This window comes from Pelmatolapia mariae, linkage group LG22, assembly GCF_036321145.2.
Source record: "Pelmatolapia mariae isolate MD_Pm_ZW linkage group LG22, Pm_UMD_F_2, whole genome shotgun sequence".
NCBI classification, from domain to species: domain Eukaryota; kingdom Metazoa; phylum Chordata; class Actinopteri; order Cichliformes; family Cichlidae; genus Pelmatolapia; species Pelmatolapia mariae.
The window spans coordinates 8,434,497-8,544,031 of NC_086245.2; the positions used below are offsets into that span (position 1 = coordinate 8,434,497).

The following is a 109,535-nucleotide window of genomic DNA, read 5'->3' on the forward strand; positions in this document are numbered from 1 at the left end:
CGGTTCAGAGAGAGTTCCTCGAACAGGAGGTTCTCATTTGTGGTGAAGAGGGATGGTTCACTGAAACTGTGGAACCAGACAGAGAGAAAAAAGGAAATAATTTTCAGTAATGCATATTACTAACAAGAGTAACAGTCTTCAGCCATGTTAGTGGCCCTGTGAGGGTATATTAAAAAATGAGTGACAAAGTGAGACAGGCACAAAATTACGAATAAAATAATAAAACAGAGACATTAGAAACTGTTTTTAATAGGTGTGCCAATAAATCCTAAAGCCTGAACCATGAAATAATTGCAGAAAAATTCAAATTTATTGTATTTTTAAAAACATTAATGTGCATATATGAGTTTTAATTGATATCATATTTGCTGTGTCTGGGGTTTTTTTTTTTTTTATTGCTTAAAAATGTATTTTGCTTTTTTTTTTCAAGGTTTTTTGAGGGAAAGAAATCACACTAATGATGCAGAAGTCTCAAAAATTCACAGAAACTGTATGTATCAAATGTCATACACTAGGAGGGAATGGCTAAAGTTCAACAGGAGAGATTTGAGAGACTTAGGAGCAAGTTTAGCAGCATTCATTACACAGGCAAATAGATTTTACGTGTCATAGCCATTACAGCATAAACCCCTGGTTAGCGAATAGCCCCAAATCACAACAACAGTCGCCTTAACGCACTTTATACTGTAAGGTACAGACTCTACAATTATACAGAAAACCCCCAACAATCAGACAACCCCTTTTTACAGGAAGAAACTTCCAGCAGAACCAGGCTCACTGATTAAGCGTGAGGATCATCTATTCAACTCATAATGGGAATCATAATTTACAAACCCCACAAAGCAGAATGAAATGATTTGCAAACCTCATAAACCCTGATTTTATTCACAATAGATTCACAATACTTTACACAGAGCAGAAACTAGAAACTGAGACCATACATTCATCAGAAAAGGGTTTATTGGTGCCATAAATCCAATGAGCAGGTGAGTCATTTTTTGCCCTTTTTTGCTAAAAGGGGTGAGACTCCCTGCTGGCACAGCAAAGAAAGTGCAGGTTTCTCACAAGCTGCTTTTTTCTTATATTTACAGTCTATATACGGGCAAAACAGTGATCTCCTTACCAAAAGGAATGAAAACATAAACATAAAAATAGAGGGTCAACAAAGTCCGCATAATAAGTATTGATTTTCTGAGGACAATAAACTTTGTATACAGTTTGCAGCAGACATGCAAGCAAGCAAAATTTAAGGACTTACAATGAAACAAAAACAGAAACACAATTTTAATAAGATACTAATTAAAACAACAAGCCTGTAAAAAATAAAAATAAAAGAAGAAGAAAATAAATAAAAGGAAAATAAAACAAAGCATCACATAGTCAGGTTTAGTGTGTAAAGCTACAGTTTTATCACCACTTTAATGTGTTGGTGTGCTAATTTCAGTCAGATCAAAGTGCTGCACTGACCAACTCACTCTTTTACTTCTATTAAGGATCCTCATTACTCTACTGCTTCATTTATACACAGTAAGATGTATTTTTTCTCAGAGGGATTCAACACACGCACGCACACACACACCAGAACTTCCTCTTCATTTACTCGGTGGTTATTCAAAACCTGCTCTGCTTGGGTAAGCAGATGCCATCAAATACTCTGCTGGACAGTGAGGGAGGTGTGTTTAAGAGCCTGAAGTGTGTGTTTGTGTCTCACTCAGGTTTCGCCCTCCTCTGAGCGAAGCACCACTGGGTGCTGCATCAGGCGGTAGATCAGTTTCCACGCCTGAGATTTATGGCACACTGGGCTGCGGCCCACATGAAGCCATCAAACTGGGTCGCTTCTGAGAGGAAACAATTCCGGTGTAATTCCAGTCAAGCATCCACTCCACGCTTTGACAGGCACTTTTGCTAAAGTGAATAGTGAAGATGACACACAAGGCGGGATTAATCACTTTCAAAGCCACAGCTGCATGATTGGTACTGAAGGTCAGTGAGTTACCAGGACATCCTGGTATCATTTACATGACGTCTTTAGTGTTTATGTTATTAATACACCTGATGTTCCTTTTCCATAGGATTTCACCTGACTGATGGATAATAATATAACTCTGAGTATATACTGTAAATAACCGAAGCCTTCATTCTCAACCCGGGGTCCACATCTTTAGTACCACATACCATTTGTATCTTTAGATGCTGGGTATATATAAGAATCCATACATAGAAAACACATAAACCTTACCGATCCTACATTTACAGCTTCATATTTTTATTCTTGGACTCTATTAGACCAGTCTTGCAAGACTCACAGTTAAAATGATCGTTATTTATCGTACACTGGGTCTCGGTGAAAACCCAAATCTCTCCTTTTTGAGATCCTTTGCTTTTCTTCTCAAACAGAAGGTTCGAACAGCAGGTGGGTGGAGCTTCTCACAGCCAGAGCTGTCCGCTTGTGATCACTACATCAGGTACATCCCTTCTCACCGACATCACAGAGAGCCAAGAGCAGGAAAAAAAAAGTGTGCAACCGAGTGTTCAGAGCAGCCTGAGCTTTAGGCTCATGGGGTTTCCAGCTGACCACTGAGTTTCACGTGTGCAGAAAATATCGTCAGGACGTGTACTTTTAATCGCACAATTCACGATTTTAACATCGGCAGCAGTTTTATGAGAGTAGGTCAGTGAATCTGAACTTAAAAAACAAAAGTACACTTCAAGGTTTAGTCACAGTGTGCAGCAAAACTGCAAGACTGACCCTGAATGACCGTCCTCGTCTGATTAAGGTCAGGACTTTGAAGAGGCCCAGTCTCTCCTGGATGATACCCACCCCTTATTAGAAGAGTTTAAGTTGCTTCTATCTGGTCGTAGGTACAGGATGCCAACATGCAGGACCTACAGTCTGAAAAACTAATTTGTGATCTTTTAAATAACTGACTTATTTTTATAAAGTTGCTTTTTTTTGTATATTTATTTTCTATTTATTACATTTAGCTTTATTGTTGTGGGACTTCTGCTGACTGTGCAACAAAAATAAAGACCAACCTCATTATTTGGATATTTTCAATATGATCATCCACCACTTCAGCAGTATGCATATAATGTGTGTAACAGAAAATCAGGAAAGTATAATCAGTCACCTATAATGTCAGGTAATGCTGATAACACAAATTTCAGCCAGAATTTATTTAAACAGCTCAACCTAGAAAACAACAAAGAACAACATGTTTAAGACTACATGTTGATTTTATTCTTTTCATTCATGAGGAAAAATGTGCAATACTGCAAGCGTCACTGACACAAAACTAAAGAGAGGCTGAGATCAGAATAACTGGATACAAAATAACCGAATGACATCATTCCTCCTCCAAAAACACGATGCACACAAAAGAGATGTGTAACAATCTAATTCATGTATTAATTAGTAAATAGTTTTATTAATTATATGAATTAATCTCCACATTATTGTCTTTTAGATTGTTTGGACTTTGACCTGTCAGAATGCATCAAGAAAGTTAAGTTATTTCTACTTCTGCTTTACTAAAAAAAAAAGAAAAGAAAAAAGAAAAGGAGCTACTTTTGTTTCTTTACTTCTTACCTGAGACGAGCCATGCTGCTTCGCCCGCGGGGGCCTTTGGCTCCAGCTACGAGCGAGGGCAGCTTCAGGGGGGTTTTAGCTGCCCTGTTTCCCACCGCTGAAGGTGGAGGGAGGATGGAGCCGGTGAGCAGGTAGGTCTGGACCAAAGCTCCACTCCTCTGGGCGCCTCTCTGCCGCCACGATCCACCGGCGTCCAAATCCAGGACAGCTGTCGGGGGAGCAGCTCCAGCAGTGCCGCTCATTTATCTGTGGGTGTGTTACACCTGCAGGAGAATACACCTGAAAATATGCTCTCCAAACTAATCCAGACACTGATTTCTGCTGCAACACATGAAGACCAGTGAAAGTGATAGCAGGGTCACGAGGTGGATGGCAGATATGGCTTCACCTAAAGACCTGGATCTATAGCCTGCCTGTCTACAGGCTGCGGGGGGTGGATGAGGAGGACATTGTACCACTTCTATCTGTGGGCAGCGGACCGCATCAATGATGCAGGGCCATTAATGATGCATGAATGGAGCCAGCCAGGTGGACACTACCGACTCTCCCTCGCTCCCTTTCCCTCTTCACCAGGTCGGCTTACAGTCGAGGGAGCAGGTGGTAGGTGAGGAAGTGTCCAGGAAACGTTCATGTGAGAGAATAAACCGGGACCCTGGTTCTGTGGTGATCCCAAACAGGAAGCTCTTTTTTCAGAAATATAATGATCAACTTTTTTACAAACAAAAAACAACAACAACAAAGTGATCCTGCTATTCATACAATCCAAACAACTTTTCATTTAAACAATCCCCTCTCCTGATTGGTCCACTGTTAATTCCCTGTATATTTGTGAAACCTGTTACTTGTTCTCTATGAAGGTTTGTTAATATTTGTTCTCTTGGATTTGAAGCATGTATCCAAGAGAGAAAGTCCACGTAAATATTTTTTTTGGAAACAATATCATGTCCGTCTGAGCGTTATCCAAAAACTTTAACTCCTTCTGGGAAAACAGTGCTCCTTCACTGGCTGTTTATTTGGCTTTGTATGTCTGGTATATTTAATTAAACTTTAAGCTTCAGTTGCACAACAGCAATCTGACACCTTATATTTATTAGATGTTTTCATACAGAAAGCATGAGCTGCTTAGAAAATAAGAAGCTTTGATGTAAATGAATAAACCCAAGTGTATATACAGTTAACTGGCATCATTTAATCATTGTTTACTTCATCTCAGGATTTCAGCATTACAACATTTTCTGTTTTTAAATTATTTCAGTAACTTTTATTAATTTTAATGGTTTCGAAATTTTAAAAAATTACTTATTTATTTTTGATAACATGTGAGGTCACCAAATATATTGGACTGTAATTTTAGCAATTTCACGATTTAAGTTTCATAATGTTTGTTTAACACAGTGAATTTATGCTCCAGTAGTTACGTTAAAATTTAAGTTAATCTTTAATATTTGAGACAAATGCATGAAGTGCATTTGTGTTGTCCTGATGCTTAAGAGCACAAACCGCTGATTTGCTTGTTATTATTATATTATTATTATATCATAACAAAAATCTAAATCGATCAGTATAAACTAGAACACTTTCTCCCTAAGACAAATTACAGAATTAGGCAACGTGCATTTCACAAGCTTAGTTGCGAGACAAAAGGTGAGTTATTCACTGCTCACATTATCACAGCCCCATCGTGTAGGTTAAATACTGTGCCAATAGCCCCTCACATGACCACTGATTCCAGCTTTAGACCCAGCAGAGTCAGCACCAGCCCTGTTTTTAATGGAAATGCATGGAAGCGGTCCTAGACTGGGCAACAGTAGCAGGGTGGTGGGAAACAGGCATTACAAATCACGCTCATGGGTCCATTTCTGAAAACTGACAACCATTAGTGAAAGTTAAAAAAAAAAAATGTCTTCCAGCACCAAACTGCACTGACATAATGCCACATAGCGAACTTTAAACTTTCAACCGCAGGGTAAAAGAGGACAGCATGTTTTTGATCTTGTGGGGGATTAAATCACACTGGACCATGTCATTGTTTGGTTTTGAGTTTCATTCACACCAGCTTGCCTGAAGCTTTTTGTAAGACATATTTAAACCCTCCATAGATGCTCTGGCAGGTTGAGCTCGGATGACTCACTTTAGCACTAATTTAACAGTCAAGTTTTCACTTTAATTTGTGTTTTTGGCCATTAGGAGCCTGTTTTTGTGCCAGGGTGGAGCTCAGGTCAGACAACAACGATCCGACACATTCAGATCGTGCCTTCAGACTGCTCCGGATCATCTTGCCGCTTCTCAGCTGGACCTGCTCCAAGACTGACAGCCAATACTTGAGGTGCAAGTGTGGGCCAGCAGCGGAAACATTGCACCTTTAGCCTTAATTGTAATTGGACTGGACTCCTATCAGAGTGCTTCACAGCTGAGGCACTGAATCCAGCAAGTAGGCAGGCTGCTCAGTCCACCTGGAGTTCAGTGAGTTTGATGAGTGATTGCAGGTTTTTCCTGGCTCTGAATCAACCTCTGGGATCTGTCTACCAAGTAAACATCACTAGTTTACAGTTTTCTGCCACTGCCAAGCATTCAATGAGTAATGTGTACCGTACACTTGATTAAATTAACCCTAAAGACTTTAATGAACTACACTACAGTGCTGGTGGTTTTCATTTTCGCACCAAACCTCAATTTAAACAGAAAAAAAAAACATGTTTGACATCTCATTTAATGCAATATATGCAATTTAAATTTAGTGTAACGCCTAAATGAAACTAACTTACACAAAACAGGTAATCAGGTGAAAAGTAAGACATGGAAACAAAACTCAGGTTTATATCTTTTATTATTAAGAGAAAACAGTGCATCTCTCCTCTGGACTGCAGACTGCCCTCTGCTGGATGAGTTCTGGTACTGCTCCGCCACCTGAGAAACAGTAATGAGTTATTAGACTTAAGTGCTGCAAACAAGATATTTTGCAGTGTGTTTCTATTCAAATGTTTAAAAAGAAGGAAAAAAAAACAAAACAAAAAAACTGCGCACGCACATTTCACATCCATGTTTTGAAGGATGAACTGCACATGAGCCAGCCTGGAGGTCATCCTGGCGTCCTGTTACAGCGAGCTTCCTCCAGCTTTGACATTTTACAAGACAATCTTCATTTTCCCTACAACACAGAAACAAAAAAATATATCAGTGATGTTTGACTTGTGTCATGTGACAAAGTAACTCAGGAGTTTTGTCATAGCAGCCTCACAACCAACATAACAAGATGCCAAACACTCAAAGGTAAGTTTCTAAATAAGATGCATTACAGTGCTGCAGATGATATTTTACATGTTTGGAAGTTAAGCAGACACACTGCATTTCTCCAACACTTACGGTGGAAAATCCGTGCAGATCCTCAGCCTCCCTCTAATGGTCGAGGATCCTGCAGCAAGAGACAGACAATGAGAGCCTGACAGTGGACTGATCACCAGGTTTACTCACAAACCCTACTCACTGTGGTTGCAATGCATAAACACACAAAAGTGAGAGCCTGCGTGTGTGTGTAGGTATGTAGGTGTGTGTAGGTGTATGTGTTGTATGTGCTGTATGTCATGTGACAGATGTTTAAAATAAAATGAGTTAGTTCTAACATAAACGTGTGAGGGTAAGTAAAATGTGTGAATGAATGAAGTGTGTGCACGTGTATGCATGTGTTTGTTACTGAAGGGCATCTCAGCACCCAGAAGATGAATAATTTATTACAAACTGCAGAGAGGACAGACAAATTCATGACAACATTCGAATCCGTTGCAATCCTTGAGAGGTAGGTAGGTCCATCTGTTACTAAGCCATGTGAAGCTGGACTTTCATACTGACACATCAGGTGTTTTACTGCAAAGGTACCCCAAACTGGAGCTACACCATAAACCTAGCACTGACGAAGCCGTGGTCGTTCTCAGTGTCAGTCTTTCGGACTCTGGGCAGGGCCCTTTCTGAAGAGGCCATTACAGGACTGAAGGGTAGTTCTGGCATCACACTCCAACAGGATATAAGGAAGGATTGTAGCCAATCAGGACTCAGAGCATGGTTAGAAAATGGATCACAGTGCAGAGATGAAATCATCACAGCCGCCATTGGCTGAACACAGTCTAGCCACAGCTCGAGAGACTCAAGGGCAGCGGAGCCCTACAGAGATGAGAGATCTAAATACAAGCAACATACGAAACTGCCACAGTCTTCTTGTGTACATTTATTCAAATGGCTGGCTGGTCAGTGCATGACATGCCATTCATGAGTCACTGGAAGGAATGAGGAATAAGAGGTACTGAGAGAAGAAAGAAAAAGTTCCATTTGAAGCTGATCACTGGACACTCTTTAAAACGATTGTCCAAATTTCCTCCGACAAACCACACAACCATCAGTTTTGTTCCTAAAAACAGTGTTTGAGAATACAGATTGTATATATATACACACACACACACACACACACACACACACACACACACACACACACACACACACAATGGACTGAGTATTGTTTTTAAATGTGAAGCTAATATGGGAGTGAATTAAATCTGCTTTGTTTCGGGCAACTCCCGATTACAAAAGCCAGACTAAATGGAAGTCAAGAAAACGATACTGCACCTAATTTTATGACCTCAGCAAATAATTTCCTTGTGAGTTTGAAGTGCATTAGGCAAAGAAGAATATGATGATGTACCCTAAGGCTTTGAGTGTGTGTTTTGTTTTGTTTTTTAATTTAAATATAGATTAACCCATATCTTGTGTTAAGTGCGCCCTTCACCTAAAAGTGTCTTTATTCAGCAACCAGATACAAGAAAAGACACCCAGGAGTGTGATGTTCAGTTCAGCTTTCACCCTGCCGGTACATTGTTTGCAAAACGGAGAATGACGATTTCACAGCGAATACAGTCATGCGTTACTAACCTATCTACAGTTAGCATCATGCCCTTTCAAAAGCTAAAATGGGGATGTGTCATTTCATAGCTCAAATTCACAGCTTCAACACAACAGTTTTCTCACTAGTTTTACACCGAATTCATTCTACAGACGAGAAGCAGCAAACTGTCTTTATGCAATTAAAATCAGATTGACAACAAACACTACATAACTTAAAGCCCAAATGCTCTACATGATGAAATGGTACAGTATAAACTTTCATGCTCGTTCTGTTTAAAACAGATTACTGAAACATGAGTGGTCCTTTGTAAAAACAGTGCACATTTGTGTTTCTATTTCCTCCACATACAAGTCTGACCAGTTATTTATGCACAAAATTATAAAAGTATTGTTATATATTTTTAAGAAAAAACTACCAACTTAGAAAGGTTGGGGAAGTGGTGAAAGCATCACTGCATTCTATAGGCCCACCCAGGGTGACCCGAACAGTATGTGAAATCTTTAATAGAGCACTTTCACAGATAAAAATCAAAGAGCTTCACAATAAACCCTGAAATATAAATATAATAATATTAAACAATGAAAACATTTTTTAAAAGCTTGTTTGTATAAAAATGTCTTCAGCTGCTTTTTAAAAGAGTCAATGGAGTTTGTACAGCGTAAAGACAGTGGAAGAGAATTCCACAGCCTAGTGCCTGAAAAGCCCGATCCCCACGTGTTTTGAACCCAATACGTAGGACCAACAGTAACCTCTGACCTGAAGTGACCAGTAAGAAGCATGATGTTTCAATAGGTCAGAGACATACTGGGAAGCTTCACCATGTAGAGGTGTTTAGTTAAAACTAAAATTTAAAAACGAAACCTAAAATTTACTGGCAATCAATGAAGAGAAGCCAAAACCCAAGGAATGTGTGACCGCTTATTAGTGCCAGTTAAGTCTTGCCACAGCATTCTGTACAGTCACTTCGACACTTCAAAGACCCAACCCAGTACCAATACAATCAGTATGTCATTTCAGACAGGCAGAGAGGGCGAGGGGGTCAGGAGTAGTGCTAATAGAGGGTTCAAAGATAAAAGTGCTGCTTACACAGTGTGAAAGTACTTTTCATGACTGATTTTAACTGCATTGCGACTGACTGAGGATGTGCTGATGAAAGGCCACTGTGTGTTTAACAGTACTATTACTTTATCAAAGCAGGAATAAATTAACTGCAATCAGAAAGCACTAAGTATTTCAAAACATAAAAAACAAAGTTATGGCCAAAGCAGAAGAGTTTCTCATAGTATTTTGCCTCTAGTAGAGCTGGGCTTTGGTTGTTCCCCTCCCCCCAGTTTGTTGCTGCAAACACCCTGCCTTTTTCCAAACTAATCACTTTCAAATATGAAAGTTTTCGAGAAAAGGAAACAAAATGCAAAACACCGTGTACGGTTGTAGACAAGACTTCTGCTTTTTCCACTTAGGAGCTTAAATGTACCAGGCAATACTTAGAGAATAGAACACCTTTCACTTCAGCGCTGTGTTTCATATATTTGAATCCACACAAACACTTGTTTTCATGCACACATACAGAGGAGCCAAAGTACTACAACCACACACTCCACAGGCTACAGCAAATCTATTGCCAAGAAGTATGAAGGGAGATCTGCACTGTGATGCCATTCTTTGAAAGTGTGATGCCAGAAGCCCTGAAGACATCACTGTGAGCAGTGACGTGGAATAAGAAGACAGAAGAGTTAAGTCATGGGACAACTGTGCATCTTGCATTATAAACATGGATGGGACACTTACCTTACTTGTTCAGCTGATCTGTGTAAGCATACCTCTGGCTGCAGTGCAAACAAGTCCAGGCTTTACTGTCCACTGACATCTGCAGAACTACTCATCGTCAATGTAACCCAACTGCAGAGAAGAGCCTCTACTGTGGACTGGGGCAGCCTGTCTTTGACAAGCTGGCTGACAGCAGCTAATGCACCTCTTTTACTCAAAGACATGAAACACGCACAACCAGACAGGCACAACAAGCCGCTGCCTCTTCAACCGTAAGACAGCATCGAACTTCCTGCCTCACTCAGGTATGTGAGCTTGATCGGTCTGCTGGTGTAGCTCTGACTATTATGGTAATTCAGACAGAACTGATGAGACTATGTGCTGGAGTAAAAAGTTGTTACATAAAACTTGAGTCACAATGTAAAGTGTGGGGAGTGGGGATGTAACAGTCAGTGTGGTATATTTTTGGTAGAGGCAACAAAAGACTAACAAAAGTCAAAATTATCCTATGAGCAGCCTCTTTTTTTTTTTAAATTAAAAGTTGGCCATAATTCTTACTTTGACAAAAGAAACTCAATTGAGAATAAAGAGAAATACTTTCCCATATTTGGGGAATGATTTAATCATAAAAAGGTTTAAACACTAGTAATAATTTAAAAAAAACTCCTGAAAAGAGGACAACTGAACTGTCAGAATAGGTATTGTTTGTTGTGAGCACTCATGTTTCAGTTAAATATAATGTTTAAATATAAAATATGTTGTGTGAGTTAGCACAGAGTGGAAGAGTTCTGGCTGAGCTTTCAAGAATACTCCTACCAGAGTATATGGCCAATGCATACCTGGTGTACAGCAAACATGTTCTGGAAAAGAAAATGACATTCTGCTCCTTAACAGGTTAGGCAGAATCACATTATTAGAGTGCATTTAGAAATCCTAATGGTGTGACTGTCAATGCCATCAGAAAAAAAAACCCTCTTTCTACTGAACCAAGAAAAAGACCTTGGATTGGATTGCACTGAAGAAATACAATAAAAGTTTCTAAAGACGTTAAAAGCTGAGCTCACTGAGCTGTGAAACACGAGAACTACATGTAGTCGAAGTGTAAATAGTACAGGGTGAGATTTTTTGATTTTAGTCCAACTGATAAATTAGTTAAACATGAGGTTAGAGTAATACTAGAGTAACACTAGAGTAATACCTAAAACTGGTTCTGGATTCAGCTCACTGTCTAACAGATGACATTAATTTTTATCTATTAAGCAAAAAAAACCAAAACCTTAACTAATCATGTAGCAGTAAAAATAAGATTGTATGTGGATATCACTGGTACGGGCAGTCTTTTTCCTCCTACAGAGAAACGTATACATGTTAGCACTTAACGTCACACACGTACCGTTACACCCCTAGAAGGCAGCAGGTCATTTTTCCCACCATGGATCTTAATTAGTTGCTATATTGATCACACCTGTGCTGTGTGATCATTAGACAATTGTTAAAGCTGTTAAGAGTGACTGTCAAAAAGTTTGATTTCCATTTATGAAGAGTCTGATAACTGCAATGTTTCACTTGCCTGTGGCTGCGACTTTACTTGAATGTCAAAGCTTTCCATTGTCACCATAATTCCAGTCAAAAACATCTATAAAGAGGCATCGATTTCAGACCTCAAATGTTGAGTAAATGTGTTCCTCTTTTGTTTTTATAATTCCACTGGACTTTACAACATGTAATCCATGTATTTGTGTAATGTAACTTGCTTTGGTTTGATAGCACTGTATAAGCAAGCATCACAGCTATTTTTACTTGAATACATTAAAACATGTAGGCAATATCAAACTCAGTTCACAGTTTCAGGCCTCAGTAATTACCATCTTTTGAGTTAAATGTTGAAAGTCTCTTAATCTCTTAAAGAGGAACTAGAACAAGTTCCGTTATTTCTTTCATATATAAAAATGTAACAAATTCACATGCTCTTCTTAAAACTTAAATTTTAGAATTAATTTATAAGAGTCAAATCCTTCAAACTGTCCTCAATACATTTTACAGAATACTTTCTACTTCTGTCACATTTTAGTTGTTATCTGGAATCTATCATCTGTGACCAGTACAACTAAGAACCTCAAGGTCCTTCCAGAAGGTGGCAAATAAGGATAAAGGAAAATCTGAGGACTCTTAAACGGACCTCAAAGACAGAAGACCTAGCTTGAAGATAGAGTGAATTGCATGGCTGCAAAAAGAGTCAGTACAATATGCACAAGACAAAGTGGAACACAAAAATATGGAGTGGGTAACCGGGCCCCTTTAAGAATGTCAAGGGTTTATTTTCATGTCAAAATAGCAGAAAGGGATTTTTTCTGCATTAAAGTATAGCAACTGTAAACATACAATAGACATAAATATAAGAATTTTCCTTAAAACGGTGTACTTGTGCGAGAGCAATAGCCAAATATTTAAATCCCCAAATATTCTAACCTACAGTCCAAGCTACAGAGCCACTATTATCTGATCACTCTGGTCCTTTAGAGTGACACAGTTTCATTTACAAAACCGCTCCAACAGAAGCTACAGACTCTCAATGTCTTGGCTTGGCAACTTCCTTTTCATAGTCCAACACCTTAACAGATGGTCAAACCTGTTAAAGAAAAACAAGTTGTACACAACACAGACAACGTTACAAAGTTCAAAATGCACACTATGTTATTAAGAAGTAAAAGAACTATGTTTAAGCCAGTAAAATGTAATTTAATCTAAAAGCAGTGATGCATTTCTAAATGTTTTACCTAAAAGGAATTTGGTGTATAAAGGGCATATTTTAAAGGTACCTACAAACCTTTGATTGCAGATCTAAACTGTTTCCTAAATGTTGGAGACTATTTGACTTTCAACATCCTTTTCGGTTTTTCAGTTATGTCACAACTACTTTGAGGAACATTTATTTTAATCTGAAAATCCAGTCATGTGTCCATACACTCAGAGAAAAATTCAGAGTGCATGCCACTGCACTAAAAAGGAATCATTCCTCTAAAGAATGAGGAAAAATTTGGCAAATACATCTCTACAAATAACTATTAGTTATAGGATTTGGTTATTTTACAATGAAAAACGCTCATCCAAAATTGACCATTTAATACGAGCATATAAACCATGTAGACAGGCTTTCTCTTTGTAAAATATATTTTTTAAAAAGCTGGCATAACAATCCATCATTAAGATGTAGTGTGATGTGAAAATTATACTCAATGCACTGATGTCGCAAAGAACAATTAGTGCCTTAAACCTATACCATTATTCTTTTGAATATTTAGAAATAACCGACCAACACAAATTTAGTGTTGTGGACTTTGAAGGCATTAAATTCCATTCCCACATCAGATCAGTGAGTTATGATATTTTTGAATGCCTTTAAGTGTATTTATAGATATTAATCTGCACTATATTAATTAAAATTTCTTGCATTCCACTGTGAATTACTATTACTGAATTTTTGAAACTTTTTTCAAAATTGAATAAGAAAATATACACTAAATATTTAAAGTACACAATATTGGATAAAATAATAAGTTTTCTAATTCATCAGGAATGCTACAAGGATGGATTAGAATCACACTCCAGTTGACTTCCCAGGGGTTTGACTACCATATCACAACGACAAGCATCTAATTAATGTACCTCATTAGACTACTCTCTTGGAAGGAAATCATGTACTGTATGTACAGGATTAAATACGGATTATATCTCACTACTTTCACTAGTGTCAGATCCAGCGTTTGAGTTTCTTAGCTACAGCTTTTCCAAGTCCTCACTACCCAGCCACACTTCAGCCACAGTCCATTATCTTTAAAGCCGTCCATACCTGTTAAAGAAAACATGTACATAACACAAACACAAGTAACATTTGAGATAAACACTCCTTTATATCCTTTCCATTACTGAATGCATCCACACATCCAAATCTTCTGTTCTGTGGCCATTTCAGGTTTGTTTTGTGGGATTCTGGGATGCCACATGATAGGAGAAGACATTAAAGTTAAAATCCTTACCTTCATTGCATGTTTGATTATGTGAAGGACATTAACAGGTGCACTAAAAATATTTGATTCTTGATGTCTTATGTAATCCATGTTTAAATGGAGGACATTTTCTTCTACATGAAGAAAAAACAGAAAAAGCTACAATGATCAGCTAGTTGCTGTGCAAGGTCAGCAATTAACCAGCTTTCACCAACTACAAAATTATAACTAATGTTGAATGAAAAATACTTTCAATGATTCACAGAATGTCAAAGTTAAAGCTAGTGGAATAGAACACAGCCAAGTTAATACACGCAAAAAATAAAATCTGCTTAATAACAAAAGTTGAAATTATTAAAAGATCAAAATTACTTACATTCACTTTTCAGGCCATCTCTTACCAGACAACTCTGACAAAAGCTTGTAAAGGTAGGCTTGTGAATGAAGGAAGGTGTCCATTTAATTATGGCACTCAATTTTGGTTGGGCCATCCTTACATTATTACTGATATTTTTTTTTTGAGGGGGGGGGGGGGGTGTCAGAGAACAAAGACCATTTCTCTTTATATGAAATTAGCCAATAATTAGATCTCGTGCTGTGTTTGGAGATAATGTGAATATCCTAATAGTACAGGATATTATTGCCATTATAATGGCAGGTGCCATTAAAGTCATTAATGCAGATACAGCTAAACATTTCCGCAGAGATTGAGAAAGGGTTCTCCTGAATGTAACCCAATTTGTCATACAAGTCAGTCTGAGAAGGGAATAGTGATAAATTTACCACAAACAAGGCAGGTCCTTGGAAAAAAAACAGCACATGAACCCTGTTGACAAAGTTGATACAATAGCATTGGAGTCTCTAGTTTTAAATGAGACAGTAGTGCTGGTCTTTCAAAAGTTAACTGATACACCAGAACATAAGAGTGAAATAGAAAAGGTGCAAATCAGACTGTCGTTTAACCCCACTGCACACATCCATGCGGTTTTGAAAACTAGGGCATCCTATGCGCTCTTGCAAAGGGACTTATTGTCTTCGTGCTGCTCTAGCAAAATTAGAGCTTTATAACTGAAAATCATTTTCCAAAATCCAACAGTGACTCAGTCATTTATGATGTCACAGCCTGAAAAGTCAGATCTCTGATGAACCATTGGTTGCTAGTTACTTGACTTTTAGAAATTCTAAGACTTGACATACGTATCCAAGTATGGATCTTCCAAGGCGTTTAAGTATAGTATGGACATATCTGATGTCAAGATTTGCCACTGGACTTCCCCAAAGATACATTTTACACACAAACTTTTATAGACCTATAATATGCCTCAAGTTCGTCCATAACCATCATTGACTACATTTACATACAATTGTATAATTTATACTGATGCAGAAACGTGGTGCTGTTTGAACTACTACCACTTAAGGTTAACCCAAACACCTTAAAGAACCTATAGGAGTCCAGAATCACATCAGTGCACCCTTATCGAAACCTTCATTATTATCAAAATTAATCCTTTACATAATGATATAGAAACCGCTACAATTTCATCCCAATTTAACAACATCATCCATTTTTAAAGATGGTGGCATTTGCTTTGTGCATTTTTTATGACAGTTATCCTTCTGAAAGAATGCCTCACAAATGCTTGAAATGATAGTAATAACAGAATGACCTGCATGTAAATGTAGTCAATAACTCCAGCTTCCAAACATGCACACAAGGACACACACTTGAGTGGATTTTGCCTGTCTAAGACAGACTGTGTGGTTTCAGCACTATGTTTCTGTAAGACCACTGTTAGTCACACAGTATTACACAGGTTTTCTTAAAGGTTCCATGTGTGATATTTCTTCTGTCCAGAGGCAAGACTGTAAAAGCAGAGTTACTCATTGAATGCAACATAACTCACAAAAAGCCTCTCCTAAAAACCAAGAAAAAGCCTAAAAGTTCCCCTTTTTCAAAAAAATAAAAGGAAACGTACTTGTTTGAAAACAGGGCTATAATATCAGAGCCACTCTGCATTATTAAAAATAAATGAAGTTCTTTAAAACAAGACTGCGACCATTTTAATAACCGATTTATAAAAATGAATCTTAACAACTTTGTCTTAAAAATAAATATACCTGCAAATGCTATATCTAATTTAGAGGAAACATAAAAATATTAAAATGTGTTAAATCTTATTTTAATTAACTTTTCAATGATCTGGAGAACCCTGTTCAACACTGCTTCCCAGTCTAGAGTCTTTTTAAGCAGGTGTTAAAAATATGATTATTCCTTTGATGAATAAATATTTTTACAATACATTTCAATGTGGGAATTTGCTGATTAAAGCTATGTCGTACTTGCAGCTAATTTCTGTCATACCACGAGTTAATTCTTTTCAGACTGTGTACGCATCACTGAAATAAAGTGGACAGGACTTGAGAAAATAACACATAGAATCTTTAAGAGCTAATGTGGCAGAGGTAACCACATTATTCAACTTCCGCAAACAGCCCATTGCTGCTTTCTGAACGTACTACACGTTTCATTTTTAAGAATAAAAGGTTAAAGGTTTTTCCTGATTGAACCAATGTCTCTTTATTATAGTACATGCGTTGACTCCAAATGCATGGCACAAAACACAGCCATAGGAAGTTCAGAAAAAATGTTACAGTTATCACTTCACGACGACTCACAGGGCATAACACATCTTAAAAAAAAAAAAAAAAAAAAAAAAAAAAAAATTATACATGGTCAAAAAGAACAACTGGATCACCTAAGAGTAACTTCTCTTTTCAGACTAGAGACAAAGTAAAAAATGAAAATATTGACTTTCAATAACTGAGTAAATTGGCTAAAATGTTTTAACAATTTAAACTTAAATACAAGAAATTCGAATCAACATTTTTGTTTTTAGAGAAAAACTGTACAAATGGTGCTGCCGGAAGCATCAAAAGAGCAGCGTTTAAAAACGGGGTTTCTTAGCAGGACCATCAAACTCCTCGCGGACCCTGCCATACCCGGGGTTACCAGGACCCATTCCCCTCGCACCACCCGGAGTGAAACGCTCATTGCGCTGTTGGGTGTCAATGTGCCAAGGAGGCAGACAGGAGGGTGGTAATAAAGTATGGGAAGGGTCAGTGCATAAGCACACAGTTCATGTCCATATGGAGATGTGTAAAAAAGGTATGGCACAGGTGTGATTTGTTTTATATTGTGAGTGGTTTACAAAAGAACCAGCAGGAGACACATCCGGAGAAACCGTTCGTTCCAATATGAAGGTCCACAGGTGCCACAGGTAACATACGGAAAAGGAAGAGAGGGTAATGCTTTCGTTAGTCAGTGCCTACCTAGTGTGGTCTCTTCTCCAGTGCATGCCAAGATTAGGCCGGGCATTAATGACAGCTGGCCGTATCTACTAGTTAATGGCAACAGATACATGCCTAAACTTCTAAGAGGTGGCATTAAAATAGGACGCTAAAAATATATTTCTGACATGAGGTTTAACCTCATATTTCTAGTCATTTGTTACAGCCAGAATTCAGATTTCCTTAGAAAATGTTGCGCATATATATATATATATATATAGACAATTTGGTGGCATCATGACTAATATTATAAACTGGATGACTTAAAAAAAGTTATCTTAAACATATCTATAAATCTGCTGCCCAGGTATCACAAAAGGGTATGGTAACTTTTAAACGGTCCCAAATGTGACTACAAAGTATAGGAACTACCAGAAATGTGTGGTCTCTCAGACAGAATGAGTATATTCGTAGTGTAAGACATTTTCCCAATAAAGTAAGCAGTTCATTAATATTCACATCAATGCTAATTCAGACAACTTCTGTGAAACTAAAAGTGTCATTCTAGAAATCCAGCAGAATAGCTGAAATTTTCATTTGCAAAATGAGGCTAACAAAGAACAACTAAGGTAAGGAGAATAAAGTAAGGTAGTCAGATTGCAGAATATAAATATATAAATATAATATAAATATTATCTTGAAGTGAATGAACCTTCTGCAAGACTGTAAAACTGTTGGGCTGTCAGGATCACTTCCAACAGGCTTAAAACTCAAACTAATGGTCTTTAAAAACTATTCAAAAGCAAATTGTGCTCTAAATTTTAAAGAAGTAAATACTTTTCTGGATGTGTAATAAATTAAATACAGGTTCATGTTTTCAAGTCAAAATTAAGATGTCTTTAAGCACGAAGAATTTCTTTCAGAACTCATTTTACAACTATAAGCAAAAAAGTATCAAGGTTATGAGCAAAAAATAATTTATCTAATGAAGTCTGATAGAGTTTTGATTTCTGTGCTTTTTGTCATTAACAACACAAATTAAGGAAATTCAAAGGAACAGTAGCTATCCCACCCCTCAAAAAAGAAACCGTCTTTTGCTGTTAACCAGAATAAGACAGCAATACAGCAAAAATAAAATAAAAAATTTGGCTCTCTGAGCACAAGCCAAGTTTTTAGTTCTATTGCAGAAGAGAAGCCAGTTGTTCATCTCCAAAACTAGGCCACTCACAAATACAAAAAAGTTGAGATGGCCAGAGAACACTACAGGTCAGGGAAAAAATGCATACGTTTGACTTTGGGGTGAACTGTCCCCCCTTTAATTCCTATTATACTGTGAGCTTCAGATGTTTGTTTGTTCTTTTTGGTTTGTTTTTTGGTTTTGGGTTTTTTTTTTTTGGGGGGGGGGGGGGGGGAATAAACCAAACATATTCTAATATTACAGCTTAAGCAGAGCCCACTCTCCAGGTGTGCTGACTTGTTCTTAAAAAGTGGGTAACCAATTTGTTTAGCAAAAAGCCATTAGATTCCCAACTTCATATGCTCTAGTACTGACAGTCTTCATTTGACATGACCATTTCAACTAGTTAGTGCAGCGTGGGTAATGTCATTTTTAAATGGCAGCTTTACACCTTTCTAATTTCCCATCAGACCAATGCCCAACCCTTTGAACGTGTACCTACCCAAGTTAGGTGGGTTTGCTGCAAACAAAAGTGCATAACTTTATAAAAGTAAAATGAACTCCATGAAGCAAGCAATTCCTAAAGTGTATTTAAAATGCCTTAAGGCAGGTATGTCAAACTCATTTTATACCGTGGGCCACATAACCCACTTTGAAGTCGGCCTTACCAAGAGACTCTTATTTCCGTCAGTCTAAGTTAGCTTAATTACACATGAACTACCCATTATAAAAAACAAATGTCCATGGGCCTCATGTTTGACACCCCTGCATTAAGATCCAAATTAATGGACTGTTATTAAGACTTTTTTTTGGTAACAAGTCTTAATAATACAGAAACCCTATTTTAAAGTTCAAGCATTACTTTTTATTCAGGACTATAGAACCTTTTTATCCGTCAACTGTAATACAGAAACGAATGACTTCAGGTCTAAATTCTGCCAGAAACAAAAATCCCAGGCTCGGTCCAGTTTTCAGCGACATCATCTGAACAAAGTCACAAGGCTACGCCAGCCCCCATCAGTTAATCATGCTGTAATCTTTGTCAAACTCAAAGCTTTACACCGTCATCAGGCACTAAAAGTGTTACAAGGTTTCAAAGCTCAATTACAAAAAGAGATACTGATGAGAAGGTAAAGGTTGCTGGTCCAGAAGTTTTCCACCACACTTCACCCCCCCAAAAAAATATAATTAAATGCATTTAAGGGTGGAAAAAAGGAAGCCTGTTCACACACACAACTTCAGTTCTCCTGATAGACAAATGAGGCATGAAATTGGTAGTAGAAAAATGGGAAAATTTAAAAAAAATAAAAAAAATACTGGATACCAATGCTCTCCTCAGTCAAGAAAACGTGCCTGTCCAGCTCACATAAGACAGGGCTTGCAATAGTAGTCCACTACACAAACAGCATGATAGGAGTGAGCAGAGCCAGCAAAGTTTTTCTACAGCTGTTTGAAACACACTGAGATGATCATTTAGTGCAAGCTGACGGTTTTATAGCTTAAAAGCAGTAATGGCTTGTGGGACTATTAACTGAGGGGGCTCGGCTTGCTACTGAATAAAAGGAAAACAAACAAACCTTATAAAAGCAGTGAGCATGTGTCACATTCAACAACCAGAAAGCCATCCAGTGATAGCTGAGAACACAAATCACTCATTCTGCCATCCTGCTTAGACAACTGGACATCGTGTTAACACGAAGAAAGGAAGAGAAAAAAAAACAAAAAACAAAAACACGGTCGGGAGTCTCCAACCAAAGGGAAAGCCAAACAAAACTATATTAACTACTGAAATTCCCACAAGTGGGATACATTACCATTTCGTTGCCCATCAGGCCTCCTGGTCCTCCCATCCCCTGCTGACTCTCAAACCCAAGTCCGCCCATAGAGAATTTCTGTGAGGATCCACCAAAGGACATATCTAAAGAGCAAACAGGAAAACATGTTAGGTATTCATACAGCACATGAATTAAAAATACCAATGCTACCCCTCAGCCTCCTACTACACACCCCTATTTATCCATTTCAAAAATTGTACGTCTCCAACTTAGGATTTGACTCCATGCTGCCTGCCCATCTGTGTGACGACAATACCCCACCAGTCTTTTACGGCTGATGAGTAAAAACTCAGGCACATCCTGCTGATGGTAAAGCTGCCTCAACACATTTTCAAGAGCTATACAACACTTGCATAGTTACTGGTCTGAATACTGATACTGATCTAATATTTGACTCAGCTATCAGCAGCTTTACAAGCTACAAGCTTTACATGCTAACATAGCCAGCTGTCATTTAGTTGCCAGGGGGAAATGTAATGTAACACGAATGAAGTTGACACCAAAGCAAGTACCAGTTTAGAACCGTTTAACACCTGCTACCCCCAACAGCTTCTATTTGCATGCTTGCGGAAGTTTTTTATTTTTAAATACACTACTGACAAGCCTACACACAGAGCACTGACGTTGTTTGTACATTTCCTACCAAATCTGGTCTAACAAAATCAAGTCTTCCCTTCCTGATATCTCCACATGTGCATTTATTTTTACACAGACCTACTTTATGAGCTCCCTTCATACTTTACATTTAGATTTTATTGTTTTAGCTCTTTATTTTACTTTTTCTTCTTATGGAATTGTTCTACCTTTGTGTCATTTTTAAATCATACTGGACTATTTTGTCCATTTTATTTCACTAAACTCTACTTTTTACTTAAAAAAAAAGAAGCTAATTTATTACAGAATGTTTAATACTTCAGCTGTAAAGAAGGAATAGGCTGGAATTGTCTTTTTGCAACTTATGCAACACTGTGCATTTCTTCATCTAATGCCTAAAATGTTTGGGTCAACTTTATAGCCACTGTGGTGTCTGGATTTCTGTCATAATTTCTTAATTTAAACAAAAGACTCTTACCACCCATGCCCAAAGCTCCACCAGGATGCATTCTCATTTCTCTGTCCCTCTGTAAAACAAAGAAATTAAGATTAATGTAGGCAGTAACTGGTTGTTGAACTTATGTTTTTGACTCCCAAGTTAAGTATAACTAACATCCATAAAGCTGCCCATCCTGTAGTTCTCCTCACGCTGACGGCGCATCTGTTCTTCCAACTCTCTCTTCCGAAGCATCTCCTCCTCCTGTCTGCGTCGCTCTTCCTCTTGTCTGTTTAAAAATGCCAGATAATTAGTCAAATGTGGTCCATGTTTTAAGAGAACTCAATACCTGTTCCAAACAACAACCAGCTCCAATTTAATGACATAAAATACCTGAGCTGCATTTCCTTCCTCTTTTGCATCTCCTGATTGTGCATCTCCTCCATACGCCTCAGTTCTTCCTGTCGCCTCAACAGATCTGAATGAAAACGCAATACATTACATTTACAACAGTAGGATAACCCACATCTAACAAGTAACATATATAACAAATTATGAGAACTGCAAGTCTTCCATATCTAAACTTGCCTTGACGGAGCAGATTGGCCTGGTGCTCATGGTAAGCATCCTCCATCTCGCTCTCGAGTTTCTCACGGGCCTCACGCATGTTCTTCTCCACCTGTTGTCTTTGCTGCTTTTCCATTTCATCAAGGGATTTCCAGCGCTTTGCATACTCAAACTCAAAAGTGCCTGGACGGGCAAAACGAGGAGGCTCCTCACGCTCTCTAAAGACACAAAGACCATAACGTAGAGTACATTAGATTGACAGTAACATGTCAGCATTCACCTGAGTTACTAAAAATTGCATTGAAAAATCTTCTAAGATAAAACGAATGCAAAGTGAAACTTTAGTTTTACTACCCCATACTTCCTCGTTTCAATGATTCAATAGTCATCAATTTTATACTATATGCAATGGTTTAGTTTTCTGTTGTTTGCCAATGTGGGATTTTACTCAGATTAACATCTGCAGAGCCTCAGAGAAGGTTGACCTTTAACAGCTGAATCCACCACCCCCACCTTCCCCATCCCACCATCTGCTACTCACAAATAAATGACCTAATGACCCAAAGAAAGTAATTTGCATAATAAAGATGATTGCGTCAAGAGACCAAAATGCACCTGCTTCAAGACCTACTCGCAGTTCATTCCACTTGCTATTTTATGGTGGTGTTAGTATGATTAGTGCAACTTAAGGAAAAAATAAGATTTTCCTGCCATCTGCATGATGTTGCACCAAGAAGAACAAACCAGTACTCACGTTTTATATTTGGGGTTCTTCTGTGCCAACTTCTCTGGAAGACCATCTTCACTATCGTACTGCTCCAGAGGCTCGACAACAACAGGCCGAGGAGACCTGCAGAAAGAAAAATACATTTTTTTTTAAAAAAAGAAAGAAAAAGAGCAAGGGCTTCAAGAACCTTTTACAAATCTCTTCCAACTCAAATACCCCCCTTCTACTCAACTAATATAATTCGACTTACGTAGTGAGCAGAAAGACCCCCTCGTTGCACCTCTCTAAAGCCTTTCTGGCAGCAGGTCTGGAGGCAAATTCAACGATTCCTCTGCCCGTGGAGCGTCCACGATCATCTACAACCACAATGGCCCTCTCTACCATTCCGAACTGTGAGAAAGCTTCCTCTAGGAGTTCATTGGAAACAAATGGTGACAGATTCTTTACAGACAGAGCTGCAGAGTGTGTAGCAAATCGGACACGCAAGGGTCTGCCCTTCATCGGTGTGTCATCCAGCTCAGCTTTTGCTATCTCTGCAAGTGCCCGAGATTCCTAGATAAAAGAAAAATGTTATTTAAAAGACTCCCTTTACTTATTACAGTAACAAAAACCTGTTTCAATTCAAGTGTGTGACCCCTTACCAGTCGGATGAAACCAAAGCCTTTCCCCTTGTTTATAAAGACCTCAGTGGGCTCCCCATATTTTGCAAACATCTTCCTGAAATCGTCCTCTGTGATGTCGTTGGGCAGGTTACCAACAAACAAGCGGCACCGCTGTGTGTACGACTTCTCACCTGGCTTCAGCAACATGGACAGCGTCGCCTTGAACTCAGCCTAAGAAAAACAAGACCAAAAATTTTAATTCGTATACAAATATAGAGAACAGAAAAATATACAAATTATTTGACGCCCAATAGATCATCATTTTCAGATGACTTATGTTATGACTTGTGCTCGCGTCCGTATTTGGACGTCCGTTCGCCCATCCCCCTCACTCGCTTTGTGAAGTAAAAGAAAAAAATCCAACACGGAAAATAATATGAAATACCACTGTCGACAAACTAGTTCACCCAAAATTGTTCAGGTTAACAGATGAAACCCATCACTGAAAATATATTTTTTCCTTTTAAAAGCGTTAAAATAGAACTAATTTCTATACTTGAACAAGATGGCCGCCAGCTAAAAGCAATAACGTTGCAGGATGTGTTCTTTTATGCACCCCGACTGCCCGCCGTAGCGAGCGCCCGACGGCTTCCCTAATAACTGTAAGGATAACACAAACAACTCCGCCCGACAGGGCTGTTTAAAAGTGTCATATCGAGCACCACGCGGCTGCTTTGGCTAGTGTTAGCAGATAGCGACTGTCGACGCCACTTGGGCGTTTATAAAAATTAAGATAAAATTAAATAAAGCAAACCTTAGATTGGCTCTCTTCTGACTGACTTGCGTCAGTGTTCATGGTCTCTCGTGACTGTTGACTGAGCTCCACTTTGACTTTCATGGCCGGTGGCCCTGTATTTTGGCCTTGTTGAAGTCCTGGTCTCTGGCCTTGTTGAGGTCCTGGCTTCTGGCCTTGCTGGGAACCCGGTTTCTGGCCCTGCTGGGGTCCTGGCTTCTGGCCTTGCTGGGGACCAGTCTTCTGGCTTTGCTGAGGGCTTGGTTTCTGACCTTGCTGCGGCCCAACTGCTTTCGGGCTTGGGTGTGGAGTCGGCTTCTGCTGCTGACCGTTAGCATTTGCCACGGGTGACTTCAGCTGCTGGTTCAGGTTCTTGTTTGCCTGGTTTGGCTGAGGGGAGGTCACGTTAGGTGTGGGTGGTGGTGACTGAACTTTCGGCTGGGGCGCAGGGGTTGTGGATTTCTGCTGCTCTTGTGCCGGTTTCTGCTGCTGTTGCTGCTTAATCGGGCCTTCCATCGTGAGAGCCGGGCCTGGAGTCGGCGGAGGGATGATGGGTAGCGACTGGTTCTGTTGCGGCTTCTGGGGAGTGTTCTGCGATCCTTGGTGTGGTGGTCTGTTGAAGTTGTGCCCCCTCCGGTTTTGATTTTGATTCTGGAAAGGATTATTCCTAAAATTTGGGTTTCCCATAAGCCCACCTCGCATGGGGCCGCCGGGCCCACCTCCTCTGCGCGGCTGGAAATGATTCATTCCAAAGCCGCCACGATTATTGTTGAATCGAGACATTGGTCCTAATATATAGGCAAAAATTATTTTTAAAATACCAAAAGAATTAAAGGTCTGCTGCTCAACAACCACCTCCAAAGGCTGTTCGCAGGTTCTCAAAATGGCGACCAATAGTTAAACAACGAATTTTCTTTCTTTCTCCAGTACGCAGACGTCTGGCTCCGCCCAGTCCCATTGATTGGTCCGTTGCCCAGGAGGCGGAGTAAGAGTTTTTCGAAGGAGCCAGTCCTGAAATCACTGCTCTCATATGTATGTAAAGAGGCGGCCAATGCTTGAATGAAAGAGCTGTTAAACAACACTCCATATTGCTCAAAGAAATCTGAAACAATTCGGTGTCACATAGCTATCTGGTTGGTACTGTAGCCTGCACAGTGGAACAGCCCCACAGTGACTATTGCTGACTTTATGACCCAGATTATGCATAAGAAGGGTATCCTTTTTATATGCATTTCACTTTAAGTTAAAGCACGTGAATACACTTCATATATCTGGCCCTTGATGTGATTTTCACTTCAATGTGTGGCTGCTAGTGGAACTGACACACTCCTGCTCCAAATAAAGTCACGGAAACAATCAAACACGGATTAAACGGGTTAACAGTGAGCACTGTCCAATGAAAGTAAGAATAAGTTTTTCCTCTACAGAGAAGAAGCTCATAAAAGTCATCAGGCTTATAAATTTACAGTTACCAACACCTCAGACTAAGCTTTCAGACCCCCTTTGAACAACAGCTGTTTGTAGGGGTTTGTGTTAATCAGTCCTTGCTTAAAAAACATTAGTGAAAAAACTATTGAGAAACAAATCCTTAAGGACTTGTTTTGAATTCAGTAGGTTGATTTTTAGATGTATTAGTAAACATATGGCATAAAGATTTAAAGAGAATTCAAGGTAACTCTTAACTGTGTGTTCATATCACACTGCAGTGACACTGGAGTTTGCCTTAGTGGGAAATTATTTTGCTTTCAGCATTTCTCCAGCCCACGTAACAAAAACTATCACAAGAGAGAGACATGGCAGTCAACAAATCCTGGACTGAATTTTATGGAAGAGTTGTGCAACAGCAAACATGGTGGTAGAAGTAGAATGTCCAGGAAGAAAAACACATATTAAAACCTTACTAAAAAACTAAAAAGACCTCTGCTCAGTTATTCGATCACCTGAATGTTGAAATGTCTGTGGGCAAGACACTAAACCTCATGTTTCCCCTGATGTATTCAATTTGCCTGTTGATTAAAAGTGCTTAGGCATGAAAAAAGCACTTGAATAATGTGGGTGAGTGAGGCTTGTAGTTAGAGAGTGCTCAAATTAAGAAGAAAAGTACCATAGAAGTACTGCACCACTTCAGTCCCTTGGCTATTAGCTTACACATCTCTGGCAGATGTCATTTAGACAATTTATTTTATTGCCATTTGTCTACTCACCTCAGTGTTTGTTGATCTGTAACTTGACATGCAACAGTGTTTGTAATGAATGTTTCAGGTTTGTAGGTTATGCAGGTTAGCTGCAAATGATTTTTTTCCTGGGATCCATAAAGTGATCTGAATCTATAGAAACTCACATGTGAATCCAGTGTTTACTATGAGCTACAGTCACCCAGTCTTAGTCATAAAGCACTTTATTTAGTGTCTTTAAGCTTCTTTCCATCACACATGGCTACCTCCTGAGTCACAGCCACCCTTAACCTAACTGGAAAGGCTTGTGACGGAAAAGCCACCGACACGTGCTCCAAGTATGTGGGAACTCCTTCAAAACTGGCTTCAGTGGGCAAAACTTTTCTTCAGAGCAAACGGAGACACCTTTGACGGACTGACAAGACTTAAAACATCCTCAAAGACCAACTTTTACCAAGGATCAAGGTGTAATTTCTGTCCATTTTTCACCATGATGGAGTAAAAAAACAAACTTTGTAACTAAGTGGCTGCAAAATCATCAAATTCAGATTTTGAATCCAAGGCTACATTCCTCAGATGTTAATCGGATTGCAAATCCATGGTTAATCCTTATAGAGCAAGTGGACGAAGAAGCCCACAAACTATGATCAAGTTCAAGCACCAATAGAGCAGGAATGGATCACACTCAATCAATATTCGACCCAGAAGCTGGTGTGCTGCATGTCAGCAAAGGTTAATGCTGACTCTGCGTAGATGTGACTTATTTATCAATATGTCTTTGATCTGTCTTCGTCATATCATAGAAACATTCAAAATAATCAAGTGTTTGAAACGCTGCACATGACCGTTAAAGTATTATTTTCAAAAGGTAGAAGAGAGTAAAAATATGGAAACCCCTTGAATGAGTGTGTATGAATCTGCAGATACACATTAAAAAAAATGAGTGACGCTCAACTCAGATGGACTTTTTTCTTTTTTTTTTTATTACGCATACAGGTGTTTTGGAAACAAAAAAAACAAAAAAAAAAAAAAGAGGAGAGACCACCTCAGTCTCACCTGAACATGTTTCCTTAATGCTCATCATTATAAACCAACACAAAAAAGGATGAGATGACAACAGTGACAAAACACAACATTAAAAAAAAGAAAGTTAAAAAAACAAAACAAAAAACAAACCACAACAATACAACCCAGGAGAAAAGACACGAGACGAGAGGAACAAGTGGAATGATGAAAGAAAAAAATGGCAAACACATCAAAGAGAAGATAACGGACCGCATTAGAGCAAAAAAATAAGAAAAATACACAAGGAGTCGAGGAGATGAGAGACACATTCATCGAGTTGTGAACAACAATCAAAACAGATGCCTTTCGTCCTTCTCTACTGGTTTTTTGTTTTAAAATCTGGTTGGAAACAGCGATACAGCAGAACAGGAAATTAAGAAGAGAGCAAAATCAATATTCACAAAGGAAAAACTGTAAAACACCTGATATATATATATATGTTTAAGCACACACACGACTCCTCAGAGTTACACTCCTATGTCCAAAGATCACAAGTTGTTCAAAGATTAACTTTAATTTTTTTTCACCCTTCAATTATGTTGGACCATCTTCTTGCCAAAGTGCTCCCTTTGTATAGCCATTTTTTTCTAAAGTGGAATATAATAGTGTTGCTGACCTTTCCATGTTTTATTAGTGGGGACCCAAAGGAGGGAGCGAGACTGTGTTGGTGTTATGGAAGAAAATGTAGAGGAAGTGTGTTTTACCAGAGGTTTAAAGCAAATAAATAGTGGAAATCAACAGGAATTCATGAGGAGGAGGAGGAGGCTGTTAGTGGGGGTGAACTGCTGCTGAAACCAGTCATGGTGTGCAGTCTGTGCAGGTCTGCAGCCATCATCAGTCATTCGCCTTTAGGCCTAAAGGAACAAACTGAGGTACTTTCACATACAGATACATAGAAAGCAGATCAACCTGCAGGTGTGCACGCTTTGAAAGAAACAGCACAGGGTAGCACAAGTATCCACTGATTAGTTTTATTTCTGTTGGACTCTGATCATATACTTCCATGATGTTTGATCACATTTATTTAAAAAAAAAAAGAAGCAGCATGGCAGCCTTGTGTGCAAGATTCAGTAAAAAGAGCCATTGCTGTTAACGATGCAAGACCTGGACAGGCCGCAGTCATGATTGGATGGGTTGGCGCTCACTATCCCCGAGTCAAACTCTGTTGGGTACCCAACACTGGAGTGAAGCTGCAGTCAGACCAGATAACAGAAGGGTTCAGGAGACAGGGCGGGTAGGATTGCAAGCATAAACAAATGGGGCAATTACATGGCAGGCCTCTACAAGCTTGTAGATTATGCAGCATTTTATTTGTGTTTCTACTGCTTATGTTCATGCACCCAACTTTTAGGCTGTAGTCATAAAGCAAGAATGAATAAGAAGCCAAATCCACCTTTTTTTCCCCTCAAACTCATGCACCTTGAGAGCGATCACATATCAAAGTTTCACGTGACTCCACCTGTGAAGCTAAGAAGGCACGTCAAACTGCAGAAAAAAAAAATTAGGGCGCATAATCTGGTCTGACTGCACCTTTAAACAGCGGTGTGTTTGAGGAGTTGCAGGCGAGTGTTAACCTGCTTATTTGCTCTGTGTTAATCTTGATTTTCTTGATTTACAAAGTCACACAGCAATGCCAGAAGGGAAAGTGTAGCAATGAGTGAGAAGCTAAATAATGTAAAAATGAGGGGAAATGGGAATGAGGCAACAGACAGAAGTTGTAAAACGGGAGCCAAACAGGAATTTAATGTTTGAGTTTTCAGTGTTTCTCCCTCCGAAGGCTAAGACGTGTGAATGCAAGCACTTCAAATCATTGTGTTTGACAAATCTGTTAACAGTATGAGTGTTGCTGGACCGCAGGAGAAGCATTTGGTTGGTTTAGCAGTGTGGGTCAAATCATCCTTATCATCGTTACTAAATATGTGCGTGTTCGTGTGTTTGCTGTCTCGTGGATGTGTGTGGGAGGGGGTGCTCATGGCTGTTTCCTGTGGGAGAATGGCAGAACAGGGGTGAAAGGTCAGTGTCTCAAAGGGGGTCACAGTGGGGATGAGGTGAGGTCAGATCCGGGGCAAAAGCTTCTCGATAAATTCCTTTACAGCTGCCATCTCCTGCAAGAGAGCAGACCAAATGTTGGTACAGTGGAGAAGCTGAACAGATGATTCAGGACTCATCTCAGCTGAAAAACAGGCTGGACTGGAAATGTAACGCTGAGGCTGTTCACACGAATGGAGAGAGCAGACTCTACTTCATCAGGAAGCTTAGGGTTTAAATGTGTGCAGCAAAATGTTGCACTTTTTCTGTTGCTAGTGCAATTTTCTTTCTAGCCATCTGCTGGGCTAACAACATCAAAGCCCGTGACACTAGGAAGCTTAACAAGCTGTGCTGGAGACTCGTATATAGCCCACAGACTTCATTATTGAGAGAAGGACGTTCTGTAAACTCCTACAACCCTGTTTTCCTACATATACATGTGTATAAACGTTTGATTTGCAAACCTTCTTTAAGACTTTTCTTTTGATTCAAGTGTCAAACTGTTAAAATCACAGCGTTTTAGAGACATCTACATTTGAAAGAACAGCTTTAGAAGCAAATCTGAAACATTAAAAACCACGGGTAATAAAAATTGTACCAGAGACCCAAGCGGTTCTGTTTTGATCTACCTGCAAAGTTTGAGCTGGAAGAATGCATCATGGATTAAAAAAAACAAAAACCCACCCCTTGTTTAGAGTTTATCCTCTAAATCAGGGGTGGGGGAACTCGAGGTCTCAAGGGCTGCTGTCCTGCAGGTTTTAGATGCATCCTTGATCCAATACAGCTGATTTAAATGGCTAAATTACGTCCTCAAACTATCTTGAAGTTCTCCAGAGGCTTCAAGATTTGTCTCTTGAAATAAAGATTTCCTTATCTTTATTTCAAGAGAAAAACCTTGATTTAAAGGTTTAATTAACATTGCCTAATTCACCCAGGTGGATGATGCAATGCTTTTGTTTTGGTGAATGTAATCAGGATGTCACAAAAATGTAAAAAAAAAAAAAAAGAAAAAAAAAAAAAAAAAGAAGAAAATCTAAAAATTTGATTCAACCTTGAAAGAAGTGAAAACAAGCTTTTTAGAAGAAGTTATCAGTGTGACTTGTGAACAACAGTACCTGAGGACAGGAGCTGTGAGGGAGCCCTGGGAAGGTTTTAAAGGTAATCATTTGAGGGTTGACTATGGATTTGAGTTTTTCTGCCGTCATGGCACCAAACTGCACAGGAATCATGGCGTCCATCTCACCGTGGCACTGCAGGATTGGGAGGTTCTTATTGCCACTTGACGCCTGTGGGACAGACATAGAAGTAGAATTTAGCTTTGAGCGTAGCTTTCTCACTAAAACCTTCTGGCAGTGTGACATGTTAAAAATCATATAAAGGTATCAGCATTGTGTTGAAAAGAGGAGCAGGCAGGAGAAGGATGTTTCTCCTCTGCAGTGAAACTGTGACTGTACCGATGGGAAACTCCTGTGAAGTGGAAGCCAGCAGCTGAGGGCCACAACACCAGCCAACTGGTGCTGGCAGGTCAAGGCGGTATACAAGGACAAGGCCCCACCCTGAGGAGCAACACAGGAAGCAGACAATCTTTAATAGATGCATTTACAATATTGATCTTGTATATATAATAATGTAAATGCAATTCACAACATGTAACACCAAGGCAAAAAAACCCACCTGAGAGAAACCGCCAAGTATTATACGGTTTGGAGGGATCCCATTTCTGGCCTCGTGCTCGATTATGGCCTTGACTGTGAGAAGCAAGAATAACCCGTTAGTGAAGCCAAACAAAGGGGTGGGTAGCGCAGAAGAAGGAAGAAATAAGTCTGATGGGGCAAATTTCCAACAAAGATTTTCCACTTGACTTCCTGTCAACTTTGCAGCTGGCTTAAAAAAATGTAATCCATACTTGGCATGTGGATATTCAAAGAAAAAAGTTTTTATAGCTGCTCTGAAGAGGGTGAAGACAGTCTTCATACACAGCAGTGACATTTTATAACAGTCTAAATAAGAGGATAACAGCACACACTTTTAGAGATTTTCTCTTTGAAGTTTTTTTTCACACAGACCAGTACATACGCAAAGAGTGTGAACACTTTTTCACAAACTAACTAATCACAGTGTCAAAACATCGTTTTAAATCGCCTACATTTATTTACACAGCACCAGCTCACAAGTACAGTTGATTCAAAGTGCTGTATTCTTAAATGTTCATTAAATGATTAGAAAAATTGACTTATTTGCAGTGTAGCACTACAATACAGGTCAATACAAGAAACTGATTAGAGCTCACAAAAAACACAGAAACATCTCATTAAGCAAAAATCTCTGACAGAGTTTTTGATCTATTTAACAGCAGAGAGATGTATGATATAAGCATTTCTAAAGATTCTCAAGTCTCAAATCTGGAGGCTGGAAGGAGACCCAAATGTCTGGTGGGACAATTTGTGTCTATGAACAAGAACAATCCGATTACCTTTTTTGTGACCATTAAACATTTTGCCCTGAAGTTGCACTAATAATTCTCAGATTCACAGACTTATTTTCGAAACTTGGCTGTTAATAATGTCATAAAGAGGGGATAATTTATAGGGTCATCTCAGGCATGCAGCTCTAGCTGTGCCTACAGAACCGCTGCCTTCCTGATGCTCAAACATTCTGCTTGTGAGGGGCAGCCAATCAGAAGAAAGTTGTCTTAAAGGTGGAGGAGCTAAAACAGCTTGTTTCAGAGTGATCTAAAAGGCTGCACCAAGGCCCAGTATCACATAAAAAAGATTATATTGAGCTATTAGTGACAGAAATGTATTGCTGTAGAGCTGGAAATCAGTATAATAGGTGCACTTTAAGTATTTCACATTCATATATTTAATGGTGTAAGCACCCTCTTTAGCTTAAGCCATTATTCAAGGAGTTAAGGTGCATACAAGAGAAGATACTAACCACTAAATAGAGGGATGTAAGATTGAAGCTGCAGTCTGGAAGCTTTCCAATCACCGTTTAATGACAGCGTATTAGTGCTTCCCTGCTATTATCAACCCACACACGTGGCCCTTGTTCGATATCTAAACACATTAAACTCACTGTTTTCTGCTGCCTTCTTGATTCCAGATTCGTCCTCTGGAGAGTCGGGGCTGAGACCCATGAGGTCAAACCTGCACACAAGTAAAGCCCAGCGTAAGGAAAATGAATGGATACAATTGCAGTATTGTCAATGGCAATATGGGAGGCTATTGTGGTTTCCAGGGAAACAATGGCATCCAGTGTTGAGCTAAAAGGCCGCCTCTTTCATCACGCCAACTCACCACGCGGGCATCATCGACTTCATGTTGAGTGTAACGGGAATAGGGGGCCTGCAGCGGAGGAGAGGCAATGAAAACATGACAGGAAAACAGCAGCCAGGAGCTACGTTACAGTAACACATTATTAACTCCAAACAACTTGAATGATTGGCAAAACTTTGGCTTAAAACGCACCAAATAAACATTACAGAGCATTTATTTGCCTACAAGCAAATAATTTTTTTTTTAAATCAATCCACATAAGTCCTGACAAACAAAATTCTTAGAGGCATAAATCAAATCGTGACATGAGAAAAAAAGACTTACGCGTGGGGGCAGATAAACTTGACGTGAGGCAGCCGGATCCCCGTCAAAGTATCCGCCCACCCATGCCTGACAGAAAACAGAGAGAGCAGCTCTTTGTTCCTAATCAAGCTACAGTAAAACCACTAATATGCAGCACATCCACCCCAAAAGCATTACAACCAAGTCCATGAAAGTCACTTCTACGCTGAAGTAACGTGTGTAGAAAATTATTTCTCTTGATGTATAACGATCAGCATGAGTGAAATGATTTTTTATCTCCATTACAGAGGAGCACTAAAACTGTACTGAGGACAAGCTGTCATCATGTACTGATTTAAGTAGTTTTTTTAAATTAGACATTGATAATGTCGTAAGTGCTGCTTTATGAAATTCAACCACATGAATGTTGGCACCAATTACACATGACTAAAGGCCACTAAATGCATGTTATTAAAGTCAAGTGCAAAAGCAGCAAGAGCCAAACGCAGGATTTTAAAATTAATTATTGTCATTAACTCTGCATCACCACCCTCTGCTACTGTGCTGTTTATGTAATGATTTGTACATGTAGGAATGTTTCTCCTGTGAATTTTCTGCTCACATTTTCAGCCCAATGAAACAAACATTTAAACAAAAAAAGGGAAAGACAACTCAAATTATGTGAACTATAACTACAAGGGAAAAAAATCAATTAGGTGCCGCTTAAAGTGTGATCCAAAAGGTTTGGGCAGCTTTTAAGAATCAGTTCATCTTCTCTTCCATCTCTGGCCTGCTTTCAGCCTGGCTCCCATTTTTAGATCGCTCCCTGGAAATCCTCTTTTGACCACTTCATCACAGACCTCAGCTTCTCTTTCAAAGTGACATGGTTTGTGTGATGATAATGATGATAACCTTTTATTTTGGACATATAAAAAATATACATATATTTACACACATATCTGCATATCCATATACACAGATATACGTGTGCATACAAAATCAACAAAATCTATGTGACATGAAATACCAACTCAATCATAATGTCCGACTTGGAGTAGGAAGGAGCAGGTAAATAAATATTAATCCCTACACCATGCTCAACACTCTACTGGTTTACCATAATCATCAGCACACCCACTTCTCTTCTGTACTTGCATACACTTGCCCCACAAAAAGAGAAAAATAAAAGAAAAATCTATGTACAGACATAATGATTAACATAAATATATATATATATATACTATCAGGCATCGTTTTCAAATTTCTCCAAAACCAGGTTTTGGAGAAATTTGAACTGAATAATGCTTGAACCTTGTTGCAGGTCCACTGGAAAACTGTTCCAGTTATACTCCATAAATGGAAATGCAAAAGATTTTAACTATTATCCACATATCAAGAGTCTTGGTGATGAGCTGAACCACAACACAGCAGTTTTCAGCTGAAGAGCCTGCAGTGCCCAGTTGCCCAGGAGGAATCCTGGTCAGATACCCAAACCACCTCAACTGGCTGTTACTGTGAGCCCTTCTTGAATAGTGGAGCTCTTCATCCTACCTCTAAGAGAGAGTCCAGACACCCTTTTGGAGAAAAGTACTTGTATCTGTGATTCGATTCTTTTTGCTCGACTCAGTTTGTGTCCACAGGTGAGAGCAGGAATGCAGGGTGACCAGTAAATCCTACAGAGCCCACAGTGTCCGTGCCTGAACAGGCGTCCACAGAGAAAGCAATTCACTTGCAAATTGGTTTGCAGCTGACAGGTGGTTGCTAGCAGATAGTTCAGGCTCTGGTTGCCTAGGAAACCCTCTAATATATTTACTACCCTATAATACGGTATGTCAATCAGTGGTAATCTTTGCTCTCAGTGGTAGTCACTTCAATCACTCGCCTTGAAGTTGAGAAACTGCAGACTCGCTTTGTGTTTGCCTGGCATCACATGAAATCGCTAACTTTCTACATTGTTGCCATGTTACTGCTAGCTGTTTCCTGTGTGGACGCCTCTTAACCCTAGAACACTAATGTCGCGTGATTTTCATCAAGTGTTGAATAAAAATTGCTTAGTGGTAATTTCCAAGGGAATTCATATGGTAAAACATTTATAGTCAGCTGGTCTTTTGTTTTTAAAACTTTCACACAGATGTCAGAGATTCAGTGAGAATGCACCTTTACTTGACAAGGCTCATATGTTCCAGGAGTGAGTGGACAGAAAAAACAACTTCCCAGTTTCGTCATTTCTTTGTTTTATTGGGTATATTATATCGGATAAAAATATACCCAGCATTAGTGATAGTGTTACAAAACTGGACGTTAGTGTTGTGGGGTTAAAGCAGGCATTATAATTGCAGCTTGCTTGATGTATGCCTGTAGGTTGTATTCACAATTGCTGCACTGTTGTGTAGTGTCTCCAGAGATGAATCCGCACTAAGAGAGCCTAACACTCACCATTCGATAATGAAAACTGCATCTCTCTGACTCAAGCGCACCCTAGCATACTCACTGAAAGTTTGTTATGCCTTTATGTTCCTACATGAATGCTTTTGGGTTTTTCTTCCACCATACACTCTGAATTTGTCCCTGTAACATTTTGAGTTGTGCGAGGGAAACCTTTAACCAGAAATGATGTGGTCTGTAGGTGATGGCATTTGAGGCCACAGTGATCTCTGCTCATCACCTGTCCTATTCACCAAAAGCATCTCCCTCAGATTTGGCTCAAAATACAAATCTTGGTAAATGACTGTTTTGACAAAAGAGGTAAAAATACGAGTGGTCAGACAAAACTCCAACAGGGCGATCTACAAAAAAAAAACCAGCTATGCTGAAAGCAGCCCAAAGACGCACAAGAAGATATCCTTCAAGGTATGATCAGAAACTTTTTAACTGCAAACTGAAACTGAACTTTTTAACTGCACCTCACAGAAAACAGAAATAAAGTTACTCACCCTGAGTCTCCCAAACCATGAAGGAAGATCACCTGCAGCACAGATGGAGACAGCAGAATTATTTTCCCTTACACAGGTTTCACAAATAAATGGGAAACACTTCCTTCTAAATGCAGACACAGAGGCCTTATCTGTTCCCAGTACTGATTGGTAACAGAAACTTTTCTTCCTGTGATCTGGACAGTATGTTCAAGTCCATCTTGCACTTCACAGATGAAAAAAAAAAAAAAAAACCCTATTTGATCTTCAATACAATTTACCAGCCTTCTGGACACAGAGTGCTACAGCTACAAGTTTGCAGAAGAAAACCAGGTGCCAGTCTTACATTCCTGCCAAGATCTACTCTCACTGCGAGTTTCCACACATGATACTCCCTGCAGAGAAACCATGAAAGGGACTAATGACAGTTCAGAAGACTGGCAACTCGATGTTTGTTGGCTAGAAGTCAGAGAATTGGCTCTTTGCACAGATCAAAACACTTTTCTTCCATGTAGGGTTCAGAGCTGGAACAGTCAGCTTTGATCCTGAAGTTTAACAAAACCCTGCACGGTATCCAGTAACAGCCTGATAAGAGACTTGTTTAATTTTCACTCTGAGATCCAGCTGAGTGTTGACACAATGGGCCTGATTACTCTGCTGTAACACTTGTTACATGTGCTGCTGCAGGTGAAGCTACAGGTGAGCCATAAAACAGGATTGGCATGGCTACAGAAGTAAAGTACAAAAAGTCCAATTTCTTGATATTGATCACAGTGCTGGGTGGAAATTTGTATCTCTATCTGTGTCTCTATGTGTTAGCCCTGCGACAGACTGGCGACCCATCCAGGGTGTACCCTGCCTCTCGGCCTATGATAGCTGGGATAGGTGCCAGCACCCGCCAGTTCTATATTTGTTCTAACTACATTTCAAGAAATGTTTGATTATTGTTTTTATTAGGCCCTCAGATGGGTCAATAATTGGCAGCAACACAGATTTGCATGCATTTTAGTTTTTTTCGTGCTGTCAGATATAAAGCAAACTGACATTCGTGATCCCAAGGGCATGTCCCCAGGACCCTCTGAGGGCTAGTATTGATTTGTGGGTCTTTGTGTAGGTGGCTTATCATTTAGTCAGGTGTGTGTAAAATAAATGAAAGTTTTAAAAATAACATTTTAATGTGATCCTAAAAACAAAAAAAAAATTTAATGAGAAAACCACACTTAATCGGGAGCTTGTTCTGCTTTTAGGTAAGTATATAAACACCATTTTTTCTGCGACTGTTATGTTTTTTTTTTTAATTTAAATTACACCTGTCTTGTTAGCCTGAATGTTTCCACAGCACAGATGTGACACCAAGGTTTACCATACTTCACAGAAGTGTGAAGTGCCACTCGGAAACAATTTCCATTCGGTCTTATGCCAAACTTCGTGTCACAAGTGACAGCTTTGAGTACCTCATAGTCTTTGTCTCACCTGTTTTTCTGTTTCTATTTGGGCGGAGTTGCCCGAGCAGCCAAAGTCAAAATTAAAAGCACTGTTTGATTAAGGCCACAAAAAAAACTCCAGCAGCGTTTGAGGTAAATAAAGTTATGTCAGGTTTTGTGCTTTCACTCACCGCCGCGGTCTCCTTCTCCACCCCAGACACCGTCACAGCCTCGGCGAGCAGCGGCACAGACATGTTGTTGCCACACATACACTGTAAGAGGTGCTGGAGACAAAAACGAGAACAGAAAAAAGAAAAAAAAAAGATTTCAGCTGCCTGCAGATTGCACAGTGAGAAGCGACTTCAAGTCTGGTGTCATGTGCAATGAAGCTAAACAAAATGCTTCATTTAACACTCACACATTTTGAGATAATTTAAGCATTTTCACAGTTTTCAGTCCTTCACGTTAACTCTAAGACTTTTTACACAGCAGATCAAAAATGTAAAATCCACTCAAAGTTCATGGTAGCTTCTTTTATTCCTGTAGCAGAGAAGGAAGTTGAGTCATGACACTAATCTTCCGGAGTTTTTTCTGGAGGATACATGTTTTTAATACTAGAAATCACTGGATTTCACACAGCTCATTTACTCCAACAGAACCAGCTCTAATCTCAAATCAAACTGGTTTAATAATATAACATTTTCATATTCGCCTAACAAGCAAAAGATCATCAGTTTGATGGTGTTATGGTGACCTCTCACGAATAAGGGAGCACCTGAAAGTAGCTTCTTCATTCATATTCTAGTTTTTCTGTTTCGTTTATATTTGGAAAACTCTAAAGGTACATTTCTTGCTTTTACTTTCTCTTTCTATCTTTGTCATTGTCATCCAACAGCCTTCTTGTGGATCTTGAATGTGCCCCAGGGGCTTGAAACTGCTCATGATCTGGCATATTGGATGGCTTTGCAGAAGACAAAAATTACAAAGGAGGAGGGCTTAAACTTTGGACTCTGACATGTTCTCTGGAACCAAGTTGACAAAAATTAATCAAGATGAACCACGTTAACTTAATAGTTAATTTAATCAGAGGTCTGAATCACTGTCAGCTTTAATACATGCAGCCTTCATACTGACATTACCCACGGTATACCACACTCCACCAAAGCGAGGTGTTTAAACCATGCTGATTGGTTTCTTTGATTTACTGCAGCAGGATTTATTTTACCTGGCTGAATGTGGAAAAACTAAGAGGAACCAGATGAAGATTCAGTTATTTCTTACAATGTTTTCAGAAGAATTTAAATGTACTCACAATAAAAGAAAGTGACCAACTTGAAGGGTTTTTTTTTTTACTAGGGTAGAAAACATTAGCTTTAGTGGTCCAGTCCACTCAGAGCTCAGTTTATACTTGTTGCGCGGCTCTCAGATTTTGTACCCTGGAAGGCTCGGCTGAGATGAAAGGTGCGAGCATACGATACTGTCAGTCTTTGCTACGATTTCAATGATAAATCACTATTGAAGCTCAGATGTTGTCAGATTACAGAGAGGGAGAGACAGCTTTCTGTTTGTGGATGTGCGGTTTTTTTATGAGTGTTGCCATTCATGCATGCATTCATGAGTGTCAGCATTAATGGTTACTAGGCTGTGATATCGTCACAGGTGGAGAAGCCAACAACGAATGCAGTGATCACAAACTAATTTTAAGAGCAAACTGTGCTGTATGAGTCCTGTGAACTTAAAATAGTTTCGTCAACTGTAAATTTATTTGGCAATAAAATTAGGGATATGCACGACCAAAACAGTTCTGCCCGCTAGTCAGCAACAGAAGTGTTTGCAGCTATGACCAACCTACAACACAGACATAGCGCAGAAGCATAAATCTCTTAGATCTCACATGGTTAAACTACTTTTTCATATTTTCTTAATCTACAACAGTTATAAATTAGCAATGATTTGCAAATCAAGTCAGACTGTGACTGTGACCACTGCACAAAGGTTGACTCCTATCAGGTGACCTGTGCAATCGCAAGTGGTCGTGAGTGTGCAATGCCCTCAAACCTGCAAGCAACCATTTAATCACCGCAAGTTCCAGTCGGTTGCAGATTGTAAACAAAATTCAATGAAATCATCTGGCAGACGCCGACTGTTTCGATGTTTTTTAAGTAACATTGGTTTTACTGTAAGTTTGCTTTACGTCAGCTGTGACAGAGTAAACAGATGTACAGACATGCTGCTAGTAGCAGCATGTAAGGTAGCATTGCTAAGGTTAACCAGTTTAACTAATCTGACATCAAGCAATTTATGAGACTTTCAAATATGATCTGATAACTGAAAAACATATTTAATGATTTGAAAAGGCGCTTAAATAAACACACATTACCTGTACAGACATATCTGAACTTGGCCTGCCACACTGGGGTTAATTTAGCCTCCTTTTGGAATGCTTTCTTATTTTCAGACTCATCTATTACTCTTATTTTCTTCTCCTGTTTAACTGACCAGTAAATCAGTAGCCAGGAACATCACTAAAAACACCGAGTTGGGTGTACTGTATTATAAAGAACACGGGCCAATATATGGAAATCATGCTGGTAGAGCTATATTTACACTGGATTATGAAGTTCATTACATTTCTCCTTCTCTAAGCCTCACTGCTCATTCAATACCAAATGTTCACCTCCCCAGGATGTATTCAAATATTTAAATAGAGCACAGCCTATTCAAACCAGGGGCTGTGCAGACGCATGTCGAGAGTTATTTGCGTGTAGCTCAGAAGGACTGGATGTTATTTGGACATCAGCGGTGACATTCAACAGCTCTCTCTGTCAGTTATAAAAACCTCATTATCAGTGCAGCCATTCATTTGTCACACGGGAATAACAAAGGTCAACATATCGCTCACACATGCAAACACATAATGAAGCTGCTGGTGAAGGTAAAGCAGTCAAAAAAAGCATTTGTGCCATGCAGGTTTCTGTAGTCAGCAACTGAATAGACTCATCAAATAAACTAAATGCCCTCTCTTGACTGTAAAATGGACCGCTGACTGGCGCGAATCAGCCGTCAATAACAGGCAGGAGATCAGGTTGTTGTTTTACAGTAAAGTCCAGCAGTAAAAGCCTCTAACGTCCTGATGTTGTTGGACAGGATATGGGAGACGGGACGGGTGGGTCAGACAGCAAACTGTCCGATTGGTAAACGGGCAACAAGGAGACAGGGAAATGTGGAAGCACAAAGGTTAATGTATAAACCTTCAGCGCCTCGGCTGTTAAAATTTCACAGATGTTGAGATCAAGCAGCTAAATGCTGCACGTGCTGTCCGTACCAGGTGACAAATCATTAGCTGAAGGTCATATCTGCAGCCAAAATATGTGAAATCCGAAGTGTGGACAATAGAAGTCTGTTCGTTTTTTGCATCAACTGATAAATGAGTACTAGATTAATAATGAATGGGCAAGCTGCAGGAAATAGCCTTTTTTTTAATGGTAAACAGGATTAGCAGGGCAAAGAGTGAAAATTTGTTGTAAAGTTAACATTTTGTGTTTTCCAACAAATTGTGCTGCTTTTTCTGCACAGAGTGAATATGCATGAAAAAAAAAGTACTTCTACATCCAAACGACTTGTTAAAAACTAAAAGAATATTGCTGCTCAGCTCTCAAAATCTGAATATACAAAATAATATGTTCACTGAGTTATTTATGCTAAAAGAACACCAGATTAATAACTGATTCCTTACAATTTATAAACATCAAAGAATTACATTTTTCTATCTAAACATATTTCATTTAACTTAAATAAATATTTGGAACTCTAAGGAATATAAGTATTTAATATTTCATTAAAAAGGCACAAGTTAGATAACTGATAGATTTTGATGGACAGATTAAAACAGTCTTGATCTCGAGGTTGGAAGCCATTTGACTAAAATCCCAAATTTTATTTTTGAATTTTTCAGTGTAATTAAGCTCCTTTCTTCTAGGTCATTCGATGCTGGTTCATCAAATACTTCTCACCTAACTATCTGAAAAAAATCCAGAGTAAAAATTAACTTCTTGATGGGAATTTTTAAAAAAATTCAGGTATCTATCATCAGTTTTCTCAAGGGATAAAGATAGAAAAATATCTAAAAATACCACTAACATTATTTTTAAGCAGCCATTTTATTCAATATTTTTATGAAATTCTATGTAAAACTAATTTAACTGGTGCTAAGGCTTCACGAATATGGACTCTAAAAAGTGCAGTATAGTAATGAAGTATTCGTAAGCTGCCAACGCATGTGGTAGCGCATTACATGCCAGGGCTTTACGTGTCAGCTACCTTGTGGTCGTGTTTATATGCAGCAACAGTCAATAGAAACAAAATGCTGGGACTTCATTCCCCTTCTATGTATCATATTTATCCCTCACGTTTTTCAGATTCCTTGTACATTTCCCTCACATCCATTTCTGGTAGCTTCAGCAATCCCGCTCAAGGAATTGCCATCATTTTTGGAGTCATTATTATTATTATTATTATTGGGGGAATTGACAGTACTGAACAGGCCACTCACAATAGTTTTAGTCTGCGTCAATGTGACATTTACATTACATTTCTAGAGAGCTGCAGGTCAGGTTACGGCATAGGGGTTTCAGATGGGTTTCCAGTTATGACGTAGCTATGATGTAGACATTCATCTGAAGCATAAATCCCCACAAAGTCCCTACACTGAAGATGAATAAAAATGTTTTTTTTCCCCTCATATTCAAGCCTTCATATGTGTGAAACCATTCACCTGACCATTTTAAAGAATAGTATGTGACTTGTATGTAAGAAACTGTGAATAAAATATTCTCTAAAAGCCAAAGTGAGGTTTCTACAGACCACAAAATCTGCTATCAGTGATCGGGTGTTCAAATATTTCAGGAACTTCAAGCATCCATCATTCCATCTTAACATGAGCTCCACTCCTGCAGTCCAATTTCACAGACCAGATATTTACCCTAAAAATTTGAAGGACCTCTCTTCAGTAGTTAACTTTAAAATCATGATACTAGAAGAACATCTAAAAACATCTGAGCAATTTTTACATTTTGTTTCAATTCTACTATATACATCGTTCCTCTGGATATATATATTATTTATCATCATCTCTTCTGTACAATTTAAAATGAGCTTACTGTATTTAATTTTATTGTGCTATTTTACATAATATTTTGGCTGCTCAAACATGAAAATGTCGCAACTTATAAATACAAATACAAAATTGTTCACCTTGTCGTATAAACTTGTTCTCCTGGTTAAGTAAAAATGGAAAACAGACCTCATTTCTGAATTTTTTCTGCAAAAGATTTTAAACTGAGTAGGAATCGCTCTTTTTTTTTTAAGAAAACACAAGAATCCAATTAAAGAGCTTGCTTTAAATAAATACTAATCCAGCATTAACAAATTGAATTTAGCTGCACTCTAGACGCTGACAGGGAACAGGCAGAGACATAGAGTGAAAGCAGGCAGCATGAATGCAGAAGTGAAAGAAAGAAAGATGATAAGAAGATAAACGGAGGAGTGCAGGTATAATCGGACAATCTGTTCGAACAAGTAGGACAAGCTCAGGAAACATGGTAGCATAAGCAAAGAAACAATTAATCTCTGTTATACAGTTTTTTCTACCTGTTATTGTTCAGCAGATTTACAATGACCCATAACCCAGAGACCCAGCACAAAGCACTGTGTGGGCTTTCAAAGTAGGCTCCAAGAAACAACGGCTCACTCACTCTCTATGTGCTTCTGGAGGAGGCTGCTGGTTAAAAATAGTGTACCACCATCAAGTCCAATTCAAGCTGTGTCTTAAAAAAATGAAAAAAAAAAAAAAAAAAAAAAGCCTCGTTTTATTTAACTGTGCAGTTTCCATCATCAAAAATCTCTCACTTTACTCAATAATTATGTAAAACAAAGCAGCCAAAACCTGCATATTTATGCATCATGCCACAAATGGTAACCAGTTATGGAATGACGAGAAGAATGGCATCTAAAATATGCCAGAAATTTTACAAATCATGTGCTCCAGGGGCCAATCTGTTGCCTTTACACTAAATGTTTAGCTTGATTATATGTTTAAAGCTCATAAACACTAAAACTGAAACCACTGATAACATGTCAATACCCAAAAATTTACAGTCAGGACCAACACCTCTGCATCAGAAATGAAGATCTGTTTCCTGAAGTTCAATTAAAAATTATCCCAAATTGCATTTCAGATTTACATTAGTTCAAGTCTTTCTGGTTCCATCTCCAAAATAATGAGGATCTGCTGCTTTTTTCACAGTTTTGTTTGACTGCAAATTCTAGCATTCCCAGTTCTGAACAGTTTTTTTTTTTAAATTTCAGGTTTTCATTGTATTTTCAAAAACTGGTGGCTCTTTCTAACCTGTTAGTTTAAGCTAAGCTAAACATCACAAACAACTGCTTCCCTCCATTCTACAGTGGACTGCATTCAGAGAAGTAAAGGATACTTTATTTACTTACTTAGATACTTACTTTAACCGCGTATGAACAATTCTTATTATTTGCCGTGCCCCATTACATTTTGAAATAATTCCCTCTAATTTTGTCTCTCGTGTGAGCAGATGTGAACACGGTAATCACACTCAGGTGCAGACTGAAGTAACCGCACCGAGAGGAGCTTGGAGGGGGTAGTCTGAGTCAGTTTCGAAAGAACTCCAGAGAGGTTTGTTATAGTGAAGAGGTCAATGCTGCAAGTTTGAGCTAAATACCTTCCTGTTGTCAAATCCCAGCATCCTGGGATGTGGGTGAGTACCATAGATATATAGAGTACACAAACTGAAACAACTAGCCATAAAATGAACCAAGTGAAGTACCTTCTCCACCTTGTACTGTAGTCCAAGAAAACTGCACTTTTCCTGCTCCCATCCCAAGTAAACAATTAGAGGTGAGAAAATGCTATTAAGAACACTTCAAGTGACCAAGCGCGGTCATTTATGATCCCGCTGTAAATTTATATGTGCTATTGTGATGCGTTTAATTCCTACCATGAATGTTATCAGTCTACTTCTGCAATTTTTCACAATATCTTCGGAGTATTTTATAATAATTGATAAACTGACATGGAGAGGATAGCATAAAGGTACTTTTTGTAACACACACACACACACACATATAATATATGCATGTTTTTCTATACTGAATGCTATGATTGTAATTTTCCACTTCTAATCACTACAGTGAACCATGACTAACAATAATACAATACAATAACAACATGCGCTGCAGTAGAAGCCTTGAGGCAGATGTCCAAAGAGATGATGAATTAGTATTTTAAACACAACACATCTACAAACAACATGTTTGTTAAGATTTGGTGTGATGCAGACACCTGGTAGTAAAGGATAAAACTTTTTTTTTTAAACTCCCCTTTTTTGGAATTAAAAATAACACAAGTACATTGCAATACATAAAACTCTCAAACATATTTTCTGTTTTAAAATGCATTTTTCTTTACCACTTTTATTGAAACAAACACTAACCACAGGTTTGTAATAAGGAGCAGCAGAGACTGCATAAATAAAGTCGCTTCTGATAATTTTTAAAATTTATTTTTCAATAAAAATTATTAAAAACCATAATCAGTTAAATTAGACAAAATTTAGACATCTTTCGTAGCAAAAAAGTATTTCTATATAAAAGGTACATCTACATAAAATATAAAAACTGTCTTTTTAGTCTCTAAAATAGCTTTGTCTCAAGAGCTAACAAGACTTGTTTGTTCTTCTTAAAGTATAATAAATACACATTTTCCATGAATCACGTTGGATATCATATTAAAGAAATTAAAGAATATTGATCAAAATCATTGCAACTTCGTGCCATAATTTTGCTATTTTTGGCTATGCAGAACACTCAAAACTTACTGAATCAGACAGGAAATGTAACCACTAATGCCGTAACACCACACTGCATTATCACATCATAGTATCTCGATTTATAGTTCATCTTTCCCTGATTTTAAAGGGTGTAATGTGATGAAGTGATACATAGAAAAAGCACTACTCCAGTGTTGACTGACCGAATGATTAACTATACTAAATGAAAAGCAGCAGCTCCCACCACTACTTTTAGGTAAAACAGGCCAAAAAAGAAAGAAAATGTAGCCTGTTTGGACATCACGAGTCTCCATCCTGCGTGACTCCAATTACATTTAAATCAAACACAAAAACCAGAGGCGTGCTGCAGTGTGTGCGCGTGTGCACGTCAAAGACACACACACACGAGAGCAGGCTGCTGCACTCAGCTCAGTGGCTACGGATGGCTGGCAAACAACAGGATAATATGCGGCAGTGAGTGACAGGCACCCCCCACCACCACCAAACACACCACCATCCTACTCCCCCTCCACCACCAGCAGCAGTAGCAGCAGCTAACCCCGCTCCCCGCCTGCTGATGGAGGGTTACAGCTAGGCTGGCTAGCTGATGTCAAAGAAGGCAAAGCGAAATTTGTAGAACGCCTCACGGCATCGGACAAAATGACTTGATATGGGTGTGTGAAGCAGAGGAAGCGGGTGGTGTCGAACAGGAAGGAGACAATGAATGGCTGAAGCTTAGCACTGATATGCGCCTCATCCTCATCCTCGGTAGTGATGGCATTCAGCAGCGCAAAGCCTCTGCTGCCCCAAAAACACACACTGCCTGACTCCCGACCATGCGCTCGGGTTTAATCCAGGTTTAGCCGACCACACACACACACACACACACACACACACACACACACACACACACACACACACACAATAACCGGGAACAGTGGGAGTACAGCTGCTACTAGCTAACGTCGCGCGCGCGCGCGCACACACACATACACACATATTAACTGTATTGTCTCCAACCGGTGTGTCTCTGTCTTTGGTTACTTCGGACAAACACTACAAATCAAATTCAGACCCCAAACCCCGCCCGTTTTTTAGGAGACCCTTTAAGCACTAAAAGGACCCCGTTAAGGTCCCATTCGAGTAAGGATAAATGATTTAAAATTACACCCACGGCCCGCTAGCTAACACAGATTCATACACTCACCGCTTTGCTGTCCCAGTTCACGACGGAGCGGAACTTCCGCTACTGGCCGCTCACAAGCAAGGGGCGGTACAGTGCGTGGAGACGTTATCGTGTAACCACGCCCACTATGGTCCGCATACTCTTGCTTCAGGGTTTTTACTCAAAATTTTATTATTTTTATTTTAATGTAATTTTTTTTTTTGCCGTTTTGGGTCAGTTTTACATTTATATCCAAATTAGGGAGTAAATCTGAGCGATTCTATATTTTTACTTCGAGTTAAAAAAATCCTCACAAATAATCCCATTAACTGCATATATAGCTTTACTAACTGCCCATTGTTAACACCGTTATTACACAAACGTCTTTTTTGAATGACTATGCTTTTATTTAACACATATACTTTTTTCTGTATCCATAAAAGATATTCCAAAATGTTCCAATTTCATTAACTATGGTCTTCGATCATTTTTATAAAAAACAAAAATCCCTAGTCACTAGAATAAAACATTAAAGCTCTAGATGTGTTTGAATAAAATGTTTATTAGTGTATGCTAGTGTCATTTTAATATTATCTAGATGAACTGCTGACACTGTACCACTTTCAACCACAGATTCAAGTTAAGTCAATATAATATCCTTTGCTACTTCCAGGCTGTTGTTTCAAACACAATCTAAATAAACACCTGGTTTTTAGATGTGTCATATTTATAATATTTTGTGCAGAACACCCAAAATATTCAGCACCACTATATTTTGCTACTCTAGGTCTGTTAACATGGTTCATTGCACACACAACATACAATGTAGTGACTATATGTGGACAATTTCAATAAAATTAAGGCCTATACACTAACTGGAAATTATATTAGATACACCTTGCTAGTACCAGGCTGAATCTCCCTTTTGTCTTCAGAGTTGCCTTAATTTTTCATGGAAAGCATTCCCAAGAGATTTATTGGCTGCATATCAATGATATGAATCTCTGTTTCACCACATCCCAAAGGTGCTTTATTTGATTGAGATCTGGTGACTGTGTAGGCTGTTTGAGTACAGTGAACTCATTGTCATGCTTCAACAACCAGTTTGAGATGATTTGAGCTTTGTGACATGGAGCATTTTCCTTCTGGAAGAATTTCCTTCTCAGAATTTAAAAAAATTCCTGTATGTAAATTGCTTTTTAAAAAATGCATATATTTAATTTGCTTCTATTATAGTTTACACATGTAGAGGTTAGTTTCTATCATATCGCAAGAACTGTTTATGTGCCCCTTTTTTCCTTGTTGACCTAAAATGAGCTCATCAGAGCATTTTAAAAATAAGGTTGGTTTTTTTTAACAAAAAGCCATTCATACCGAGCTCACACATTCCTGTAAATGACTCCCACAGAGTTACTGAAGACTCAATTTATTTTTTACTAGCACACTATTACTAAGAGTGCCATGACGCATTTGCAAGAGGGGAAGAGTGTATAGATCATTCTTAATGGTATTAAAGAAATAAATATTCACTGAAAAGCTCTGAGAAATTGCAAAATGGATGTGACACGTTTATTGTGTTATAGAGCTGTGAAAGAAAAAGAGGAACCAGAATACTGACTGCAGCTTTTTTTCCTTCCTGATTTCATAAACTTCCTTTCACTCAAACAAGGACTGTGATATTATTGTAGAGACAAACGGAAGAGAAAGAAATGTATTAGGTAAGAAAAGGCTCTTCAATGCTGGTGAAACATGCCTGCGGTGACAAAAGGATCCACTAGATGGCACAAAATATCTTCCAGTTGATAAAGAACAATTTGCTGGCTTTACAAAAGTCTTTAAAATTATTTAAGCAACTCCAATAACTTAAAATTGGTATGTGTATGTTTATTACGTATGTTAGTTAATAGGTTTTAAACCTGAAAGCCTTTTTGTGTGAGGCTAGTTTTTCAACCAAGGTGTAAACTTGGCAATCAGGACTTTAATAAAATACAAAAAACAACTTTGTTTGGTTTAATTTTCAGGTTTTAATGTTTTATTTCTGAGTTCCTGTAATGTTATTATAGAGGTGATTATCTTTCAATTGAACTGAGAAGAGCAGACTTTGAGTTTGAAATGTTTCATGCATTTATTATTCAGGTGCTTGTCAACATTAAGCCTTTATTGCCATAGAAATCAGACATACATCTTAGCACTTCCAGACGCATATAAGCTCCACTGGTCTTCAGACATCGGTGCTCAGTCCCGGTCGATCTCGACCACCCTGCCAGTACGCAGCGTTAAACTCATCTTTGACTTTGTGACGGTCAGAATGATGTCACTACAACCCTTAACAGCCTCCTCCTCCTCATCTCTCTGAGCTCTCAGGAAATGAAGTTGGTTTGCGGGATGATGCTCTCCACTTTGTGATCTGCAGGATTTGCTGTGGCCTCGTAGTTACAGATGGTCACTTCATGTCTGTGAGCCTTAAGAGGAGCAAACAGGAAGAAACAATTCACACAATGTGTTAAAACTGCAGATTTAGTGTTAAAAAGAAAAGAAAATACTTTTTCAAAGTCTTTATTTCGCTTTTAGCAGCGACTCGAACAAGACTCTGTCACAGATACAAATGCTGATGAACGTGAAGTTCTCTACGGGTGACGTACGCCTAACATGATACGTGGAGGATACATGGAGGACATGCAAACACAGAACGTAGGACATTAATAATTAATGTATGTGAGAGGCCGTTTGTGCCGTTTCGTTCAGACTGGTTTACCCTTTGAGCAGGAGCTAGAGTAAATAGACATACATACACTGCGATCTAACAAGCAGTGAGAGCTTGAGGACACTGAGATGATCAGGTAAAGGTATCCAACATTCGTTTTGTATGATTACCCATGCATGGGGGGGGGGGGGGGGGGGGGGGGGGTAGAGGCTAACAACAAAACAGTACATAAAAAGAAAAATAATAACCATTACCCATGCATTTTAAGGAACAACCTGTTGGAGGAACAACACAATAAAGCGGGCAAAAAGCAAAGAGCTTTAAATACTTCATGAAGTGCCTGCAAATGTTTCTCTGCCATCATCTCTCCAGTCACCTGTAAATGCTTTCAGCTGGAGTAACGTCTGCAAAACATGCTGATAAATTAATCATTAACTAATTTTCAGTGATTTCCATTCGATAGTTAAATGTTTAGATCTTCAGTGATGATCAGGAAGCTAAAGACACCTTTAATCTTAAAATCATCTGAAGAAGAAGAAGAAGAAGAAAACAAACAAACAAACAAACAAACACATAATGCTGTCTACCAAATAATGCATGGAGGCAACAAATATTTTGGAATAATACCAAGGACAGAAATGACTGTTTTGTCTTGATAATATGAAATGTGCGTAAAGTGCTATCACAGGATCACCCCAAGTGACAGACACACAGAGACTCTGTAACGTCAGAAAGATGGCAAAATACTCGGGAATGAATCTGCTGCCCTGAGGATAAGTGACAAAAAAATAAATAAATCCTGTTTGAGTGTACTAATGGTGTGAAGCAAATGGCCAAATCAAGCATTGAAATGCCAGAATAAAACTAATGTTATCAGAACTGATTCCTGGAAACATCCATGACTATAGATTCTCGCACATAAGATGATAAATAAGCCAAACAGCGTCATCCATAGACACTTGTATCCTGTTTCCATGACGCATAGGTTACAACCTAACTGTACCTGTCTGTTTATTAGGTGCACCCACCTTAATTTAATGTAATCTAATGTAATTGTCCTGCAAATGTTCCTCCTTAGGAAAGTGTAAACATGATTATCCTGCAGGTTGTGGTTGCTGTAGATTAGTCACACAGAGGTTACCAACATTTAGTCCTCATTAAAGCTGGAACTGCGAAGCTCTCAGAGGACCTTCAGGGAAAAGGTGGAAATGCAGACAACACCCTGAAGGAAGATTCTGCCTCAGTGGATTTTAGAGAACCAGCCTCACTGCGACAGTTCGAGAAATAAACATCATGTAGTGGAAGTTTGGGGTTTTTAACACAGGTGGGGAAACCCCCCCAAAAACAAACAAAAAAACTAACAGAATAGTTCTCCTACATCAGAATCTTCTTATAGTCACTGATAACAGTGGTTCAAAATTATGACTCAACCAGTGAAACATGGGCAAAAAATAAAAAAAACTAAAGCCACAGTCATGACAAATAAACATGCTGAAATGATCCCTTATAGCACCTCAGTTGATCAGAAAAGAGAAACACAGGAAGCAGCTCATCAACACTGCTTTTCTTTATCGTTGTTGGAGTTGAGACTAACCTCTGAATATTCTCCTCTGAGGCCGATGTAGTACACCCGGGTGCTCTCTGCTCCAAAGTTCTTCGAGATGTGGATGGAGAGGTGCTGAACGTTGGAAAAACGAGCGATTCTAGACATGGAGAGAGAAGTAGAGAGCCTTTAGTTAAAGACAAAGACAGCAGAAATGCAAATGTACTCCAGGAAAGCCATCATATGGTCTCAGTGTGAGAACTATATGTAATATTATACAAGTCTATGAAGAGAAACTGGCAGAGTGGTGGAAACTTTAAGGATGATGGGATGAAGTAAGTGTGTTCATGACATTTATAATGAACGTGTTAATGCTACAGAAGAACACAGACAAGTGAAAGAACTGGCTCCTCTCATCTTTTTAACGCTTCTTTGACCAGATTAAGTTTCACAACAAGCATCAGTCATCTTAGCTCGAACATAACGAAAGCCGTTAGACTGTCAGAGCTATAACTTCGAGTTTCAGAGAGGAAGGAAAGACCAAACCAAAATAAAACCACCTCAGTCAAAATTAACGCTCATAACGGCTTTCATAGTCTTTGAAAAATGTAACTAATTTTATTTAAATTTCAATTAAACACAGGCCACCTCCCAACTGGTGTTTTTAACTGAACTTCACCTTCTATTCCTACTCTTAATTAAGTAGTTTTAAGAGGCTGGGGTGAATGTTTTCGTGCCCACACCTAACCAGAGTGAAAATGAAAGAAGTCTGTGAGTGGGGAAAAGAAAAAGAAAATGAAAATGAATAGAAAGTGTATTAGCACGCAAGCTTGTTTCTTCCACTTAAACAAGCATGTTCTGCCATCCGTTCATCAATATTTTAGATTATTATCTCAAATTCTCAAGTTATTTTCTCAGTTGTTCGAGTCAGTAAGTTGAAATTTTGATATAGTATCTCAAAATTTTGACTTCCTGAAGGCAGAAAAGGCTTTTTTCCAGCATGTTGGAGCTGTTTACTGTCACTAGGGGGCAGTGTCAAGAACAAATGAGTCTGTGGGTTACTCTCGCTTGTGCTGTTGTTGATCGTTCAGCCAACTTAAGTCAGAATATACAAATATATAAATAACAGCTGTGTCCAAATTCAGGGGCTGCATCCTTCGAAGGACCCAGCCTCCTTTGAAGGATGCAGCCCCTGAATTTGGACACAGCCACTGTCTTTGAAATGGAGTAAAACTGAGTGTTAAAAAGGAAAAATGTCCACTACAGCCACCGTCTATCTCTGTACTGCTGCTTTCTTAAAATCTTTACTGATTTTTTTTCCCCCCACCCATTCTTCCCATGATGAACAACCAGTCAGCATTCAACCTCAACACCCCAGCCGGGCGTGTGGGGATCATTAATTAAGGACGTCCTACACCCTAAACCGTCACTCTGCATAGCCACCTCAAACAGACCAACTCAGTACTGCGAATTCGGCTCAAAATGTAGGAGGTTCATCTGCATACTGTAGTTCCCTGAACCTCGGCTGAAAACACACCAACACACACAATTTCTGCATTATGTAGAGACGCAGGCAGTCGGTTACGTGTGGCGTGAGAACACACTGGAAAACTTGCTTTTCATGAATCCACAGAAAAGTGAGAATAATGTGATGATGATCTCTCAACTTGGACGAAAATGTCTGTTTAACACGTGCACTGCAGTGAGCGATTTACACATCAAGCGTCTTCTGCGTGGGCGTTTTCTTCCTGCAGCTATTAAACTGGATGCTTAATGTAGCAGTGAGTGTGATGAGTTTTATAGCTCTTCCACAGAAAGATTAACATCCATCTTTCTGGAGTGCAGGAGCTTTTTTGTTTGTTTGTTTTTACTGGGTATTACTCTGTTGTTTACTGGCGTTCGTGCTCTCACTTTGTTGGGTACTCCAGCTCAGCGGCAGGATCTCTGTTGAGTCTGAAAGCTTGTTCGGGTTCTCTGCCGGTGTCATCAAAGGACATCTGAGGGATGTTCTTGTAGCTGAAAAGACCAAAAAAAAAAACCCCCAAAAGTTCAACAATTTAGCCAAAAGACACCATCATCAAGCCAACTTACAACAAATCAGCTAAAATGTTAATGTTTTCCTTTCTTAAATAGAAAAAGTATCATGTCTAAGTTGGAAAACGATGACCAAACCATGTAGATGCACCGCCTCCAGTTTCCATCTATGTTTTCCTGCAATAACTCACAGAGACAGGCACTCACAGTCGTATCTCAGCTGGATGAGAGCTATCATTTTCTCCGGAGATGATGATGCCTTTTAGCTTCACGCTGCCAGTAAAACTGAAAGAGATGACACACGGTTACTTTGGTGCAGATGCACGCAGAGACGCTTAAGCAGGAGCTGTCATGATAAACAAATGCAGAGCTGGGAAAACAAAGAAATGAAATTAGAACCAGCTTTGGTTTAAAATTACAAGAGTCAGGGCTAAAACTTTATATATAACTGATGAAAGGGGACCTTTGCTGCTCCATATTTTTCATTCAGGGGATCCACTGGAGCTGGGCCTGTATTCACAAAGTAGATCCTGGTGAAGTTCTAAGTTAATACTGAGAAGTTTTCTAAGAATCCCTCTAATAGTTGGGCATTAAATCTGGTAAAGATAAAAGATAATTACAAATTGTTTTATCTCTTACATGAACTCCTAAGATAAATACTGAGAGAAGTGTTGAAGAGGACTCGAAGAAGCTGAAGAGGCTCTAAAGCAAAGAGAAAATGTCAGGAAGACAAAAAGCGTAGTGCTGCTGAAAAGCCACTCAAAGTGAGGAGGCAGAATTTGTAGTTCACATAATCACAGTAATTCATTATTAGAGGATTCTGAATGGCTGATTGTTGACTGATTTAAAATGCTGACATTTTTAGCCTAAGTTAGAAGATTCTTATGTTTGTGAATACAGGCTCTGACTAAATGACTGATACAGCCTCTCTGTCCTGAAAAGCCCATCTTCATCTAACTGACCACTTTCAGGAAGCCTGCTGAGGGGCACCTGAGAACTGTGCTGCCTGTAGAAGATGAACACATTAATGAAACTCCGAGCTGCCTGAACCCCGAGCTTCTGCTCGCCCCATGACTAAAAGAGAATCCCTTTAAAAACCAAGGATGTCAAAACATTTAACTGTTTATCCATTACTTGATTACTTTGGTCCTTATCCAGCGGGGTAGTGGGGTCTTTAGAGGGCTGATTCTGGCCCCCGGGCCTCATCTTTGACACCCCTCCTTTGAGCCATTTGTCATGTCTCACATCTGCAACATGTGCGTTAGTATGCTACAGACTTCTGATGTGCAAACAGAAACTCTGACATGATGATGGATTTGGTAAATTAATTTGGCAAATTTAAAAAAGAAATAAAATCCGGTCCGTCGTGGTGAAGAGAGAGCCGAGTGTAAAAGCGAAGCCGGTCGATCTACGTCCCTACCCTCACCTATGGTCACGAGCTGTGGGTAGTGACCGAAAGAACGAGATCGCGGATACAAACGGCGGAAATGGGCTTCCTCCGAAGGGTGGCTGGCCTCTCCCTTAGAGATAGGGTGAGAAGTTCAGCCATCCGGGAGGGGCTCAGAGTAGAGCCGCTGCTCCTCCACATCGAAAGGAGCCAGCTGAGGTGGTTCGGGCATCTGACAAGGATGCCTCCTGGGTGAGGTGTTCTGGGCATGTCCCACCGGGAGGAGGCCCGGGGCAGACCCAGGACACGCTGGAGAGATTATATCTCTCGGCTGGCCTGGGAACGCCTTGGTGTTCCCCCAGATAAGCTGGAGGAGGTGGCTGGGCAGAGGGAGGTCTGGGCTTCTCTGCTTAGGCTGCTGCCCCCGCGACCCGGCCCCGGATAAAGCGGAAGAAGATGGATGGATGGATGGAATAAAATAAATTTAATGTAAAATTAAAAACCGAGACATCAAATTGATGGCAGAGAAAGAGCAGATAGATCAAGAGAGGTTAAACTGCTGAGATTCATCCTCTGGGGATTTGATCAATTAGATCAAATCAAAGTACTGGGCTGGCTACACTTCTCTGTATTTTAAAAGTATAAAAAGTCTCTGCCCGCAGATTTTATACACTAAATCACATCGAGACGCATACAGTGTTTTTGTGTCATACAGAAATAGAAGAACAGGCATGATGATGATGATTATCATTTTCGGACTTACGGGATGTTGAACAGCAGCTCTTCATCTGCGTCGCTGTCCACAAACTACAAGCAGAAAAACAAGGCGTCATGGTTACAGAACACAGAGGCAGCCGCAGATGTTTGTGTTTGATATGACGTCACCAGTTTCACGTCGGCCTATAATCTGATTAAGAGCTTCACTAAAATTAAAGCGGACACAACAATGTCTCACACTGAAATTGTGCTCAGGTGAAAAAACAGCAGACAGCTGTGTGGGACGTGTAAAATCATAAACAACAATATTCACAAAGCAGGTCGGCTGATCCCTCCTCAGCTGTCCCGAGGCTTCTTGTGAAGCTCACCGAGTCAAATGTGGCTTATTTTTAAAAATATTTTATAAATGACATATGAGAATATTTCATATCTGAAGTCAACAACAGTGTTTTTGGATCGGTAAGACTGTGTGGGAGGTTTCATTAAAGTCCCTGTTGAGAAATTCTAAGACTTCAAGGTGTTTTCCATTTAAATGTGACTCATTTTGTCATGATTATTTCAGAAAACAGATTTGATTTATTTTTTTTAAATCACCTTTTATGATTTTTAAAATGTCTTTTAAAAAAAAAAAAAAAAAAAAAAAAAAAATCTCCACATACGATCAGTTAACTGTGGTGGAAAGCATACAGTTTTTTTTCCACATTTATTCTCGACTTCTTAAAAGACTGAAAACATTAAAACCCCTCAGCTCCAGATTTGGGTCCTTGGCTGTTGACTTGACAGGTCAATTTGGGTCCAGTTTTGGTGATTTTTTTTCCTGCTGCTCTCTGCAGTAACTTCACACCTGACTTTGGTCTTTTATGGTTATTTTGCACTTTTGTGATCCTGTCACGCGTCTCTGTGGTCATGTTGTATCTTACTTTGATTGTTTAAGGCCATTTTAAGTAAATTCGTGGTTATTTCGAGTGTCTTTTTGGTAATTTCTTGTGTCTCTGTGCAGGTGCTTTGAGTCTTGTTTCTGACTTTTGTGCTCACTTTACAGATCACTTATTGTTTTACGTCTCAGTTTGGTTGCTTTACCCATTACTTTGATTATTTGTGGACACTTTATGCACCTGACTGTGGTCATTTTGTCTCTTAGTTGTGTGGTAACCATTTTCTCTGTATTTTTAAAGGTATTTCTGTGGTCAAGTTTCACTCTCTGGTTATTTTATAAATACCTGTGATTGCTTTAAACCTCTATGCGCTTCTTTTGTTTTTACTTTGGACATTTTGAAGTCACTACGCATCAGATTTTTCTTATAATGGTCATAATGCTATTCTGTCCTACTTTAAGGCAACTTGGAGCTTCTTTTTGTGGTTGTTCTTTGCATTTCAATTTTATTGCTCGGGGGCCACATTATATGTCTCTGGTCATTTGACATTCTTCTGCGGCTTTTATTGAGTTTATGCGAGTCTTCTGTGATCACATAATGGTTTTATGTGCTAATTTTACGCTTTATTTGTGGATAATTTATGTGCCTCTTGGGTCATTTTATGTCTTTTTGTTGTTTAATTCTAACCATTTTTGATGCTCTCTCTCTCTGTGTGTCTTTAAGGCAATTCTGTGGTCGTTTTCTCTTATTGTGATCACTTTGTGGTAATGTTTTTTCTCTCTTTATGACCATTTTGTTTCTATCAGTGTCTTTTGCGCGTGGTTGCTGCCCTGCTCCTGGTGGACCCATTTACAAACCAATCTAAAATCAATACTTTACCTTCATAGATCAATATCTGGTAAAGTTACAGGACTTGAAGTCCAGCTGCTGACTCCATGAGCAGAATGAACCTGCACCTCAAAGCTCGGCAAAGTTTAGTTTGGATATTGCGCAGCTTCGCAGCGTGCGCTCTACCTGGACACCTGCCCGGGGGAGAGGCGTTACCTTGTCCCGGTCGTTCCGCTGGTCCCACGGTTTGAACACCAGCTTGCCGTCTCCGTCCCGGCTCTCGTTGAGACACTGCAGCTTCTCCAGGTCGATCTTCTGATACAGTCCGTACTCCAGGCCCCTCTCCGCGGGCTCGTGCTCACCCTCACACCCGCAGCCGTGCCCGTGATCATGCCCGTGTCCGGACATCGTGGCTGGTTTCCGTTAATCACGGCCGGTAGAAATAAAACGTAGCGTTCACGCTGGAGCGTTTTTATAAAGTGAAATGAGCTCAGCAAGTTTCACTTGGAAGCGTGAAGTGAAGTGACGTCTGCGTCAAGTTACGTGAAGTCACGAGGTAAGTTCCGGTGCAAGGATTTCAAAATACAACTTCAAAGGTTCGCGTCAATCCGAAACGTGGTTTAGCATTATTTATCACTCAGTGAAAAAAAAAAACTGTATTGAATTATACCTTAAAAAAATCTTTTTAAGTACTTTTTTTTTTTACATCTCTACATCTCCTTTAATTTTTTTCAAACTCACTGATTAGCTCAAGTGCTCCTTTGTCGTGTGATTGAAATCACCTGTCTCACATTGATTACCGTTAAAAATAGTTTCTTATTCGTTTTTTTGACTGATCCTTCTCATTCTAAGCAGTAACTTTGTCTTTCTGTAAATTTGAAATAAGGTCTAACCTTTTTTTTCTTTCCAGAATGAGCAGTCTGTACGTGTCTTTTCCACAGTTCAATATCATTACTGCAGTGATTTCAACATCCTAAAAACAAAAAAAAAAACCAAACCTTTTTGCACTGAATTATTTCAGATTCTTTTCGTGTATTCTGACCAGATTCCCTTTCTGAACCTTTAAATTGCTAATAACCATGAGAAAAACATCCAATTATGCAGCTGAGACTTAAAAGACTGAGAAGTTTTTTAAAAAAAAATGGCCAATTTTAAAATTAAAATGTGGTGAACAGAATAAAAACCTTTAGAATTTAACTCAAATGCTTCATATGTGCTTCAGATACTGTGTATTGTACATTTTGTAGGTGAGAAGATATCTAATGTGTTGCATGTCCATGTATTGTGGCCCAATAATAAAGATCCTTTAAAGTAAAATGATTATTTAATTGAACTTGTAGATGTTCAGCATAGTGATGTGAATCTTGAGCCTTTGATTTTGACTGTTATAAAAGAAAGGGTTAGTCTTAGTTCGAAGAAAAGAAATGGTTGGTATATTCAGTGAGTTCAGCTTTCCACCGCAAACAGAGTTTTTTCAATGGGACTTATAAGTTTTCAAGACACTTTATTTCGAAAAGAAAAAGCTCCCCACAGGAAATTGTCATCTGCTACAATGTAGCCACTTTACGACGCGAAGAGTAAAACACAAGCGATGTGCTCTCAGATTGGCTCACGAGTCTTACCACCAAACGCCGGTAGTGTCGCAAACTGTTTACAAGTGTCACGTAAAAATAAAAGCGACATCACCATAAAGCAAAATGTACAAAAACATGGATTTAATGATGTCCTCATATCAAAAACACGTTCATTACAAGGAATCTGGAGAAGTTATGTGTAAAAGGCAGTGACTATTATACAGGTTAAAAACAAAAATAAAGGAGGCTCCTGCTTCAGTTTTTTAAATAAACGTTTCAGTCTCTCATTCTTTTAGTCATGTTGAGCCCTGTAATACGGTCAGCGATTGCTGAACTACTAAAAGTGATGCTGGCCGTTAAGAATAATAACAGTAGAAAAAATATAGATTTATGTTAATATAAGGTAGTTTGATAAACCTCCTGCACTGCAGACTTTCTGAGTGACACAGAGACACCCACACAAACAGCTTCAGGGAAAAAAGTCAATTTTAATAAAAATGACCATATAACATTTATTAAAATCTAATAAAATTACAATTTGTAATCTACTTCCATTCAGGCCCATGTTGTGGGGTGCCAGGTCCCAGTGTTGAAAATAAATACATTTCATCATCATCATCATCATCATCATGGACTGCAGCTGCAGACAACTTATGGTTCTTCTTCCAAATCTCCCCTCACTCAATCAGTTTGTCACAGTGAAGCAGATAAAAACAGGGAAGCACACATTCGACAGCAGGGAAACATGAATTGAAGCCACAGGAGGGTTAAAGTAAGTCTACGACGCCGCACGCTCATCTGTGCTTTCGTCTTACCCAAACACATTTTTTTTAAATGCACCAGGCAAAACATGATTAAAGCCCCCCACCATCCAGCTGATGTCTCGGGTGTCGGGACGTGCACGGTGCATGCGATTAAGAGACAAAACAAGAGTAAAAGTGTAAAAGTTTCCCACTGTAGTGTATCATTTGGTCATAAGGGAAAACAACAGCTGACTGTTTTTAAAATAAGAGCCCTTTTTCTGTCCCTTACAAGGAAAAGATTCGCACTTTGGGAAATATGCTCATTACTAGTTTGATTAAAGACAGATAAAACTATCATCTTTCATATGATAAATATGAACCGCTTGGCTTGGCACAAAGACAGGAAACAAGGGAGAAAAACAAACGTTTAAGTTCATTGTTTAACAAATGTAATCTCTTTAATTGTTATGAAAAGAGAAAATCAAGCATAAATATTAACATTTTACATGTCAAGTCTAACGTTTCTGACCAGATGGGGAGCTTTTGCAGAAATGGTACTTTGTTCAAATTTTTTTTTCCCCCACATTATTTATGAAAGGAAAACTTGATTCAGTTATTAACTGCATTAAGGTTGAGCCCTTGATGCTCAATGTCTGGTCACAGCAGTAAAAATACTGCACTTATGCTATAAATGTGAAAATCCTAGGTGAGTTCCTTCTTGAGTTATCACATTCATACACTTGACCTCTAGCCCTGGCCTTGAGGTCGAGGTCACTGAGATTTAAAATCATCTGAGATTTTTAGTAGATGCACCGATGCTATCAATTTCAAAATCCTACGCTGCCCTCCCTGCCACCCAAGTGATGACAGTACACTGTCAGCCTTTTACAGGTGAGGGGTTAAAAAAAATAAATTGAAACAAATTTATTAGTGCAATTAGTCACAGGCTGTATATAAAAGCTGGATGTGGCCATCATGACATCACCCACTGGTTAGTGGAGCACTGAGTTGAGAGTTTTAAAACTCGGGTGGCTAACATAGTGACTTGGCCACCCACAAATAATTTAAATTATTTACTAAAAATAATTTACAGCATTAACTTTATTTTTCATTCATTAAGACTTAAAATTAGCAGCTGAGTCCATAAACTCTTCAGGAAAATGTTAACTGAGTTTACGGATCACGTTAGAAGAATTTACTCATGGACTTCTATACAATATCATTTCAGAGACGCCCCCTACTGGCCATTAGAAAGAATGCAGGTTTAAGGCAAATTTTTTAAAAAGTCACAAATTTTTTGTGCACGTTTTGGCTGTGTACAAATGTACATGTTAATTAATGACAATTAAAGGTTCTGTTGGGGCTGATTTTGTTACAGCTGAAAACGAGCTGCTCCCCTCTTTCCAGTCTTTGTGCTGCCGGAGAAAGCGATAGAAAAATCCTCTAATCTAACCTCGCAGCAAGAATTCCCCCAAAAACTCTTTCTTTAAAAACCGTCTGCTGGAAAACATGATTCAGTAACAGACTGACTGTGTTTGTGTGTGTCCTTCTACCATGTGTACCATCGTTTAGGATTTAAATACTTAATTTAAGACCCGCAAAACAGACGTCACCACAGAAAAAAAACATCAACCCCCCCCACAAAAAAAACAAAGAAAAAAAAGGAAGTTAACCATTTTTCCACAAATACTGCAAAGTTCATGTGATGTGTTTGCGGGGCTGAAAGTGTGCGCGCAGGGTTGGAGGGTCTCCAGTCCAATTCCGCTACACTGTAATTAAAATCACATAAAATACATTCAGTCTCTTTCACACTACCGGCGGGAGAATCTGTTCTTGAATGCTTTGATAGTTTTGGCCATCATGGGGGCGATTTCTGTGGGGAAGAAGGAAACAGGAAGAAGTGATTTGTTAGATTAAAAGACACACACACACACACACAGAAAAAAAAAAAGAAATCCTCAATGGTGCTTTCAGGAAGACTTACTTTTGACTTGAGGTTTTTCCCGGGCGGCGTGTCCTGCTCCGCTCGGTGTAGAGAAGCGGGATGAACCAGCGGGGGAAGGGTTGTTTTGGGAGGAAGATGACTGGCTTGATTCTCCAGAGTAGTCAGTGGTAGCCGGTCTTATTCTGAAGGACACAGGAAGAAAGCCACTGTGGTGAATATTAAAAAAAACCCTACACAGCTCTGTCTGCAGCCGTGTGCATCAATAAACACGATGCAGATGTGGAGAGAAGATCTTCCACCTCGTGATTTAAAACTCAGTCTGTGATATTTATCAGGAAATCTCTAAACATCCTCTCAGTTTCTCCCTGATCTTATTCTGTACTCACTTGATAGGAGCTGCAGCTGCTGTGGAGCTGGCTGTCGAACCACTGGTGGTTCCAAACTTCTCCTGTCGGCGGCGAACATCACGGGGTGGCTTGGCGACAGAGTTTACGTACGCCATCTTAACCTGACGTCCTGTTAGAGGAAACAACACTCTCGGTCAAACACTCAACAGCCTTAAAAATATAAAAAATGATCATAAATCATAACTGCAGAAACAAACAGAAAATCCCCCAAAGCTTTTGTTTTTGCGCTTTAACTGCAAAAGCTTGTCCCACCTTTGGGTTTGTTGGCATGCGCAGACGTGATATTCTGTGTGAGCATCCTTAGTCGCTCCTCGCGCTCGTCGTGCAGCCTCAGGTACAACTCCCTCCATGACTCGTACTCCTGCGGAGACTCCCGCTTGAAGTCGCGCCGACAGTGACGCATCCACAGCTCGTCCGATTCCTCCGTGAACCACTAAAAGGAGGCAAGAAGGAACTTCAAAAAGGGATGTATACCCATATTTCTCATGATAAAAAGTGACATTAATACAACTTTCTCAACGTCCCAACTTTATATTTTATAATATTTTCTGGAAAGCTGTAAACTTGCGCCAGACAGAAAAGATGGAGACAAAGAGAAAGGCGACCGACTTTAATGATGAATAACTGCTCTGCTTGTAAAATTGTTACATGTGTAGCAGCCATTCAGAGTTCATCCTCCTAAGTTTCATAAAATACAGCTTGATAGTTTTTAACAAAGTTTGGAAAAAGAAAGCAAATGATGCTGAAAAATTCATCCACCTTTTAATTCTATTTCAGTGGAATAAAATAAGAAGTGAAAATTCTCTAGATTTTTCACTTCTTATAAAAATACCGGTGGCCACCAATGCTAGCACTCAGCCTCCTAGTAGATACACCTATGATATCAATCTGAAACTCTTACATCGCCTTGTTCTCGAGTTATCGCATTCACAAACTTGGGTGTCCACGCCGCTCACCTAGCGGTACAACGGGGTGATAAAAATATCCCATCAGTCTTTTATGGCTGAAGGATAAAAATCAAAGAGGTCAATGGAGACTTTTTAGCTATTTTTGTGGCTATGTTTTAATTTTTAAACCATGACACTGGATTTAAGAACATTTTTCGATTCCTCGCTCCTTCCTCAGATTAAGCTTTAAGATTAAAAGGTTCACTGAAGTCTGACATGTTACCTGGTTGCTCTGCTCGATGCGGTACAGCTGCTCTGGGGTACATCTCTCCAGAACCGGCTCCAGGATATCGAACGGCACTCCTCCCACCTCAGCGATCGCTGAAAGAGCAGAGAGGCATCGTCAGGGTGGGATTACACTTTTTGTTCATGTGCATGCACAGTTGCAGACCGTAGACACGTTCCTATTCAACAACACAAAAAGCAGGTGGGTGGAGTTCAGGCAAGGACCACAGATGAGTAGATACTGACTTTTAAAGACTGTGGAGACTTTCTGCTGTACTTTTATCCTTTGTTGTGAGCTCTGATCACCTGGCACCTACACAGACCATCACAGTGAGTGAAGAGCAAAACAAGAGCACCTTCAAGGCTATGAAATTGTCCCCACGCTATTCATGAACTCGGCAAGGTTATTAGAGTTATCATAAAGGGAAAGAGAAACTAAACTTCTCAATACACAAAAACTAACCCTGATCTGAGACTCCAAAATCTATTCTGTTCCAAGGTGGGCCCAGACCTACATTGCTAAAATTATCCTGCAAATCAGTCCATCACTATCTGAGTAATCCTGCTAACAAACAGGGAAACAGATCAAACCAATCACATACCTCTGTGATGAAACTAAAAACTCTAAAACGTAAAAACCCGCAGTTGTTTAAAAGCAGCAGGCAGAGAAATAAAAGTAAAACACAGAAATTAAACTTCAAAAACAACATGCTATACTACACTTTAGATAAAATTAAACTCCTCTCATCAGCTTTAATATTCATAGTCAAACTCTGTGGCATCATCAGGCCCTTGTTGCCACCTGCAGGGAGGCTCAGAGACTGAGAAAAATACTGCGTATCCACTCACAGTCGATGTTGTTCTGCAGGACACGGATGCACTGCTCGTACAGCGTCATCATCTTGGGCAAGTAGGTGGTCTTCGATCCTGAGTAGACCACCATCTTGGAGTTAAACCGCTTCCCCGTGAAGCCTGCATCATCCTCTTCATTGCACACAGGAACTGAAAGTGAAGCGAGTGAACGTCAGAGTGAGCCTGAATGTAGAGGATGAGGAAGAATGTTTGCAGATATGCTGATGCTGGCAAGAAAATCCAGATCAGATCGCAATGTGCACGAATGTGAGAAATCGCTTGCATGTGTGACCTGATTCAGAAGTGCAAAGATACAGAATGAGGAAAAAAAGTCTAAAAAGCATCTGTCATTAAGTCAGAAGCGGTTCCGCTCTTCACCTGCTCCTCAGCCACAACCACACTCAAGTTTCTGCATGAAGTGCGACGTTATGTCAAAAAGTTAACTAAAAGTAATTGTTTCTAAGTTATAACAACAACCACTTAAAAAAAGAAAGAAAACATTTTAAGGTGCTTAATTTATGCACAAATACAGGCACAGAAAGACTCATGTAAGGGTTCACCTTTTTGATGCCAGAGTTTGGTGTCCTCATAGCACTTAAAGGAGAAACAACATAATGAAAAAGTTTTGATATTGGGGACGAGGGCCTTACCTTTGCGTCTCTGAGGGGACAGCGGTGTGATGTCAATGGAGGGCAGAGGTCTGTAATTGGGCTGAATCGCTGGCAGCTGGATTTCAGGAACAGTCGGCACAGCTTCGTAAACCTACAACAAGATAAGAAACACTTTATTCATCCCAAAAGATGGGAAATGACTTATAGCAGCCAAATAATCAGAAACAACTCATTATTTGGCTGAAACTATCAGAAAGGTAACAACAACTCAGAAAGGTAAGGTAGGGCCTCAATTAAACAAAAAATACAAACAAAAGTCAAGACCTCAATATAAGAAAATCTAAATATGACAGAAGAAGAAGCACTACTCTAAAATGAATGCTGGTCCTGTGGTATGAGATGGATACTAAACCTGCACAGTAACTGGATGCAGTGATGTGGAAACAGCTCATCAAAGTGAGGGATTTACTCAGAAAAAGGAGAGTTCAACAAGTTCAAGATTTGGCCAATCCCCCGTTTAAGGTCGTCTTCTTGTTCACATTCAGATGGTTTCATGAGCTGCTCTTTATCATTTTGCTTTTGTAAAACATCCACTTTGTTTTTATTTTGGGGAAATAGATGAACTCATAGGGAGGTAGGAGGTAAAGATTGTGTTTGTGTGGCCAAGAGTTTCCACAGTTAAGGTCATTTCTGCTAAACCTTCTCTCTCAAACAATCAAGAACATTGAGTCTGACAAACTCATGTTGCAGAACCTTGTGAATGCCAGTAAAACACAATAGCATCCTCCTGGTTGTGCTGCTGACCTGATGCTCTGACATCAAGCTTTTAAACTGAACTCTTTCATTGGAAACTGCTTTATTCCAGCTGTATTCCAGCTGGAGACCCAGCTTTCAACTGTTGCAGCCGATACCTTCCTCTCACTGTCCCTGCTGCAGGTTCCTTCCTTTAATTAAAAATGGAGTTCTTCCTCCCCACTTTCACCAAGTGTCTGTTTTTCGAGGATTGGCTTATTTATCGAGTTTTCATTCTACCGTAATAACATAGGGTCGTTATAATATAAAAGCACCCTGAGGTGACTTATTGAGAATTGATGCTATATAAATAAGTTTGAAATGAATCGTATTAATACTGTCCAACATTTGACACTTGCACAAGATGCTTTTTACACTCTTATTTGTTTATGTTGAATATGAAGCTCTTCCAGTACACGGTTAGTTTAACATAGCATAAACATGGACTGACCTTTGTTTGCATTTCTCTGCTTTATCATCTGTATTTCTCACAGTTGCATCATAATTTACAAAATGAGGAACATTTTTTATTAAATAAGACCTTAAACTAGCGATTTAGGCCATAAATGAATCATTAAAGTGTTTACTGAAGTCATAAACCATGTGGGCTTATAGGTAATTTTCCCACAGATTTTTACAAAGTTAAACATGTTCTTGCAACCAGAGGAGTCGCCCCCTGCTGGCCGTTATAATGAACAATGCAGGTTTAAAGCACTCCTGTGCAGACCTCACGTTTCAGACCCGGAGGCTACACCTATGTTGTATCTGCAATCTGTGGTTGGTGTTTCTACTTTCTGCTTCTCTCTTCATCACCTTGACACTGGAGTTATCAACTGTTGCTAGGAAACAAAATCCCACAAGATAAAAGCAAAACTAAGCTTTCTGCGAAAAAAACGCAGCCCAGGCTAAAGGCATCTCACGGATCTGATGTTTTCACCAACATGACACCATCAGAGTTCTAACTGCAAAACCGACGGCAGCAAGCAGCAAGTTCTACAATCACTGCAGCGCCTTTAATGTCACAATGAGTGGATGAACCCTCTGAGCTGTCAGTCTTTATCAATGAAGAGAAGGAACCCTACACAAATGTCTGCTGCAGTATCCTCACTGAAAAACTCTGACAGCTGCAGAAGATGCTCACAGAAGGAGCTTGAGTTACGGCTCACTCCAAGGTTAGAAAAGTACGTTTACACCCTGAAAACTAAAGCTGAGTCATCAAATACTGACTCATGCTTGAAATTAAAAAAATGCTCATTGATGCTATCAGAGATCTGCGCTGGGTTTTGGCAGTCATTTTCTTCTACTCTCCAAGTCATCCTTAAGGACGATTTAACACCGTTTAGAGGTATAGTTTTACCTTTTCACACTGTTAAGCAGGAGTTTCTTTACAATAGCTGAACAGATCATGGCATAGCACAGACCTGACAAATTTCCCCATTTTGCTGATTTTCTATGTTGATTAAATAAAAAGACAAATAACATATTTTAAAGTTGGCACCTCCTTGCTTCTCGATGGCGTCGTCACCGCTGTCCCCGAATGCGTCCTCTTGGTACTCTGAGCGCCGTTCGCCTTGCGGGCTTTGGAGGAAGAGGAGGACGAAGAGGAGGATGCAGGTGGAGGTGTTCGTGTGCGATGGGAAGACGACGTTGACGAGGAGGAGTGAGACGGCCGACTGTGCGATGAAGATGAAGCTGATGGTGTCTTCTTCTTCTTCTTCACAGACGTCGGGGCGTCGTACGTGAGGAAGGACTCGAAGGACATGGTGGGCACCTCGAAGTCCTCTTCTTCCTCCTTAGGTGGAGAGTCCTTCGGCACTCGTGGTCGCCCTAAAAGATGAAGATCATAATTTATTACACTGCATTAATTTCTCTTAAAATATTCAACAAATGACAAATATAAAACAAAGACTTTAATCCAGGATTTTATTTTGGATTTATGGACATCAGCACTTTTGTAAGAGTAGAATTTAAGGCAGGAAGCAAAGAAATCAAAGGAATTCTTGTCTGGAGGTTCAAGCCACAATCGGGATGACGTAGTAGGCTATCTGGCTAACGGTGCGGCACAATTCACATGTTACTGCTCACAAAACAACAAATATGACCTGGACCTTTGAGCACAATGTCAGTGAAGACCCATTAGGTGACCACTCTGTGTAAACTAGATTAAAACCTGAGGAGGAGGAGTGATTCTTGTGAACGGACAGACAGACGGGTGCTTCGCCACAGCATAAGCATTTTTATTTTATTGGCCAGATGAGCTAAAAACCGAGAGGTGCATGACAAACTGACATAACCTCAAGACCATAATTTTTTGTACGCACCGCCATTTGCAAGAGCACCAACAGTGACATCACCAACACCGACACGCCTGAATACCTCACCTAAGAGGCGTCCAGGAAGCGTCCCAGTCAGATGCCTAAACCACCTCATCTCGCTCCTTTCGATGTGGAGGAACAGCGTCTCCTTGTCCGATCTCTAACGTAGAGCCCAGGCATCCTTTAGATGAAACTCATTTCTGCTGATTGCATCAACGATCATCACTATAGGTGAGGGTGAGGACGCAGACCGACCGGTAAATCGACACGCTCCGCTCCCTCCAGCACAACGGACCGTTACAGCCTCCTCATAAGTGAAGTTTTAATTATTATTACATTATAAAAATTGTTAACTCCTAATTACTAGTGACTAACTAATTACTCAATCACCTAACAACACACACTCATCTTCTGCTTCACACCAGCATGCTGTGGTTAATGAACCAAACAAGGAAACAGTTTCATTTGTTTGGTTTGAAAATTTCACTTTGTCACTTCCTGTCAGAGGAGTTTCTCGTGCTGTTTCTACGATCGCTCAGTTCCTCAGAACAGGATGTCACTCTGTGCTGTGGCCATATTTCTTGATCCAAGCTGATAAAACACACACAACCTTCCTGTTGCACAGAGCTGCACAAATGACCACATAATGATTGCCTTTAACCTTCTATAGTAATTGTTTTGGCTGTGGTATAAGTAACAGAAATCAAGAATTAAATGACAGAAAGAAGATTATATAAGTGCCCCTAAATCTCGTGGCTTATTTCCTTCATATAAATAAAACATTACACAGTACAACAAGAAGATGTTTATCTTTCAGTAAGATATTTATGGGCTTTTAGTGAGGAGAAGATGGTGTAATTATAGTTTAAATTGTTATTCAGGCTACATGTAACAAATTAATTCTGACATATTTGGTATCTTTCGATAAATTGGGATCTTGAAAATTATTTCTGTGAACCTGATATTTGACTACAGTCTTCTAAAGATTAAAAAGACTGGTCCACTGCTTTTAAAAGGTTAATTTGTTATTCAAATGAGACTCGAGTGATGTAGTCACCTGTACGCGCCCACAAGCAAGGCAACAAGAAGGTGTCTCAGCGAGCTGCAGATTTTTTTTAATTTTAAACTGTTTTAAAGTGCTCATAATTCTGCAGATGTTTTTTTAGATTAACCACTGCTATAAGTTACTTGAGCAGCTGGTTACTGTTTCCTGCAGTGGTTCGGGGCAGCTGCCTACATAGGCAGGCGCTGTAGCTCTTGTGAAGACCAGCAAACTCAATTCAATTTTATTTATAAAGCGCCAAATAACAACAACAGTCGCCTCAAGGCGCTTTATATTGTAAGGCAGACCCTACAACAATACATACAGAGAAAAAGCCAACAATCATATGACCCCCTATGAGCAATCACTTTAGTGACAGGGGGAAGGAAAAATTCCCTTTTAACAGAAGAGAACCCTCCAGCAGAACCAAGCTCAGGGAGGGGCGGCCATCTGCTGCGACCGGAAGGAAGACAGGACAAAAGATGCTGTGGAAGAGAGATGGAGATTAATAACAAGTACTGAACTCACCTTCATCTCCTCCTTTCTTCTTCTCCTCCTTCCTGCTGTCATGCGTGGTTGACTTCTTGCTGTGTTTGGCAGCCTTCTGTACCGGACTCTGATGTCTCTCTCGGTCTCCGCTTCGCTTCTTCCCCTGACTTCCTCCGCCTTCTCTATCGCTACTCGTCTGTGCGTGGCGTTGCCGCCGCTCCTCGTCTCGGTTTCGGTCGCTGTGGTGGTTCTTGCTCGGCTCCTTGTTTGGTTTGGTGTGGCGGACGTCTTTGCGGGAAACAGGGGGAGGAGGTGGCGGCGGGCTGGGTTCAGGTTCGGGCTCAGGGCTTTCGTATTCGTCTGAGTGATACCCTCCTCGCTGTGGGGGACTGTACTGGTCGTGCTGAGGAGGTGAGGGCGAATAGTTGGTGTGGTAGCCTCTTTCCTCCTCTTCCTCCTCTTCCTCCTCTACGTAGGAGCGGTCTTCCTCAGGCGAGGGCTCTCGGGGACGTTTATGGTCTCCTCTGCCACTCGCGTCGTGGCCTCGAGCCTGTGTGTGAGATCTGGAGCCGTGGCTGTTGGGTCTGAGGAAGAAAGATGGAGACAGAACTCAGTTTTTTGCAGATGATGCCATTTAATTTTGAGGTTTTATTTTAAAGTCCTGAAAAGTCATCGTTACATACGACCATTGCAGAAACAAAGCACACAGCGTACAGACACATGAGAGCTAAACTCATGCATGTCGAGGCAGAGGTGTGCAGCCGATACCTGTCTCCAGACTGAGGAACCAGTTTCTTCCATTTGGCTACGAGATTTTTTGCCACTTCTCCAGCTAATTCGTGTTTCCTGAAGGAGTTCACAGCCTTTCCCACTCCAGTTTCCTACGAGAGAAATTCCCAGATTTAACAGTCATGCTTTGGCAGCTCCAGGCAAGCGATTTAATTCGTCAGAAACAAGTTCAGGAGGGAAGCTGTCAACCTGCTGTCCCACTCATCTGGAATATTTTCACTTTTTTCCCTCTGATTTTTGCATCGACAGTTTGGAGGTGATGAAGCAACACATCCTTACCACCAATATGTCCACAGTCATAGGAAGCTCCCCGAGTCTTTTGAGAGTCTTCAGCAGCTGAAATAAAAAGAAAAGAAAAACAAATTTATCATTTGGAGAAAGAGTCCTGATTCCACTGCAGAGCCTTTCCTTATTTTATGTTACAGTGATGGTTGTTCATATTAGACGAAGCCAAAGACTCAAATACTGCAGATGTGACCACCTGCTCTTCAAACCTTTAGTTTGTGAGAAACAGTCAATCACAAGAAAGTTGGACTAAAGGGAGACAGAGTGTAAGATAAATTAGGATTATTTTGAATCAAGAACCGTGTAAAAGCTACTCTGGTAGAGTCCAACAATAAAAATATAGAGCTGAAATTCAGCAGAATAAGTTTGTTTAAATTAATTTTCCTAAAACAGGTACTGAAGCTGCTGCTTCGGTAAATATTACCGTTCAGCCCCTGAAAGCTGACAGAGGAGATTATTCCTGCCTTTGTTTTAATCCACAAGAAGAGTTGGCGTGTTGGTGTTGTACAGTTAAAGGAATAACCTGATGGTACATTTAGTGCTCGTTACATAAGGGTTGGGCTCTGCTGGTCGTGAGCTCAGCCTGATACTGAACACGTGAAGATATGATGATTATCGCTGTGACTTTGGCTGCTGCTGTGCTTCATGCTTTGCAGTCCAGCAGATCCATTTGAACCTGAGGTGCTTCTATGACACACAGCAGGAGCCCAGGCTGGATTTCCACCAGCTCACGCTTATCAGCTACAACTGTTAACTTTACTAAAGCTTCTAATTAGCCCACTGTTACTGTTTTCACACATAAAACCTGCTTTAAAAATTTCAAAAACTTTGAGAGCTCATCCTCAACTAACCTGGTCCAAACTAGCCCAGTGAATGGCTTTGGACAGTGAACACTGTGAGGTGTGAGGACTAAAAATGGAAAGACCGCAAACTTTATTATTTTGTACTAAAATACACATAAGACAGCTAAATAAATGTATTTAGAACTTCTTCACATTAAAATAAAGGCGGATTTTTATACAGCTGTTTAACTGGTCTGACCCACGTGTTATTAAATTGAGCTGTAGTGTGTGGCCCGCCTGACACCTGTGGTTTAAACAGATACACAAGCGTGTCATAAAAACAATCCTTATAATGAATTGTGACAATAGCAGTCAATTTGCTGGGACTGTTGTGGCCTGTTAACAGGTGACTGCTAGGCAACATAATGTAATCGTAACGTGATACATATAAGAACCTTCAGAGGCCTAAATTTGCATCCACACTGGAAGAGATTTGCTCGTCTTGCGTTGCTTTGAGGCAGACGTTAATGTATAATGTATTTACTAGCAGTCCAAAATTCTTTGGCACTGGTTTGGCATTGACCATGTGAGGAATTTCTTATGAGCATATACAAGAGCTAAAGTTTTTTTTGTTTTTTTTTGTCTTTGTACACTTTTGTATTTTCATTTTATTTTCCAGTAAAAACAGAGGATTCAGATGCTAATCATCTTTAGGTTTCAGCAGGGATCCATCCACACAACACCTCCTTTTGAGACTCAGCAGAGCCAATTAAAATGTGGGACATTGTCTGAATACCTTAGACGGGTGGGGGGTTGATATGCTGTACAGGCCCAGGTAAAAAGTAGGACATGTGGTCACCCTTAATATAAGATACACTGGAATGAGTGCATCTGGATAATGAGTAAAGTATCATGGGTGATGAATTCATACATTTGTGCTGCTTCCTGTTATTTTGTCATAATGAATAAGAAAAACATAAAATGAAGAAGCAGGGTATATTTCCTGTGCCAATTTTAAATATTTATTCTTAACTTTTCTCTTTAATGTCTGCAGAGTCTTCACAAGTAACACAAGATGACCCTTTTGTGCTTGCCTTAAAAATGTCCCGCACTATTTCTAGTTTAAATAAAGGTCGACACATTTACAGATGGATCCCTACTGAAACCCAAAGATGTTATCCCATAGAACGGCAGCTGTAATAACAGTCTGAACACTTAGAAGAATACAAAATGTTATTACACAACCATTCAACGACTGCAAAACCAACTAAAACATTTCATTTAAATTAAACACGTTACATTAAAAAACAATAAACCGAGGAAGCTAGGGTAAACTCAAGGAAATTTTGAGCATTCAACAATTAATTTCCTACATTTTATGCCTCAATTTGCACTTTTTCCAAGATCAGTTTAGAGCTAAAAAGTCTCTTTATGTAAAGGAAAACACAGGAATCAGTTCAAAATAATCTAAAATGAAATGCAATGAGGCTCTAAGCTATTTTCAAATAATTATTCTCAATTTTTCTAATTTATCAATTTTTAAAACATTTTGTCGCCTATCAATATTTATTCTTCTGTCATCTTTAGTTTGCCTGGTTCCTGACCAGTCAGACTGTAATGAGCTGGCTGCTGTTGAGTCTTTGTATTTGGATCGGTAACCTCTCAAAATGTTACTTGTACATGTCTGAAATAAATTAATTAATTAACTAACTCTCCATTTTCAACGTTTTCCATGTTCAGTAACAGATTCTGAGGTTTCAGTCGAGCCTCTGAAGAAGACGTAAGTCCTCTGTCCGAGGATTTCAAGGTACTGCTGCAAACGGTTCAAAAAAATCTGAGATGTAGCTGAAGGCGACTATAGAGGGTCTTAAAGGCAATCAGTCTGTTACAGTCAGGCATGATGAGATAAAGGCAGGGATAAGATTCAGTGAGTCTTGATTACATGATTGCATTATTAGGTTTGCATTATTTGGGACCTAGTGGCAAGGCTTTGTGTTTTTGTATGTTTCTCCTGCAAAGTCTTAGTCACTTAAACAACTGGTACATCACAATTCATTATATATTAAAACTGAAAAAGTGAAAAGGGCGTTAAAGCAGATTTTCGTGCATTTCCTCCCTGAGATTTTCTCGGTAGAGAGGCTCCATCTGCTCCGTGGACCTGCTTTATATGAAACTTGCAGCTGCTGCCTGACTCACACTATCTGCGCTCAGCTCTGCGCCATCACTGCTAAAGGATGAGGTGGCCTAACGTGGCAGAGCTGTTAGAAAACCTTTGCCCTCCTGATTTTTGCGTCTTCTTTTGCAGTTAAAGCTTTACTTGTGCAGCTTGTTTGTGCTCAGCAAACGCACCACACGCATCCACGCTGCTTTGTTACACACCAGCAGTAAACAAAGGCGAAGCCAAGAGGCCGTGTGTCACCATTTACACGCTTTTATCTCCAGTTTTCTTTAACAATAGACTCCGGGTTTGGACATGAGTAGGAGCCCAGCTCCAGTTAACCAGAATCGGGTAAATCTCAGAGGCCTGTCGCCGCTGAGCTGTCACTACTTTCTAACGTTAGCTAGCTGAACGGCTAACGACTGCTCTAGCTTCGAGTTTGGTTTTCGGGTAAAATATGTCGTGTTTGGTGCAGCTGCTTCGATAAACGGCAGATAATCAATCCATATGTACTAACAACGAGCTGACAAGCGTTACACTGAGCTGAAAACGTAGGGTTAAACAACTACGTTATAACAAGTTAAAACCCCTTAATTACTGTGACGTCCCACACGGTGCCTTCACAGGCTGTCGGAACACACTGAGATACTAAGAAACGATTGTGTTTGTGGTGACGCCCTTCTGAAATACTATTGTTAAGAGAAATTTAAAAAAAGAAGATTACTTTAGACACAATAAGAAATCACATAAATACGGTAAATGCCTCTCTACAATTTGAATTGATGCAATAACAGACAATGGTCATTTAGCAACAAATAACGAGATATTGTCTTGTCAGCTAAACAGCCAAATAACACGCATTTACATTTTATTCAATCATTTGCATTTCAATTAAAATCCCTAAAGGTCCCTGAAATATCAATTTAAACACTGCTACATAATTACTAAATGATCAGCTTTTTATTTTTAATCTATTTTAACTAGAGCCTGGCTGATCCCTTAGCCAATATCAGCTATTTGCAGTGCTTGAATCGGTGTCTGAATTTACAATGGTCAATAAATGAAAGTTAAGAAAGTAAAGAGATGGGAGAAACACCATTCAACCATATTATGAGTTGTGATGTTCCATAGTTTGTCCACCAGAGGGCGCTCTGCACCTTTCCTGCTGGCAACAGGAGACAAATACAACAAAAAAGGAAATAAATAATTAAACGTGGCTGATGTCAGAGAAATTTGTTTATGTTTTGTGTGTTTTAAAGATTAGAAATATCTAGATATACAAAAGAATATTGTATTTTTATCTAATCAGATATTGGTATCACTCACACTTTAAATTGAATGTATCCTATCTCTGAAATAAATCCCACAATTCTGTGGGCTACAGAGGGTCATGACATTTTCAGTTTATATAATCAATGTGTATGACTAATTTAAATAAGTTTAATTATATTACAATATATATTACAATATACAAATATATTACAATTACTTGCTATAACTGAAAATAAATGGTTGAAAAAAAATAGATTCAGATTTGAAAACATCCAGGGAGACAACAGGCTGTGTGAATTGTTCTTACTGTGATGAGGTAAGATTTAAAAATGCAGAGCTGTTTAGGGAATTTGGTGTTTTCTGCATGACACAGTAAAAAAAAAACCCAACAAACAAAATCACAAATATGAACGACACCATGCCAAAATTTTTTGTTAATCTATTACTCAATAAGTTGCATTTTAGAACTGTGAAAATGTGTACGACTGGCACAGATGCAGCTTCTGTTAACAAGTAAATGACCTGATGCATGCTCAATCTTCCAGGTAAGAAAATCCCTGAAAGTTGACTCTGTTAATCTGGATGTGACGTTTTCAGTGGGAGAAATGTTTTGTCATTCATCCAAGTGACTTTTTCAGTCTCTGCTTCACTGAGTGACTGAAGAACTCACTTGAATGAATGACAAACTGTTTTGGGAAGTACACGACCTGTTATTATTGTGCAAGAGGGGGAAAAAAAGAACTTTAACTCTTACACTAAAGGGAAAAATAACCAGCACTGTGTTTAAAATATTAGTAACAACCTGTTTGAGTGGAGTTTAATTATTACGTAAAAAAAAAAAAAAGACAGGAAATTGCAGACTTGGGACCAATCATGCCTGGATTTACATTCTTCCCTAAAGGCCCATGTTGAGACTGTCATAAGCATTGTAGTGTTAAAACATGTTGTTTTCCTGACTGACAGACACCCCCCATATCTACAGAGGACTGTCATTATAGGGACCTATAGAGTGAGTCTTCCTCACTGGCCTAGTTAACAGCTGAAGCTGCAGCCTCACACATGAGTGAGAAATGGAAATCCTATTAGCTATATTGGTTTAAGGAGGCAAGAGTAACTGTTTATATACCAAACACATCAATGCCCAGAATCAGTGTCAGATTAGTGGCAGGTATGATTTTCCTGGTGTATACTTTCATTATCCCTACAATAAATTACACCCAAATCATAATCAAAAACATCTGTTGTACACAGCAACAGACAGTGGAGATATTTACAGTACAACTATGGTTTATATTATGATTTCAACATGTAGAAATGATGAGAAGTATTAGAAATGTGAACTGTTGATCTTTTTCTCCTAATGTTTTTTTAAATACTTTCTTTATCATACAGTTATCCCAATGCTAATCTAATACTCTGCAAATGAATTAGATTAGCATTGTATAGCAAATAAAGCTGCTACTTCAGGAAACTGCTGATGCTTCATCATCACAGTCTGAACCGAGAAATGTGAGAAGACAGAGTCGGAGAGCGAGCCGTGAACGCAGCATTTAAAAAACGTTACGACTTTCTGGGAGCCGTCGCCGTGACCGCGGCTTCCTCACGTCTGTCGGTCACTTTTCGCGGAACGATCGGTGCTGACCACCAAACGTGTCCGTGTCGACCTGCTGGGCCGTTACCTTTCGGGGCTCCTGGTTCTCCTGGAGCCGGGACTGAAGTCTCTCCACTGTTTCCAGCAGTTCCTCCGCCATGTTTACTGCTGGTACCCTGTCGCCCGGAAACGGTTTGATCCAGACCGAGCAGAGAAAGGGAAGAAACGAGGCGACTTCCGGTACCTGGGACGACGGAGTTTAAAAAATAAAAGCCCAGTGCCAGGAAGAAAAAAACTAAAACAAAACAAAAACAAAACGTAAGTCAAATGTAATTCGACACGTACATTCATTTAAGATGTAGCATTATTATTTTTGAACTCTTAATGATTTAAAAACAATCTGAAAGCAAAATAAACACAATAAAGTGAACTAACTATAAAAGTATTAGTTTTTTTTCCACAAAAAATGAACATATCTACTAAAAAAACTAAGCTTATGGCGTAAACTCACACCATCTTATTCAGTTTGGCTACCATACCCCCAAACAGATTTAGCTTAACTAAAGTAACATAAAAAATGTTCATAAGCCCAGACAAAGCAGAGATGCTGTCAACCACAGACTGACTGTAAGGGTCACTTTAAAACAAGAACACCCATTCATTGAATTCCTCTATCAACAAGTGTTTCCAGGGGACCAGCTTCAACATTTCTGAATGCACTTGCACATACTGTAGCGTCTCCAGGAGCTTGTGCAAAAAGTCACAAATGTCTTCCACGTTAAATGTATTGGTATCACTGATTATACGATAACTTGGAGCTGGATGTTTTCCTCAGAGTTATGGCATAAGATTCATTCTTAAAACTAGAGTGTTGGTTGACTTACTGTTAATTTTTTCTTTTATACAAAGGAACGCTACTTTCAGCTACCTCCTTATTCACAAAGGGTCACCACAGCAGTTAGCTTCACATGTTTGATTTGGCAGATTTTTTTTTACACCAGTTGCCCTCCTGACATAACGCCAAGAGGATATGTGTCTTTTCTTGGGATCAAACCAGGAGTCATTTGCTTGTTATGTGATATGTGAACCACTGCATTATCCAAGCATCTCATCGGGAATCACAAATCTGTAGCTGTCTGGTTTGTTTGGATTTGAATTTCTGATATTTATTGAGTGCATGTTTACGTGAGACAACACAGGTGATATTTTTATATTATGTCAATGCTGTGCATGACTCCAGTTGTCAGTTTTTGTTGCATTTAAATTCCAGGCACATTTATTACTATCCACTAAACACTAGACAACTTAAAGTTGCAATAATCATAAAATAACTATTGAGCCATGCTAACCCTGTTTGCTGGTGTAAAAAAGGTGAGGAACAAACTAACAAAGAAAACAGACACACAAGAGAGAAGCCAAGTTTAACACCTGACACCCTGAGGTCCCAAAGGAGGGAGGGTGGTGAGAAGAGAGCAGGCCTGTTATGGATTCTATTCTAGGAGGGGAGGGGTGATGAGGGGGTGCCTGTATTTGGAAATGGAGGTGGATGCTGGAGAAGGGAAATGAACGAGGAGGGTCTAATGGGGGTTGAGTCATACGTTACAGCTTTGTTGGGGACCCTGATACTGACACACAAACAGTCACATACACACACACACAGCACTGCTGCAGATGGACAGAGGACAGAGGGACGGAGCTAAGAGGAACCTGTGAGAGAACAACCACCCAGAACAAAGAAAGACGGTGAAAGAAGAAGAAAAGGAAGGGAAGAAGAGCAGGAGCGAGGCCAGAGAAAGAGGTAAAATACATTTAATTTCAATGCATAACAGCATGTTGAGGGTAAATACTTTTTTTTTTTAGTGGAGATTTTATTAAAGTGAAATAAAAACAAAACACATATGAAATTATCTCAATATGAAATTATCCTATCATCATAAAAACTAGAATTTATTCTAATCTTTATATTTAACTGTTGAGTGGAAACAATGTGAAGAAGCTGCCAGTTGCTGCTGGGATATTACTGTACCGCAGGGGGTGTTAGAGCACACACACACACACACACACACACGCCTGTAGTGCTGGTCAGCATCTATAAATACTCGTATGAGATAAGCAGAGGAATTCAGCCGCGTGTGAAAGGTGATAGAAATCAGGAGCTGCTGTTGTGTCGTGTGGATTTATGCTGCACAGGTAAAGGTGACGTAAACGCAGTATAGCACAAAGTAAAGTGCTTACAGTATGTGAGCCTGTAGCTGGTTGTGGAGAATCATGAAAAAACATGAGCCCACCTGTCTCTGTAGCTCAGGTAAGGCCTCAGCAGCTTTGAATCTTTTCTCTATTCACTAATTTCTTTATTTAACGATGAACTTTATAAATGCAACCATTTCTACATTGAGCTGACCGCCTTTTCTTGAGACTCTTGGTTTTAAAAGTTTGATTGGATTTTCCAGCCGGGCAAATTTGTGATCAAGATTTCAAACAAAATGAAACAAACAGAAGATTCTAGCTTGTAAGAAGAATAACAAACGTATGAAATTCTCACATTAATATTTATAATTCGCACATGAGAGCTGAAGGCTTTGAGAGACCAGATAAATAAGTTTACCAGGCAACACATGAGACAGAATTTACACACAGACACACTGTAGATGTCTGTATAAAGGTGTTGTTTATGTGTAATCCAGATTAGGGATATCCTCTCCACGCACACTATGGAGAAGACCGTGTGTGACGGTTGTTCCCAAACAATTCAGGTATGAATCAGATGGCTTTCTATTTCTGTCCATGGAAACAATATCAACGACCAGTTTTAACTCAGTAAATAACGCTGATGTTTCAGACTATAGCAAGCAGCTGATCAGTGAAATTGCTCTAAAACCAGTCACTTCCTGCTGAGCATCAAACAGTGACTAATCGGAGCATTTATATATAAATTATATAAGTATATATAAGTTATAAATTCAAATTTATACTTTAATAAATGAAAGTTTGCCGACTTAAGCTGCTCTTTATGTCAGAGAGAATAATTGTATGTGTTCACTGGGGATGTGAGGAGTCCTGCTGCTCCTCCTCATCGACAGGTGCTCTCCGTCTCCTAAACCTCCCAAAAAACACGTAGCTGTGCTTGACTGGAAAAACGCTTCTTTCCGATGTCTCCTCCCTGAAATGTCTTTCAGGAGAAAGTTCTGTAGCTGCTGACTATGTTTTTTTTTTTTACATTATAAGATCGTAATTTAAATGTTTTCCAGAGGCAGGAAAGTTGCTCCGGAAACCCCTGAGTTACATAAACTGGCCTAGACTCAAGAAATGTAATGCAACGCTGCCAGAAAGATCTGAACAGGGACCACACTGTGATCCAGTCACAAAGGGCAGCAGATAAATTCACACTTAACACATAGTATTTATTTAAAATTGGCACATTAGAGTTTTTTTCCTCTCATAAGTAGTTTTTCACTCCTGAATCACTGCTGATTGAAAACACATCTCTAATCAAGTTTAAAAACAACAAAAAGGAACAATAAGCACACTCGGAGAATCAGAATCTGTAGACTGCGCTTGTGTTGTGCAGCTCTTACACGTTTAACTGAAAAGACGCTGCTCATTTTCTGCAGAGTGACAGTTATTGGACAAAATTTGTGCTTCTTTGAAAAGTGTGACACACTCAGAGCAGCTTCACAGGAGCACAGAGGTCAAGGTTTAAAAATAAAATTTCAGAGCTGAACCTGGACCTCCAGTGCTTAGATTACCAGCCTCCTCCTTGTATTTCACAGTAAAATAGTTTCTATTTCTCCAGGTGAAAAAGCACAAGTGGCAACAGCAAATTAATCTACAGTTACAAAGTGTTTTCAACATCGTTTAAGCTGTTTTTTTCTTTCCCACCAGACACAAACAAAGATCTATTAGACTACAGAGAAGAAGCTGTGAGGCTCATTACAGCTCCATAAGATTAATAATTAAATTCAAAGAAATGCAGAGCTGAAGCCAAACTGGTCAACAATGTTAAAAATGTTTATGTTTGTAAATAAGAAAATAATCAGCCCACAGATGGATCATGTGATCACTGGCAGCGATTCAAACTGAACTCTATTTGTGTTCGGCTGCATGTTTACATTAATAGCTTTCAGAGTAATCTATTACACATATGGGCTGATCCGCTTTAGTCCAGAGCTTTTATTTAACCACAGGAGGCAGGATCTTCTCAAAGTTTTTGTGATAACACCTGAACTCTTCGACTTGCTCAAACTTTGCTCAAACTGTTTAATGCTCAGTCGTGTTGTTTTGAAAGAGGTATATTTGTTGTTGGTGGTGGTTGGAGCTGGGGGTGGAGGTCTGGTTCCCAGTACGGTGGATGACGGAGCAGCTGCTCGCACCTCTAACCTTGGTCCCAGATATTTGTGACAGTTGACCCACACAGAGCAAAGATTATTTTCACAGCACTGAATCACTTCGTTAGCAAGTTTGTCTGAAATCTTGATTTGAAAGATATTACATGTTAAAGGAAATGATAGATGGATTTATTTATTTATAAACTACAACAGCACAGCGTCAGCTAGTGGCTTGTTTTTATTCTAGATGCATTTATATGAAAGAGAGTGGGCTTATTTATATTTGTGACAGGCCACATTTAGTAAATTACACTTGAAAAACATGCATTTAAGTAATGCTTCAACATTTAAGCTAAGCTACTTTCAGCTACGTCCTCTTTCAAAGGAGTCACCACAGAGGATTTGGCTGATTTTCCCTTCCTGATTCAACTTCGAGGGGACCTCATGGACTGAAGTGGGGATCTTTCATATGGTAGACAAATGTATAAATCACTACACTGTGTTTAACCTTTGAAAGGGAATGAAATTCAGTAGCCTGCAGAGACTGAAGCTACTCTTCTAAACTTAGCTAGTTAGGTTAAAATACCGGTGGACGTTTTTCCCTTTAGGATTTAGGATTTAGGCATTGTCTTACGAGGAAGAACAAAAACTGTCCGGTGTTCAACCATGAGCGTGAAATTATGTAAACCAAGAAAAAGGTGCTTAATCAGATTTAGCTAAATAGCTATGCTGGCATTGATTAGCCTGAATGTGATAAAAACTGCAGTTCCTCTTACGGCCACTTGAGGCTTGCTCCTAAACTGAGTGAGTCCCCATAAACCTCCAGGTTAAAACATCCAGCCTTACAGCAGGAATAAACATGCTCACAGTTTTCTGTGGATAGTTTCTCTCTGATTGGCTGTCCCAGTACAGCTGTTGGGACACAGTAACCAGCTGTTGCATTGTCGGCTCTGCCTTTGCTATTTAGAATTAATGAACTATGGTATGCTATAAACACAGACAGACTTTCCTTGTGTTAACTGACAAAATCTGAAATCCCAGCTGGAGTTAACAGGTATGACGGTGCTTATCAGCTCTCCCTGTTAGGCTTCCATTATCACATGATCATAATAATAAAATGGTGATAAAAATCATTAAAATGCATAGTTGTTGCAAAAAGAGATTAAGTCACAGAAACTGGTTAAATCTGCTGATTTATTGCACTGAGCAGTAAAATAAACATTTTATTGTTTATTTATGTTATCACAGAGTGCGCTCTCAATGCTGCTGTTTATATCTGAGACTTAGAGCTCTGATAAGGGGACGTGGAAATCACTTTAGTTTGTCAGCAGATACAGAAGCAGGTATTCCTGGTGTGTGCTCTGTGCTCTGGCAGCTGCAGCTCCAGCTGTGTGAAAGAGACTCACACACAATTTGGGTTTCATTAATGTTCCGATTACCAGCTTGAAGAATCTGTATTGCACTTAAATCATGCTTTAAATAAAAGAATTAGTGAATACCTGGGTCTTTCAGACGATTTTAAACTGTGAATATAACCTGCTCTTGACCAGGTTCTGTGTTCAGCATATGTTACTACTGTGATTTAGCCAGGCATAAAGACACTGAAAACTCTGACTTTAAGCTTGAAATAGCCCGCAAAGCCACTAATCTCACTTCATCGTGCACCCCTTGGGGCCTCTGTGCCATGTTTATGCGATTTTTATGGGACTGAAAAAGAAATTCTTACTTTATTTGAAATTTCTATAATTAAAAGTTTGCATATTTTCTAAGATCAGGCTGTAAATTTTCAATTTTCTACTTTTATGTTTGGTTTTGTCTTCATATTTCTGTGGGTCCTTCATGTTTTAATGGCTCTGTGTTGCTGTTACCATCAGACTGAGGGGGAGGGGCCAAGGCCACAGTCACAGAAACCCTGTATAGACTCACAGATCCGAACGTCTGTGGAGTGATTTCACTCTTCTTCTTCTTCTGATGTATGAGGTTATACAGCAGCTTAGCAGTCGACTAAACGCTGCTGTTTCAACTGTTTCAGGAAGGATTGCAACACTCCAAGTGACCATTTCTGAGCCCCTCCTCTTCATATGACACCAACAACAGCTGCTGCTCCGTCCTGTACTATCCCATCTCCCACCCGTCCTTATGTGGAGCCCAAAGGTGCTATTTAAGGGAGGAGGGTGGAAAGAGCGGTGAATCATGTATACGTCTGTGGTCTCGGTGGTTTCACTGCAGTTATGTTTGAGTTGTTGATGTAGGAATACTTTTTCCATGAGGCTAGAAGTTAACCGAGCCGTCTTTTTGATGAGCTGAGAGGTTTGACAGCATCAGATTACAGATACAGTAACACTGGTGGTCGCATCAGAGGATGTTGTTAAAGATTTCGATCAGCCACATTCTGCAGCAAAGGAAGCATGAGAAACATAACGGAGGCAGAGAGACACCACATCATTAATTTACACCAATATTCTGAAAAAGCTTAAATCACATTAATAACATGTTAGAAATAAGCTAATATATTTTAACTTATTAAACCTTACTACGTCCAGTCGTTGTGCAAGCACACATTCATAAGTTTTGCAGAATATTTTGCCAAGAGAGCAACAGTTACACCAAAAATGACAAATTCTGCTTCTTAATGCTTTAATGGCCGCCTTTATCCCTCCTGAAATCTACACTCGTGCCCAGTTCTTCACTAAACAAAGGAAATGCGGACTTACTGAACATGTTCTGGAATGACAACAAGGGCAAAGCTGATATTTCCAAGGTTGTGTGGTTTTATAACTGGCAGGGCTCAGAGTTTAGGCTCAGGTTATGTTTGAATCTGGCTCAGCTCATTATCAACAAACTGTGAGCCAGGAACAAAGATCACCGTCTCTGTTTATCGCTGCATGCCCACAACACTTTAAAACTCTGCAAACAGAGCAGGGAGGCCTCCGCGTTTGTATCACTAACATTTATAACCGTGTCATTGTGACCTTCGCTCATTCACTGCATCACGCACGAGTGCAGCAGCTGATGTAGAAAATAGCTGCATATAAAGCACAAAGCAGACACGCCGAGTTTCAGATGAGGAGTTTTTATCAAAAGATTTGAAATTTGTTGTTTGTCCTGCATCGTCAGAGAAGGAAGGGTTTGTCAGTGTAATCCAAACAGTGCCAGATAAAGACAAAAGACACAGACAGATTCTTTGCAATAAAGATTGGTAATATTTTATTTTATTTATTTAGGCGGCATTGTAAATGTGGCCGATAAGTACAGCATTTTACCACCTTGCAGTCGGCTGTTTCTGAAGCTCTGGAGAAAGAAAAACCCTCCTGAAAAATTTACTCCTTTTAAAATAAAAACGTTCCTATCTTAAATATTATTAAAACATTTTAGGCAGGGGTGTCAAACATGAGGCCCAGGGGCCAAAATTGGCCTGGTAAAAACTCCAATCCAGGCTCACTGGATAGTGTTGGAAAATGTGAATGAGGGCATTTAACTGTATTTTTATAAGTTTTATAGCTTTTTCTCCCAACAGATGTTCATACTACACCAACATTATTAAGTAATAGATAAACGATTAAATGATGTAAAAGTTCCTGGGTTTTTGGGTTGGTTTTTTTACTATCTACTGTAGAAATAATCAGTTCTCATTTCACATTTATTTCTTACAATTTTGGCCCAAAGCTCCGTGCAGATACATTTTTTTGTTTTACCAGAGCAGCTTTTCTTTATCGTGCAGAAAAACTGAGATGTGCTGTTGATATTGCACTTCTTATTCTTATATTATTCTCAGAGATTAAATGTGCAGTCAAACTTCTTTACACTGACAGAAAGGGGAGAGTCACTGCTCCGGCGCACGATGTAAAATGAGTTTGTCATCCCTGATTTAAGATATAAACCACCCAAACCAGAACAAGTAGAATCTGAAAGCTTTCAGTGAAAATTGTTTGTAAACAATATTCCAGACCAGTTGCACAAATACATTTATGCATATAATATACAAGATAATACTATTTTCAACTAAAAAGAGGAGACGACACCCTCCATCCTTCATGCACAACTGAACCTATATGCTTTCAGCATATGCAAGACGTCCCCTATGCAACATTTCTACTCTTTGTTTATTTCAGACACCCTCTAACATCCATGCATAGCCTCCTCTCGGTCACCTCACTGCTCTGGCAGTTTGTAGAGCTCGACTCATTGCGAGCGTGACTAAGATTCCCCGGTCGCTTTGTGGGTGAAATACAGAGCGTATGATGTGCAACAGTGGGCCACTATAAACCGCAAACACCACCCTAAGCCGAGCCTCAGGACACATGCAGCTGTCATTCACAGCTACAGACGTAGAGTTTGTCCTCGGGTGAGCCTCTGCGGGATTTGGAAAAGGTTCGGATGATCAGTCCGTGTTTGTTGTGTTGTCTTGTGTCAGAGTACTGGTCATCTGTCAGTAGGCGGGGAGTGATTCTAAAGTCACCATAATACAGAGACTTTTGAAAAGCTCGTGGATTTTGTGATACTGTAAACAGAAAATGTAAGAAGTGGATCCAAAGTGCTTCGTCAATATGTACAAAATATAAAAACTGCGATGTTAAACAAAATTTCAGCAATAATGAAAAAAATGTATGAGAATAAAATACTGGAAATACCAGATAACAATAACTATAAAGGAAACTGGGATGATTCACAGGAAAATGGCCCAGAGGATGCACACAGGAGACGAGGGTAAAGTAAAAAATCTCCTGTCAGCAAAGCAAACTCGCCTCCAAACCAGTCCAACATGTCATATGCTTTAGCACTAAGACTACTAGAAAAACTGAAAATAAAAATAAGATCAACCATGAAACTGACTTAAAGGTTAACTGTGAACATAACAAGACATTCTAGTAACCGACAAGCGGTAACAGGACTGTTTGCACCAGAGAGGGAGTGTTTTCTGCTTGTTGTGAAAAATTTAGATCCACATCAGAGATGATATTAAAGATGGAGGTAAACACCCCGGGTGATAAGGGAAATCACATCATGAAGCTTCAGGTTGAGTCACCATTTTAAAACTGGATGTGAAGACTGAGGGGTGGATTTGATTGGTTGTTAGTGAATGAGTGTATCCCAGAATGGTGATCATCCATTCTGACTCTTATAATGACCATAATCCAAAAACTGATCAGCAAAGTGTTTGCTGAGGTAGTGAGGGAGGGACCTGAGGGCTGTTTTCCTGCAGATTCTGCAACCGTATGCTAAGCAAAGGGAGGTCTGGTCAGCACTTGAATTTGAGAGCACCTGGGAAGAGCAGCTGCTGTAAACTTGTGGTCAGCTGTGGCCCAGGAGGTAAAGTCGGTCATTGACCAACTGGACGGTTGTTGGGTCGGTCACCAGCTCCCCCAGGCTGAGCATCAAAGTGCTTGGACAAGTTGGTGAACTCCAAATTTCTGTTTCTGTTTTCTTCCAGGTGCTGTGTGCTGTGTTAGAGTGAAACCACCAACTTACCCAGCTATCTACACTGATCCAAGGCTGCTCCACTGAACACTTATTTTCCCCTAAAGAAGATTAAACCAACTTGTTTGTGCATTTTATTGTAAAGGTAAGTTACTCAGTGGGTGAATTTAATAAACTCAGTCATTAAAGTAAAGATCGACTAAAACAAAGGAAAAAAAAAACATCGTCCACAGTCCAGCGATGCCTCCCAAGAAGAAGGCCTCCCGTCCGAAGAAGGCTGCCGTGGAAACCATCTCTCAGGTCGCCATGGAGGCTGTTTCAGCCACCTTGAAAGTGGAGAACCGTGGCGACGGTGTTGTGGTGATGGAGAGCGGGGTGAAGAAGATTGAGCAGATGGCAGCTCTGGACATCGCTCAGCTGAACACCCTCAACCTACCCCTGCCGCCGCCCGTCATCAAGCCCGGAGAGAGAGGCCTCGGCCTGGGCAGCGAGCTCACGCGACCCCTGCACGGCAACGCCCTGCTGGAGGAGCTCAGCAAGATGCGCCAGGAGAAGTTAGTTTGATGCTGACTGCTGCATCGCACTATAAAACACTTTCAGTTAGTGATAGAGTAATATATGTTTTTGTGCAATAATTTAAGTTTACAGGCTGCTGAGGCACACAAGGGTAATTTCAAGTCACGTTTTTGTAACCTCTAAGATTCACGCATGATTTCGACGATAAAATTTCAATGAATTGAAAAACTTTTATTGGCACTTTACAGTACGTGCCAATACAGCGTGATACAATATAACTTTCTTAGGCTACAGCTATGATTCAGTGCATTACAAAACCCACACATTTAATGAATCTTTCAATTAAACACATCAGTAATTCAGTTATGGTACGATACAACCTGGAAAAATTACCACTGAGTACTACACAACTTTAGAGTTTTCTTCTTCTTTGTTCCTCGCAGGTTCCTGACTGATCTGGAGTTGGCTTGTAAGACAAAAGCCTTTGATGTCCACAAACTGGTGATCTCCTCAGTCAGTCAGTACTTCAGGGAGATTCTGGCCAAAGACCCCAGCATGAAGCGCCTCGAGCTCCCCTCCCTTTCGCCTCTTGGTAGGTTCAATTTGTGTTAAGCCAAAGCTTAGATTGTTACATGTAACCTTTAAATAAAGCTTACGACATAAGTCAAACTCCTTTGGCCACAGACTTCATGCACCTCATGACGGTTATCAGGCCAAATGTACAGCTTCTTCCTTCAAGTTTGTTACAATGGCCAATCACAGTATCTTTAATATCGATGCTACAGCAATAACATCTTAAAAAATGAGAGTGCACATTAATAGTTTACTTTTCTGTCTTCTATATGTTTTTGTTGAATCATGTCGTGCTGCAGACTATTTACATCCTATGAAGTTAAAAGTAGAAAAAAATCAGTTTTTTCAAGTATAAATGGCAATAAAATGTTAAAATAAAAAAGTTAAATAAAACAGTTATCCATTACTCCTACTGATGCATGACACTCCTTATCCAAATAACTTTCTTAAGTTCTTCAATTTATGTGGTGACTCCCCGTCTGCAGGTCTGGCCAACGTCATCACCTTCGCCTACCTGGGTCGCGTCCACATGTCCCTGTACACCATCAGCTGCACTGTGTCCGCCGCTGCCACCCTGCAGATCCCGCAGCTCCTCAAGATGTGCGTGGACTTCCTGCTGGCCGAGCTCAACGTGCAGACCTGTGTCTACATCTGGAACATCGCCGCCGCCTACGCCCTCCTGCCTGTGTGCGACGCCGCCCGCCGCTTTGTGCTGGAGAACTTTGTGCAGTTTGCAGAGACACCGCTCTTCAACCAGCTGACCTTGGAGCAGATCTCGGCCTTCCTGCAGGACGACTCACTGCTGCTGCCTTCAGAGGTCACCGCCTTCAAGGTCAGAGGTCAAACATCGTGTTTATTTGTTAATAAAACATCGTTCCAGCACCTCCGGCCGAATTAATCACAGCTGCGGTTTAATCTTAAGTTTATTTGAATCCAAATTCTACTAAAATGCTTCTCAGTGTGAATTTGGGGGAACATAATATCAACTTCTCAGGTCCTCACTGAGAAGAAGTGCCGGGTCTTCTAGGAGGCGATTCCTGACACTTGCAGTGTTAACTCGCTGACCCTCTGGGACTTCCTTCTATTTTCATCCAGGACTAAAAACAGGCCCCAGACCAGCTGTTGAGAACCCAGCACAGACCCATCAATCCAAACCAGTCAGCTGCAGGTCGGCTGTGAGCATAAGGCCCCAAGTATAACTCCTTGCCTGTTTATTAATATACAGCCGCATTACAAACTTAAATAGACAAACAGCTGAGAATAAGTGATTTTATTTATAAACTGGACCATATGTGAGTCTGTGAATATCTCAGTAGATACATTAAACTGGTACCATCTCACTGGTTTAGCAGCACAACAAATTACACATACTGAATCCAAACGGTGAGTTATTATCACAAATCATATTAATTAAACCTAAATCATAAGTGCCAAAACAAGACATTTTAAAACTTTTTCATGACAAACAGAAATCAGGAGATGTGGGTGTCCTGAAAAACTATGGCCGCTGCAGGACTGGAAAATGAGAGAGTTTATGCTAAATCCAGTGATGTCATCTCCTCCTCCAGCTCGCCATGAAGTGGCTCGACTTTGACGCCTCCCGTCAGGTTCACGCCGCAGAGCTTCTGTCGCACGTTCGCTTTGAGACCATCCCGGCCAGCGAGCTGGTGAGCCAGATCCAGCCTGTGCCGCGCATGATGCAGGACCCCCAGTGTCACCGCCTGCTGGTGGACGCCATGAACTACCACCTGCTGCCCTACCAGCAAAACACCCTGCAGTCCCGACGCACGCAGGTCCGCGCCGGGCATCAGACTCTGCTCATCGTCGGAGGGCGTCCGTCTCTCACCGAGAGAGCTCTGAGCCGAGAGGTCGGTGCTAAAAATGTGTGACTATACTGAATAGAAATAGAATAGAAATATCCTTTATTGTCCCTCAATGGGGAAATATGAGTGAGAGGACATGTAGTTTGATCCTGGGGCTGGGATGGACTTCTTTCCTAGGAATCACGCTGTTTGCTAGTTTTGTACTCTTTATATTCAGTTAAAACTAATAAAATGTCAAACTGACCTTTGACCTTGGCATTTAGGTGCTGTGGAGGGACCCTCGTGACGGAGGAGCCACCTGGCGTCACCTCACCCAGCTGCCAGCAAAGAGCTTCAACCAGTGCGTGGCTGTGATGGACGGTTTTCTGTATGTGGCGGGAGGAGAGGACCAGAACGACGCCCGAAACCAGGCGAAACACGCCGTCAGCACCCTCAGCAGGTGGGAGCAGGAACAACCAGCAGGACGCTCTCAGATATCTGACTGTAGTGAAGCTCACAGGGGGGTTAATGCTGCTCTTTGATCATATCATGGTGACTTTGATAGAAGATCACGTCTCAGAAAATATTAAAGCAATAAAAAGAATATTACTGCAGAACATCTGGAAAAACATTTATAACCAATACATCAACAGGACCTTGAGATCAGTAACCCGTCCCTGCTACTTTGGTTTTACCTAATCAGATATATTAGAGCCCCACTTTTCCCTGAACGAACCTTTAACTGACTCTCTCCTCATCCATTTCCCTACATCAGATATGACCCTCGCTTCAACACCTGGCTCCACCTGGCCAGCATGCGTCAGCGCCGCACACACTTCTCCCTGGCTGCCAGCGGCGGTCGACTGTTCGCCATTGGCGGGCGCAACGTGGAAGGTCTCCTAGCCACCAGCGAGAGCTACCTGCCCTCCTCCAACACCTGGCAGATGCGTGCCCCCATGGAGATGCCCCGCTGCTGCCACGCCAGCGCCACTCTGCCCTCCGGAGACATTCTGGTGACCGGTGGCTATATCAACTGCGCCTACTCCCGCTCTGTGGCGTGCTACAACGTGGAGACCGACACCTGGACCGAGAAGCCTCCCATGGAGACGCCCCGCGGCTGGCACTGCTCCGCCACCGTCAGAGGGAAGGTGTACGTGGTGGGAGGAAGCCAGCTGGGGCCCGGTGGAGAGCGGGTGGATGTGCTGTCAGTGGAGGTCTACTCTCCTGAGAGTAGATCATGGAGCCGGGCCGCCCCGCTGCCTCTTGGTGTGAGCACTGCAGGTCTGTCCTCGCTGGCAGAAAAGCTGTACCTGCTGGGCGGCTGGAATGAAGCAGAGAAACGCTACAAGGCGGCCGTGCAGAAATACGACCCGGCCACAGACAGCTGGTCTATGGCCGAGGATCTTCCAGAGCCCACGGTTGGAGTCTCCTGTTGCACCCTGACGCTCCCGCATCGCCAAACACCACGCCGGCAGCACCGCAACACCCCGGGTAACGAAGACCAGCAGCAGGTCACCAAGAACCGAAGCAGAGAGAGCAGCACGTCTCCATCACAGAGCACCACCGCATAGGAACACAGAGGAGGAGAGAGACCAGGGGAGAGCAGGGGCGGGTCAACCTCAGGACAACATCTGCATCATGTCTGATGTCTTTTCTGAAAAGTTTAGTGAACGTCACAATTTAAGAACAAAACAGATAAACTTAAAGGTACATGTTGTAAATTACTACATTTAAAAAAAGTTCCAAACCTTTTTGAAAAACGATCTAAAGTTCTGAAAAGCTGCTATGACTTTATGTCCAAAGCATCTGTGTTCTGTGTGTAAGAGGCAAACTAGGGCCGGGCCAGATTTTTGTGTAATAACACGATGTGCTGCAGCAAGTCAGCGTAACTTAACCAGCCACTAATTTAATAAATTTAAAGGTATTTACTGTGGCTGTCAGGAAAAAGGCAAAGCCTGTCGAGGAAATAGGGGTAGTTCAAAAGAAAGATCAAAAGTAAAACATCTAAATTAAAATCTCGACAAACATCAGTAGAGTGCTGCCCCCTGCTGGTGACAGGTTTAATTAAAGGTTAATTACAAAAAGTACCTTTAAACTGCCGCAAGTGCTGAGTAAATGACAAAATAAATGTAAACATCTGAGAAAACATTTACTCAAACACTCAAATGTGAATGTAGACATGGTAAAGTCACACTTATCATGCATATTAAGTTCATATTAACAGAAGTGAGCATACTCAGCAAGCATTATTAAAACAGCCATGGTGACGTTGCTTTCAGGTACGACAGAGGCCACAGACAGTCGAGGAGTTAAATACACGTGTCTTTGTTTTTTTGTTTTTTATATAATGACGTCTAATCGACAGTCGCACATCTTCTCCATGTTCACACACTGGTGCTCCCACAGTTTGAGCCATCACCATTCATCTGCATGTTAACTTATATCTGATCTGATTAAGGTGAACTAAAAGTGCCTCTCTGCACCAACGTCAGCGTTTCCTGTGATGGACGTTCAGTAAGAAATGGGCTCCAGAGTGTTTCACTTCGTTCAAATCGACAATCTGACCGAAGATTTAAACATTTAAACTTGCAATTATAGGCAGCTAACATGAAAACATGCAATATCCAGTACAAGTGACAAGGCATGTATGTAAGAATAAGAAGATGAAATACTTTATTTATCCAAAAAGTAGCGAAATAAAAACAAAACACAAAAAAAGATACGATCACGGGCTCAGACGCTATAATCTATTTTATTGTTTTAAAAATTGTAAGCTGATTGATTTGAAACTCAGTTTCAAAGTTCCAGTCTTGTATTTGTCCAATTTAACGTCTTCAAAGACACATTTCTGTCCACGTGCGTGTGTCCTCCATTTTTATGAAGTTAGAATCTGAGCCTTACTGATGATGCAAACAACCACAGCACCCGAGCTGTTTTAAAAGAAAAAAATAGGAGACTACATGGTCCAAAGGAGGTTTAAGGTGGATTGGAAACAGAAAAGGTAACGGATGGATGGGAAGGTGGAGCCAGTGGAGGAAGAGAGGCGACAGGTGGATGATGAAGGACGGATAGATGGAAAAAAGGTTATCTGTGTCTGGGGTGGTTTGATCAAACGTTGCTGTGAATCCGCAGGTTGTGCACAAAGGTGTTTCTAAGCCAGCGCGTGGCTGTCAAAACAAGTGTGAATGTGTTTGTGAGTGTGAGATATGGCAGGAGTGTGTGTGTCCGCTATAGCGAAAAAAACAACAAAAACTGACAAAAACTGCAAAAAATATGACGATTTATCATCAGGAAACTTGAAATAATCAAGATCAACACAAGAAAACCAGCAACAAACGATCATGTAGTCAAGGATTTATTTATTTAATTTTAAGTAGTGTAGCTTAAATGCAACAAAAAAGACAAAAAATATGCAGATGCAGTGCCTGGAAAAATATAAAAAAAAATAAAAAAGGTTAAGCAACTTGGCTTCAACACTAAACAATTAAGTTTCCCCAAAATATAAAAAAGCATAAAAATCTGAATAAAAGGATAAAAATATACAAATAAAGAATTAAGTGGTGAAACTAAGACAAACTGCAAACCAGTGAGAGTCCAGCAGCTTGAAGCAGCTGTGGAGCACATTCACAGATAAATACTCTTCATCCTGCACTTCATCTGATTGGCTGAACGTGTGTTTGGGTGGTTTCTGTGGAGTTTCACTGAATAAAGACAATCTGATCAAAACAAGTCGACTCTGCCTCTTGTTTATTGTGGACACTCTCTTTTCTAGAAGTGGAGACACGAACGACTTACTGCTTGTCAGGGCAGAAAATCAGTGCAGGAAACATGACTGTGCACGATTTCAATAAAACCTAAAAAATTCATTATCCTTGTCCCTTGTAAACATGAAATAATAGTTTTGAGTAAAATGCAACAGAAAAATATAAAATTAAAAATGTATTTATATAGCTGTGTGCGCTTGGTATAAAACAAGCACATTAAAATTTAAATTTTATTTGACCAGATTCCTTTTTAATTTACATTTTACATCACACTTGTGTAACGGAGTTACATGAAGAATTATTTATCACATGCAACATGGCACTGTGCAGGAGCCTGAAAATTGTACTGAGTATTTTGCAGGCATTTAAAGCCTTAAGGATAAATCACAATCCTACTCAAGTCAAGTGTCTTTGATCACGATCAGTTATGAAGCATAAACTTTCGTGGATCCACCCACTAATCCAGCTGTACCTGCTCCTCTGTGCTTGGAGAAACAGGAAGAGCGCTGCCAGACCTCTGCAAAGTGACGGGTTGTATTTTGTTGCCATGGTTTCTGCTTCTCAACCATCTCAAGACTTCCTGTTACACAGTGAGGATCGTTTTCTTGAGCATGTGATTTATCTTAAGGACTCATTTTGCAGAACACGCATTAATTTTTTTTTTATTTTCATTAATATGTCTATTGCATGATGTGAATTATAGCTGGTGTTACAGCAGGGGTACATTTAAACTGTACTCGAGTATTTTAAAGAAGTTGCTTTTAAGCAGTTTCATATTCTTCTTCCTGAGACATAGGACAGAATAAAACGAAAACGCACCGAGAGCCTAATGAGCAATTTTAATTTTTAGATTTTAGAGCCCAAAATTTACACAAAAACAATAAAACACCAAAACAGCAAATGCTCCAGGTTGCAGTTAGAATGGACTGAGCTGCGCCATTTACAGTAAATATTTACTGCTTTGAGAATGTTGAGCAGAACTCATTTTATTGTTTAATTTTAATGTTTGTGTCTTGTAAATGAGACACTGAGTCTCAATGGGACTACCAGTATAAATAAAACTTAAATAATAATAAAAAACTATTAGCAAAATAAGGAAACTGCAACTCTGAATCAGAATAACTCGAATGTTGATAAACTGAAGGATGTTAGTACTTATCAGAATTTTATTCCAGTTTTAAACATGTTTGCATTTAAAATGAGCACATTAAAGTAGTACTACTGTACGCAAGTAAAAGTGCGTTCAAGTAAAATCTAATGCTGCTGCATTTCAGAAATGAACACTTCAATTTTTCCCTCATAAGTTTGATAGTTGGCACCACATTTCTGTATGTCAGATTTTTCTCCCTCCAGCAATTAACCGCTTTGTATTATTGTTGCTTTTTAAAAATCTGAGAAATAAAAAACACAAGACAAAAACTTATTTTTTCCATTTTATTACTTTGTTACAAACAAGATCAAAAGGTGGTCCTTTACTTGCCGGGGAGGATGATGCCATCGTACTGAAAGAGAGGAGACGAGAATGGGAGGTTACACATGAACTGTTTCACTCAAAAAGGACGTGAATTTCTAAAAAGCTGCAAAACTTTTAAAAATAGTTTAATTACCCTTTTCAATAATTCTAAATAATAATACAGTCGGCCTCCTCTGATTAAAAGGAGCTACTTTTCAGCAAATTATCCACCAAATCTTATGATACATGTTCAGCATTTAACTTGAATTAGAAGTTCAACAAATATCAGGGTTTCCCCTTCAAAATAAAGGTTTAACATTTGGCCAGACTGGGAGCTTTTAAAGGTTGATGACACTCAAACTGAGTCAAACATCCTGTTCCTCCTCTTTGTCGCTTTTAAAGGAGCGTTTTCTAAATTTCTTTCTTTTGAAACTGTTTAAAAACTTCCAAAATTAACGTCAGCTATTTAAAAAAGTGTAAAGAAGCACCTGCTATGACCAAATCAACCCAACCTTCACTCATGCAGGCCACTAACAGCACATTCTCGTTCTTAACAGTGGTCTTATAAAAAAGGCCAAGCCTCTACAGGAAATGAGCAGCACACCCAGTGGGAAACTCTGCCCCCTGGTGGTGAAAGTGTAGCACTACAGAGGGTAATTCTTCCATAAAGGACACTTAATCTGGCAGCAATCAGGATCTGTGTACTCACTTTCTGCTGGAACCAGCGCATGGACTCCTCTTTGCGGATGCGGTGCTTGAAACCGATGCGGCCCCTTTTCCGCTTCTTGTCAGCGATGCTGAAGCCGGGTCTGCCCAGAACCTGAACTCAACAAACAGGAGAGAGCGCTTCAGAAAAGGCTCCGAGCAGCATGAATGAGCGTATGCGAAGCCAAAGCTTTGACCTCAGCACAGCCCCCAAAACAGTTTTCAAAACTTCATTAGCTTATAAAATAAAAATCACCATTTAATATTTATGAATGTTACAAAAATATCAGCAAATTGGCTGCACAGTGCATGACTTCAATAGTAGAAAGTAAACTCTATTAAAGCTGCTTCAGTTAAAGACGATCAGCTTCGTGTGTGATTTTTAAATCAGACATCACATCCAAGTTCACAGCATGCAGCTGTGAGTGGGCTTTATAATGACAGTCTATGCAGCTGCACCGCACTTCACATTCAGCTGTCACCACTTAAAAATTAAACTAGGCTGAAAGGACGTCTCATTCTGTTAAAAATCAACTTTCTCTTCGTGTCTTTGCTCACTTCCTCTGGTGGGAGGTCTAAAGCTCAATTTAAACGAATGCGTTCTGTGTAGAGAATACGATGAAGCCTACACCATTTCAGCACTTATATTTGTGTGACTGTGCTGTTTGTTACACTGTGTATAAATTCATACTGAAGTCTTGTCGGTTTCCTGATAATTTCCAAACTTTTGGAATTACTGGTTTCAGATTTAAGTCAGTTTGATTTACATTAAAAGTACTTTAATCTGAAACTTGAAAATCTGCATATCGCAGCCCTGAAGACTTTAATTCTCATTTATCTTATTATACAGCAAAAACCTGTTAAGCATCCCCCCATATGCAATTTGTTTTAGGTTTCCGTTTTAAAAGGTAAAGAACTTTTGTTCCCCTTCGCTGATTTAATTTAGTCGAGCTTAAAATATTTTTTGTGGCTATAAAATGAGCAAAACAAATATTAAAAAATACAAATGAAAGGACATCAGAACAAAGTCTTTGCTGAAACGCAGGCCAACAGGCAGCTCTGTGCCTTACTGCCAAGGCCACACTACAATGAGGCATCAAATAAACTGAGATGAATAGAAAACACTGCTTAGGTTTAGTAAACATAAGCTACTACTGCAGGAAGCTGCTCCGAGGATTAAACGAGTCAAATAAATCCCTGTTATATTGTATTTATTATGATTTATCGTCTTAGTGTCATCTAAGACCATAAAACCCTCAAAAACCTTCAATGACAGGTCCAAACAGCACCAAGCACCCACACACGGACAATCAAAGCAAAAGGAGACAAGTAGCTGTTACTGACCCACCAAGTCCAACCATAAGCGCTACAATTATCTACTTTTAAAGGCATTTGAGTCTTCCTCACCACATAGAAGTCCAGACCGTAGATGCCGATGCTGGGGTCGTACTTGATGCCCAGATCGATGTGCTCCTGGATGCCGAAGCCAAAGTTTCCGGTGTCGGAGAAGTTGTTCTTTCTCAACTCGTACTCACGCACCTGGAAGCAGCAGAGGAGAACCGGTTTACAGCAACAGCACAAGAAAATTGCCCCAAAACACGACAGCAAATCTGAATATTCACGTTAATTTGAATAACTCTACATTAATACAATTTTTTTTTTTTTAAGGACGATGAATCTTGTATTTAAACGTTTTCTATGGTTTTAAGTTTTACTCAAATTTTAAACACTACAATATAAAACCTTGACATTTATCAGTCTGGGTAAGCGACACCAAGGGTTGAAAAGTGGAAAAAGATAACATGGATGCAGGTAAAACGTGACATGGAGACACAGACCTTGAGTCCCTTCTCCAGGATCTCCTCTGCTTTGGCTCCACGGACGGTGCAGTGGACAGCAATCTTTTCATTTCTGCGAATACCGAAGGATCTCACAGTGTAGCGGGCTGCAGGAGGAGGAAACAAAAACAACCTTTAAGTCCCCATAATGGCACGAAGTGGAGTGAAATATTTCCAAAATGCAGTCCATTCCTCCTCAAGGAGGTACACATTTAAGATTAGACACATAGAAAGGGGCTATAGGAAGTAGTTTAAAAAGTTGAGCTGCTGCTGAACGACTGGCCCATCAAACACAAGGCGGGATGTGTGATGTGGTTACCCAAAACCTCTGATTAGCTGCTTGCATTTGACTTTAGGATTTGAAAAAGTGATCATTTTGCTTTTCACTTTTCAAAAGCTAAATATACCGAGAACAGAAACATAACCTAGAGCCGTTACTACAGATTTGCTGTGTTGTTGCCCTCACACATCAGCACCAGTTGCAAATGTCTGTTAAGGGAATTATGCATATCTTATTACAGTATAACTAATAACCAAGACTGAACGACAACTGGAAAGGGAAAAGTTTTTTCTTCTATCCGGGGACACGACAAGAACGTGCAACAGGCAACGAAATCACTAATGTTGTGAGTTTTCAAAGTAAAATACAAATAATGACAACGCTACAGAGTCTTCAACACTCTGACCTCAGAGACAGTTTCATCCCAATAGCTTAGATTCTGTTTGGTCTTACCCTCACCTGTCCATATTGCACTCTGCTGTTGTATATTTGTACTGTCCTTTATCATATACTGGGGGACTTTACCTTTGAAAATCGTTGTACTATAACAGTCACAAAGTTGTGTTTTTTCCTAAAGTGACACAGACACATACCCTTGGAGAAGACAGGGGTCTGCCCTGTGAGCTGCTCCAGCACCTTGGCAGCTCTGGTCAGTCTGTCTCCGCTCTCTCCGACGCAAATGTTCAAGCAGAGCTTGCGAATGCGGACCTCTCGCATGGGGTTCTCCTTCTTCTCACCCTGGTCCTGAAAGGGAACAACACATAGGATCAGCAACTCAAAAATATAAAATATGACAAAACCACCATCATCCAAAGTCCTCACACCATCTTAGCTGCTCCTGTTCCGCTAACAAACCAGCCTAACTCGAGCTTCAGTTTATTCCTTCAGTCTCTAAAGTCCTGTAAATGATCTGCTCTACTTCAGCCTGAGATCAACACATGCCGGCCGGAGAACATGTCCGTACATATCCCCGCTGCTAATGCTACTGTTAGCACTGACACAAGAATCACACACGTCCCGACTTTTGGCAACCCTGCTAAACTACCTAAAAACACCTCGATTAAATAAAGACACGCTCACAAAGCGGCCTGAATGTCTATGCAATCTGAGTTTTAATAGCGGAAGCACAGGTTCAGAGTCTATTAGCGGCTAGCTGGTTAGCATTACTCGCTTTCCTACTTTTAATCACTTTTCTCCAACTTTTATGTACAAATACGACCCCAGTGTGATCAGCCACAATGAGGTCTATGACTCTGTCCACGGATCAGGCATCAGGATCAGCCTGCTGCTCCGATGACTGCAGATTTTAATCGTAACTTCACATTTCACCGTCACAGTACGATGTGAGACGATACTCACCGCCATGTTGGATCACTAAAAGAGGGCGTTTCGTTTCCGGCGACGTATATTTATAGTCGTGGGTTCACCGAAACTTGACTTGAGGAAACATCGATGGGGAGAGCCAAGGTTCCGTGTAAGGTAAAATAATAATAACAGCTAAACAACAACAACAACAACAACAACAATTATAAAGTTAAAAATATATCATAAAGTTAAAATGACAATAGAGCTTAAATATTAGACGTCATAAAAAAAAAGCTTTTAATTTTTTTCTTTTGAAGGTAAAATCATTTTGACTGACTGATAAATTAACACACAGTGCTTTTTATGCCCTGTTTCCCACTATAATTTAAGCAATGCTTCAAAATTCAACATAAGTGCACTAATAGGGAGGAGGAGGCATTTATGCTGGCTGCCAGGTGCTTCAAGTTTACTGAAAGATGCTCATGTGTATTTCTTCTGTATCACTGTTAACTACTATGTCTCTTCAATCTACCCTTAAAAAACTATTTCCTTTAGGGGTTACCAAAGCAGACAATCAGCCTCCATCTCGCCCTGCCTCTTATATCCTCTTCTGTCACACTAACCCTCTCCACCACCTTCCTCGCTGCATCCACGGACCACGAGCCTCCTCTTCCTCTATCCTTCCTGCCTGGCAGCTCCAGATTCAACATCCTGTGTCCAGTATATCCACTATCCTTCCTCTGCACATGTCCAGACCATCTCAACCTCGCTTCTCTAACCGCTCAACCTGAGCTGTCTTGCTGATGCACTCAGTTCTTATGTTGTCCATTCAGGTCATCCCCAGTGAAATATTAACATCTTCTATTCTCTGTCTTCCTGCTCAGCCTCCTGTCTTTTTGTTAGAGCCACCCTTCCCAAACAAACACTAGCAGGTCTCACTACCATCCTGTAAATATCTGTTTACAGGATTAATTATTTAAATACATGTTAATTGAATATATTTTTGTCTTCAGAGTTTTTACCAGACAAAAAAATTTCAAGACGAAGCAAGCCTTCCTCATTTATTTTATAATTATTTTTTAAAGTAAGACAATTTAATTAAAAAATTACAATAATTATCGTCCAATGTCATATCTTTTCTATATATTGCTATTTAATTGAGCAATAATTACACCTAATGGAAAAGTTGTTGGATTAGTTTCCTTTTTTGATCTATTAATATATTTGTTTATGAAGCTGAGTAATATTACACCTAATTTATTCAAAAACACACCACTTAAAATGGTGAATTGAGCCACACGCACACAAAAAACTCAAACTTAATTTTTTGCATTTTATTATTATTATTGTTGTTTTCCTTTATTACACTTTAAATACCTTTGTATAAAATACATTTATTTTGTTTTTTTAGGTTGCAAGGCAGTCAAAATAAATCCGACTTTCACAAAAGCACAATATTTTACGGTGGCCCTGAGAGGCCAAACGGACTGCAGAAAACACTTGCAAAAAGAAAAATGCTGCAAAACAACAACAACAACAACAACAACAACAACAAAAACGCTGCAAAAGCACACAAAACACAACGGAATTTGAAAAAAACACAACCAGTTGCACGAACCAAAACATGCTAACAAGTGCACTGGGAGTGGGAGACACTTCAAAGAAGTGGAGGAGAGGTAAATTTGTTGTAATCATATGATTCTAATAATACTACAGCTATCTGGAATATACATACATGTTTTGGTTCGTGCAAGTTCTAAGTTCTCACTTAGAACTGAAGAAGCTTCTTGGATGAGAGGTGAAACGTCTTCAAGCAACTTTAAGAAGTCCAGACGCTTTTCTTTGCTAAATCCTTTGACTACGATGACCTGGATGACTGAGGACCTTCACAGACATTTATAACTATTCCATAACATCAAAGACAATTTTTTTCCTTATGCAGTTAAAACATAAAAAATATCCTCATTGATAATTAAATGTTTATCTACAATGACGTTCATTTCATTTCACTTCAAATGTCAGTTTTTGGTCACAGGGTTTCACTTAATCAGCATCATACTTCACATTTCTCATTACTTGAACAGGATATAGAAGGCAAAACCCACCACGACAGCAAATGCTACACCCAGTTTATTCATCAGTGCTGCGTCCACAGAGTGAACCAGTATGAAGGACCTTTCCTCAAAAGTCTCATTGCAGGTTTCATCTAAATCTTCCCTGGGCATCAGAGGTGACACCAGAGCTGGAGGCTTCAAAAGGGGCAGGCCGTCCCTCCTCTGCTCCTTCAGGGCATTGACGAGGAAAGCCAGAGCTTTACGAGAGAAGGAGGACGACGAGAAGAGGTTGCATTCGGGGACAAAGAAGTGAGGGAGGTTGCCTCTGCTCGCGTAGTCCTCCAGTGCCCGGACAAGATACAGGAAGCAGACAGGAAGGTCCCGAGGGTTCCATTTGGCATCATCGTACCTGAAAGACAGGATGCAGGGAGGAAAACATCAGAGAAATCATGTATGTAAATTAAGAGTCATATCAGTTTACGGGCAGATTACAGGTCACTCATTCTTATCATTATAATTAGTAATAAGCATAAATATACTTTGTTATATTTACTTGTAATAGTTTGCAGAGCTTAAAATAGGAAATGTTTTGCTTGTTATTCAATTGAAAGGAAACGATTGTGCTAATCTTTACATATTTTTTATTCTTGGAGTCTAATAGGGTAGCTTTGGACCCTGAGCCACGATTCATTCCCCACATGCAACAATTTTGTCTTTTATTTTGTTTTTCAAAATGTACAGAGCAAAAGGGAAAACATAACAGCAAGTGAGTTGGAAGCTAGTTTTACCACCAGTACATCACATTTCCTTTACATGTATTTATCACCCACACATGCGTCAGGAGAAATCAGGACTTAAGCCTACCCCTGTAATGAGAGTTTTGAGGAATACCTGGTGGACAGGGTGTGCAGGAAGGTGGTCTTCCCATGGTACGAACAGAGGTCATCCAGCTCTTCTGGAAAACGTTGTTTTAGACCCTCAATCAGAGATTTGAGGAGCATTAAGCACTGCTTTCTGCAAAACAAAAAAACAACAAAAAAAAACATGGCAGAAAGGCACAATCCAAAAGTTTAAAATCTGTGACATTTGTCATCCACTTCATTAGCCAATTAGACAGTCTAGGCTCACAGGGAGGTTGGAGGTCCCAGCTCTACATTACTCAGTTATTTGTTCATTATTTTATTGAAAATGCTCTACAAACACAACAAGTGTAGCTCTAAAACAGAACTGCATAAGATGGCACAAGATCTGTAATTGCACTTATGTCATTTAACACAGTGATATCATCATCTCTGAATACTGTGGTCAAACCAATTAAATCTATCAATTAAGATTCTCTCTAAATGACAGTCGACGCTTCAGTGCTTTACTCCGGCCTGTGATTCCAAGATGATCAGATTTTGTGTGAGAAGATGCCTCACCGGCAGCATTTGGTGGCATGACTCTCACAGCAGGTTTTCTTGTTGCCATGAGACGTGATGATTTTCTTCTCAATGTGAGAGAAAGAGATCCTCCAGCTCTCTGATGAGGGAATGCAAAACATAACATCACCACGTATTCGGACAGCACACAACAAAACCGAGCACAGTCTATTGTGCAATAAAGCTTCAGAGATTCAAAATCTATCTATGACCTGTGATAGTTTGTCCCATTTTATATTTTGTCTTTGCTCTTAGTTGTTGTTATTATTTTGGATTTCGTTCATGGTGTCATACCTGTACACTGAAGATGGATCAAAATGTATTGATTGTTTTTCCCCCAGTACTCAAACTTCGATATCTCTGAAACCATTTACGCGATTTGGACTGTTTTAAATATTATTATGTCTTGTCCATGAGAAGATGTAAATAAAACAGTCGTCTACCTGCAAAACTGGGATTACTACACATATACAAACCTGCTGTCACAAATTGGACATCCAAATATTTTAGTGACTTCAAGCATCCATCATTTTGTTAACATGAGCTCCACCCCTGAGAGTCACTGAAGCATAGCACCAGATATTTGCCCTAAAACACTGAAGGACCTAGCTGAAGAAGCTTCCAGCATAATGGGAATCTTTAAAGCTGATGCTGGAAAAACATTGAGAAACACCCCGACCTTTATCCGACACAAAACATTTGTATCATCTTACAGAAAAATAATAATTTTTTAAACTTTTTGGATGTTGTTGAAGTGAATCTGTGAGGCTTTTCCTTATTTTCTGTCACATAGCTACCGTTAGCTGAACTGTCCAGTTAAGTCAGAGGTGTCGAACTCCAGGCCTCGAGGGCCGGTGTCCTGCAGGTTTTAGATATCAGCCTGGGTCAACACACCTGAATCAAATGATTAGTTCATTACCAGATCTCTGGAGGACTTCATGACATGTTGAGGAGGTAATTTAGCCATTTAAATCAGCTGTGATGGATCAAGAATACATCTAAAACCTGCAGGACACTGGCCCTCGAGGCCTGGAATTTGACACCTGTGAGTTAAGCAGTTAAGAAAATGAAAGGATGAATGGTGGATAATATGTTTTTTCATTCACTGTCAGTGTATGTATCACTATATCACCATGAGCCAAACGCTCAGGCTGTTATGCTCCCTGTTAAAAGGGAGTTTTTCTTTCCCACTGTCATTGAAGATCTTGCTCATAGGGGGTCATGTGATTGTTCTGGTTTTCTCTGTTTTCGCTATATAACTAAAAATGAATTAAAGTGAAATGAATGTGTTTTGTGTTGCGAGTCTTTTTAAAAACAAACCACACAGAAATGCCTCTCTGAGTTTGGGGTCTAGAGCGGAACGAGCTTCCTCTCACCTTTGGCGTCTTCGCTGAGTTTTCGTCCTTTCTGCCTCTTCGGTACAAAATAACACGGCAAACCTCGGATGTCTTGAAGAGCTTTCTTTCCCAGCCAGTTGGATACATCTGGGCCATTACGAACCGCAGCCGGCCAACTTTGAATCTACAAACAAACACAATGAGGAACATTACCTCGCAGCAGGTGAAAAATGCTGCTGCTGTTAACACAGTTAACTCTTTTGCCACGTGTCATGTAACTGTCCCGGTTCACTGTTTAATATTTATTTATTTTGGTATGTTTCAATGGCATCCTGATGTTGTTATTCCTCTGTCAAGCTTCTTTTGGGATGCCTGTTTTGTTTTGCCCTTTGGGAGATGTCATTGTTAGATTTCCAAGTGATTCTATTGCCTCAAAATTAGTTTTGTGACCTTTGTGTAGTGGGAAAAAAATGTAGGTGCATACTGGGGGCTATGCTGTAGCTACTCCTTGTGGTGACTTAACTGATTTCTTTGAAGCTTATCTGCTCCCAGAATAAATGTGTATGGTGTTTCTTCTCTTGCAAGTGAATAAACGCCTTAAACTCACTGCTCTGTGTCTCACTTTATAAGCAAACTTTTCTGACACTAGTCAAAAAACACAAGCCTCAAGCTGTCAAACCAAACAAAAAGTTACAAGTTGATGCACAAGATAGGTTTGACAAAAGACTTAAAGATTATACGTTACTGAGAGGGAAACATTAGAAACACAAGATTGATTTGAAATTAAAAAACAAAAAAAATTAAAAGCTACATGAAATGATTAAAAATAACCATTAAGAAATGATAATGAAAATACTATTTTAATAACACTAGCTTAAACTGGAAACATTGGGAGAGCCCAGTGTTTCCAGAGCCCTTAAAGTACAGACAATACATGCAGATGTTTGGTTTTATTTTGCCAATAGTTTCCTGCATCACTTTAAAGGGGTATGTGTAATTTTGAGGGGAGGAGAAAGAAGGCAGTGATGATTTCTCTTATGTCCAAGTTAAACAAACTGAGCATTGTTACAAAAGTGCTGAAGGTGACTCATGCATCATTCAGACAAAACTACAGGTCATCCAGGCTTCATACGTTTAATTATGATTTTGAGCAGCACACACAAAGCGGCCAGTAATCTTATTTATGACCACAGAGCAGATTCAGTGATTACCTCGAGCGCAGGAACCACGTCCACGGAGATCAGCTCCTCGCTGTTCTCGTCAGTTTTGAAGAGAGACAAAGTGACAGCCGGAGAGTGCACGCGCTTCCTGTTCACCTCCCAGCGAAAGCGTTCATCGGGCACTGCAAACAGGCACAGGTTAAATGTTAAATCTGTTTTTGCTTTGTGTAGCGATAATGATCCCACTCTGAAGAGCGCACATTAAGAGGCCACTGTGATTAAAATGCATCTGAACATGTTGGGCTTCATTTCTCAACACTTGTGGTTCAGTAACATCAGAGTTTACTGACTACTCGATATTAAATTGTTATTCACTGCAGATATTTTGGAAATAAAGAATAAAAAATCTCAATTATTTCTAATCTCACTTTATTAATCTAGTGATGGAGACTCGGGGTTGGTGTTGATGAACCTTTTTGTTAACAAACAAAATAAAAAATGCAAAGCTAACTGAAACGATAGTGCATACTTACAAAATCAACAAAAAAAACCTTTACTCACTTTTTGTTTATTTGGTTCAGTTTGACTGTAAAGGGTTTGATGGATATGTACATAAACTCTGGGATAGTTTTGTCTGTGCAGTGCTTGCACTGTTACATTCTTGTGCAGTTAATGATAAAACCACAGTTTTGCTGCTGTGCATCTAAACTGAACTAAAATGAAAATAATGGAAAACATGACACTATAATAACTCTGATGGGGACTAAGATACAGCTATGTTTAAAATATATCAGGGTGGTGTTAATTAAAAAATGTCTCTGTAATGCACAAATGAGTTAAGAAGTTCTTTTTTCAGTCTAGGTATTGATTTTAAATGATCCTAACAAGCATCGGACATTAATCGTGCCTGTTTGATTGGCCTTTATTTAGCCTCATAATCGTGAAATCTGGCTCTGCTTAGTAAAAGTTGATCCAAATTTAGCCCATTATGGTTGTCTGTTTTACATCCCATGAAACCATGATCGGATCCCACCCAATTAAAACCTGTTGACAAGACAACTTTAGGAAGTTCTCTAAACAATTTTGAGCCATTAAAAGGTGGAAAAGCCAGAAGACCAGCAGGAGAAACAGAAGTATAAGATTAGAGGTGAGGCAGAAAACCTTTGTAGGTCTTGAGGAATTTGCGGACCAGGCGATGCATCTCATTCAGGACCTTGCTCGACGAGAGGGTGAGGTTGTTCTCCAGAAGAAAAGCCTTAATGGGTTGTCGAGTGGGCCGGGTGAGATCGAGCCGGTAGAAGAGACCCCCGTCGAGCTTCGTCGGGTTGAGGCGTAGGTTTGGACTGCCTGGAAACGTCAGCATCATGTCAAACTCATCAGGCATGTGGATCTGGGAGCAGAGAATGAATTAAAAGTCCGAACAGACCAAATCAATCAGGAGGAGCAGAGACTGGGAAGGGATGTGCAGTAAGGCTTTCATTATATATTAATCACTAAGGTGCTAAGAGATGTTTTAGAAATTACTGAAGTGATACTCGTGCATCAAGAGTGACTTAATGAAGTGATTTGATGTTTTTCAGGCAGTCAGATCAGATGAACAGGTGAACTTAATAAGAACAAAGGAAGGACATACGAATACTTAAAACTGAATTAAAAAACCTTAAACATTAAAACAGTCACGTCTGAATTAAAATTCAGATGCTGTGACCTCACCTTAACTTTCTCAAAGTAGCTGCCGGCGTTGAGGCACTCTGCTGACTTGAATACAGGGTGTTCATTGTTAAGGAATTTCAGCAGATTCTCACGAAAATCGTTGACCACCTCAGCAGCCAAGCGACGGTCTGTCAGCCGGATCTTTAACTCTTTAGCATTATTTCTGATCCAGTTGCCCAGATCTGTGGGGATGGAGGCGGACTCCTCAGCCACCTCCCCCTCCTCTGCAAAGTGCCAAAGATAATAATTTTTTTTAGGCAAAGCAGAGGAGTGAGCGTTAAAGATTGATGTAAAGCCCCCAAAATTATGGCAGTGTCACCTGATTGCTGCTGCTGAATCTTCTCTTTTGGTCTGGCGACAGGCTTTACTCTTTCGTCCACCCGTGCCTGACGTGGTGATCGTTGTTGTTTGTCCTTTAACTCCATAACTCACTTATTTTAGCCTTTAACACAGATAAAATAACCTGCTGTTTAATTAAATCTATGAAACTTAAATATGGGAGATGTAAAAAAAAAATTAGAAACACACCACTGACTTTGCCCATTCTAAAATCTGCAAATTTTCTGCAACCTATCCAACCTTTAACCTTTAACCACTGCCCTGTTCATTTATTTCTTCGAGTTATCATTGATTCATTTTGATCTTCTGACAATTTTCTTTTTTTGGAGCTGACGGTAACACTTTAAACGCTTTACCTGCAGCAGCTGCTAACCGCTGCTACACTTGTTTTTCCCCACAACAACATATGAGACAAGTTCAGGACCAAATATCTGTCAGAACAGAAAAAGTAACATGTAGCTTTTTATTAACTCACTCATTTCAAATTGTAAACCTTAATTACACGATAGTAAATTACATGGTTTTGTTTTGTTTTTTCTGCAGACCAACTGCACCATCTTAGTTGCCCAGCAGGGGGCCACAGCTCACACTTTGGGTATTGCTGATCTAAACGTAGAGGTTTATTAACATGTAGTAAACATCTATACATTCTATATAAATTATTACAGATATCATAAAGTTAGATTTTATGTCTTTAATTATTGACGTTTAGGACTGTGTGTTTCTAAAAAAAAGTTTGCTTAGTCTTTGCTGGCTTTATACAGAATATTATGTATTGCATATAATATTACAGTAAATAGAATAACTCCAGAATTAACTCCGATTTAAAATGTGCTGGCTTAAAGTATCAAATGTGACACAATGGTAAGGTTGTGTTGTTTTTGCAGCCCTGACCAATCCTACACACACTTCAGTCATCCGGCCACACCCTGCACTGCTGCTATCCTGCACATTCACAGCTCCCTTCCACGCTTTGGTTAAACAAACTGACAGGACAGTTGAGCCCTTTATGTATGTCCTTTGGGCCCAGTTGGTATGAACATGTCGGACTCACTGGAGTCCAGAGTCTGTGTCAGCTGGACTTTCATTAAGACCACCTGACTGTAAAACCTTCACCAAAGTGTTGTACTGTTGGTTGAAATCAAGTTACTAACGCTCTCTTCTCATACACTTCATTCATACACACGTCATTCTCTTTCTTATTACCCACTGCAAAAAAGTAGGAATTTCTCATTGTGACAGTGAAAAACATAATAGATATCAGAAGACTTCATCCAAACAATGTACAGCGAAATTCATACAGAAGCCAGCTGAGATGTAACGTCAGCAGCTCAGCTGTCAGCAGGGAGGAAAACATTTATAATGTACAGGGTGTAAAAACAAAGGGTCATGGCCAGTTTGTTTTAAATTTTATGAGTAAAAGGAACTTCTAGACTTCTCTGCAGCAATAAATGGATGAGAAAATTGCAAAAGCAGGGAAATATTCAACTCCTGACGAAGATAAAACCCATGGCCTTGCATAATAAAATAAACTAAGTAAAAGAAAGAAATGTTAAACTATTGTTTTGTTTTTTTTGTCAGGGTGGCAATTAATTAGTGTGAATGCTTGTAAAAGCATTCACAGTATTGTTGTTGTAATCTTTATTAGTGTGAATGCTTGTAAAAGCATTCACAGTATTGTTCTTCTAATCTTTATTCTATTTTATCTATTCCGTACGTTTTTTGTACTCTATCTCCTTCAAAACCGTTCAACTTAGAAAAACCATTCAAACACCGTTAGATTCCTCTTCTTTTGGACATGACTGCTTGTATTTTTCTCATTTATAACATTTATATTTTTAAAATTATTCAACTTTTTTCAACAAAAATTTCCCATGTATTTCAATGGGGAGACCCTTCAAATTCTATTTAAACTGACTCCTCTTTAAACTGTATCTACTTCCACATACATTGACGTAGAGCCACCATTCAAACTTTAAAACAAAGACAAGACATTCAACTATTCAACTTGTATTTATCTTTTCAATATCTTTTATACTTTTTCTTCAGTTCCAGTTTAAGTTTCATGATGTTTTTTCAACCGTTTCAGAGTTTATAATGGGTGTGTATGGGACGGAATGTTGCTGCTAGAGTGAGACAGCTCAACTGGTAGAGTGGAAGCAGGTCAAAAATTAATCTTAAAATCTTTTTTTTAAACTGATGTTGTGTCCGCAGCATTTGCTCTACAGGTATGATTTTAACCTCAAAATGTAGCCATCGCTGTCCTCTTTCATCCAATGTGTTTACTATTGTACTAGGTGTTATGGTTCTTTCATAAAGGTCACCAATGCACAGCCTACTCCCTCCAACTCTTCCATAGACTCTAATGTTAAAATGGCTCAGAAGGTTCGTTTGAAACTCAGAAGAGCATGGTGTCTTTCCACTGTCACCACGTCCATATAATAAACTCCACAGGCATGAAAACTGAGAATTAAGTAGACTAGACATTGCTGCCGCTCATGGTGAAAGAATTTTGTCAATACGACCTGTACTTTTCATTTGGGAGTGTTTTGTTTCGGCCTGACTTTTCTGTTCATTTTAAGCAGCAAAAGTGAGGTGCATGTCTGTGTCCGTGTGTATGGAGCCATTGGGTGCAGTCACTATAGCAACCAGGCTCACACCTGCCTGCTTAACGAGCGCTGTCTCTCACTGTGCCAAGATTCATCTTAAACACTTCTCTTTCAACTGCTGCTGTGTCCACAGTGTTTGCTCTACAGCCATCATTTTACCCTCAAAATGTCACCATCGTTGTTCTCTTTCCAACAGCGTGTCTTTCAAACCTCAGACATTTAAATTTTTTAAACTGTGTGGATCCAAGCGGAGGGATCACATTTTAGTCATTCAGTTATTCAAAGAATATGAACTTTTAATATTCATTCAGATGTTTTCTGACTTTGAATCTTAGGTTTTTCTAATTTACATTTAAAACATTTTCAGCTATTTTCCAACTTCTTCTGTGTAAAAATCAGCTTTCAAAGGTTCTGCACTTTTGTTTTCAGGTTAAAAATTCTGTTTTTTCCTCTCATTCAACATTTTTAACTTAAAATTTACACTGTCTTTACACTGTCACCATGTCCATATAATAAACTCCACAGGCATGAAAACTGAGAATTCAGTAGACTAGACATTGCTGCCGCTCACGGTGAAAGAATTTTGTCGATACGACGTGTACTTTTCATTTGGGAACGATTTGTTTCGGCCTGACTTTTCTGTTCATTTTAAGCAGCAAAAGTGAGGCGCATGTCTGTGTCCGTGTGTATGGAGCCATTGGGTGCAGTCACTATAGCAACCAGGCTCACACCTGCCTGCCTAACGAGCTCTGTCTCTCACTGTGCCAAGATTCATCTTAAACACTTCTCTTTCAACTGCTGCTGTGTCCACAGTGTTTGCTCTACAGCCATCATTTTACCCTCAAAACGTCGCCATCGTTCTTCTCTTTCCAACACCGTGTCTTTCAAAGCTCAGAGATGTAAAGTTTTTAAACTTTGTGGATCCAAGTGGAAGGATCAGATTTTAGTCCTTCAGTGATTCAAAGAATATGAACTTTTAATATTTATTCAGATGTTTTCTGACTCTAAATTTTCTTTTCTCATTAGTTAGGTTTTTCTAATTTACATTTAAAACATTTTCAGCTATTTTCCAACTTCTTCTCTGTGCTTGTCAGCTTTTAGCAGTTCTGCACTTTTGTTTTCAGGTGCAAATTTCTGTATTTTTCATCTCATTCAACATTTTTAACTTAAAATTCAGCAATTAATTAATTTCAGTGCATACATTCAGATTCAAGCATTCACACTGCAGTTTCTTCAGAAAATGCACTTTCTAGTTACAGAAAAGTTTCTCTTTTTTCACTATTTCATGTACACTATTTCACTATTTCATTACAGTTTTGCTTTGTTTTGTTTGCTGTGGGTCTGTGGCGATGTAATCAGATTAGTCAAATGAATGTGATTTTCTGTGAATGAACAGAAAATGTCATCTTTTCAGTTAGAGGACAAACTCTGGGTTATCAGTTGTCAGTGCTTTTTGCTTTTTCTGTAATTTTACGGTTTTACATCTCAGGCTGTTCATCAAATTTGATAAAGCATCGTTCGATTAAGGGATGTGTTATTTAATTTATCGTGTA

At 39.7% G+C, this 109,535-nt stretch overlaps 7 protein-coding genes across 9 annotated transcripts; 1 reads left to right on the plus strand and 6 right to left on the minus strand.

Moving 5' to 3' along the window:
* Nucleotides 1–6,398: 6,398 nt before the first annotated feature.
* Nucleotides 6,399–25,178, minus strand: sfpq (splicing factor proline/glutamine-rich). 3 transcript variants are annotated; one of them, XR_010573641.1, is made up of 12 exons: nt 24,298–25,178; nt 23,523–23,714; nt 23,132–23,433; nt 22,909–23,004; nt 22,176–22,372; nt 21,981–22,065; nt 21,765–21,876; nt 21,630–21,678; nt 20,537–20,640; nt 6,953–7,001; nt 6,618–6,737; nt 6,399–6,496 (listed from the first exon to the last, which is right to left on the minus strand). XR_010573641.1 is itself a non-coding variant. In XM_065470438.1 (10 exons), the coding sequence occupies exons 1-10, from the start codon at nt 25,057–25,059 to the stop codon at nt 17,203–17,205; spliced, it is 2,010 nt and encodes a 669-aa protein (XP_065326510.1). In that variant the 5' UTR covers nt 25,060–25,178; the 3' UTR covers nt 6,949–17,202. The 3 variants fall into 3 exon arrangements, 1 of the variants encoding a protein (XP_065326510.1); XR_010573640.1 differs by having other exon boundaries at nt 6,953–17,313; XM_065470438.1 differs by lacking the exons at nt 6,399–6,496; nt 6,618–6,737 and having other exon boundaries at nt 6,949–17,313.
* A 3,365-nt stretch (nt 25,179–28,543) lies between these two features.
* lypla2 (lysophospholipase 2) lies at nt 28,544–46,571 on the minus strand. The gene is made up of 10 exons (XM_065470439.1): nt 46,506–46,571; nt 37,631–37,723; nt 36,037–36,068; nt 33,146–33,211; nt 32,843–32,890; nt 32,622–32,692; nt 31,218–31,291; nt 30,998–31,099; nt 30,659–30,829; nt 28,544–29,620 (listed from the first exon to the last, which is right to left on the minus strand). The coding sequence occupies exons 2-10, from the start codon at nt 37,706–37,708 to the stop codon at nt 29,570–29,572; spliced, it is 693 nt and encodes a 230-aa protein (XP_065326511.1). The 5' UTR covers nt 37,709–37,723; nt 46,506–46,571; the 3' UTR covers nt 28,544–29,569.
* Nucleotides 46,572–48,498: 1,927 nt separating this feature from the next.
* On the minus strand, nt 48,499–57,089 carry pithd1 (PITH (C-terminal proteasome-interacting domain of thioredoxin-like) domain containing 1). The gene is made up of 6 exons (XM_065471673.1): nt 56,768–57,089; nt 54,895–54,938; nt 52,952–53,029; nt 52,622–52,726; nt 50,762–50,870; nt 48,499–48,925 (listed from the first exon to the last, which is right to left on the minus strand). The coding sequence occupies exons 1-6, from the start codon at nt 56,957–56,959 to the stop codon at nt 48,824–48,826; spliced, it is 630 nt and encodes a 209-aa protein (XP_065327745.1). The 5' UTR covers nt 56,960–57,089; the 3' UTR covers nt 48,499–48,823.
* A 1,504-nt stretch (nt 57,090–58,593) lies between these two features.
* Nucleotides 58,594–75,584, minus strand: eloa (elongin A). Its single transcript, XM_065470440.1, has 12 exons — nt 75,459–75,584; nt 69,562–69,618; nt 69,262–69,374; nt 68,533–69,077; nt 66,146–66,474; nt 63,895–64,006; nt 63,242–63,394; nt 62,391–62,488; nt 61,473–61,653; nt 61,200–61,329; nt 60,853–60,995; nt 58,594–60,741 (listed from the first exon to the last, which is right to left on the minus strand). Exons 1-12 carry the CDS (start codon nt 75,528–75,530, stop codon nt 60,680–60,682), a joined length of 1,995 nt encoding a protein of 664 aa, XP_065326512.1. The 5' UTR covers nt 75,531–75,584; the 3' UTR covers nt 58,594–60,679.
* Nucleotides 75,585–85,353: 9,769 nt separating this feature from the next.
* klhl43 (kelch-like family member 43) lies at nt 85,354–89,575 on the plus strand. The gene is made up of 6 exons (XM_065471685.1): nt 85,354–85,667; nt 86,073–86,221; nt 86,688–87,034; nt 87,771–88,070; nt 88,289–88,464; nt 88,780–89,575. The coding sequence occupies exons 1-6, from the start codon at nt 85,354–85,356 to the stop codon at nt 89,573–89,575; spliced, it is 2,082 nt and encodes a 693-aa protein (XP_065327757.1).
* Nucleotides 89,576–93,188: 3,613 nt separating this feature from the next.
* rpl11 (ribosomal protein L11) lies at nt 93,189–97,481 on the minus strand. Its single transcript, XM_065471695.1, has 6 exons — nt 97,404–97,481; nt 96,638–96,788; nt 95,765–95,871; nt 95,334–95,465; nt 93,931–94,041; nt 93,189–93,270 (listed from the first exon to the last, which is right to left on the minus strand). The coding sequence occupies exons 1-6, from the start codon at nt 97,407–97,409 to the stop codon at nt 93,241–93,243; spliced, it is 537 nt and encodes a 178-aa protein (XP_065327767.1). The 5' UTR covers nt 97,410–97,481; the 3' UTR covers nt 93,189–93,240.
* A 1,940-nt stretch (nt 97,482–99,421) lies between these two features.
* Nucleotides 99,422–105,459, minus strand: LOC135933721 (cyclic GMP-AMP synthase). Its single transcript, XM_065471869.1, has 8 exons — nt 105,354–105,459; nt 105,035–105,258; nt 104,483–104,711; nt 103,358–103,503; nt 102,201–102,345; nt 100,825–100,924; nt 100,295–100,417; nt 99,422–99,812 (listed from the first exon to the last, which is right to left on the minus strand). The coding sequence occupies exons 1-8, from the start codon at nt 105,457–105,459 to the stop codon at nt 99,422–99,424; spliced, it is 1,464 nt and encodes a 487-aa protein (XP_065327941.1).
* Between the last annotated feature and the right edge of the window lie 4,076 nt (nt 105,460–109,535).

What these genes read in the sequence shown, in the direction of transcription:
- sfpq (XM_065470438.1), bottom strand. Translation starts at nt 25,059, where the DNA reads ATGTCTCGATTCAACAATAATCGTGGCGGCTTTGGAATGAATCATTTC. An exon ending in GGGGTCTTTCTGCTCACTAC is followed by an intron (nt 23,005 to 23,131) that starts GTAAGTCGAATT and finishes TTCTTTCTGCAG; the next exon opens with GTCTCCTCGGCCTGTTGTTG. An exon ending in GGCCAATCTGCTCCGTCAAG is followed by an intron (nt 22,066 to 22,175) that starts GCAAGTTTAGAT and finishes GTTTTCATTCAG; the next exon opens with ATCTGTTGAGGCGACAGGAA.
- lypla2 (XM_065470439.1), bottom strand. Translation starts at nt 37,708, where the DNA reads ATGTGTGGCAACAACATGTCTGTGCCGCTGCTCGCCGAGGCTGTGACG. An exon ending in TGGAGAAGGAGACCGCGGCG is followed by an intron (nt 36,069 to 37,630) that starts GTGAGTGAAAGC and finishes TCTGTGCTGCAG; the next exon opens with GTGATCTTCCTTCATGGTTT. An exon ending in CTCACAGCTCCTGTCCTCAG is followed by an intron (nt 29,621 to 30,658) that starts GTACTGTTGTTC and finishes GCTCTCTTGCAG; the next exon opens with GAGATGGCAGCTGTAAAGGA.
- pithd1 (XM_065471673.1), bottom strand. Translation starts at nt 56,959, where the DNA reads ATGTCCGGACACGGGCATGATCACGGGCACGGCTGCGGGTGTGAGGGT. An exon ending in GAGCTGCTGTTCAACATCCC is followed by an intron (nt 53,030 to 54,894) that starts GTAAGTCCGAAA and finishes CATCTCTTTCAG; the next exon opens with TTTTACTGGCAGCGTGAAGC. An exon ending in GAGCTGGAGTACCCAACAAA is followed by an intron (nt 50,871 to 52,621) that starts GTGAGAGCACGA and finishes CTCCATGTCTAG; the next exon opens with AATCGCTCGTTTTTCCAACG.
- eloa (XM_065470440.1), bottom strand. Translation starts at nt 75,530, where the DNA reads ATGGCGGAGGAACTGCTGGAAACAGTGGAGAGACTTCAGTCCCGGCTC. An exon ending in GAAGAAAGGAGGAGATGAAG is followed by an intron (nt 66,475 to 68,532) that starts GTGAGTTCAGTA and finishes TTCATCTTTTAG; the next exon opens with GGCGACCACGAGTGCCGAAG. An exon ending in GCATGCCAACAAACCCAAAG is followed by an intron (nt 61,330 to 61,472) that starts GTGGGACAAGCT and finishes TTCCTCTAACAG; the next exon opens with GACGTCAGGTTAAGATGGCG.
- klhl43 (XM_065471685.1), top strand. Translation starts at nt 85,354, where the DNA reads ATGCCTCCCAAGAAGAAGGCCTCCCGTCCGAAGAAGGCTGCCGTGGAA. An exon ending in AGCAAGATGCGCCAGGAGAA is followed by an intron (nt 85,668 to 86,072) that starts GTTAGTTTGATG and finishes TGTTCCTCGCAG; the next exon opens with GTTCCTGACTGATCTGGAGT. An exon ending in CAGAGGTCACCGCCTTCAAG is followed by an intron (nt 87,035 to 87,770) that starts GTCAGAGGTCAA and finishes CTCCTCCTCCAG; the next exon opens with CTCGCCATGAAGTGGCTCGA.
- rpl11 (XM_065471695.1), bottom strand. An exon ending in GACCCCTGTCTTCTCCAAGG is followed by an intron (nt 95,872 to 96,637) that starts GTATGTGTCTGT and finishes CTCCTCCTGCAG; the next exon opens with CCCGCTACACTGTGAGATCC. An exon ending in ACGGTCTGGACTTCTATGTG is followed by an intron (nt 94,042 to 95,333) that starts GTGAGGAAGACT and finishes TGTTGAGTTCAG; the next exon opens with GTTCTGGGCAGACCCGGCTT.
- LOC135933721 (XM_065471869.1), bottom strand. Translation starts at nt 105,459, where the DNA reads ATGGAGTTAAAGGACAAACAACAACGATCACCACGTCAGGCACGGGTG. An exon ending in TCGAGGTAATCACTGAATCT is followed by an intron (nt 102,346 to 103,357) that starts GCTCTGTGGTCA and finishes GTTTGTTTGTAG; the next exon opens with ATTCAAAGTTGGCCGGCTGC. An exon ending in ACTCAGCGAAGACGCCAAAG is followed by an intron (nt 100,925 to 102,200) that starts GTGAGAGGAAGC and finishes TTCCCTCATCAG; the next exon opens with AGAGCTGGAGGATCTCTTTC.